A 130,255-nucleotide genomic window follows, 5' to 3' on the forward strand; every position below is an offset into this window, starting at 1 on the left:
GGAGTACTTCAGCGTCTACGGGACGGCACTGAGCATGTGGGTCTCGCTGATGGGTGAGTGGCCGCCCCCGGCGCCCGCCCTGCCATCCAGAGCCCGAGGCCGACTCTGTCCCCACCGGCCTATTAGGCCCTGCTGTCCCCGGGCAGAGCCAGGCCAGTCTCTGGGACACTCGCGCAGCTCTTAGACGCCAGCCCCGCCTGGCGTGTCCTCATTAAATGGCACGTCCGACAAGGCCTGGGTGGCGGATCTGCCAGGCAGGTCTGCTCACCCCTTAGGCATCTCTGCGGCTTCTCTCCCGGCCCCGCAGCCCTGGCGGACTTCGACGAGCCCAAGAGGTCGACACTGGTGATGTTCGGGGTCCTGACCATCGCCGTGCGGATCTACCACGACCGCTGGGGCTACGGGGTGTACTCCGGCCCCATCGGCACAGCCGTCCTCATCATCGCCGCCAAGTGGGTGCGTACCCCGCCCTGACTGTGACACGCCCCCGCGGGGTCTCGGTCTACCCCTGCCCCTGAGGGGTGGGCTGGACGGTGGGCTCGGGATGGCCGTAGGGGGCCCCAGCCAAGCAGACCTGGCTTGAGTCGCGTCTGCCTCACTCACTCAGGACCTCTCCACTTCTTTCCTCTCTGCCTCGGTTACAATCACGGTCACAGTCAGGTGGCTGGCTGCAGCTGAAGTGCTTGTCCAGAGCTGGCTTCTCACGGGCTCCATGACGGGAGCCATTTTTATTATTGTTGTTGTTGTTGTCGCTATTAAAGAGAACAGCTGATTTTAGAAATCAGTGTCAACTGGAAAATGGCCTTAGTTAATCTCAGAAGACTTCCTGGAGGGGGTGAGGCTTGAGATTGGTTCTAATGAGATGCTTTGCACGTGGCCCCAGGCTGCCCAGCACCCTCTGTTGTACCAAGGCCTTCTTGGCTGCAAGGACTGAAACTGCCCACCCTAGTGACACCCAATGCCGGCCTCAGTTTCTCTCAGCCAAGAAAAGGAAACAGAGTTAGAGGAAAAGGAAAGTAGTTTAATTTGTCGACAAACTGAGGAGGGCAGCACACCCATGCCTGAAAGAGCCCGCCCTGCTCTTCAGCAGAGGGCTGGGTGTGGATACAAAGGGGTCAAGCAAATGGGAGATGGGAGAGGGTGGGCATGTCCTTTTGATGCAGGCCTGCAGAGGTTTGGGTGGGCACCAGCTTGCTCTGTTAACACCTGACGTTGAACGTCCTTGTTATCCTCTTAGGGATGTCCTTCCTTTGCCTGAGAATGCAAGAAGACAAGCTTGGTAGATGCAGCAGACAGGCATGCAGGCACCGGGTGGGGGGCAGGAAGAGAAACCCGCCCTGTCTCCCTGCATCACTAGCCCAAGCTGAAGCGTGATGGCTTGCAGGTGGGAGCCAGGACTCCATGCTGGCCCCAGCAGGAAGGAGCTGACTTAGCAGGGACTTGAACTCCCCCTGGAAAGCCCACAGGCTGGACCTGATCTCCAGGCCAGCGGCAGCCCCGGCCCCAAGGTCACCTCCCTTCGCCTCCACGTACCCCCCTGCTGCCCCCCTGGGGACCCAGTTCCAAGGCTCACAGGAGGCCCAGGCCAGGCCACACGTCCACTGAGTGCCTGAGCTGAAGCCAAGCCAGCGGGGCCTCAGGGAGTGGGTGGGCACCCAGGCCAGGGGAGCACAGCCCTCAGGGAAGGAGGGTCAGGGGGCGTGGGGAGGGGTGCCAACCAGCCCATTTTACGGCCACAGGGAGGGAAGATCAAGTCCTGGCGGTGTGTTTTCAAAATACCCGGTCCTACCGGCTCCTCCCCACGCGGGGGCTGGGGCCGCTCTCCTGCCAGTTGCTTAACGAGGGCTGCGGGCTCAGGGGTCAGCAGCTCCACAGAAGCCGCGGCTGGAGGGGCCCGGGCCTCCGATTCTCCAGCGAGAGCAGAGCAGGAGCCTCTCTCCCCTCCAGCTCCGGGAAGCAGGCTGGCCCAGGCTGACCCCAGCTTGGGAGAGGGGCGGGATGCGCTGGGCCGTCTGGTCTGGAGCCCATTAATTAAGGCCTGGAAGCAGAGCGCTGGTCCGATAAGGGCTGAGCAGGAAGCGGGGTCAGGGCTCCTGGTTCCGCCCTGCGACTGAATTCAGGCCGGAATTCAATTCACAGAGCAGAAGTCGGCCCCCAAAGCGGTGGGGAGCCGGTGGGGAGCCGGCAGGCCTCGGGCGGCGGACACGGTTGCTGGAACCGGTTGCTGGAACCGGTCGCTGGCCTGGTCCCTCTCTCTGGGGCTCAGATTGTGTTTTCTAGAACATTTGACATGGAATTTATGTTGGATTTTCAAGGGCGGTTGTTTCCTGGAACGAGGGTCCTTTTTTTGCTTGCAGCCTGTCCCTGGGAGCTGGGTCTGGGCCCTCGGCCTCAGGGCGCTGGAGTGGGACTGGGTGGGGGGGGGGGGCTGCGGGGGTCGATCTAGGCCAGGTCCTGACTCCAGCCTCGAAGGCAAATTCCACAAAACTAAAACCAGATACTGTTTCATGGTTTGTTTTTTGGCAAAAACTGCCCTGACCCAGAGTGAGGCCACACGCGTGCAAGGGGGTGTGCAAGGGGGTGTGTGTGTGCAGGTCTGCTTGGATGTGTGTGTGCAGGTGTGCATGCATGAGGTGTGTGTCCTCACTGCACTCGGTGGGGCACATGCAGTTAGGGGTGCTGCCCCCACCCACTTGGGCTGCCACCATTTTTCTTGCTGAGACCCTACGCCTCCTGCACCCTGTAACACCTTGGCCCCAGGCGGTGGTTTCCAGGGTGTGGACCTGTGTGAGCGTCCCCTTGTCAGGTCCTGAGCCATCTCTGTGAGTGCACCCCCCGTGACCACCCCACCGAGCATGGGTGTCCAAGGACCCGCAGGCCTCACACGCCAGGCAGGCAGCTCTGGCAGACGCTCCCGCGAGTCCGCTGCCTACACAGCCCAGGCCGGGCGCTAGGCCCCCGAACCCCTGCTGTAGAGTCATCCCGCCAAGTCTCCTGGGACTCCCCTCTGGGGGGAGAGGGGGAGGCCTCAGGGGTGGCTTTTCTGGCCCAGGGAGGCAGGCACAGCGGGGTCCTGGCAAGGCCCAGGGGTTCCCAGCCACTCACGCGGGCCAGCTCTGTCTCCGGCCCTGCAGCCTGCTGCTGCCCAGGAGCCCGCCCGGTGCCCTAAGAGCCTCTCTCCCCGCAGCTGCAGCAGATGAAGGAGAAGAGGGGGCTGTACCCCGACAAGAGTGTCTACACCCAGCAGATAGGCCCTGGCCTCTGCTTCGGGGCACTGGCCCTCATGCTGCGCTTCTTCTTTGAGGTACCTAGGCCGGGGGAGGGAGGGCACAGTATCCTCGGCCTCTGGAGCCCTGCCCTGCTTGGCGGGGGCTGGTGGTCTCCCCTCTCCTATAGCATCTCACTCCGCACACAACTTCCCACCCATGTCCTGGCCTCAAACCCTGGTGGGGTCCATCCTCAGCACCCCCAGCATGGCTGGGCCTGGAGCTGGGGTCACAGGGGCCTTGAGAGCCCTTGCACTGAGATGAGGGCCTGGAGCTGGAACTGCTGCTGAGGCGGGGTGTAGGGGGAGAGATGGAGGGGTTGTGGGGCGCCCAGCCTCGCTGTGGAGGCGCAGACCCGGACTCCCAGGCCCTGGCCCAGGACAGCACGTGAGCACCATGGTGGGTCCTGACTCGTCTGGGCAGTGTGCGGGGTGCTTTGGAGGAGGGCACGGTTTAGCGGGGAGCACCCCAGGTCTCTGGCAGGTGCTGCGGCAGCCAGGCAGCCAGCAGAGGCCCAGAGCAGGGCGGGGGAAGGGGGCTTGGAGGAGGGGCCGGTGTGTGGGCCGGGGGAGCTGCAGCCACCCCTCCCGCCCGCAGGACTGGGATTACACCTACGTCCACAGCTTCTACCACTGCGCCCTGGCCATGTCCTTTGTCCTGCTGCTGCCCAAGGTCAACAAGAAGGCGGGCAGCACGGCAGCCCCTGCCAAGCTGGACTGCTCGACGCTCTGCTGCGCTTGCATCTGATTCCGCACCGCCCCCACGGGGCCCCGCGGCCGCCCTCGGCTCCAGCCTGGAGAGGGCCCCAGACAGACGGCTGCCTCCCGGCCTCCCCTCCCCGTCCAGTCCAGGAGGGCTGTCTTCTCACATCCCGAGGGCCCGGGGCGCGCAGAGCACCCGCTGTGCCAAGTGCTCTTCTGTTTGTTTTGTCTTTCCCCACCCTCCCCCCCCCCCCCCGCCCCCTCGGCCCCTCTTCCTTCCTGCTCCTCTTGACCCAGAGCCCGCGGAGTCTTTCTTACTGTCCACTAGTTTCTGTAAGATGTACCGTATCAGGCCTCTGCTGCGCCCGTGTCCAGCGTCTTTTGGTCATTCTGCCTTGCTTCATTGGCCACGAGGCCCTCCGTTTTGCTGGAAAAGTCTGCACCCCCTCTTTCCGTATGTCTGTGCAGCACCCCATGCTGTGGACACACCCCATCTCAACCCAATCTTCTGCTGGAGGACACCTTGGCCACTCGCTATTATAAATAGTCCCACATAAACACCTCTTGAGAGCCGCGGGGTGCAAGGGAGAAGGCCCAGCCCCTGGCTTCCTCTAAACAGGCCAATAGTCAAACCAGCACCAGATTGAGAAGAGAAAAACTCAAGGGAAGTTTAGGGGTCACATGTCCACCTCCAGGGCACAGGGTGGCCAGCATGGCCAAGTCGCGCTCCCAAGAGGCTTGGCCGATGCCTCCAGCGGCTCAGCAGAGACTGTGGGGAAAGCAGGGGCCAGTGGGGAGCTCACTGGGGACAAAGCACGTTACACTGTGTCTTCTCCATTGAAAAGAGACAAGGAGTGAAAGAGTTAGGATGCTCCTGGTGCACCCCAACTTTATAGAAGTTGACCTGTAAATGTTTTTTTGAAAAGCACCCTCCACCAGCCCTTAGAGCTGCCCCCATGAAATCAGCCTATGTCAAAAGGACATATTGGGGGGCAGATTTGGGCTGTCCTACAGAACCTACTTCCTGGACTTCTTTGGGAGCTAGAAGGGGAACAGAACTCCCCACCTTCTGCTCCAAGACCTTAGAGCTGACCTCCCTCGCCACATCCAGAAGCCCAGCCCAGGTCCGGGCTCGAAAACCAGCCCACCCTGCCCCGTGTCCTCCCCATGGGCCTCTGTTTTCTTGTGAAACTGGTGCCACCACTTCTGTCCTGTGCCCTCAGCCTGGAGATGCCCCCATTTGGAAGCGGGGCTGGGGGCAGCTATGGCCCTGCCTGGGGCCTGCCAGCTTCCTGGCCGCCTCTCTGGGGGGCTCCCAATTGGTCTACTTTAGTCACAATCCCTGCAAGAAGCCCCAGAGGTGTTGCCCTTACTGCGGCTGGATACCCCATAGTGACCACTCCTTCTGGTCCTGGACAGACGTCTCTGCACAGAGCAGGCTCTTTCCCATCCCAGGACCTTGGGGTGCCTGGCTTGTTCTGGGCCAGAGCTGGTGGGTGAGGGCTGGTCTCTAGGCGGGGTCAGCCCCTCCCTCTGAGCCCACAGGTGAGGCCCCGCCCACCTGGAAAGGCGGGTTTGGGGCAGGCTCCCTCGCACAGAGGCAGGTGGGGCCCACGGCAGGCTCACTGGTCTCCCACCGTGCAGTGGGGGTCAGCCGGCCCCAGGGATGGCAGAAGCAGGCCCCCCAGACATCATCTCACAAACCTGAGCCTCTCCAGCCACCCCAAGACCGGAAAGATTCTGGGCACACGTGTCAGGCAGGAAGTTACCTGCGCCTGTCTGCGCCTGTCTGCATTTCCAGGCGGTGCTTCCACCCAGGTGCTGGGTACCCCAGAGCCACGCCACACACACCCCAGGGCACCGGGCAGAGCTGGTTCCTGCGTGTCAGATGGCACTGGCTCCTTGCCTAGCTCTGGGGCTGGATCATCAGTCACCAGCGCCCCTCCTCAGGACCGCCGGCCTGTCCCCATGCAGGCGCCCCATGGGCTGGCTCCATGCCCCCCAGGGAATAGCGGATCCATCAGCTCTGATCTGGCTGGGGAGGGCGTGCACCCACACAGTCACTTGCACACACCCACACCCACCTGCCCCCAGACAGCCTCCCATACACACAGGGAGACTCCCAGTCTCAGCACCTGATAGGGAAACGTGCAGATTCTGGGACCACCAAGGGGCTGAAGCAGGTGTCTGCACGGGGGTTGGCCTCTGCCCATCCCCCTTCCCCCAGCCTGACCCCACCCATCACCTCCCTCCCACCCCAACAGCCCCCCATAACAGCCCCCCATCCAGGAGCACACCCAGCTCCCAGCTCCGCAGAAGCACACAAAGAACTAGAGGTTCACAGGGGTGACAGGGGAAAGGGGGGGTCTGCAGGCGCCGGCCTGCACTAGCAGGCCACTCGCTGAGCCGCTCTGATTCCTGCTGCCGTCCGGGAGCCCCGCCAGGACTGTAAGTCACGGACAATTAGGCAGCACACTGCAGCCCTCGGCCCCATCGGCACTCAGCTCAGACCAGCTGGGCCCCTCCCGGGCGGTCGGCCCCTGACACCACCCTCGGGTCCTGAGCCCGCTTCGCAGATGAGGATGCTGAGGACAGGACTCGGGTGTCCTTGGTCACTGGCCCTGAGTTGCTGGTGGTGCCCACCAGCCCACGCTGTCCTCTGCTGGCCAGAAGGCCTGCTGTGACATCTTAGGGCTCGACCAGGGGGACAAAGGGGCACAGGGGAGGAGCCACCCCCAAGTGCCACCCCACACCACAGGAAGGGCCACCACGTTCAGACCTAACACGTCTACATCCCGAGGGTCTCCCTGGACCTGACCCTGAGAACATAGCACCGGTGCCAGGACCCCAGCACTCCTGGGGCTCCGGGCAGGACGCCCCTTCCTCCCACCGGGGTAGGCAGCGAGAGGCTGAGTCCTGAGAGCTCCAGCTGAGCGCCTGGCCCGGGGCGCTGGATACCTGGAGGTTCTAGAGCAGCTGAGGCCGCCAGCGTGGGAGAGACCCCCGCTGGGCCTCCAGGTGTTGGAAACCCGGCCGGAGCAGCGGCTGAGACTTTAAACGCCCTCGATGTGAATGAATTTCAACTTAAACAGCCGCCTGAGCAGGCCCGGGGACGAAGAGGCTGCCCACGACCCTGGGCCTCGGCCAGTTCGGGTCTCCTCACCTGAGACTCACGCGTGCTGACAAGCGGGTCACCGTGCCCCGGGAACTGCCACGTCACAGGCGTCCTGCGTGTTAGTGGGCACCATTCCGTGGCTAGCGCAGCCGCTGGGGACAGTGAGGCGGCCGGAAACAGGAGGGCTGGGGCCGCCCGCCCATGTGGGTGCCCTGTGCTGGGCATCCCGTGCCGGGCGTCCTGGGCTGTCCTGCGTGTAGCCAAGCACCAGGTGGGGGTGGGGGGGAGGTGGGGGGTGTTGCAGAGCCGGGTGCTGGCTGTGGACCCCCCAGGCAGGACATGCAGGGCGGGGGGCAGGATGGCGTCCTCCCGATCCCGGGTGGGGAGGTTAGCGGCCTCCGCTGGGCCTGGCCACACGTGGGCCTGGGCTGGGCACCTCCGCGGCCCACACGAGGAGCCTCGTAAACGTTTACAACAACGTGGACAAAACAGCGGCTCTGCCCAGAGCCGAGCCGGGGAGGCTGGCAGGCCGGGGCGCGGCGAGGGGGGCTTTCGTCGCAGGCCGTGTGCGTGAGCCCGTGGCCCTGGCCGCGTCTGCTGCTGAAATTTCCTGTCTGTTATTCTCCTCACCGCTCAGACCATCTGAAACCCAAAACTTTTATTGCCCCTTTTAAAAGGCTTCGCGCTCCCATCTCCCGTCTGCCCTGCGCCTGGCCATGACGGCTGTCGGAAGGGAAGCTGCCTACCGGCAGGAATCCATGGCCGGCCGCCGGCCAGGTGCTCTGCGGGGGGTGGGAGGGGACGTGCAGGAAAGCAAGTGAGGGGCCGGGGAGGGCCGGGCAGGCGGCGGGCAGCAAGGCCGCGGAGGCGGCTGCAGGCCTCAGGGGTAGGCGGCGTGCAGCCGGCTGAGCTGCGCTGGGAGTCGACACAGCGTGCATCCACCAGGCCTGGCTGCTGTCCTGACTGCCCCCCATGCTGCGCCCTGGGGTCCGCTCCTCCATGGCCCACTGTCTTCACCCCTCATGGCAACAGCAGCCCAGCCCAGACAGCTCAGACCCCCCTGTAAACAGTCAGAGGCGGGCTGGACTGGGAAGGGGTTAAGAGTGTACAAAATGCAGAAAGAGGAGGGCCAGGAGCCGCGGGTCAGGAATTAGGCCTGGGTCCCAGCTCCCTCATCTCCCAGTGCTCGCTGCCTCGGCTTCCCTGTTGGCCGTACTGCCCACCTACGGGGGCCAGGGAGGTCACTGTGCGTAGAGCAGGCATGAGGCTTTTCCAGGGAGTCACTGTCATCTTGTTGATCCGTGTTCATGGACAAACATGGATCTAGAATGCAGGGTCTGCAGAACCCACATCGGTCCTCACCTTCGGGTGTATTCACCCCAATTATGGCACCCCCATTTCCCGAGCAAACAAAATGCTTTGAACCAATTATCTATTATAATGGATTAAGGAAGAAAGCCAGAAAGGCTGCCTGGAAGAGGCAGGCTTAAGGTGGAAGCTGGAAAAGCAAAGTGGACCGAGCCGAGCCTGGTTCTTGGGTCTGGCATGTGATGGTGTCACCGTCCCTGGTTCTGAGCGCCAAGTGGCTCCCCGAGCCCTGTGGATTCATGGGGTGCAGCCAGTCAGCCTCCCTGCCTGTGCAACCCAGGGGTGCAGACACCGGAGGAGGAGTGGGGGACATAGGGGGTGTCGGAGACTGCAGGAGAAGGGCAGGGCCCAGGGAGAGAGTGGGGAAGGTCAGTGGGCCCTGCAGGGGCTGGTGTGGCCGTGGAGAGTGGGGTCCCCAGGGCCCGAGGGCCTGCCGGTCAGGCCCTACTGCCGAGAAGGTGGGCAGAGCAGGGGACAGAGATGTGGGCCTGGAAAGGAAGGGGCAGTTGCCCGGGTGACACCGGCAGACCGGTTGCCCTCTGGAGCTCTGCCTGGGCCGCCAGCCTGCGGGGCTTGCCCTGGCTGGGAGGGCACAGGGATCACGCCCAGAGCGCCTATTTGCACAAAGCACAGAGCCAAGGCTGCCCTTGTCCCCCGTCACTGGCTCCAGTGTCCTCTGAGGAGCGGCGGGTGTGGGGGGGCGGGGGATAGGGCTGAGTCTGCCTGGCCCGGGGCAACGGGCACCACGTGCCAGCAGGGCTGGAGTCATCCGCCCCGAGCCTGAACGGCCAGCGCTCCGTGCTGGTCTTGGGGTGCCCACGCTCGCCGACACCTCGGGAGTGCGGTGGCTTTGCCGTGTCTGCGGAGGGGCAGGCTCGCGGCCCCCCCTCAATGGCTGGTAGTCGGGGTGGGGCTCAGAAACCCCAGCCTGGGGTGGGGGCAGGAGCATAACCTCCACGCCAACTCCGATGAGTGGGGAATGACTGCTCCGCCCAGCCACCAGGGAGCCCCCAGTCGCAGGAGACTGAGGTTCCCCAGGGGGCAGGCGGGCGCCGGCCATGCCCACCCAAGCTCAGGGCCAGCTGAGCGGGCCTGGCTCTCTGGTAAAGGCCAGAGTGTGCGGAACGACGTCCAGGCCAACCCCCCTGCCCTCGGCACCCCTCCAGCCCCGCCCTCCCCGCCCTGCCATCCCCACCCCTCCCCTGCCCCTCCCCCATCCCCCCTCTCTCCCCGCAGGCCTCTCAGGCCTCCATTGGGTGTTTGCCGAACAGCTCGGCTGCAGGGCCCTCTGGCCCAGGGCTCTGCTGGAGCCCGGCTGTGGCCACATCTGGAAGATGTCTGGCAGGGGCCTCCCTGTGGCTGATAAGCCCCTGCTGGGCTCTGGGAAGCTGCCGACCCAGACCAGCAGCCCTGACTCAGGGCGGCCGGGGCAGGGGACAGGGCTGCTCTCTGGCCTGCAGCCCGCAGCCAGTTCCAGAAATCCCACGCGGTCGGGACGAGAGCTGCCGCACAGAGGTGACCCCGGGGCCGGCGGGGACTGGCTCCTACAAAGACCCCCTCGTCCACGTCGGCGTGTCCCAAGGACCTCCCGACCCGAGTGGACCATAGGGAGGGGCGTTCCCAGGGGCAGCCGCTCCCCTCTGAGCCTGTCCTGGCCGCAGGCGGAGAAACAGGTGGACAGAGAGCATCGGGCTCTCGACCTGGTGAGGGACTTGGGCCCTTTGGTCGGGGATCCTGACGTGGACACTCAGAGCCCCAGCAGTGCAGAGGCGACCCCTGTCCCGTGGACTCTGGGCATCACCTGGCAAACAAACAGGACACAGATCAGGGAAGGGGCAGCAGAGGAGGCAGAGGGAGCATGAGGAGCCTCACCAGGCCTTCTGGACACTTCCACGCAGAGCTTGTGAGGAAGATGCTGGGGTGCCGGCTCCCCGGGGACCAGCACCGGAGGCTGCATTCGGGTGACATCTCCTGCCACGCAGAGCGGGGGGCTCAGGCCACATTATTGCCCCTGTCGATGCCTGACCAGAGGTCAGTCTGGGGGACGCCCTGCCCAGTTACCACCCATAGGAACTGGCAGGGTAAGCTCACGTGTCTGACCCTCACATGTGCCCCCAAATTAACTCGATGGCCAGAGCCCTTCAAGCAGAAAACATACTGGGACAGCTTTGTGACCTCGGTTAGGCACGGGTTTCTCAGCCACGACACCCATGGTGTGATCCAGCAAAGAAAAGCAGACAGACTAGACTTCATCCAGACATAACCCTCGGAAGACGCCACGCAGAAGGCTGCAAAGACAGGAAACAGCCTGGACGGAGATATTGTAAGACGTACGTGTGACAAAGGACTTGACCCCAGAACATACAAGAAAATCTCCAAAACATTAAGAACAAACAAGGGGACCAAAGGTCCCAACAGACACTTCTCTAGAGGTTTGGGAACGACCGTGAGGCCCCGTCACCGTCCCTGGGGAAACTCCCTCCACGGCCTCGAGGGCCGTCCTCAAAAAGACGCCAGGCAAGCAGAATCTTCCAAGCTCTAGAGGAAGCAAAGCTTTAGAGACCGAAGCCAACGGACGGGGTCACTCTTGGGATGCTGGGAAACTTGCATAGGGAGGAAGTTACAGAAACCCCTGACCTTGAGATGGGGGTTTCAGGGCGTGCGCATTGTGCGTCTATAAATGTGGGGTTTTTTCATCTCCTGCTTTTTTTTTCTGCTCATATTTCTGCCAAATTTTGCTTTCTGTGTTTTGAGCTGTTGTTATTAGGTGCAGTCAAGGTAAGAGCCACATCTTCCTAGTGAATGAATTTTTTTTCGTCGTTAAACAATGGACGGTTTCTAGCGGTTCTTTTTGACCTCAGGTATGTTTTTCCTGATGTGAAGAGTCTTTCCAACTTAGTATTTGCAGCTTAGCATTTGCACGAATCTTTCCCATATAGCTTTTCACGTCTGTACATTCAGACGAGTAATCAAGAGCTTCCGACTAGATTTGGTTCTGTTTACCTGGCCTGAAATCACTGTCTTTCAACTCAAACATTCTCTTAGACTCTCCATGGCCTGATCACTCGTGTAGCTGGACTGATTTCTACTATCTTAATTTTTACCAATTTATTCTACCTTTCCTACGTTTTGTGGTTTCTCCCTTCTTGCCTTCTTTGGGATTATTCAATTTTTCATCGATGTTCCTCTCTCTGGGTTTAGAATTGACGTGTCCTAGTTCTGTTCCTTTAGGAGTTGCTCATGAAATTAATGCTTTTATCCTCCTCTTCCATGTCATGAGGGCGTTGGAATCCTTTTATTCCAAATATCTTCCTCCAAACTCTAGGGCCACAGGATCCTGTATTTTTGCTCCATCTTTGTTTAACTCCCACATGACACATGCCTTCCGTGTGTGGGCTGCCCGGGTGCGCAGCACGCTCTGTAACTTCCATCCCTTCTCTCACTGCCCTGTCCTCCCTGGGGTGGCTTCCCCTGCCTCAAATACATCCTTTAAATCTTCTTTATGTGAGAATCGCTTGTGGGGATTTTCTTCATTTCCATTTGCCCACAACTGTCTTTGTTTACCCATTTCAGTTGGATGTTAATTTCTAGCAATTAATGACAGTCATTTGCTTCCAGAATTTGGGTATAATTTCTCTATTTTCTGTCTCCTGTTATTGCTGCTGAAAAGTAAACTCTCAGCTTAGTTACCAATATTTTCTCTCTGGCCCTTCTTCAGCTCTTCTTTTGGCCCCTAGCATCCTGTCCTCATGCTGATGTGGCAGATGTGAATTCCTTTCTCTTCACTTTGCGTGAGAATCAGCTGGGCTTCTCTGTGGGTTGCTGTTGGTGGTTAGATCTGAAGCAGTCTCCACCTTAATCCTCTTCAATTATCACCCCGTCTCTGTGCTACCCTTCACTGCCTGGCACTTCCATTAGCAACATGTTCTTCTCACTCTGCTCTGCCTGTTTTTTCACATTTCACAGGTCTTTATCTCTCAGTAGTGTCCTTTTGGTGATTTCTTTTGCCTCGTCCTTCAGTTCTCAGATTCCCTCTTTAGCTGTGTCTAATCTCTTGCTGAAACCATGCTTGAGTTTTTCGTTTCCAGGACTATGCTCTTATTTTCCAGGATTATGTGAGGTTCTCCTTCCAGTATGCTTGCTCTGTATTAATGCCTTCCAGTCCCTTTTGTTCTAGGAAACAGATTCACTTTATTTTCTGGTCTGATGTTTCTAGTACCTAGATTTTTTTCTTCTGTGTATTGTTCCCACTGGCTTTTGCTCACCGTGCCTTGTTTCCTTGTTTCCTAGTGAAGTTTTATTCTGCTCATTTGCTGTGGAAATTGTCTGAGGCCTGAGATAAAGGTAGATTCCTTTAGAAAGTGTTTAAATTTGTTTCCACCCCACAACAGGGCACTCCCAGCCTAGAATCCTTTAAAGTCAATCCCCTTGTTTGAGGTGTGGGGATGATTTCAGGAACATGAATCACACATGAGAACCAACTGACTGTTGTGGGCTGTTAGAAGGTTGTTCTCCTCCCCTGAGCACACCTCAAGATAGGGGCATGGCCGCAATACCTAGAGGGTGGGCACATTTCTAACTGACCTGGGTGGGGAGCCCTCAGGACCCTGGACTCATGGTGGTGGCTTCACCCCGACATGGCCAGGCTCTGGGCTTCCTCTTCTGCCCCCTTGCTCCAAAAGAGGCAAAAACTGGGATTTCAGTTCATCTACAGAAGTTTCAATTCTCCCAATTAATTTTTTTAAGGATTTATTTATTTATGCATACAGGAACTGGGGTACAGGCAGAGGTGCGGGGGTGAGAGGACTCACCAGAGACAGAGTAGGGAGGAGAACAGGCAGACTGACTGAAATGCACTGCTGAGGGGAGCAGCGGGTGAGACAGGAGAGGTCTGCTGCGCCATGTGGGTTGCCCCCCATCAGGGATTGAACCCATGCCACAGTGGCTGTGGACAGTTTCATAGGCCGTGTCTTAACCCCTTGCGCCACCAGGGAGTCCCTCGATTCACCCAATTTAAAAAGAAAAGACAAAACAACCAGAAATGGCCAGAGCCAGCTCACATCCATCCCGCTGTGCTGATGACAGCCCACGTCTTCAGTCCACTGGGGCTGCCACAGTCAGGAGCTACACCCTGGCTGACGCTCACCCAGGCCCCGGACGCTCCTTTTCCGTAGTCTACTCTGGCCGGAATCTGAGCCCGGCTGCGGCTTGCTCTGCGTGGGGCTTAGCCTCACAGCCACGTCTCCCCTCAGCTTGGCAAACACCAAGTTCCGCGTCTTGTTTCAGGGCAGCCCAGCAGCCTCACGCTCTTCACCTGGCAGCAAAGCCCCACATGACACACTGCCCCCCTCCCCCAGGTCTGCCCAAGGCAGCGCTCGGGGCACACTTCATTCTGTCCAGGATGTGCAGGTCCTCACCTGGCCACCTTGGCAGAAACAGACATGTGTGGCCCTTATTTGAGAGGTGAGGCAGCTGAGGCACTGGGCACTGGACTCCACAGGTCACACGGCCAGCGCGTCACACCTGATTGTGGAGAGGTGGGGCTGAGGTCCGTGACCCCCCCCTCTCTGGACAGATGCGCAGCAAGCGCCGTTCCCATCTCCCTACTGCCATAGCAGAACGGCGTCGCTGGCTCGCTCCGGACGCAGGCAAAGGTCACAGGGAAAGCCAGTTTATTCCTCTGTCAGTGACCACGGTGGTCCCAGTGGGGGGGCCATGAGCTCTTGCCCTGGAGGCCAGCACCTCCCCTAGCACAAGCCTGAGAAAAGGGCACCGGGGGCTGGACGGAAATGAAGCCCCTCGGCCCCTGAGTTACCTGGGGGGCTTAGGAAGTAGCACACACCCTGCAACTGCAAGCCAAGGTCTGGCCTCTCAGCCCAAAGATCACGGGCCCCAGAAAGGCCCGAACACCTGTGTTCCTTGGCCGCCAAAGCTGCAGGGGAGGGGCGAGCTGTCTGGACCAGGTCATTCAGGAAACAGCTGGGCACAGCTGCAGCCTGAGGACACCGCCTCGGCTCCACCGGGAACACAGGGTCAGACGCCATTCCCAGCACGGGCCCTGCTCCAGGAGGCCGGGCCAGGGGACAGCATGTCCCAGAGCCTGGCTGGCCCCGTCCCAGCCTGACAAAGCAGTCCCCACCCCCGGCCCCGTGGGTGGGAGGACATCTCAGCGCCAAGCCCCAGGAATGCACGAGCTGCTTCTCTGGAGGCTTCCCAAGCTGGGCGGCTGCTGGGGCGGGCCTGCTCCCGCGCGGCCCGGGAGAGCTGGGCGGCGGCGCCGGGCCTGGGAGCCCAGTGTGGTTCTCATGTACCTGCCCAGAACCAGCCCTGGGGTCCAAGGACTTGGTGCAGTTGCTGCCCAGAATCCCGCATGCGGGCCACCATCGGGGAGGCCCCTGGGTACTTCCCCACGCCCGGCAGGACATGGGGCAAGGCGCCCTCACCCGGGTGCCATCCTGCTTTGGAGCTCCCTGGGTGCCTGCCGCCCGCCAGCTCTCTGGCTTCGCCCCCCATTAAACCTCAAGCCCAGCCCTGGATGGTGGGAGCACGCGTGTGTGCGTGTGTGCATGTGTGCGTGCATATCTGTGTGTTGGTGTGGGGCAGGGGTGCGAGCATGCACACCGGCCCCTCTCAGTCTCCTCTGCTCCCCATCTGTTAAGACTTACTCATCCCCCAGACCTGGCTCCCCACCGCTCCCTGCGAGCCCCTCCCTGAGAGGCGCCCCCTACCCACAGGTGCGTTCCCCGCCTGACACAGCCCCGCTCCTGGCTCGGCCTCCCCGCACCCAGCTGCCACGCACCCAGCTGCCGTGGGCTGGGTGGATGGAGAGGCCTCGGGGCTCTGGTTAATGATTAGTCCGCTGGGGCGCAGGCAGCTACACCCCACAGGACTCAGCAGCCTCCGGCTCCTTCTCAGAAACAACCCACGGCGCAGCAGACCTCTCCTGTCTCCTCGCTGCTCCCCTCAGCAGTGGATCTCAGTAGAGCCGCCTGTTCTGCTCCCCACTCTGTCTCTGGGGAGTCCTCTCACGCCCGCATCTCTGGCCTGTGCCCCAGCCCTCGTATGCATAAATAAATCAATGTTTTAAAAAAAACAAAAAACCGACCCTTCGTCCACGGCTGCAGAAAGACCCAAGCGTGCCTGGGCGGCAGCAGACACCAGGTTGCCCAGATTGTGGTCTCGTGAGGGGTACGCCCAGGTCTCCCCATATGGGAACTGGCTCCCTGAGTGAGGGGCTCTCAGCACCCCACTTGACAGTTGAGGGATCAGGCACCTCCCCTTCCCCCCGCTTCAGGGTCGGCTGAAAATGACAGGGCAGGACTTGGCCCCCAGCTCGCACTGCACACACTCACACCTGTGATGCCCGCCCTGTGCCATGGAGCTGCCCGCCTGGCAAAGCCCGCCCTGCTGTGCACGCGGGGCACAGGGCTGCTGCCCACAGCTGTCCAGCTGGGGAACTTGGCTCAGGGCAGCGGGAGGCCAGCCCTCATGCCCAAACAGGCATTTGCTCTTGGCCCTGAAGACCACCATGCCCCGGGCGGGGCATACAGGGCTTTCCTGAGCCCCCTCGGAGCCGTGCAGGGTCATTCCCCGCAGGCCGCGTGCCCAGCTCCCACCCCACAGGGCAGGCTGCGCCAGGCTTGGGACACGCCCTGGGGCAGCGTGCGGCAGCCAGCGGCTTTTGCCCCTTTGCTCACAGGGACCACCGCTCACTCGGCAGCCTGGGCAGGCCACCGCCATGGACGCAGGGAGGCCTGAGCACAGTGGCCCCGGGCTGGAGAGGCTGAGTCCTCCAGGACGCGAATGGCCACCCCCAGCCAGGACCCCAGAAAAAGCCCTGGGAGAGGTGGACACGACAGCCAGCACCTGCCTGCCCGCTCCCTGGCCACCTGCCCAGCAGAGAGACCATGTCCATGCCCAGGCCTGAGGCAGTGGAGCCCCTGCGCAGGCAACAGGGAGCAGGCTCATCAGGGGCCATCCCGTGGTGACCTGCACGCCCCAGAGCCTCCCCAGAGCCGCCCCTAGGAGGACACCCAGACCCCCCCCACCCCGCTTGTCTCACTCCTGGGTCCCCCGTCTCTGTGGCCGAGCTCACAGGACCCTGCGTTCTCCCGGGTGGCGCTGCAAAGGCAGGGGGGCGGGGAGGGGGGCGGCCGGCTCCCCATCTGCTTCCTCCCCTGGAGTTGCTGACGTAACTCCAAGCACAAGTGTCCATCCAGGGCCGCAGGATGGCCCGAGCCAGGCCCCGCAGCGTGGACACAGGGACAGGAGCCCCACCTGTGAGGACACGCCAGGCGGCTGCCACGATGCTCCACCCCCAGGCCAGCCCTGAGCATCTGGCGGGGCTCCCCTAGCTCCGGCAGGGCCCGCTCCAGCCACACCTGCCGTGCAGCCCCCGCCCGGGGCCTCTGGCCCTGCCTGCTCCTCCCTGCGAGGCCACCCAAAGCCCCTGCTTGGGCTCCTGCAGCCCCCAGACTCGTCCCATGAACGTCCTGCCCCGGCTGGCCTGTGGGTTCCCGGCTTGTCCCCTCCCGGGAGGCCGGCCCCCTGGCGGCCGGGCGGGCAGCTGCGAGCGCGGCAAGAGCAGTGGCCGGGGGAGCAGAGCCCGCGGGCCGGCTGGCCTGTCCCATAGGAAGGGGTCACAGAAAGTGCGTGTATGCACGAGCACGCGTGTGTGTGCAGTCGTGTGTGCCGTGAGCTCCGGTGCGCAGTGCACTACACGTGTGTACTCTGCCACAGAACACGCTGCGCATGCACACGTGTATTGCACATGATGTGTGTCCGACGCGTGTGTGGAACAGGGGCAGCCGCAGGGGCAGCCGCAGGCCTGGCAGGGCACAGCAGGGGCACCTGCCCCCAAGATGAAACGCTGGGGCAGAGCGGCAGCACCCGCCCTGTGCAGGACCCCGGGATGGGGCCTTGATCCAGAGACACTAAGACATTGGGGTGCCCAAACCTTCAGACATGGCTCAGCTCCCCGCCCAAACACCCTTCCGGAAACTTCCCTGTGGCAGAGGCTGGCAGAAGGGTGAGGGACCTGAGGCCCGTCCCCACCCACCGCCCACTCAGGCCGCGGCCAGACCTGCCCGTCCGGCACCAGGGTCAGGAGCCACCCAGAGTCAGCATGACCGGCGCCAGAGCCCGTGGTGGCAGCTGGGGCCGCAGGCCTGACAGCCTTCCCGAGCACCCCCCCCTCCCTGCCCCTGGCCAGGAATGTGCCCAGGGCTGTGGGAGGGGCAGGGAGTGGCAGTGGGGTGCTGGGACCTGGATGGAGCCGGCCAGGCAGAATCCAGCCGTGTGATCCCAGGACCATCGTGCCCACAGGCCAGGCCACCAGAGGCCCGTCCCCAGGAGGGCGCTTCGGTCCCACAGATGCCGGGTCAAAGGCCCCCTCACCCGCCCACGGCCCAGCCACGGTGCGGTCAGCCCCGCCCTGAGCTGCGCTTCTCGGGTACCAGGGCCTGGCGGTGGTCCCAGGGCTGGGAGGAGAGCGTGGGTGCAGCGCCGGTGGGGTGTGCCCCCGGGGTGGATGGGAGCCCACAGGCGGCCCCCCACGCCAGCACCAGGAGCACGGGGACCCTCCTCCACGACCTTGTCCCCACCCCTTGCAGGCCCTTGGGCAGCTTCTCCTTGTGAGCAGGTCAGAGGTCAGAGGCGGCCCTCGAGACCCCTCCTCCTGCGCTCAGGGCCCAGAGGGGAAGGCCCACCCCGGCGGCCCAGCTCCCACTGCGGGCAGGGCGAGCCCCCCTGGGCAGGAAAGTGGGTGGCACCAACAGGGCCGAGGCTGGGCACAGTGTCCACCCAGCCACTCCCCGGCAGAGGAACTCTGGGCCTCCGTTTCCTCCTCCGTGAAATGGGAGCGGCAGGCCCCGTGCTGCAGGACAGAGGAGCTCGGCCTCCTCCTCTCACCAGGAACCCCAGGGGTCCACGCCTGGGACCCAGCCCCCGCCAAGTTCCCAAGCACTCCCCGTCTTGCCCCCAGCTCCCAGGGGAATATTTTTCACGTATTCTGAACCATCAGCAAAGCAAGATGAAAATGCAGTCACTGCTTTTGGCAGGGACCCAATGGGCCAGCACAGGGGTCCAAATCCCGGGGGCTCCCACCTGCAGCCCTGGGCGCCCGCGGGGGCTCTCTCCAGGCGTGGCCCCAGTGACTGCTGCCAGGACACAGGGGAGGAGGCGGGAGGGGCTCGGGACTGAGCGAGGTGCCTCTCCCGCGGCAAGTCAGGAAGCGTCCAGCCACCCCAAAAATGTCATGTCATCCTTGAACAAGAAAAACAGCTGTGGCTCGCAGCCGTCCACAGAGAGCTGGCCGAGGCCCCGGAGAGGCTGCTGGCCGAGGCCGTGAAACGGCAGGAACGCCAGGCTGGCCGGGCAGGCGTGGGCCTCGCTGGTCAGGCCCAGCGAAGCGGGTGTGCAGATCCAGCATCACCTCGCAAGGGCCACAACAGGACCCTGGGGCTGACCCTTCCTGGCACAGAGGCCAGATGGGGTGACGTCACTTCCTGGGTCAGCTCCAACCCTGAGGCCACATCCGAGGCAGCAGCCTCCTCCCGGCCGCCAAGCAGGGGTGAGGGGACAGAGGCCGGCACCCCAGGGGCCGAGTGGGCGGGGGTCTGTCCCCACAGGGGCTGACAGCCAGTGAGGGCGGGCTGGCCTCTTCCTGCTTTTTCCTGAGCCGCTCCGTGCCCCGACGGAGGCCCCTGAGGCTCATGGGTTGGCTGGAGCCCCTCAAAATCCACAGGGGATTCGTTGGGGGATGTCCAGCCGGGTCCTTGATGGGAAGGGGAAGTGAGGACCCCAAGGAAGGAGCTCTCAGGACTGAAGAAGGAAGACAATGCCATCGTCTGCACCCCTCCAGGCCTGCCCGCCTGCCCCGCAGCCTGTGTGCACCTCTGCCCCTCCCTGGACCCAGCGCCCCGGGCCTGGCATTCCCTGTCAGCTGCGGGGACGCCAGTGGGCAAAGGACGGGCCGGGCCCCGGGGTCCGGGTTGCACTGGGTCTCAGATTAGTGTCCTGGTGCCTGGGGCCTCGAGCCACCACCTGCCACAGGAGCCAGGCTGCTGTCCCCTAGGGCCTGGCTGTCTTGAGAGCCGCTGAGGATGAGTCCCCGTGCCTGAGCCCAGAGCCAGGAGGTGCCCCGGTCCCGCGCACACCCACAGGAGACCCAGACAGTCTTTGGGCCCCGAGAGGCCGGGGTGAGGGACACGGTGAGGCACGCCTCAGGCGTCCACAAGGCTGCACAAGGGAGCCCGCAGCTCAGTGCCCCCAGAGCGCCGGCTCCCCTGCACCCGCCACCATCCTCACCCAAGATCTCCCCTCCTGGGGGCAAGAGGGCTGCTGGGCCCCAGAGACACGACTGAACTCCAGGCAGGGAACAGAAGACAGGACGCAGGCCTCGGCGCCGGGGAGGACGGCCTCCCTGACACTGCCTCCTCCTCCTCCTGCCGGAAGAGTCTCAGGGCCACCTGGGGGTGAGGACAGCTGGTGACCTGTGTCCTCAGTCCTGCCACACCCCCTGACGGCAGCGGGCCCCGCTAGGAAAACAGCAGGAAGGAACAGAGACAGCTCTGTCACCCTCTGTCACTGGCAAGAAAAGGAGCGTCTCGCCCACACACACGGGAGAGCCAGAGGGGAGGGTGGGCCGGGAGCCATCTGTCCCCCCAGCCTGCTGTCTGCGGCGGGGCGCGCCTCTTCCCTGAGGAGTCACCCGCCAGCCTCTCGCGGCCACTCTGCGGGGCCTGGCAGCAGGGGCCGGCCCACGGCCAGGCTCCACGCTCTCCCCGCCTGCCACTGGCGGCCACACAGATGCGCCAGGCGCACACGTGTGCATGTGTGCACATGTGTGTTTGCTGTGCGTTGGCATGCGTGCATCTATAGTGTTGCACATGTGTGTGCCCCGTGCATGTGGGTGTACACAGAGACATAAGTACCTGTGACCGAGCCGCCTGCCCCTGCCCCCTCGCCAACCGGCCCAGAGCGGCCCTCCCGGGCTAACCACCAGGACCTCATGTCCTCCTGACCCCCGGCGTCTGGCTGCCCAGCACCGGGAGGGGCTGGAGAGGCGGGAGACGGGCCGGAAAGCTCCATGGTGGGACGCGGTATTTATCAAATGGGTGGCTGGAGGCCACAGCACAGAATTCCCCTGCGGGAGCAGCTCCTTCCTGCAGGCTCGGGGCCCCCGAGAACACGGGGCCCAGCCAGACCCCACGGGTCCCTGGCCCAAGGCTCCGGTGTCCCTCTGAGGGGCTCCCCCGCTCCTCTGCAGCTCACCCCAGGCTGGAGCTGCCTCTGCGGGTGCGGGTCGGGGGTGGGCACCCGGAATCTGTGGACACGGCCTCAGATCTCTGGGAGGAAGAGCCGAGGACTGTGCCCTGGCCCTGGGACCTCAGGAGCAGGGAGTGGGGAGCCCCAGCCCTGCCAGCTGCTTGGCAAGCAGAACGGCCTGTGCTGTGAGCTGTGAGGTCAAGCCCAGGGGCCAGGTCTCGGGGTGGAGAGAGCTGGGGGATGCTCCACCTGCAGCCCTTCCCCTGCAGTGGGGGCGGGAGGCCGGGCAGGGGGCCGCAATGGCTGCCCATGGCCCGCGGCCCACTGGGCCTTAAGCTTGGGGCCCCCCGAAGGGCAGGGGCAGGGAAGGGGCTCTGGAAAACAGGGTGGGGGCAAAGGGGAGCCATCCCCAAGTGCCCCTTTGCAGAGTCAGGCCAGCTGTCCAGGGCAGGAAGAGGGCACTGAGCAGGGCCACATGGCCCACCCCCATTGCATGACGTGCGGGTGATGGGTCCACCCGAAATGCCCACCCACTTCTTCGAGAGGCCCTCTGACCCCCCAAGATCCCCAGAAAGCCTGCAGGGGGCTCCCCACCTTTTCCAGGACAGATAGGGCCAAGGCACTGGATAGAGTCCCTCTGGGGATGGGGACGGGGAGTTAGCAGCTCCCTGGCCACGCGACCTGGACACACAGGCTGTACGGTGACTTGGGGGCCGCAGGGGCATCCGTGGTTGGGGCCCACTCCCGGGGGGCCATGCATCCATGGGCAATGAGACACCCCAGCTCCGCACCCCCGAAACATGTGGCTTCCTTTGTGAAGGGATCGGGGCGCTGTGGGCAGGAGGGCGCGTGTGGCCCGCAGTGGCCAGTCCACCGGCCACCGGCTTTTGCCCTGCGCCGCCTCCCCCCACCTACTTCCTGATGACACTTTTGGCAGAAATAGAGAGAGAAGGTGAACCGCACGGCCAAGGAAGCTTCGTCTACGTAACAGATTTGTGCTCACCCAAATCTCACATTTTTTCCACTTTAAAAAATAAAACCTTCCCCCTGCAGGACCCGAGGGGGCGCCGGCCGAGGCGGCGAGTCTGTCTTCAGCCACCAGGTGGCGCCCCAGACCTGCAGGTCCCCACCCACCGGCTTCAGCCGCCGGGTGGGGGGCTTCCTCTAAGTTTTTTGGGTCCCTGGGGCAGGGGAGAGTGTCTGCTGCACGCGGAGGCGACCACAGAGAGCTCCCCACTGGTCAGCCCTCCCCAAGTCAGTATTGCCCTCCTTATTCGGTGACCGGGGACACCAAGGCCCAGAGAGAAGGGCCGGGTGGGGGAGACCCTGTGCTGCCACTGCCACTTCCCGCCTCCCCTCAGCTCATTCCAGACACCCACAGGGCACCTGGACTACTAGCACCCCCAGGATGGTCGTGCAAAGGTGGGGCCCGGGCACCTGCGGCCCACCAGGCCGAGGGGCTCGAGCAGGTCTGCCAGCGCGGCCCGGCCCCGGCCGCCAGCGTCCCAGGCCCCACAAGGACTGGGGTCCAGGGGGGCTCAGCCGGTGTCCCAGCTCACCGGGCCCTGCCCTCCCTCCCGAGAGGGCCTGGGGGGACTCCTGGGGTCCTGCTGGGGCTGCGTGGGCAAGGACAGGTTTGGCCCAGGCGTGTCTGGGAGGCCAGATGCCCACCGTTCCCGGCTCTGCCCCCTCAGCGCCAGGCCCAGCCCGGGGACGCCCGCCCCCACCTCCAGGTCAGCAGGGGCCCTGCAGGGGCTCGTTCCACAGCAGCCAGGCCGCAAGCCAGAGGAATAGGAGGCCCAGGGCTGCCGCCAGGCCCACGGACAGCACCAGGTCTGAGTCCTCAGGACCAGGGAGGGCGTCGCCAGGGGCGTGGTGGGCGTCAGCGGGGGCGCCGGACAGCTGGGTGCCAGATACCTTCTCCCAAGGGGAGCCTGGTCGGCCCATCTGTGGGGAGAGGAAGTGAAGGGCAGGGGCCCCCCGCTCCCCCCCACTGTCCCGCCCATCTCCCCCTTGGGAGGCCCTTGAGCCGTGGCTGAAGCAAGGGGCAGTGGGTGCTCCAGAGTCTAGCTTTGTCCTCTTTCAAAGGAGGACGGGGACAGGGCATGAGCAGGACGGCAGGAGAGCCCCGGGTCTGACAGCAGAGCCCCCACCTCCTTACCTTCCCCCGATGGAGGTTTGGAAAGTCAAGTTCAGCCCCGTAGCCCCCCACCGAGATCTTTGCCCCAGTGCCAGGGGGTCTGGAATGCAGCTCTTCCAGTTTCTGGGCACCTGCAAGCCAGCAGACTGGTCTGGAGGGACCTTGCCAACATGCAGCAGCAGCTGAGTCAAAGGTACCAGCTGCCCTTTGCCCCCACAGCAGTGGGCATTGCCTCCCGGCAGAGGAAGGGATGCTCGGGAGGGTGGGGAGGGTCCCCGGGAGCAGCAGGCAGAGGCCTGAGACCAGCCTCAGCTCCTCTGCGCAGGGCAGGGTGTTTGGGTCAGGGCAGGGCATTTGGGTCAGGGCAGCGGGCTTAGGAGTGGCAGGAGAGGGGGTGGTCTCTGCCCCGCCCCGCCCCCAGCCCGGGGTTGGGCAGGGTTCTGAGGGACAGGAACTCTACCTTCCGGCCATGGGGTCTCCCCCTCCTCAGCGGAGCTGCCACCTTCCCAGGCAGGTTCAGGTTAGTGGTAGCCTGAGCAATCTACCAGGTGCCTGGAGGACACACCTTCCCAAGGGGCCTCCCGCCCTTGGGGAGGGGCTGGAACTGGTCAGGGAAGGGAGGGGCCAGCCCCCTCGTGGGTGTGTCCAGGGCAGAGAAGGGAAGATGCCAGCAGTTGTCCTCACTCCAGGACTAGGTGAGGCTTCCTGCCCGGAGCTCCAAGGACAGGAGGCAGGACTCCGCCGAATTCAAGGTGGCCAGGGGCTTCCTGGCCCGAGTGCCTGTGCTATGCCAGGGGTGGGTGGGGGGCAGGAGGAGCGTGCTCCCCCCAGACCCAGGCCCAGGTGAGCGCTGCCTCAGGTGAGCCAGGTGAGCGCTGACTCAGGTGAGCGTGGGTGGGCAGAAGCTGCAAGCCCAGAAGGGGAGGGCTGATGGTGACCCAAGCCAGCAGGGCCGGAAGCTGGGCGGCGGTGGCTAATGGTTGGAGCAAAAGGCTTGTAGTGACCTCAATGCCTGGGAGATCCCAGGGCAAATTAAGGCCTGTGCAGCCAAGAACCCTGAAGAGCCTGGAAGGCAGGGCCGGCCTGTACAAGGAGATTTACACCAGCTTTATTTCTTTTGGCTGAAACCCAGAAATAACCCAACCACTATCACAGTGCGGCGATACTGGGGTACACATATACGTGGCAATCAGGAGAAGGGGGTGAAGCCACAGCAAACGGAGCATGGAGAACCTCAGGGAAGAAACCAGAAGGAAGAAACAGGTGGGTCTCTGACCAGGAAAGAGAAATTGAAACCACAGTTACAGAGGGGGGACATCAGTCCCTTCCAGAGGGGGCAGAGCGGAGGAAGCTCTGGGAAGAACCTTCTAGAAGGATGGAATGTTGTATATCTTGATGGGCCGGTGGGGTCCGGGTGGGTGGTACAGTTGGCAGCCTTCAACTATGCACTTGAAATCTGTTCATGTTACTCTATAGATGGCACGTAATAAACCGATTCTTAAAAGAAAAAATTTAACAAAAAAGTCAGAAACAAGAGCACGATTCCACTTACCTGAGGTTCAAGGGCAGGAAATCCAACCGGCAGAGAGCGTGGGGGGCCGGGTGGGTCTGATGGGGAGAGGACACCAGGGCTGTCTGGGGCGCGGGAAGCCACCCCCTGTTCCGTGATGGGCTGTCGCGCTGCGTGGTTAAGGCGTGATGCAGCTCAGGGTTTTTCAAATGCAGGCTCGAGGGCTGTGTGGCAGTACAAGGGAGGACCCTGGTTTTCTAATGTGTGTGTGTCCTCAGCAGCAAGAAAATGTTTACAATATGACGCTAGGCACAGAATCTCGCCCTCTGAGCGGGCAAGGAGGCGGCACAGGGCAAAAGCCAGTGGCCAGGCAAGACCCGGAGCCCCGCAGTGAGACCTTCCCCGAGGGCTGATGGGTCCCACCTGCTCTCCTTGCGGTCCCATTTCAGTGATAAAGGGGTCTACTTCCTTCACAAGTTTCTAGTTTAAGAAGAAATTTCTGGGCCTCCCCGGTGGCACAGCGGTTGAGCACTGGGTTGCGAAGCTGCCTGCAGCCTCTGCAGTGCTGGCTCGATCCCTGGCCACTCCCGGGCCGCTGGGGGAGGGTCCCACATGGCGCGCAGACCCCTCCTGCCGCCCGCTGCTCCCCTCAGCAGTGTCCTTCGGTCCTTCTGCCTGCTCCGCTCACCGCTCTGGCTCTGGTGAATTCTCTCACCCTCCCGCGCTTCTGACTGTACCCAGTGCTTGTATAAATAAATAAATAAATCCTAAAAAAAAAAAGAAAAGAAAATACTTGTTTTAAAAAAAAGAACGAATTTCTGGGCTCTCTCTCTGAAAGTTAAAAGGGAGAAATGCAACTAATAATTCTGTAACTTTGGGTCCTCCCTGGTGGCGCAAGGGATTAAGCACCACACTATGAGGCAATCCCCAGCCTCTGCAGCATCCCCAACCGGCCAGGGAGCAACCCACATGGCACGGCAAAGCGCTCCTGTCTCCCCGCTGCTCCCCTCAGCAGTGTATTTCATCAGTCCGCCTGTTCTGTTCCCCGCTCTGTCTCCGGTGGATCCTCCCACCCCCCGCATCTCTGGCCTGTACCCAGTTCTTGTATGCATAAATATAAATCTTAAAAAATAATAATAATAATTCTGTAACTTTGAGAATGGGCTGGGGGGTCCAGTTTCAGTTTTTATGTTTAAACATTATCTTATTTCCTAGGCGATTCATAGCAACCCCAAATTATTTCAAAACCAGAAAAAGAAACGGACTGGGAGATAGAGTTTAGCTGGCTGGTGCTCCCAGCCCTCGGCCCCAGATCAGTGCCAGACAAACTTGCTTTCACTTCCTCCCAGGGGAGGGAGCTGGGGCAGCGGAGAGGGGCCTTGACAGCGCCAGGAGTAAGGGGACTGGGCCCTCCCAGCTGTGGTTTGGAGGGAGGCAGCGCCTTTGGGCCCTGGCAAGTCTGGGCTTCAGTCTCTCCTCCTAGAAGGGGAACCCCAGCTGCCCAGGAGGGCGGCGCTCAGCCTGTCAGAGCCGGGCTGGGGCCGGAGGCGCACAAGGCAGGGGCAGGCTGCAGGCCCTGCACGACCGACTGTCCAGCCCCTTCCTCCGGGAGGAGGGTTCCCATGTGCCGGGTCGTCCAGGGACACCCTCGGCGCCGGTGGCCGCCGTCCCCAGGGCCCGGCCTAGCCTGCACACAGCATCCAACCGGACAGGCCAGCCGCGGGGACCCGGGCCCCGGCCGGCCGGGTCCAGCTAGTGCGCCCTCCACACTCCGCTGCGAGGCCGCGTCCCCCCTCGGCGCCCCGGCCCGCGCCCGCACCCCTCGCGCGCGGCGGCCTCGGCGCAGCGCGCGCAGCGGCGCGGGCGGCGGCCGGGCTGGACCCGCATCCCGAGCCGCGGGGAGGCCCCGCCCGCGCCCCGCCCGGCCCGCAGGCGCCCGCGGCCGCCCATTGGCCGGCGCCCTCCCCGCGGGGCCGCCGCAGCCAATCGCGCGCGGGGGCGGGGCCGGCGGGGCCCGGGCACCGCCCACCCCGGCCCGCACCTGCCGCCGCGGCCCCGCGCGCCCGAGCCGAGCCGAGCCGGAGCCGAGCCGGAGCCGGAGCCGGAGCCAGAGCCCGAGCCGGAGCCGAGCCGGAGCCCGAGCCCGAGCCGGCCATGCAGGAGCCGCTGCTGCGGGCCGCGGGCCCGGACTACGACACCTTCGCCGGGGGGCCGCCCGCGTCGCCGTCGCCGTCGCCCCCGGACGGGGCGCGCGCCGGGTGAGCAGCGCGGGCAGGGGCGCGGGCTGGGGCGCGGGCAGGGGCGCGGGCTGGGGCGCGGGCAGGGGCGCGGGCTGGGGCGCGGGCAGGGGCGCGGGCAGGGGCGCGGGCTGGGGCGCGGGCAGGGGCGCGGGCTGGGGCGCGGGCAGGGGCGCGGGCAGGGGCGCGGGCAGGGGCGCGGGCTGGGGCGCGGGCAGGGGCGCGGGCAGGGGCGCGGGCAGGGGCGCGGGCAGGGGCGCGGGCTGGGGCGCGGGCAGGGGCGCGGGCAGGGGCGCGGGCTGGGGCGCGGGCAGGGGCGCGGGCTGGGGCGCGGGCAGGGGCGCGGGCTGGGGCGCGGGCAGGGGCGCGGGCTGGGGCGCGGGCTGGGGCGCGGGCAGGGGCGCGGGCTGGGGCGCGGGCAGGGGCGCGGGCTGGGGCGCGGGCAGGGGCGCGGGCTGGGGCGCGGGCAGGGGCGCGGGCTGGGGCGCGGGCTGGGCGCGGGCTGGGGCGCGGGCTGGGGCGCGGGCTGGCGCGGGGGTGGCCGCGGCCCTGCGCCCCCCGCGCCGCGCCCTGTTTCGGGAGCCCGTTCCCGGAGCGGCCGGGGCCTGCGGCGCGGGCGGCCGGGGAGCGCCTGGATCCGCGCGGCGGGCGGCGGCGGCCGGGGCAGAAGCCAGCACGGAGGCAGCAGCCCCCCCCCCCCCCGGAGCGCAGGACCCGCGCCGCGTCTGGGCCATCGGGGCCGCCGCCTCGCCCTGGGGGTTCCCCGGGGAAGCGAGCGGCCGGGCCCCGGGGTCGTGCCCCCCGGACAGCCGCCCCCTGGCCCCCCGTGCGGCGCCCCGACCGGCGGCACTTCCGGGACAAGGGTCCCCCCCAACCGCGCCGCCTCCCGCCAGGCGCCTGCAGAACTGGAGGGTGTTCCTGGCCACCTTCGCCGCCGTGCTGGGCAATTTCAGCTTCGGGTACGCCATGGTCTACACGTCCCCGGTCATCCCCGCCCTGGAGAGCTCCCTGGACCCGGACCTGACACTGACCAAGAACCAGGCGTCCTGGTTCGGGGTAAGGGCCGCTTGGCCTGGAGAGGGGCGGGAGGAGCAGGGGTCCACTGAGCTTTGGCCCAGCCAGGAACCCCCGCAAAGCTTGGCCTGGGGACCCCCTCCAGGGCTCCGGCCTGACTCTCCCCTCATCCAGCCTGGGCGGAGGGGGCTGGACGGGCGGGAGGCCAGATTGTCACTGCTGGGAAATAAGAGGAAGTGAAAGCTGGAGGAGGCCTCCGGAGGAGTAGACAGCACCTCAGTGTCACCACCCCCTGGGCTTGAGGGTTCCGAAGAACCCCCGACACCCAGAGCGGAGCAGACACGCCGCCACGATGGGGGCAGGGACATCAGGTGCTAATGGACAGAGGCAGAGGCCCTGGCTGGGGCAGGGAGGACCCCCTGGGACAGATGGGGCAATTGGAAAGCAGGGACCCCAAGCGTGCCAGGACTGCAGTTATAACCGAGTAGCCCCCAGTGTATGCTCACAGCATCCTTGCTCAGAGCCCGGGAGCTTGCTGAGACCTCCGTGTGCCAGGCCGGGCTGGCCAGGCAGTGCCCAGGCCACGGGCAGGTCCCGCTCACCGCACTCACGGGGAAATCAGCAACTCCCGGAGCATAAACGCCAGGGGCTTCAAGTCACCAAATCCTTCATGCCCTGTCCTGAAGCAGCAGACGTGTGAACATCAGGGGGGACAGACCGTGGTCGACAGGTGCCCCCTGAGCTGGAGTCCCCATGGGGCATCCCCACGAGGGACGCCCACGTGCGCTAGTCCACCTCCAGAGATGGGAGACTCACTCCCGGTCCTGCAGCCAGCTTGCTTCTGGTGGGGGTGCCGGGTACCCCGCCTCACCTGCCCTGTGCCTCTCCTTGCAGTCCGTGTTTACCCTGGGCGCGGCGGCGGGGGGCCTCAGCGCCATGGTCCTCAACGACCTCCTGGGCCGGAAGCTCAGCATCATGTTCTCGGCCGTGCCCTCGGCCGCCGGCTACGCGCTCATGGCGGGCGCCCACAGCCTCTGGATGTTGCTGCTGGGGCGGGTGCTGACGGGCTTCGCCGGGGGCCTCACGGCTGCCTGCATCCCGGTAAGCCGCTGCTCGGCCACTGCCCCTGGCTCTGACCGCGGCCCCATGAGAATGTCTGCCTTTCCCTGTGGCTGCGGGGGGCCTCCGCTCACCCCAGGTTAGCACGGCAGCTGATTTTGGGGAAATCCGACTAACTCTAGCTGCCTCCACTGTAGACACCCAAATTTCCCACCCCGTTTCCTGCAATCAGATTCATTGCTCAATGGGAGAAACTGAGCAGCAGAGAGGAAAGGGAAGCCCCGTCTCGTGGCCTCCCGGCGCCTCTCGTATGTTCCAGCGTCTGGCGGGGGAGCCCGGCAAGGGCAGAGACCCCCAGGGAGCAGAGACAGAGTCTGCCGCCCTCCGGCCTCCCACTTCAGAGCCACGAGCTTCTGCCCACCCACAGGAAATGTGAGCCAAGAGGGCCCGGCCTGAGACCCCGCCAGGACAGGAGTCCCCGAGGAGCCCCACCCCTGCTCCCCCGGGGCTCCCCCGCTTCAGCCCAGCTCAGGAACCGGCACCTCGCCAAGGCCCGGGCTGGTCACGTGTCTTGCAGGTGTATGTGTCTGAGATTGCTCCCCCAGGTGTTCGAGGTGCCCTGGGGGCCACACCCCAGCTCATGGCTGTGTTCGGATCGCTGTCCCTGTACGCCCTTGGTGAGTCTCATCCGGGCACCCCAGGCTGCCTGCTACCCGATCTCCAGCCCCCACTGTGCACCTCCAGGCAGCTCCTGCCCCCCTGCCCCGGTCATGAGCCCCCTCCCTCTCTGGGCAGTGAGGGCTTCCGTGGGGCTCTCTGCACAGCAGCCTGCATCAAATGGTGGTAGGTAAGAAGTCCAGAGAAAGGCTGACTGAGAGGGGGTGAGGGCTTAGCGATAGAGGCCTGCTCTCTGTCAGCCTGCCTCAGTGCTGGAGGCCCAATGAAGATCCCCTTCTATGTGCTGGGCCCCTTGCCAGGGACCGGGCAATCCCTGCAGCCCCTCCTGGTGGCGATCATAGAGGGCTCGGGCAACCAGGGTAGGCTTCCTGTGGGAGGTGACCCCGGGAAGGCAGAGGAGGTTGCTCCGAGGGCCCGTGGAAGGGGCTCGGCGTCAGGCCTGGGCCCCCGCCTCACGTGCTCCTCGCTGCAGGCCTCCAGCTGCCCTGGCGCTGGCTGGCCGTGGCCGGAGAGGGGCCTGTGCTCATCATGGTCCTGCTGCTCAGCTTCATGCCCAACTCCCCGCGCTTCCTGCTATCCCGGGGCAGGGATGCCGAGGCCCTGCGGGCGCTGGCCTGGCTGCGTGGGGCCGACGCCGACATCCGCTGGGAGTTCGAGCAGATCCAGGACAACGTCCAGAGACAGGTGGGGAGGGTGGATACCGGGCAGGCCTGGCCTCTCTGAGCTTAGTTCCTTTTCCTGGAAGACGGGATTAACGACAGCTCCCGCCTCCTGGAATGGGAGAGGTGTGGCCCCAACCCCTGGCCCAGGCCCAGGCTCTGTGGTGGGCACCTGGGCACCGGAGATGCTGGCCATCCAGATCCTGGGGTTCAGGTGGGGGTCCCCTGAACGACTGCCTCGGTGCACAGCTTCTCTTCTGGGAGTGGGAGCAAGGGACGTGCCAGCCAGCCCCACACAGCCCAGGGCAGGGGCAGGGGTCGCCCACCAGGGACGCCGACACGGCCCCCTCAGCTTCGGCCTCATGTCTCCAGAGCAGCCGCATGTCGTGGGCCGAGGTCCGGGACCCCCACATGTACCGGCCCATCGTCATCGCTGTGCTGATGCGCCTCCTGCAGCAGCTGACCGGCGTCACGCCCATCCTGGTCTACCTGCAGCCCATCTTCGACAAGATGGCCGTGCTGCTGGTGAGCACCCCACAGAGCCCCACTCTGCCCCCACGACCCCGAGAGGCTCATCCCCACGAGCATCTGTGCTGGCCCGGGGTGGGTGTCCCGTGCACACGGAGATCTCCGGGGCTCTTAGCTGACTCCGTGCCATGCACCTGTGCTCAGAATAACGTGTGTGAGCAAAGCCGCGTGTTCTTAAACAGGAGAGAGGGGACGGCAAAGGAAGCCAGTTTTATAAAACTGCAGACCCCTCGGGCGTAGTGGACCCAGGTTCAGAGCATCTCCCTCCCGCTGAGGAGCCACTTCCCCTCCAGACCTCAGCTTCCTCCTCTGCAGGATGGAGATAACAGGCAGCGGGCCGCATGGGTGCAGATGGAGCTGAGATGCAGAGATTAGGGTGCTCAGGGGTCATGGGAGCCCAGCCGGGGCCAGCAGTGGGCACGCAGGGGTGAGGGTGCCGACCAGAGGCAGCGCTAGGCACAGTGGCCCTCAGAGACGCCCCTGCTCCTGGGGGGCCGAGGCCCTGGCTGCAGTACCCATGGGCCGGGGCCAGGCAGGGCCCCTCAGCCCCACTGTCCCCCCTTTGCAGCCCGCCAAGGATGATGCAGCCATCGTGGGGGCCGTGAGACTATTGTCTGTGCTCATCGCTGCCCTCACCATGGACCTGGCTGGCCGAAAGGTCCTGCTCTTCATCTCAGGTGAGCTGCCATGTCCAGCGTGTGCCCTCACGCACTGCCAGGAGGCTGCAGCGGCTACGCCTGGCATGGCCCTCACCCTGGGCACCCCTGTGGGGGAGTGGGGCAGCCGCCAGACTCCTCAGCAGCCAGCTCGGGGCCTGGCACCAGCCCCTCCAGAGAGGTATGGTGGGGTTTGTGGCAGCCAATAAGCCGACTGACCCCCATGGAGGGGTGGGGAGACAAGGGGGTGCTCTGTGGGGTCTCCAGCCCCTGACCAGCTGTGGGTGGGGGTGGCAGATGAGATGGGGCTGGCACAGCAGCCAGCTCAGTGCATCCTGGCCCCCGAGGGCCACCTGTCTGTCAACAGCAACCGTCATGTTCTCTGCCAACCTGGCTCTGGGGCTGTACGTCCACTTTAGTCCTCTGGCCCCCAACAGCACCACAAGCCTCGAGGGCATGCCCTTGCGGGGCACAGAGCAGCCCCTGGCTACGCCCAGCAGCTACCTCACCCTGGTGCCTCTGCTGGCCACCATGCTCTTCATCATGGGTAGGGCGCCGGGGGCAGGGCCGCTGGGAGGAGGGCTGGCTCGCGGAGAGGTGTGGAGCGGCCACTGCTGTCCTGTGTGGTCTGGGTGGGTGGGGCTCTGTCCCTCGGCAGCCCAGAGGAAGAAGTGGGGCCTCAGCTGCCGGCCCCCTCTCCGCAGGCTACGCCATGGGCTGGGGGCCCATCACCTGGCTGCTCATGTCCGAGATCCTGCCGCTACGGGCGCGCGGCGTGGCCTCGGGGCTCTGCGTGCTGGTCAGCTGGCTCACCGCCTTCGCCCTCACCAAGTCCTTCCTGCTGGTGGTGGTGAGTGCCCACCCAGGGCCTGAGGCCCTGCCGGCCGCGCCAGGCCACCCCATCACCGCTGCTCAGCCACACGGTGGCGGCCCCTGAGACTAGCTCCACCCCTTTCAGGGGAGACCGAGGCCAAGGACAGCCCAGAGGCGCCAGCACTCTGCGGACACACAAATGGGCTTGGGGCAGGGAGGACCCGGGGTGGCCTGAGGCTGTGGTGGCAGCTCCCTGCAGGCCCAAGCATGGAGCAGCTAAAAGCACAAGGGCGGGCTTCTAGGGAGGGGAGGGAAGAGGGGCCTGAGGCGAGGCTGCAGGGCCAGTGGACCTGGCCAGGGCGAGCTGGGCTGATGGAGGGAGGGGCCGCCGGCCCAGAAGTCCAAGCGCCCTGGTAAAGCACCCTCATTTTCTCAGGGGCTGTGGGGAGCCCCAGGAGGTGTCTGAGCAGGGGAAGAGCAGATGAGGGCCCCCAGGCTGGCTGATGCCAGCATGGCCCATGGCGCACTGCCAGGCGCGAGGGCTCCGGGCCCTGAGTGACCACGCCCCTCCCTCCCCAGAATGCCTTTGGCCTGCAGACCCCCTTCTTCTTCTTCGCCGCCATCTGCTTGGTGAACCTGGTGTTCACCAGCTGCTGCGTGCCCGAGACCAGGGGCCGGTCGCTGGAGCAGATCGAGTCCTTCTTCCGCACCGGGCAGAGGTCCTTCCTGCACTAGGCGGGCCCCGCCGGGGCCTCTGCAGGAGGCAGTGGAGCCTGGGGCCGCCAGAGCTCGACAGGCCCCCAGACCATCCAGCCCGGCGCACACCTCGGGCGGGACCGGCCAACAGACGTGCAGCCCATGCTGCAGCAGAGCGCGCCCGGCGCGGCACCCGCGGCTCCTCACTCCAGTGCCTGGAATGCCCCCGCGGCTGGGAGGGGGACAGAGAGGACAGGGAAGGACGTGGCCCGCTCGGGGAGGCAGGCAGCGCCGCACCAGGCCGTGTGCGCCCCCGGGAACGGCCGACACCCCAGCCCCGGGCAGGCCCGGCGCCCGCCCGACCTCAGGCGAGCGGCTCTGTGCAGACGTGTTCTCCCTGCTGCAGAATAAAGACTCGGGCCCCGGCCCCAGAAAGGAGTCCTGTTCCAGGTGGGGGACCCTTTCGCCCCCAGGCCAGACCCAAATTCTCAGCCCAGGTCACCAGAGCCTGGTACCCCTGTTGGCCAACCCCCACCGCCCCCAGCTGAGCGCGCTTCCCGCCACCCAGTCCTGGCGCGCGGGCGGGGGCGGCGGGCTTGGGCGGCAGAGAACGGGCTCAGGGGAGAGCAAACAAAACGCCACCAGGCTTTATTGCTCAGAACACAAGCTGTCGAGAAAACGGGGTGCACAGACTGTCGGCACCTCCGGCAGGGGCCTGCCCTGCGGCACCGAGCCACTCAGGTCCTGCCCAGGACTACACGGCTGGAGACCGCAACCCCCGGCAGGGCCCCCCGTGCCCCATCTGACAAGGACCCGGCCTCGCGCTCCAGCCCACCGCTGCGTCGGCCCCAGCCCCAGCCCTGCCGCTCTGGGGCGAGGTGCGCTCTTCCCCCCCGGGCCCTCCTCCCCTCTGGGCGGATGCGACCCCGAGTCCCACCTCCAAGATAAGAAAGAGCCAAGAGGGGCAGGCAGGACCCTGGCTCCTCCTGGGAGGTAGACAGGTCTATTCACGGCACACGCGCGCGCGCACACACACACACACACGCAGCTGGCCTGGAGAAGCCTGGCGTCTACAGCCCTTAGACCCAGCACTGGCCTGAGAAAGGGGACCCTGGGGGGCCTCTAAGGCACACGTCCCCACCCGGGCTGCACCCCAGGTTCCTGCCACCCTGGGGTCAGCCTGGGCAGGCTCCCTGGAGGGCTGCTGGGGCGGGGGCGGGCCCCTGCATTCCACACACACCCTCCTCTACCAGTGCCACCAAGCTTGGGTGGCAGAAGCCACAGGCAGGTGTGGATAGGGCAGGTCAGTGCTGGTGCAGCTCCCAGGAGCCCCACCAGATGTCAGCTCTCCTTGCCACAGGCCGGCTCCCCTGCCCGGTGCCGGGGCGGTAGGGGAGCTGCAGGCAGTGGGCAGCAAGCCCTCCAAGGGCAGGGGTGGAGCAGAAGCATTAGAGGCCGGTCAGGCTCAGCCCTGCTAAGTGGTCTCAGCCACTGTGAACCAGGCCAGGACCGTCCCACAGGTGAGCACGCAGGCCTACAGGCCGAGAAGGACGTAGCGGTGGCCAGGTCCAAGAGGGCATACCGGGACTCCTTGTCCTGAGGTCCAGTCCTGGGGGCTGGGGACACAAGCACCCCTACCGAGCTGTTGCTTGCCACCAAGGACAGATGTGGAGCCCCAGCAACGGCAGGCAGCACCATGGACAGGCAGCCGGGGGGCCAATGGCTCAGCTTCGGGCCTCTCCTGCCGAAGGCCAGACCCACCTCCAGACACAGGCAAGCCGGAGTCTCAGCCCTCCTAGGCCTCCAGCTGAGGAGTCTGGAAATCCCCCAGTCTGCCCTAGCCCAGCCAGGCTGGCTGGCAGGAGTGGGGCCCAGCAGCCTGGCACTGCCTGCCACCCCACCCACCTCCACGCCTGCCTGGGCCTGGCGCTCAGGACCAGGAGGCGACATGTGGAGAGCGTGCAGAGGGGCTGAGGGAGCCAGGTGGAGGCCCGTCCCCAGGCTGTCCCCAGGAGCCGGAGAGCCGGGCAGGGAGGGCTGCTCTGTCACAGCTCCCCCTCCAGGGTCTCTGTGAGTTTCTCCTCATCTGCCTGCTGCTTCTGCTGCTGGATCCTGGCGTAGGAGATGGCATCGCCCCTGGGGAGAGAGCGGGTCAGCACCGGCGCAAGGCCAGGCCCGGAGACAGCCCCCCCAGTGAGCCCCTGGCTTCCGGAGCCCCGGAGAGACACACCTTATCCCCACCAAGGGGCAGGCTGTGGGGGGCTATGCTGCAGGTTCTGAGACAGCCCTGGCTGTGTGGCGAGGGCGGGGGAGCCCTGGGGAGCCAGGCCCCTGAATATGGTGCCAGGAGTAGAACCTGGACAGGAGGTGGACCTCAGTGGCCACCGCCCAGCCAGCCCTGCTCTGGGAGCGGGGAGGCCAGACTGGGCCTCCGGGAAGCCCTCGGGCCCTCGAACTAAACCCCGGGGCACCACCGAGAGACTGGCAACCTCTGTGCCTCAGTTTCCCTCACTGGCCAAGCCCCCGCCCCCCAGGCCAGCCGGGCACAGACGCACTTCCTGCCCAGAGCGGCGAGTCCGTACAGCACACCCGTGGCAAAGGCGATGGCGTTACCCAGCAGTGTGGTCAGCGTCAGGCTGATGATGATGGGGACCACGGCCATCCTGGGGGGTACACAGGACTAAGGGCGCAGCCCGCACCACCTGAGGCTTCACAAAGTCCTCGACGCCCTGAACTCGTGTGCGAAGACGGGGTGCTTTCTGGGGAGAAGACTGGGAGCTTCCGTCAGATTTCAGGCTCCCAAGAGAGTGGAGGGCACTGGCCCCCCCTCCCTGCTTACGAGGACGGCGAAGCAGCGACCCCCTTGCCGCCTGCAGCCCCCCCAGCTTTGTGACGCTGGACAAGCCACCCCGCTTCTCAGAGGCATGTCGAGGGGGACCCCGCCTCAAAGAAAATGGGGAAGCAAGTTAAGTCCAGAACTTGGTCTGGATCATCAGCAGGTGCCACCAGCCAGTGGGAGCAAGAAAGGTCCCCGGGGGCCTGCCCTGGGCAGCCACAGCGGACAGCCCCATGCTGCATGCGTCCCCTGGTGGCGAGCGACGCTCGTGGCTGATCCTCGACCCAGCGAGGTGAGTTACCTGGGCAGGGCAACACCAGCGCCCGAGGACCAGCCCTGACACCTGCCGGGAGGAGGCTGCCCCGGCCTCACCTGCCACACACCCTGTAACCAGAGCGCAGGCACAGGGCACCTGGCGGGGCCGGGGGTGGGCCTGGGCCGGGCCAGCTGCTTCTACCTGAATCTCCATTCTGGTGGGACATGTGCTCGTGAGCTTTTACGGAAGTTATAGGACTCCTGAGTAATAAAAAGAATAGAAATGACAAAGCAGGGGGTGAGGGAGAAATCTTCTGTCAAGAATAAAATTACAGGCGAGCACAGGCCGGAGCATATTCGTGGGAGACGCACCAAAGGGTGAAGACGACTTGAATGCAGCAAACCCGGAGCTTGCTAAATAAGACGTCTAGATGCCAGTTTTCAAAAAAGAAGTACAATGAATGAAAAAACACACGGAGACGGATGCGGCCTCGCAGCTCACGCGCCGCCATGGAGACGGTCCAGGGGCCACCCTGCACGGTCAGCCACAGCACAGAGCAGCCTCCACGACGGCCGCTGCCCTGCCCCAGCCCTGGGGGGCGCTGCCCAGAGTCCCAGGCCTGCTCGCCGACCCCCACAGCGCCTCCCCCCACCCCCCCAACCCCAGCACGGCTGGCCCGGCAGCGGGGCTGGCTTCCCAGCGGGGCCGGAGGGTGCACAGCACCCCCTGCCCCACCCTCGCCTGCGGGTGCTGAGCCAGCAGGTTTGGGGTGTGTGCTGGGGACCCGTCACTCACCCGCAGTAGAAGCCGGCCTTCTGCCAGGAGCGCAGGCGGTCCACCCTCGCGGCCACCGTGTTCGCAAACTCGATGAACGGGCAGCAGAAGGGCGCCTCGCACAGCAGCAGCACGAAGGCATTCAGGCTGCAGGCAGGAGCGGGCAGCCGTCAGATGGCTTCCGGGGCAGCGGCCCCCGGCCCCTCTCCAGGCCTCTGCCCAGCATCCCCAGCTCCCTGCCCGAGCAACCTGCTGCAGGAAGGCTGGGTGGGCTCGCTTTACCCTTCCATCTGGGAGGAAGGGCGGCCTCGCGCTGCTGCGGTCGGCATGACCCCTTGACAGGTGCCCAGGCCAGCCAGGGGGCAGACAGCACGGGCATCATGAGATGGCCCCGGCCCGCCCCGTGGCTGCGCAGGGAGGAGGAAACCCTTGCTGGGCCCCCGCCACATTCACACCTGGGGCACCTGCTCCAGGCTTGGCGACCCCCTGGGTGGGCCGTGGTCGGTGACCAGCACTGGGACTCCCAGCCCGGTGACTGCTCGAGCTGCCGCGGGTCAGACACTCAGGCCCAGGTCCAACTGCTCCACACAACTCAGCACGACACCCACCTCAAGCCTGCCCCCACCTGTCACGGCAGCTGGCGCCCTGGGCCAGCCCTCCCCGCACATCTCACCCTCCGCCCGCCACGCCCAGGGCCCAGCGCCCGGCGCTGCCTCCACCCATCCCGACAGCCCCGGGCCCTGCACAGCAAGCCCCGCCTCGCCAGGGCAGGAGCTCGAGGAGGCGGGGCCCACTCGTGGTTCTCTGTGCCCTCCGGGCCAGCCCCACACAGATGAGCGCCCAGGGCACGGCCACTTCTCCAGGCCGGTGGTGGGGCCCACACAGCTGCACCCCCCGTCCTCTCCTCTGGGCCGGAGCTTCCCCGGCAGGAGGGGACAAGGAACTCGCCTGCCCCACGTCCCCGCTGGGCCACCCCCGGCTCCTGACTGCCACCCCCCACCCCGGCTGGCCCCCAGGACCCCACGATGAGGTTGCTGCTGAGGGATGCAGGGCCTGTATTGCACTCGGGAAACACTTGTGGCCTGGCCTGGGGTCTGCGCTGGCCTGGCCCTGATGATGGTTATTAAGAAAGTGGGAATGAAGAGGTGAAGCCCTGCCCGGGTCAGCAACCCACAGACCCAGACCCCACCGGGGCACAGCCCGCGGCCACTCACATCATCCACACGCCGGCCGCGATGTTCAGGGGGTGGATGGTGACACAGTTGAAGAGGCCCGAGATGGCGCACGCTGGAGGCAAGAGAAACGTGGCAGGGATCAGCGGGAAGGGACAGGGCCCCTGGGGGTCTCCCCCAGCACCCACAGCCCCTCTGCCTCGGGTGGTGCCGGCACTGGGTCCAGGTCCCACAGCCTGGGGCTGCCATAGCCTGAAAGGACGAGGCTGACCAGGGCACTGGCCACCCCAACCCATGGCACTTCCTCCAGCTCTAAGGGGCTCCTGGCTGGGCCTGGCCTTGGGGCTGAGCCCTGGACCAGAGCTGCCTACTCCCAGCGCCCCACACCCTCTGTCCCGGGACCTGGAGGAGCCTGCTCCAAACCCAGCTACAGGGCACCACTGCTGGGTAAGGATGGGGCAGATCATGGTCCCGGGCCTCAGGCGGGCAGGTGGCAGGATCGTGGGCTGGCCACAAGGGCTGCCTCCCTGGGGACAGAAATCAAGATGGGCTGGCCCAGGGGGCAACCCCAGCGCCGACTTACACACCCCCAGTGATCACAGGAAGGTCTCATCTCCTCCCCGGCCCACCTGTCTCCTCCAGTCCCACAGCACAGCCCACTGACAGCAGAAATAAAGGAGGCCACACGCAGAGGGGTGCATCCAACACCCTCAACTGCTCCCCAAGAGCAGGGACAGCCAAGCTCACTTCCCTGCTCCACCCACAGCCATAGACCAGGTTCATGAGGACCCGGAGCCGCCAGGCAGTTCCAGGGAGCAAGCTGCCCGGCCGGAAGCCAGCCCAGGACGGCAGGGAGGGGGGCTGCGCCCATGGAGGCAGCAATTAGCAAGCAGGTCATTAACTTTGCAGTAGCTCTCCTGCACCTGATTCCTGACCCGGGCCTGGATCACAGTTTTCCCATGTAACCCTAGCTGGCAGACAGCAGGTGGAAAAGGAGGGAACCAGAGAATGGGAGCCCAGATAGCACCGGAGCTGCCCTCTGGTGCCCCCAGGCACTGAGGACCACATACTTCCTGCCTACTGAGAAGGAGGCACCTGTCCCTGGCATGTCACATATGTGTTCAGGCCGCAAGGTCCCTGGGAAGCCACCAGCCTCTGACCTCCAGCTCCAACCCTACCCCACTGCCCTGCCAACGGCCAACCTGGGCGAGGACCAGGGCTCAGCCCCAAGGCCAGGCCCAGCCAGGAGCCCCTGAGCAGTCAAGAGCTGGAGAAGTGCCGTGGGGCGGCCAGTCCTGGACCAGCCTCGTCCTTTCAGGCGACGGCATCCCCAGCGCTCTTCACCACCCCAGATAAAGGTCCCTGGGGCATAGAAGGGTAACCCTACCCCAACCCCACCCAAGAGTGACGGGCCAGAAGCCCAAGCCTTATTTGAAGGCCGGGTTTCATCTCTAAAACTCCAAACTCTTCCATGTCACAAAGCAGCCACCTCCCCGCAGACCTGCAGGTGACACTGACGTTGCAGGGAGACCAAGCGTCATCAGCAGCCCCGACGCTGTGACCGCCTGGTGTCCAGGACCCCGGCTCTGAGACAGCAGCATAAAACATGCAGCGCCAAGTTGCATCCTGACTCCAAAGTGGAGGGAGGGCCTGCAAGCCGGTCAGGACCCTTCCTTTCTCCCCCACCAACTACTGCCGCTCCCCAGAGCACCCCACTCTAACCAACGGCCTGCCCCCAAGCCCCCCAGGCGATCCTACAAAGTCAGCGACAGGGACAGGGTACGGGCCTTTGTGCGATGTGCGGGGGAGAGGGCTACCCCGCCGAAGCCTCCAGGCAAGGCCAGAGGAGCACACCCCTAGCCCTGCACCCCTGAACTTCCTTGCAGTCTCCACCCTGGGGACCTGGAAAGTTGCTCCTTCCGCACATCTGGTCAGGATCTTCCTGGCCCTCCACGCCAGGCAGGCGCCCGTCAGGGCACGAGGACTCCCCTGAAGACAGGCAGGCCCTTTCCGGAGCCCCTGCCAGGACCCCCGTGGGCGGGCTGGGGGAAGCAGGCGTCCAGAGGGCTCCCCCGGGCTCTGAGGACCCGTCCCTGACCTGCCGCTCGCTCCTGCGGCGGCCGGGCTCCCGGGAGGCGGCTCCTACAGAAAGGGCCGGGCCGGGGAGACCTGGGGTGGGCCGGTGCATGGGATGGGCTGGAGGTGGAAGATCGGGAGCCGAGGCGCTGAGGCGGCGGGAAGGGGGGAACCGACGGCACCGGCTCGCGTGGCCAGCGCGCACCAGGGCGGGGCGCGGTCAGGGCCCCGGGCACCTGCGCCCCCGCGCACCTCCTTCGCCCGAAGGCTGCGGCCCCAGCCACGCCCAGGCCAACAGGTGAGGCCGCCTGGGCCCGGGGCGCCCCGGGCCGCCGCCGCTCTCGACGCCGGGCGGGGCGCGCGGGGGCCGCGGGGGCCGCGGGGAACCGCCGTGTCCAGCCCGCGCCCCCCCGCCGCGGAGCCTCCCGGGGCCGGTACTCACACGCTGCCCCCAGCACCGCCGACAGGCGACACAGCCAGCGGTACCACCACGTCATGCCCTCCTCCGGCGCGGGCGGCGCGGGGCCGGCGGGCGCCGCCGCCCCGCCGGGGCCGCTCATGGTGCCGCCGGCCGCACAAAGAGCCCCGAGCCGCCGCGTCGGCCCGCGCGCTGCCTTGTGGGAGAGGCGGCTCATTAGCATAGGGGCGGGCCTCGGGGCCTAGGGGCCGCGAAGGGCTTATTAGCATAGGGGGCGGGGCTCTCGGGACAGGCAAGGTGAGGCCGAAGGTAGCGCGCTCAGGGGCGGGGCGAGACGCGCCCGCGAGCTCGCTTCATTAGCATACTGGGCGGGGCCGGGGGCGGGGCCCGAGGGGGCGGGGCGCCCGGACGGGGCGCTCCGGCGGGGCCCGCGCCCGCTGGCCTGGGCGGTCCTGACGAGGGGCGCCGGGGGCTCCTCGTGGGCCTGGGGACGGCGCCCTCGGGCCTGGCCACGCGCCGCGGAGAGGGACTGGCGCTCGCCAGCCGGGGGACCCCGCCGCCCTTGTGGTGCTCCCAGGGGCCCGGTGCTCCCAGGGTGCGGGCGTCGCGGGGCGGGGCGGGGCGGGCGGGATGTGCCCGAGGCGCCCGCGGTTATGAGCTTAAGGGATGGGCCGGAGCCAGATTCCCCACCGGACCCGCACGGAGGCCGCGGCGCCTCGAGGCCACGCTCGGTCTGCGCCGCGGGAAGAGACGCCTGGATGGCCAGCAGGATGGTCAGCAGCATGGCCAGCAGGCCGGCGCTGCCCGGGGACTCCTGCCTGCCCTGGGGCGGGTTTTCAACCCTCCTCTGGACAGTTACGTGAGGAAAGCTCACTCAGCACACTGAGGTGTTTGGGTGCATTTATTGGTACCAGAGGGGCGCTGGCTGCTTTTGCGGAGAGACCCCCAACCCAGCCCCTGGCCTGGCTTTGGAGGTGGTCCTGAGGGAGAGAAACTCAAGGTGGGAATCCCAACAGAAAAACTCTGGGACACCAGGGTCAGCTCTCAGGACTGGCCAGGCAGCCAGCGGGTGTCACGGGCGTGAGGCCGCCTCCTACCCCTTCCCGGACTGGGAGGAGGTCAGTTGGATGTACTCGCGAGGAGGCCAGGGCAGGGCACTGCCAGGACCCCGCGCTCCGGGTTGGAGGGTCCAGTAATGGCCCCGCAGGCTGGCGTGTGCTTCCAGGAAGCCCTGGCTGAACTCCAGCTCGGCCTGGCTGCCCTCCGACTCCCAGTACAGCGCCCGTGGCCCATGGAATGTCCTGGTCTTCAGGCTGTGGGTGTCCCGGATCTGGGGGGACAGGCAGACCCCAGTGATGATTAACCAGCACTCAGAAACCTCAATTCGCACGGCAGTACACACTCAGGGTCCCGTCTCGTCCTCACACCACGGCCCTGGTGGGGACACCATCACCCCACCCAGGAAGCCAGCGCTGGGCTAAGCTGTGCCTCTCCCCAAGGACATACAGCCAGCGCCGGGGCCTGAGCCATCGGTCAGGTTCCAGAGGCCAGGCTGCCCCTCTGACTGTTCTCTCAACACACAGCCTCCTGGGGCAGGCGCTAGCTGGGCGGGGAGGCATCCTGGGCTAACTGGCACGCCTAGTTGACCCTTGTGCAGAGCCCAGCAAACATCTGCTGGTGACTAAGTGGAGGAGACACCTCCTATTATTTCACTGTCGACTTTGAGGGTGTGGGTCTGAAGCAAACTCTGGCCCAGTACCCCGTCCCCATCTCCAAGGACAGGTGTCAGAATCACAAAGTCAGTGCGCTCCAGCCCCGTCCTGGTGGCCTCACCAAGATGTAGCTGGAGTTGGTCTCCTCCGCGCTGGGGTGCGTGTCAGTGACCAGGGCGTGGACGGCGAGGCGGGCCTGTGGGGCCACCATGATGAAGACACGGCAGCCCCCCTCCTTCCTCCCACCTGGACTTATTGAGGGGCTCACGATTTCACCCCGGGGTCCAAAGAGTTGCATGTCACATTCTGCAGGGGCAAACAGGTGGGAGAATTGGGGTGGACCACCTCTGAGACTGAGGAGCCCCCCAAAAAGTCTAATAAAGCCAGCGACCAGGGCAGCTCACAGCCGGGGAGTGGAGAGGGGGCGGTATGTGCCACAGTCAAGACAGGGCCTCCCAGGCCAAAGCCCCCACCAAACCCCATCCCCTCTGTGTGGCATGAGGTGAATAAAGGCCATGCAAGCTCTGGGTTCTGGCTCCCACGCGGTCCACCGGGCAGGGCCAAGTTCAGAAAGACTGGACGAGGTCACCAGCCCAAGAGTCCTTCATGCCAAGCCCGGCCCAAAGGTCTCTGCAGTAGGAGGCCCGCCCACCTGCCCACCCGTGGGCCCTGAGGGCAGCCCTGCATGTGGGGAGGGCAGGCAGCGAGGGGCAACACCAGCAGGCAGAGGCCCCTTGGCCCCTCGCACAGCTGGACGCTGAGGGGCAGCAGTGGCGTCAAATCTCTACAGAGGCAAAGACCGCAGGTTCATGGGCAGCCAGGGGGGCCAGAACCCTCTGGAATAGACTAAGGAGCCGCATTCAGCCGGTGTGGGCTGTGGGGTGCAGGCAAGGCCACTAGGAGGACGGTCGGAAGACACGGAGGGACGCCAACCTCAGCCTGAGGAGTGTGAGCAAGTGCGTGTGCAAGCAGACCCCAGCTCCGAGGCTGACGAGCCAGGGTCGAGGTGCACCAGGGCAGGATTGGGGGTGCAGCTCCCCGAAGGGCCTGAAAGTTTAGGACAGCGCTGGGGGCAGGGGATGGGGCCCAGGGGACAGGCTGAGGTGTGGCAGGAGCCCCGCACCCGCCACCTGGCTGCAAGGCCCCAGAGAGGAAGGGACGCCATCCATATCCCCAACACCCCATTCTGGTGGCAGGTGTGGGGATCGGTGTGGGGGGCGTCGGGAAGCGCTGCTGCTTCCCTCTCTGCCCGGCTCACTGCCCTGTTGAGATAGGCCCCATGGGCAGCAGCACCCTCCTGGCCACCCCAGGGGAGGAGAGGAGGTGGGAGTGGGGAGCGCACCTCTGTGGAAGGACCCCGGGGCCGGCTGGCTCCCAAAGCGCAGCAGCACACCCCCTCCTGGCCGCAGGCGGCGCTGCCTCACCAGCAGCGTGTTGGCCCTGGAGCTGAAGGTGGCGCCCGCCAGCCTCCTGCACGTCTTCCTCCATGTGAGCCGCCCCCACAGCAGCAGCATCTCCCCTAGAAGGGGCAGTGCCATGAGGGCCCCGCCCCAGGCCAGCCCTCCCCCACACGCTGGCCCTGCGACTCTAGCTGACTGAACGAGTTGCTTCGTCTCCCTGGGCCCAGTCCCCCTCTGTGAAATGGGGACAGTCGCTCCGTCTCAAGGGGCCGCGCTGGTTACAGGCAGGGAGCACCTGCAGGATCGGGCCCACGGAGGCCCCAGCTCGGGCAGGAGCGGCCCTGGACTCACCGGCCCTGCAGTTGAGGGACCCCTCGAGGACCTGGAGGGTCACCACCTCCCCCAGGGGCCGCCCAATGGCCACAGTGCAGTCAGGCTGGCCTGGGCCTCGCATGTCGATGGTCCCCGCTGCCGCAAGGTGCAGCCTGCCACAGGCACCTGGAGAAGGCAGGGCACAGGTGAGCAGGCTGCGGGTGGGTCAGTGCAGCAGGGCAGGGCGGGGGAGAGGCTGGCGTCCCGTTGGGCATTTTCTCAGCTCAGGGGAGGGACCGCCTGGTGGGACATGACCCTCCCGGCACGGAAGCACCTCTGGGAAGCGCCAGCTCTCAGCACACAGACCTGGGGACCCACTCAGGCTGCCTTGCTTCAGTGGGAACGAAAGTGAACTCGCACCTTCCCAGTGCTGGGCTGGCCTCCTGAGCGCACCTTTCAGTCCACCTGCAGTGGCCCAGGTGCAGTGGCCCCAGGACCACCCCTGGAAATCCCCCCAAGGATCGTGCTCTCCTGGGTAAGATGCCTGGGCCCAGCCTCCTGCAGCCAGTGCCAGGACAGAAAGGAAGAAGGTACGTAACTGGACTCCCTGGAGCTTTCCTGGAGCCCCAGCCCCCAAGGCTGGGGGGCTGGGGAGAGGGGGCGGGCCTGGAGCAGGGGCCACTCCAGAGGAGCCATGGTGGTAGCAGCTGTGGTCGGGCCTGCAGTGGCGGTTTCCTCCTGGGGCTCCAGGCTGGCCATGGAGTGGCCTGGGCAGGGCCCGGCCCAGCAGCCCCGCACGGTCACTGGCTTAGGCACGTGTTGGCAGAAGTCAGCTGGCACGGGCGCCTGGGCCTGGGGTCCGAGGCAGGCATCATGCCGGAGCTGGATGCCCTCCCCGCAGGAGACGGAGCACTGCCAGGCAGAGGGGCGGGTCAGGGGGCCCTCCAAGGGCGACAGGAACGGAATGTGGCCAGTGCACAGCACGGGAGGCGCCTGCCTGCCTTCTACAGATGCAGAGGCCGAGGCTCAGGTCCCTGCGTGGGCGAGGTAGGAGGAGCCAGACCCAAGCATGGGTCTCCATTGCCCTCCAGGCCTCTCTGCCCCTCCAAGCCCAGAGCAGGCTGGGGGTGGGTAGCTGCGGCGGGGCCCCCAGCTCTCCTCTGGCCTGACCCAGATGCCCGGGGCCTTCTGACCGAGGCGGCAACGGTTTTTGTCCCCTCTTCTCCCCTCTGCCCCAGAGCCAGCTCCTCTGGAGGGGGCCCAGGCCTGCTGACCGGTGTCCTGGGACGAAGTGAGCTCACTGCACGGCTGGGTTACCTGCCCTCCTCTTCCAGCGCCCCCAGATCTCTGGCCTCTTCGGGCCCAGCGAGACCCCACGCCCCGGCCGGCAGACCCGCTCCCGTCCTCTCCGGGGACAGCAGGGAACGCTCACCTGTGTCCAGGCACTGACGTGCCACCGGTAGGTGCAGTCGGCCACGATGCAGGGGATGCTGCCCTGCGGCCGCACCGCACCCCCGCAGGCCGCCCCGTCCACCTCCGTGTCCTGGCCCCGGTCGAGCCGCACACAGGCCACTGAGCGCACGGCGGTGCCGAGGCCACAACTGGCTGAGCAGGGGCCAAGGGACGTGACTTTCCACCTGCGGGAAGAGGGCCGAGAGGGAGACCGGGCCTTCCCAGAGCTGCTTTGCCCCGGCCCGCGTCAGCACAACACGGCCAGGACAGCCTTCTTGTGGAGCCAGGATCCCTGACTTTTGCGATGGCTACGTGGCAAGGGGCCTGCTTCTCCTAATAGGGTGCCCCCACCCCTTTATGACTTAACACCCAGAACCACAAGAGCTGCGGGCTGGTCTGGATCCAGGAATGGCGGGCTGACAGCAGGCCCAGAGAAGCATATCTGGCCACACCGTGTTCGTCAACCGGCAGTCACCGCTGACACGCTTGCAGCAGGTCTGGACCCAGGCAGCCTGCACTGGGACAGGCCCGAATCCCCGTGCCCCCCACCCCCGGCCCTGCTCCGGAGGCCGGGGCCGGCAGCGGGCAGACCAGGAGCCCCTCTTGGAGCAGACACGCCTCCTCTGGGACCACCGACAGCTGGGGCCTGATGGTCTTTGTCGGAGGCAGGAGGGGCCCCCGCATACTGTAGGGGTGCTGTGCCCACCCTCGGGCTCCGCCCAGATGCTGCCTCCTCTGCGGTGAAGGCCTGGGTCCGCCCCGTGCCCACACCCTGTCAGAGCCGACAGTGCCGCCCTCGATCCATGTCTGATGGCTGGTCCAGCCTGCGGCTGCCCCTTCCCTAAAGACCATCCTGTGCCTCTGAACCACCTGAGCCCCCCGCCCGGTGCCTGGCCTGGCACATGCAGGAGCCCGGATGTCCCGGCAGCCTGGGGCTGACTGACCTGGGCGGACAGGGGTCTGGGCTGCAGGCCTCCTGCTGCTCTGGGCGGGGCAGCCGCTGGCACTGGGTATCCGGCAGGATCTCCTCGTGCCTGTCCTCCCCTCGGGCCCGGGCACAGTACAGGACCCTCCTCACGACCCCGCCCCCACAGCTCACGCTGCAGGCGGCCAGCTTGTACCTCCACCTGGGCACACAAGCATCAGGGCAGAGGAGCCGGGGCGACCCCTCCGTCCCCTGTGGGCGAGGACCTGCGCTTCTCCCTCTGGGAGTCCTCCTCATGCCGTCCCCCGCCAGGCCCGGGCACAGAGGACGCAGGACACTCCGAAGCCGAGGGGAGTGTGCGAAGGCAGCGGCGAGGGGCGGGCAGGTCCGAGGCCTACCCCTGCCGGCACCCTGCCCATCCCCATGTGTCCGCGACGCGTCCCCATCACCACCCAACAGGCCGCGATTCCCTTGGCCCACAGCAACCCCCCAAGGCGGGGGTGCTTGTCTGTCTGGCTCCTGCTGTGTCCTGAGGGCCAGCCCAGGGCGCTGTGGGAGCCCAGTTGGGAGCAGATGATGGAAAGGAGCCGGGTGCCCCACAGCCTCGCAGACCCTGTGCTCTGACCCCCCAGCCTCGGGGGACCCCTATGATCGGTCCTGTGGTGGGGACACCGAGGTCAGGAGGGCCCGAGAGGGGGGGCAGGGCTCTGGGCTGCAGGGCACAGCCAGCGGGACTGGGCCCCTGCGCAGGTCACTGGGCGTGGGGCCAGCGCACGGGTCCCCCACCGGAGGAAGCAGAGGCCAGCGGCCCACAGGGAGCCCCCTGGGTAAGATTCCTTCCTCCCGGGGCCAGATGGGCTGCCCCCTGCACTTCTCCCCACTCACCCAGCCGGGCACGGGGCAACCTGGCACACCTCCCGCCGGCTCCCAGGCTTGCTGGCCAGGTCACACAGGTCTTCCTGGACAGGTGACCTGAGGGCGGAGTCCACACAGGTGAAGCGCAGCTCCATGAGGCCTACAAGGAAGCAGCAGGGAGCTGGCACCCCAGGAGGCCTCGGCCAGGACCACCAGCGCCCGGCGTCGGCAGGGGAGGCCCATGTGGATGTGCGCCCTGGCTCTGCCCCAACCTGCGGCGTGGCCTCTGCCTCGTGGCGTCACCTCTCCAAGGCTCAGGTTTTTTATATGAGGTGGCTGACCTGCAGGGTCACCTGAGACGCTTGTAAGCCTGGCCCAGAGTGCGTGCTCAGAGGTGGTGTCGATGGCCTGCTGGGAGCAGCCACTGTCACTGCCAACCCTGACCGTGTCTACCAGAGGCCGGTGCTCCCCGAGTCCTCCTGTAGGAGCACCCCCAAGGGAAACTCTGGTCTCCACTCCCAGCAAGCTGAGGCTCCCCTGACCAAGTGGGGAAGTTCTGGCGTGAGCTCGCTGCTTTCTTCAGAGCACTGTTTCTCTGCTCTGGTCCCCAGGAGGCTCAGGGTAGGTTTGGGGCCCACCTGTGCACCCCTCTTGACCTTACGGAAGATGCTCTTGGGGGCCCATTTCCAGGCTTTGTGATCTCTTCCTGTCTTTCAGTCAATCAATGAACACATTGAACGAGGCTGCCCAGACTTTCCCAACCTCCCTGTTTCCGTGTTGCGTCTGACGGATCGGGACGCTCCGTCGCCACCTGAACGCTTTCAGAACAAGAGACGCGACGGTGGCGCGGGGCTGACGGACGCCAGAGCCTCACCTCGACCACAGGAGACCGAGCACGGCCCCGCCAGGGGCGTCCACACGTGTGCCTCACGCTCCCCCAGGCTGGCGCTGCCCAACGGGGAGGCGCCCTCCTCCTCCTCGGCCCGGGGGTCCAGCTGCCGGGGCAAGCGACAGACGGTGGGGCAGGGCTCCCCTTTCCAGGCCCGAGCCCCTTCCGCTCCCCCTCCGGTCTTTTCCCAGGAGAGGGGTCACGAGCACCCCAGCGGCGTCTTTCGGAGGAGCCCCCTCTGCACCTGCAGTGCTGCCGTCTGCACCACCCCGCAGCAGCCGCCGGGCGGGCTGAGGTGCCCAGGAGAGGATTCGCACAGGCCTGCCCTGCGTCCCGTCGGCCGCACCGAGCTGGCCAGCGGTGGTGACAGTCACCCCACCCACCAGCCCGGACGCGGGTGGGAGCCCGGGGCCCGCCGTCTCCCTCCTGTGCTCCTCCTGGGCGCTCCAACAGGGTCCGCGCCCTCGGCCTGCCGGGCAAGGGGAAGCGGCTTCCCAAGAGGCTCTGAGCGCCGCTGCTCGGGCCGGGGATTCCCGCACGGCCGCGGACTGCCTGTCGCTCTGGCCCGAGGCCGGTGCCAGCGCCCCCCGCACCCAGCCACCCCCGCCCAGACACTCACGTGGCCCCCGCCCGGAGGACAGGTCGTCGAGGCACAGGGCGCCAGGGCAGGCAGCTTCGGGTCTGCGGAGCGGGGCTCCGTGGTCACCAGCGCCTCCGGGCCGCCTGTCCCCTGGGGGCAGGTCCTGTTCCCTGTGGCCAGGTGCGCCGCACCCCTGAGGATCGCACAGGACAGGCATCAGCTGCAGGCGCAGCCCAGCTCTGGGTGGCAGGGTCAGGAGTGGGTGGCCCCAGGCACCCGGTGTAGGGTCCGAAGGGGAGTCGCAGGGCAGGAGCCAGTCTCCATGGGAAGTGGGGAGAGGAGGCCTGAGCCGTGGGGGGCCTGCCCTACCCCTCCCCTCTGGGCAGGGGACAAAACCGGGGCCCTGTGAGGAAAGGGACTTGCCCTGGCCACCCATGCACTGGGCACCACTGCATGTCGCCCACCCACTGAAGAGGGCCCGAGAAGGTGCTGGGCAAGCCGTGGCAGAGAGGGGCAGCCTGAGTCTGGCCTGTGGGGCCCTCTCACACTACCTGGGTGGGCAGGGCTGGGAGTTGCAGGCCCCCACCGCGGGGGGCTGCCGGGCCAGCCCTGGCTGCACAGGGACGGCTGGCCCTGACGTTAGGGTCCCACCAACCTCACCTGCCAGGCTGGCAGGTGACAGGCGCCTTCAGCACCACTCCCCCCCCACCCAACCCTGCCCAAACTCCAGCCAGGGCCCTCCCCATCTTGCCAGGAGCACCTGACAGGGCAGTGCTGCCCCACTGGGTGCGGCAGGTGTGGGCCACGCCCAGCTGATGATGCTGTGGCCACATCTACCTGAGACTCGAAGTCCTTGCCTGCAGCTCGGAGGCGGGCCCCGCCTGGAGGGGGGTCTCCAGGGCCAGGGCAAGCCCAGCTGAGGAGGCACTTCCCCGACAGCCGCAGCCACCCCAGCAGACTGGCCAGACCAGAGCCCGGCGGACCCCCCCCCCCCGGGGGCCAGACAGCACTCACCGCGGCGGGCAGGGTCTGGAGGCACACGGCTCTGGCCACGCCGCGGGCGCCTGGCTCCCTCCGCAGCGGCCGGCGTCCACACACTTGCCGCTCGCCTGGTCCCGACAGCAGAAGGTCACCCAGCGGAGCCCTGGGAGGGGAGCGGGGGGCTAGGCCACCTGCGGCGGGGCCGGTGGGGAAGCCAGCCTGGGGCGGGCCCTGCCCTGGACCTCACCTGCCCCACAGCTCACCGAGCAGGCCCCCCGCGCGGCGGCCCAGGCCCAGGCCCGCCTGTGCTTCGGCTGGAAGTAGGTGAAGGTGATGTCTGGGCGGGTGAGGTCGCCGTACTCCTCACCATAGCGCCTGTAAACCTGCGGGCGGCAGACGGAGCTCGGCCTCGCCCTGGGGGTGCCCTGCAGTCGCCAGCTCGGTCACTCCCCAGGGAAGCCTTCCCTTTGCCTTCCTCCAGGCTGGCTTCCCGGGGATGGAGGAGGGAAACCTGGGAGGACTGCGAGGTGGGGAAGGGCTGGCGCAGGGGCCGTGCTGTGAGGGCCGCTAAGCCACCGAGACCTGGGCCCTCCCGCGGGTCCTCAAGGGCTAGTTCCACCTCCACTCATTTCCACCTTCCTCGGCAAAGCACAAATGGGACCCAGCAGGGGAGCCCCAGACACCCCCACACAAAGCCGGGGCCTCTTAGCCAGCACGGACGCAGCACCCTCTCCGTGCCTGGATCTGCTGCCAACACCGCCTGCTGCACGACTGAGCCCAAAACCTGCCTGTCACCCCAGGAGGCGCCTGCAGCTTAGCCCAGTCTACAGGCGGGACAGTCGCACAGGGGCGAGGCGCAGGGTATCCGCAGCAGAGCTGGGGTGAGAATCTGAGCATCCTGGCCTCAGAGGGGGGCATTCAGGTCCAGTTCTGCCCTCACAGTCTGTGCCTTTGTCTCCCGACTTTGCCCCCATCATTAGGATGGCGCACCCCCTTCCTCTGGACTTGGCAGCTTTCTGCAGCTGCAGCCGCCACTCCTGGGAGCATCGTGGGCCAGTCAGCCTCCGAAGTGCTTAATGACGTTATCTTTAAAATAATGAATCCTGGGGCCTCCCTGGTGGTGGGTGAAGCAAGGGGTGAAGCCTCAGCACTATGAAGCTATCTGCAGCTACTGTAGCACGAGTTTGATCCCCGGCCAGGGAGCTACCCACACGGCGCAGCAGACCTGTCCTGTCTCCCCACTGCTCCCCTCAGCAGTGGATTTCAGTAGATCCTCCGGTTCTGTTCCCCACTCTGTCTCTGGTGAATCCTCTCACCCCCCCTTCACCCCAGTTCTTGTATGCATAAATAAATTTTAAAAAAAATGAATCCTCACGATAGCCAAGACACGCAGCTGTGCTTGGTCCCACTTTGCAGACAAGGAAAGCGCCCTGCCACCCCACCCCCAGCCACCCTCCTTGCGCACCCTGACCCCTGTGTTCGCTTCCTGCAGACCTCAGCGCCACTGCCCTCTCCTGGGAAGCTGGCATGCTGCACGGGGCAGCCCCCTTACCATTAGGGCCCCACACACTGGCCCTGCGGCCCCAAGACCATGCGTGAAAGAGCACATCACAGGTAACCCCGGAGCAGCCCGCACTCCGCCGTCACCTGGATCTCCACGTCCTCCCGGGTGGGACCCCAGATGCGGATCTCCTCCAGGCGGGGCAGCCGCTCCGGCGTGAGCGTGACTGTGTACTCCACGCGGCTGTCCTCCAGCGGGGACGGGTGCGTGGTGCTGGGGGCGATGCTGGCGTTCCCGGCCACCACGTAGTGCCCTCCGACCCTCACAGCTGCGGGGAGCGAGGCCGTTAGCGCGGCCCCCACCCCTCGGGAGGCGGGCACCCCTCTCTCACGCTCAAGCCCTGGTTTCAGGGATGGGGTGGGAGTAGAGGAGACAGCAGGGCCAGGGGGACGAGAGGGGCATCTGCGGTGGGGCCATCTGCACGGCCAGCTCCCAGCCTCCTCCCCAGGGCCCCCGGCTCCTGGTGCCTCCACACCGACGGGGCACACTGACTGACCAGAGAGGCCCCCGGGGTGGCGGCTCAGAGCCTGCTTCCAGAGCCCAGAGGGCACCATGGACCTGTGTCCCTCACCAAGGGCACACACTGAGCTCCACAGAGGTGGGGGGCTCCAGCGCCCCAGGGTAAGCACCCCCACTGCAGATTCAAAGGTCAACGTGGGCGACTCGGGAAGAAAAGCCCCCTGTGGCGCAAAGCAGCCCCGAGCCGGCCTCTGTCTCCTGGGTCAGAGGGTCTCCGAAGGGCGGGCCTTGGCCAGGCGGCACCAGCCACCGGAGGCCAGTCTCCCACTCAAACCTTCGATCTGCCCGCAGAGCGACGCCCCAGGAAAGGGGACACGGGGCTCGGCCAAGCTCCCCGGGGGAGAACCGGGAGGTGGAGGCTTTCATGAGAGCCTGGCCAGACGCCCCCCAGGTCTTACTCTGCACCCCATCCCGTGAAGAGCCCTGAGTGCGGGGGGCCGCTATCAGGGTCCCGGGGATCCCCCAGTGGGCTGTCTGAACGGAAGGCAGTCCAGGCCGCCCCGAACTTGCAGTTGGCACCCAAGGCATCTCGGGGACTCGCCCCTCAAGAGCGGCTACTCTGGCGGGGTCGGCAGCTCACCCAGGTGTGTGAAGAGGGGCCGCCGGTTGACGACGTGTATGCTGGTCAGGTTGGGGGGGAGCGTCAGGAAGGTGACATACTCTAGGAGCACAGGGGGGCCGGGCGTCTCAGCCACCACACCACGGCTGCGGAGAGCGGGTGAGGCGGGGCGGAAAAACTGAACCCTGAGAGCTGACTGGGGGCCGTCTCCGGCAGCGTGAGCCCCCCACCCTGGGGAGGAACCAGCCCAGGCTGCAGGGCCGCTTCAAGGGTGCTGCCCGAGCCGGAGGAAAGGCTGGCCCCCAGGTTCCGGGCACAGAGGGCGACCTGGCCGGGATGAGTGGACACATTGCGCCTCGGGACCTCTCAGCACACACGATGCCGCAGCGACCCGCCCTCTTCCACAGGAGATCCAAGACAAGCATGTGTGAGTTGAACACCCTGCCTGCCCCCCGGGGCTCCTTGAGCAGGAGAGGAGAGACCAGCGCGCAAGGGTCACCCAAGTGCACATCCACCCAGGTGGGGGCTCCAGTGAGCGGTGGAGACCCTGGGACCAGGAGGCGGAGCCCGCGAGCAGCGTGAGGCCGAGGGAGCACAAGGCCCTGCCCGCTCCCGGGCATCTGGGGGTTTGGGCCCCCACCCCTACCCCCGGGCCCACCTCTAGCTCTTCCAGCTGTGAAGGAGCCACTGTGTGCGCTGCAGGTGCTGTTGTCCCCGCCGCACACCTGGCACGCGTCCCGCACCTGCGGGGAGCCCATCCTGCCGTCACAGCCGAAGGTCTGCGCGCAGGGGAGGGAGGTGAGCCGGGATCCCACGGGCAGGGCCGGCCGCGGGCACTGCGGCTCGGGGCTCCTGCCCCAAACGTCCACAGAGGCCCGCTGCAGCGCCCCACATCCAGGCCAGAGCACTCGCAAACCCCTCGCCCACAGCTCTGAACCCACCAAAGTCAAGGTCAGTCCGATGCCCAGGAGACACCCGGGGGACTCCCCAGAACCCCAGGAACCTCCCCAGAACCCGACCCCCAAGGAGGCCTCTTGGCCTCCTGGCTCAGATGGAACAGCCTCGGGGGCCCCGGGAACGGAAAGGCCCGCCCCACCCCACGCGCCTACCCTGCAGCTGCCCAACACGCACAGGCTCAGGGCCCCGTCGTCCCGCGGGCCGCTGGGCACACACCGCGTCCCGTCCAGGAAGCTGTCCCCGCGCCTCACCAGGAAGCTCTGGCCAAGGGCGCGGCACAGGTGTCTGCACAGGGCGTCCCCTGGGGGGAGAGTGGGCGGGAGCCCGCTGCCAGAGGAGGGAGGGCGGGCGCCGGCGGGCAGGCCGCTCTGGGGTCCCGAGACGGCCGGCCCTGCCCGGCCCACACCACGCCACTCCAGCCTGCGCTTGGGGTCCGGCTCCCACTCCTCAGGCCCACTCGGGGCGGCAGCCAGCATGAGCAAAACGTGATCGCAGATGTGCTGGAATCAGGGGTGGGAGGGGAGCCCTCCCTGCCCCCGGCCTCGCCTCATGAGCCCTTCCCGGGCCGCAGCTGTGAGGTGCTGCCCGCATCCCCGTGCCGGCTGGGGAGACCAGCCTTAGAGATGGGCGGCTCGGCCCCACTGCTGCCAAGAGGCCGCCTGGAGATGGCCCTAGGTCCGGTGCTCAGCAATGCAACCACCCTCAGCCCCCAGCTGCACCTCGACTGTACTGCACGGCAGCGCCCCAGTGGTAGAAGGAGGTGCTGTCTGGGGAGAGGCGCAGGGGCTCCCCGTCGGTCTGGGCGCACTGCTCTGACATGAATCCCAGCTGGGTCTGCTCACAGGCCTGTGGGAAGCGGCAGAGCACAGGCAGGGGGCCGGGGGACAGGCAGGGGGCCGGGGGACAGGCAGGGGGCTGGGGGGCAGGCAGGGGGCTGGGGGGCAGGCAGTGGCTGGGGGTGGCTGCTCGAGGGGGCCTGACTTCGGGGGATGGGAGCGTTCTGGACCCCGAGAAGTATCCCATGCATGATGCGTGAATGTGCGGCACGTACAGAATGGCACCCTCTCAAGTGCTGGGTGTTACGCTGTGTGAACTTCCGGGGAATTCAGAAGCAAAAGAATCCCTGATGGCCCCTGGTGACCCCTGCTGCTGGGGGGCGTCCAAGGCAGCCTGGCTCCCCCGGCTCCCTGAGCGGCAGTGGGCAGGCAGCGGGGCACTGAGGGGTGGGCTCTGTCAGGCCTGCTGGGGACTCTAGGCCCCGCCCCCATGCCTACCTGAGTGTGGCACATCTCAGCCTGGAGGTCGGCGCCCACACACGCGCGCCCCCCAAAGGCAGGTCTGAAAAAAACCCAAGACCCAGGGGCAGAGGTGACCCACGGCCCCCCCACAGAGATGTAGCACCGCCCTCTGCCCTCGGCCCCTGCAGTAGGTACCTGGGGTTGTCGCACCGCCGCCGCCTGGTGGCCACGCCACCCCCACAGGAGCGGGAGCAAGGACTGGGGCGACCCCAGCTGGACCAGTGCCCGTGCACCGGCCCCACATGGGGCAGCCCCTCCAGGGAGCGGCAGCGGCCTCTGAAGCACCACTGCAAGAGAGGGCACAGCCACTCCCGACCCACACCCGCCCCCCACATCACCCCACAACAGGAGCACCTCTTACAACCAGGGTGCACCCAGACCCCACATGCACCCCTCAGCCGCAGGACACCTCGGGGCCACACGACGCCCCCCAGAGGACTGCCACACCCACAAGCACCCCCCAGGGCACCAGGCCCCTCACCACATGCACCCCTTCACCCACACCCCAGGACACCCATGCCAGCCCAGGGCCCACTGCCTGGCTGATGACCTCCTCCTGTCCCCACCCAGGGGTGAAGGCTGCAGGTGCGCTGAGACACGCCCACACGCACCCACACACACCCACACACACGCCTCCTCTGACCTTGTCCACGCCACACTTGGTCCCGTCCAGGAGAGGGATGTGCAGGCGGCTGCAGCCGCTTTGGTCCGCAGGGTCTATGTGGCAGGAGAGGGCCTGGCACATATCCTAAGACAGGGGCCTGGTCAGTCAGGGGCCACCATGTCCTGCCTCAGCTGCCGCCCCCAGGCCACAGGACACGCTGACACAGCCAGCACACGGCTCTGCAGGCTCCGGGGCCGGGAGGCCGGGGCCGTGGGGCACTCCCATCGGGCCCAGGGACAGTGACCAGGAACCAGAATCCTCGTAGGAGTACACGACAGTGTTGTCCTCTCTTGTAAAACCAGGGGGACCCTCAGGTCAGGAGAAAGAAGCGCGCTAACGTGTAACACTAGCACAGCCACGCCTGCACACCATGCACGAGCGCGCACGTACTTTACAACGCTGCTAAGACATGCCTGGCATTCTGTGAGAAGGAAGGGGCCCCAGAAGTCCTGGGCAGCCCAGGGGCGTCTGTCAGTGCCACCCCCTCCTCCCACGCCCCCACCCACGCAGCAGAGGGCTCAGCGGCAGCCGTTCCTGCCAGCTCCCAGGTCTGGGCCAGGAAGCCCCGGGACTCTGGATTTAGGAGAGATGTGGCGACTCCGGGGTGGTGCCAAGGCGGACTCCACTCAGGCGCGTCGTGGAAGGAGCAAAAAGAATGTCCAGAGGCCACCAGCATCCCCCCTCCCCCCCCCGGGGCGCTCACCACAGTGGGGCCCTGGGTCCGGCCAGGGAGCCAAGGCTCCAGACCGGGGCGGCCCCCCCACGCAGGCAGGACTCACCAGGTGCCGGCTGGCGAAGGTGCAGGCCACGGCACTAGGGCCGAAGGCCACGCGGCACTGCTCGTCGGCGCCATAGTAGAGGCCGGGGTGCGCGTGCAGAGGGCGCCCCGCGCGCGCCGAGGGCAGCCCCGGAGGGTCCTGCACGCAGCGCCCGCGTCCTGCCCTGGAGGAGACCGGCTCAGGCCCCGGAGGGAGCGTGGGCAGGGAGGGCATTTGTCGGGTGGGATGGAGTCCTCAGCCCTGCCCCCCACCTACACTCGACAGGCGCCGGGGGCTCCACCCTGGGGCAGCTCAGGGGAGCAGCAGGGTGGGAATGACTGAGCGGAGGGGGGGCAGATGGAGTCGGCCTCTGGGAGGGGCGGCAGGCGGGGGAGGGGGCAGGTGGGCCTGCAGGGGACCTGGTGGATGCAGCGTGGACTGGGGTGGGGGTACAGGGAGGAGGTGAGAGGAGGAGGAGTGGGCGCAGGGCAGCGGGACAGAATGCGGAGTTGGGGGCGACCCGAGTGGATGGGAGAAGGAGGGGCCCGCGAAGAGGGGCGGGAGGTGGCCAGGGTGGAGGTGAGGGCGGGATGGGGGTTCGTGGGAGGCGAAGGGGCCGTGGGCTGCGGGGGCAGGTGGAGAGGCGGGTCCTGGGCCGGGACTCGGGGCACGGGGCCGGGGTGGGCCCCGACTACCTGAGCAGGCTCTGCAGCTGCCGGCGGCTGCACTCGGACCACGCGAGGCCCCCGGGGGCGGGCGCGGCGCCATCGGTCGCCATCACGTGGCCGCGGGGGTCGCAGCCGCTCCCCGCGCCGTCGTGGTCCAGGCCGAAGCTGCGCGGGAAGGCGGGAGGGGGTCGCACCCGCTGGACCCCCAAGGGCCAGGCCATCGCCCACCTTCCCCTCCGCGGGGGCGCCGGGCCGGCCGCTGCTCCCGCCTCTTCGGGGCAATAAATATGGAAAGTCTCCCAAAATGCTTGAGTCCAACTAGGCGGTGGTGCTGGGGCGCAGGTGGTGCTGGGGCGCATGGTCGTGGCGAGCGGCTGGGGGTGCGCTTCTCCCCAACTGTGCGGCCCGGGAGACGCAGAGTTCCCCCTGCGCGACCTATTGCTTTCCAAGGCTTTCTCTCCTCCGCACACAACAGAGGAATTGACGCGGTGGGGGGCAGCAATCAGGGCTCGGGAGGCTGCAGGGTGCAGGCCATGGGGCCCCCAGGCCGGTCCCTGGAGCATCAGCCACCCACGGAGGCGGGTTGCCCCTGGGATCCCTCAGCCACCGGGCAGGGCTGCATGGCCTGGGCATGGTGCTGGCGGGCAAGGGAGAGGCGGATTTTTACAGCAAGTGGGTATTTCTTTGGTAAAAGCAAAAAATCAAAAAAAGGAAATTCACCGCCCCAGAAAAACTAGTAATGGATTAAAGTAGAGATTGGCCCACGCGAACGAATAATATTCAAGTGGGAAAATTGGGGGACAACTTAAATGTCCCCGCACTGGGGACATTAATCACTTCACAGCCAAGCCTTCCCAGCCCACCTCCCTCACCCCTTCACAGTCCATTGGGTCAAGGAAATAGACTCCTTCCAGAAGGTTCTCCAGGACCCACTGCCAGCGTGACCACCCCTTTTCTGGGCCCTCGTCAACTCCTTGACCGAAGCCTGGGAACGGCTGCTGGGGCCACGTACCTGTGTCCAATCTCATGGGCGATGGTGACCCCCAGGTCGAAGCCCGTATCCTCAGTGATGAGGCAACTCCAGGAGAGGGAGCAGGCGCCCCCCAGCTGGGTGACCCCCCGAACCTGCCGGTTACCATCAGGCAGCTCAAGGTCAAACCTTGGGAAGAGAGAGCAGCCGTGGCAGGCAGCACTGAGGCACACACCTGCCTCTGGGCCACCTGGCAGGCTGCTACCTGGTGACGTAGAGGACCAGGTCAGCATGCCCAGGGTCCGTGTCCTCGGGGGGGTTGACCATCCTGCCCCACTCGCAGACACTCCGCAGGGACGCAGTGATGTTGGTTGTGATATTCGGAGCACCCTGGGGGGCAGTGATAGCACTTAGGGCCCCCCCAGCGCTGCATCTCCGTGGGCTCTCTACATCCTGCAACTCTCCAAGCCGCAGAGGAGGAGGCCGGGGCAGGCCGCAGAGCTGGGACCCAGGCCCCGCGGTGCCCACGCCAGAAGGAGGCAGAAGAGGATGGACACGGATCGTGCCGTGGGCTGGCAGCACGGGCCTACCTGGGGCTCGGTCAGGATGACCATCTTCACCAGGTGCACCCGGAACTGAGCCCCCAGGGAGGGGTCCCTGAGCAGTTCCGACCCCTGTGGAAGGAGAGTGGGAGTGGTGAGAATATGGGTGAGTGGAGCTGGCCCCCAGCAGAGGGTGCTCCCTCAGCAAAGCAGGGGGAGACAAGGGGGCAGCATGGAGGGGGTGCGCATAGGGCTCCTGGAGATGGTGCTCCATTGGCATGGGGGGCTGAAGGGGGGCTCCATCAGCATGGAGGATTGGGGGGCTCCACTTCTACCCCTAGAAGCCAAATGAAGGGGAGGCCCACAGGGATGGGGGTGCCCTCAAGAAGGACCCAGGGAGGCCAGTTTGAAGCTAGCCCCAGGGCTGTCTGGCAGCACCGGCCAACGTGCCCATGAGTCAAAGGGGTGCCAGGGCAGGGGCTAGGCTTGAGGGTCCTCAGGAAAAAGGACCCAAGTGGCAAGAGGCTGTGGGGTGTAGGGCGGAGCCAAGAGGGGTTCCCAGACCTCACTCCAGGTGAGAATGGGCGGGGGGAGGAAGAAAAGCTCAGGCCACCCCTCTCCCCACTCACTCCAGCGGCCCTGAAACCCAGTGTGAGCCCAGCTCAGGTCTACGCCCGCGTTCAACACACAGAGCTCAAGCTGCCAGGGAAGCCAGCCCCTCGGGGCCCCACCATGTTGAGGTTGGTGAGCACGTAGCGCTCCGTGTCCTCCCCGTGAGCTTGGTAGACATCGGGGCCCACAGCCACCAGCAGCTCCAGGTGCAGGATGCTCCCAGCAGCCCTCCTCTGCCTCCAGAGGCCAGGCGGGGGCGGCGGAGGATGGCCGGGCACAGCCGCGGGCAGCACTGAGAGCGAAGGTTCTGGGAAGCACATGGAAGGTGGCTTTGATGGCCCGGTCAGGGGTCCCCAGGGCCCTCACAGGCCTCTGCATCACCCTGGGCTTGGAGGCACAGGGGCTGGGGCCCCAGCTCTGCAGCTTACCACCAGGGCCTTCCAGGAGTGGGTGAGCCCCACCCTCTGCTATCCCAAGGGGAAAGTGAGGAGCATAAAAATACCTGCCAGGGGATGGCAAGGCCTGCCTAACCGGGCCTGCTAGGTCTGTGGCCTCCAGCTCTGCCTTTTCCTCCCGCAAAAGCTGCATCTTGAACCTCCATCAAAGTCACCCCCGCCCTCAGCTCCGCCCCCAAACGCTCCACTCTAGCTCCGCCCACGGTCCTCCGGCTCCGCCCCCGCCCTCCAGCTCCGCCCCCATCCTCCAGCTCTGCTCACATCTTCCAGCTCTGTCCCTGGCCCTCAGCTCCGCCCCTGGTCATCCGGCTCTGCCCCTGTCCTCCAGCTCTGACCCCTGGCCCTCCAGCTCTGCCCCCCTATTCCCCGCCCTCAGCCCCGCCCCCAGACCACTAGCTCCACCCCGGACCTGTAGCTCCGCCCCCAGCCCTCTAGCTCCGCCCCTGGACCTCAGCTCCGCCCCCGTCTTCCAGCTCCGCCCCGGCCCTCAGCTCCGCCCCTGGCCCCCAGCTCCGCCCCCAGACATCAGCTCCACCCCTGTCTTCTAGCTCCGCCCCTGGCCCTCAGCTCCGCCCCCAGCCCTCTAGCTCCGCCTCCAGACCGCAGCTCCACCCATCTTCTAGCACCGCCCTGGCCCTCAGCTCCGCCCCCAGACCTCTAGCTCCGCCCCCGCCTCTCAGCTCCGCCCCATCCTCCAGCCCCGCCCCCGGCCCTCAGCTCCGCCCCCGTCCTCCAGCCCCGCCCCTGGCCCTCCAGCCTGGCCCCAGGCAGTGGTCTCTGGGTGACCCGTGCAGACCACGGAGAAGTGGGATCACGAGTGAGACACCCCAGCATTCTCCCAGCCTGACACAGCGCCCTCCGCTCTGCTCCTCCCCGGCCTCTGATCAAAGTCACCGCGTTGCTACTGAGAAGGAGGCCGGCACCCGGGGGAGGTCCAGGCGAGGCCCCGCGATCCGCAGGGATCCTCTGCGCAGGGAAACCGGCGGGCCCTGCCCTGTTCCCCACGGAAGGAATAATGAGCTACATCCCCGGCCAGAAACCCCGACTGCGCGGACCAGCTGCCCACGGAGGCCCCGGCCGGAAGGAGCAGCTCATTAGTGGCCATTCCCTGGAGGCTGAGAGCAGCTCCGGGGTCAGACCCCTGCACCGCCCAGAGCACCCGAATCAGCTTCTGTCCCTTGGCAGGAAGTGGCGGGGTTCATTGACAGGGGTGCCGCAGGCCCCTGACCCAGCAGCCCCGGAGTCCGTGCTCCGGTCCCGGAGGTTCTGAGAAAATCCCTTGCTAAGAGGACCGGGACAAATACCTCTCCAGGGAGCGCGGGGGCCGAAGTAAGAAGACGCCTCCTGGGGCCCCTGGAGAAACGGCTGCAGGACAAAAGGACAAATGAGGAGCTGGAAGAGCAGAGAGGACGGGAGAGGGAGAGGCAGGGGGAGGGGAGGAGAGGGGAGGGCCGGGAAGGGCGCCCTTCCCCAGGTGGACAGGGCTCTGAGAGGCCAGCCCCGCCCGGGGCTGTTTGGAGCTTCCTCCGGTCCGGCACCTCAAGGGCTGGGTTCCCGGCACCAGACTCCCGCCCGGTCACCCACCTGCGGGGCCTGGGAGAGTCCCCAGCAGCCCAGGAGGAAGAAGGCAGGAGGCAGAATTCCCCGCGTGCATCTTCCCCAGGGCTGAAGTCCCCTCATCCTCAGGAAGGCCCTGGGAGGGAGCCACACCACTGGGACTGTGTGTGGAAAGGGGCAGAGACCCCTGCTGGCAGGGCTGGCTGGGCGGGGCCCGGGCTGGGCTGGCTCTTGGGATCCTCCTCTGGGGAAGGGCCCCAGGCTCCTCCCGCCAAGCAGGACCTGGCTTAGGGCTCTTTGGTTCTGCACACCCCCACCCCGGGGTGCGCTGGCTGAGGGCCCTGTGCTGGGGAGGGAGCGCCAGGGCTGGCCTGGGACGGGGATCCGGGATGCTGTGACGGCTGCTGTGACGGCTTCTGCTCTCCCACTGATCCCCCTTCTCTGGCTCTGCCTGCTCCCCGCCCCAGGGTGGACGCTGGGCCCCTGCCTAGACTGTGCCTCACAGACACTGCTGCGCCTCTCGCCTCCCTTGCCTCTGCCTTTTCCGTGCCCCACCCCCCGTCACAACTCACGGCCCCTCTGCATGGCACCACGGACCCCCGCCGTCCACTCTGCTTCCTGGCGGGCTCCTGCTCCCACCAGCCAAGCTCTGCCCTCCCTCGCATCTGCCCCAAGCTGCCCGATGACTAGGGGAGATGACCGCTGAGCTCTGCCGCCTCGCCCCCGCCCCTCATTCTGGGCCAACCCACTGCCTGTCGCAGCCCAGACCTGCTGAGGTCCACTTAGCAGGCTGGGGGGCTCCCTGCCCGTCCTGCAATTCCTCCCTTATCTTTCACAGGCAGACCCCCCACCCCCACCCCAGTCTCGGAGACTGCTTCCTGCGGACCCCACCGGGCACGTGGCCCTAGTCCCAGCTGCAGCTCGGGCCCGGGCCTCTGGAGCCCCTTCCTATCCGCTCTCCCTGCTCTCCCACCCGCCCGCCCTCCTCTCTGCGAGTGGCAGTATCTTGTAAGAACTTAGGTCACGCGGCTCCCCGTGCCCGGGAAGAGCGTGTCCGGACTCCATCCCCCGGCTCTGGAAGCCACGCGAGCCCCTGTGCACTCGGGGGGGCCCTGGCCCCCTCTCTCCCAACTTCAGCCACTGCTGTCCTGCCCCGACCCAGGTCTCACATTCAAGTCTCAGCTGAAATGTCTCCTCCTCAACGTTCTTCCCTCTGGACTCATGTCACCGCCCCCCAGAGAGGTTTCCACGTTTAGGAAATAAAAGTCAAGCAGAGACTCAGCCCGGGCCCTGCAGATCTGTTCTGTCCCTCCAGGCCCACACCCTCTCCCGCAAACAGCCCCCGCAGATCCTCAGTCAGGCCGGGAAGCAGCCCAGCCCCGGCCCCTGTGTTGACTGGAGCCGTGTGTCACGCGTCTGCTTGGCTCAGCCCTGACGTCAGCGGGGGCAGGGAGCACCACCCCGAACCCTGGAAGGAAGTGGGTCCCCACGATCACTACAAGCTGCACTCGGGGCATGGAGATGGCAACGACTGAAAAAAGCAGGTCCAGACCCTAAGGGACACATTTCACTAGAATGTTGCTTTACACGAAGGTCGCCCCGAAGCCGCTGCCCGATTCCCACCTAGCCAGGGAACCTTCCCCTCGAAATGTACGAAATCACGTTGGTGTGTAGCCCAGGCCTGCACTGACTGGTCAATAAGTATCTGCAACTTGGAGGCGGAAAAAAGAAGACACCCAGCCAGTTAAATATCAAATTTCAGATAAAAACAATTTTAAAATGAGTTTTGGTATCTATACACCCAAAATATTGCAACTATGGCATAGGACATGCTAATACTGAAATTACCTGGCCAATCTCTACAACGCCTCATTGTAGCACTTCCATTGACGTATCATCCAGTTATCTGGTTTATGTTGTGTGCTTTCCTGAGCAACCTCCCCCACCCCAACCCCCACCCCCCACGCACACACACCCCGTGGAAGCTTCAAACAAGTAGAAGCTGGGGCTGCGTTGTAGGCCTGGGAGTTCTCAGGTGGAGGCCTCGCAGGTTGGTGGTTAATCCTTCTTGATATAAATCAGCCTAGAACAATTACTGCAATGTTATCTTGTTACCAAGCAATGGTCACAAATCTCTGCTTTGCTCTCGATTTGCACGGACCAGATTACCATACAGGGTGGTTTGTTTTGATTTTTTTTTTAGAACTGGGGTACAGGCCAGAGGCGCAGGAGGGTGAGAGGATTCACCAGAGCAGAGCGGGGAGCAGAACAGGCAGACTGAGGAAATCCACTGCTGAGGGGAGCAGCGGGCGAGGCAGGAGAGGTCTGCCGCGCCATGTGGGTAGCTCCCGGCCGGCCGGGACTCGAACCCGCGCTGCAGAGGCTGCGGACAGCTTCACAGCGCGGCGCTCAACCCGCTGCGCCCCCGGGAGGCCCACGGTCCAGGGTTTCGAGAACAGAACCTTTACTGCAAATCGGTTGTCAAGGCGGGGAGGGCGAGGCCTCGCTCAGTCGCGGGGCCGGCTGCGGGGGCGGCCTCCGGGGCCCCTCCGGGCGCGCGTCCAGGGGCCTCGGGCTCGGCTCCGGGGCGCCGACAGGCCTCGGGGCGCTGCTGTGCGTGGGCGAGTCCCCGGGAAAGCTCAGGCCTGGCGCCACCGCCCGGGCGCGGCTCGCGGGGCCCCGCGCGGCCGGCGGGGCAGCGCGTCACCGCAGGCTCCGACGGGCGCGAGAACGGCCGGTGCGCGGGCGCCACCGCGGGACGCCGCCCAGGGGCCCGGCCGCCGGGGGCGGGGTGCGGTCGGGGGGGTCCCCGCGCCTGGGCCCGCGCCAGAGCCGGGGGGCGGCGAGCCCCAGCGCCCCCTGGCGGCCGCCGCGCCCCGCGCTCGCCGGCCCAGCGGCCGCGCCCCGCGGACGGCGCCCGTTCCCTGCCGGCGCCCGCCTCTGGCGCCCGCCCCGGCCTCGGGCACCCCGGGCCTGCCCCGCCCGGCCCTCGGCCGCCGCCCGGACGCCGCGCGCCGCCGGCGGTGAGGCGCCCGGCCCGCTCCCGGGGGCGGAACGAGAGGCGGGGGCCGGGTTTCCCGCCGGGCGGCGGGAGCCGAGCACTTCCGGGGCCGGGGCGCACGTGCCGGGAGCGCGCGGGGCCGCTTCCGGGCCGCTTCCGGGGTCGGGCCCGGCCTGTGCCCCGCGGGATGGCGAAGGCGCGCGGGCCCACGCCCGGGCCGGGCTCGGGGCCGGCGCCGGCCGGGAAGCCGACTCGGAAGAGAAGCAAGAAGAGGTGGTTCTGGGAAAACCGAGCGCGAGAAGCCGGCGCGCCCCCGGGACGCGCCCCCGGCGTGGGCGCGGGGCGGCCCCCGAAGGCCCCGGAGGACTTCTCCCAGAACTGGAAGGCGCTGCAGCAGGTGGGCCGGGCCGGGCCGGGCCGGGGGCGGCGGGCGGGGTGCGGGCGCGCGGCAGGCACGTGCTGTCCGGGGCTCCGCGTGTCTGCGCTTCGTTTAACACCCTCCACGCCCCCGCGGCAGCGGCGAGTCGGACCATCCTCTCCGCCGTGCAGGGGGGATAGGCCGGGTCAGGCGACCTGAGGTTGCACCGGGAGGACAGGACCTGCCCTGACCTCGGTGGCGGCGCTGACAACCACCGCCTTCTGGGCCTCTGTGGGACAGCGCTTTAGGGCTTGTCCTGTCACACTCCCTCCTGCGCCTCACTCAGAAACCGCCACCTCCCCGGGGGTTCACTGCAGACCGTCCAGCTGATCTCTAGGAGAGGAAATTGAGGCACAGAATGATGAAGGCACTTGGCCCAAGGTCATCCACCTGGTAAACGATGCGCTGGGCGCAGAGTCACACAATTTGCTTGGGTCTGTGCTCATTGCCACTGCTGGCTGTCAGTCTCCTCCGGAGGCAGAGGGAGCCTGGAGGACAGAGAAGCGCTGCCTGAGCCTCTAAATACAGCCCACAGGTTAGGAAGGGGAGGCCTCACCGTGGACCCAGAAAATCCCCACGGCAATCCCAGTACCTGGCCACATGCGGATCTGGGCTGCGGTGATCAGCCATGCTGGGGTTTGCATACCAGGGAGACAAGCTCAAAGAGCCTCCTCCCCCCTCACCTCCCCAGGTGAGAATAGAGCTGCAGCAACTACCTCTAGTCTGACAAAAACTTCCATTAAGACACTCCTGCCTCTCCTGAGACTCCCAGGGAGAGCAAACCCAGATCTGGCAGAGGAAGTGGCTCCGTGCACCAGCGTGTTGGCCTAAACTGTGAGGGCAGTCACCCTACAGTGAGCTCCAGTGCACTGTGAACATGGAGAAAGCCTGTCCCCCTGGTCAGCCAATCCCAACTGAAGGTGTAGGAGGGGAGTTTGAGCAGTGAGGAGGCAGACATGGTGTTATGGGTCTAATGAGATAAGCAAAGGTCATTTTTTTGCAATCGACTTAGAGGCAAGACTGGGAACGGACTTTCCCCAAGCCACTTGAAGAGAAATTCCAGTGGCGTGATAGGAAGTACATGTGGGTGTGATTGGTGTGTTTTTACATACACACCTGTTTTTAATACCTTGTGCATGATTTCCAAATTAAAATGTCATGTGTTTTATTTTGGGCCTCATCAGCTGCTGAAACAAAAGTCACAAGTCCTAGAAAAGCCTCTCGTTGACTCCCAGATGGATCCCACAAAGCAGCCCAAAGTTGCCCAGCACAACAGAAGGGTCTCAGGTAAAGCGAAAAGAGAGGAAGTGGAATCAGAAGACCCAGAGCAGGCTGCCCACAGGGGCTCAGCTCCTCCAGGATCCCTGCCGAGCAGGAAGGGGCCGGCACTTCCCATCCAGGCCAACGGAGCCACGCACAATGAGCCGGGAGTCCAGAAAAGGGCAGACAGCAGCCTTTCTGCAAAACGAGGTGACATCAAGCACAAAAAAAGGAAAACTAAGGAGGCTCCTGCAGCCCCGGCTCCGGCCCCACCTATTGAGTAAGTCCTGGCGTCCCTGCCTGAGCCGCCTGCGTGGGGCTAGCACAGCCTCCGCCACCCCATGCTGCAGGGCCAGTGCCGAGAGGCCTGTGTCCTCGGGAGGCTCAGGCTGGCATCATTCCCGCAGTCCCTCTATCGCCTCCCACGGTCCCTTTGTCAGTCCGGGCACAGGCTCTACACATAGCCGGGCATCGCCCCTGGGGGCTGTGACCGGCCCGTCGTGCTTGCACCTCTCCCTTTCCCGGTGCACCTGTCACTTTGTGAGTGAAAGGAGAGCACAGGGTCATGGCACCTGCAGGCAAGGGGTCATGCGTTCCCCCGCGGCACCTAAGTTTTGGACAATGAGCGTATTTTCTAAGACAGAACCGGGACAGGATCGGAGTCGCCTGTGCAGCGCCTTCAGCTGCCTTTCTCTCTCTGCCTCTCAGGGACGCCATCTGGTTTGACGACGTGGACCCAGAAGACATCGAGGCGGCCATAGGCCCAGAGGCCGCCGAGGTGGCCAGAAGGCAGCTGGGCCAGAGCCAGCGCCAACGCGGCGTGACGCTGGTGAAGGAGCAGGCCTTCGGCGGGTAAGGGCGGTCGGGGCCTGGGAGGGCAGGCCCTGCGCCTGCAAGCTGTGACCCCGGGAGCATGCCCAGGGGTGTGGGGGGCACCAACTCAGCTGGACCCGTGGCTCCCCTGCAGCCTGACGAAAGCCCTAGCCCTGGACTGCGAGATGGTGGGCGTGGGCCCCAAGGGGGAGGAGAGCGTGGCAGCCCGCGTGTCTCTCGTGAACCAGTTCGGGAAGTGCGTGTACGACAAGTTCGTCCGGCCGACCCAGCCGGTGACAGACTACAGGACGGCGGTCAGCGGGATCCGGCCAGAGCACCTCGGGCAGGGTGGGTCTCCCGCGCGCCCCACGTGGGGGGACCGCGCAGCGCCGGCCTTCTCCCCTTTCTCCCTGTGCTGTCCCGGGGCACCCACCAGAGCCCGCCACCCCTCCCGGGGGGCCACATCGGACACCCTCGCTGCCTCGTCACCGACCCAACGACAGGACGGTGTCTAGGCTTGCTGCGTGTTGGCAGAGGGCCCGCTCCAGGAGGGCAGGGACGACAGGCCGCAGCGTCCCACAGGCCCTGGGGAGGACTCTCATTAATGCTGTGAGCCAGAGTGGCCTGCTCTGGCTCAGCTTCTGGCAGGTTCCCTGTAGCTTTGGGGGTGGAAGTAGGGAGCTGAGCCGTGCTGACCGGGTCGGGGAGGTGGCCTGAGAAGCAACGAGATGTGGCCAGCTCCAGATGTACCTGGAGGCCGTCCGAGGGTCCACTGATGGGCCGGCGGGGAAGTAGAGAGCATTCAGGAGGACCCCCGGGGCTTGGACAGAAGCTTTCGGGTTCTGGGTCACTGCTCTGGCTGGGGCCCCTGTGGGCGCTGCGCCTCTCGGGCTGTCTTGCATGGTGTTCCTGCCACTCCTGTCCCCGGACCGCCTAGCCAGCCTCTAGGTCCCAGGCCCTGCCCGCCCCCTGCGGGAGGGGAGGAAGGGCTGTCCCCTGGGTGTCTGCACGGGAGCGGAGCCAGGGCCCTCCAGCAGTGCTCCCCTCTGCGCCGGAGCACCAGCCTCGGCTGTTTGCGGCCGGGGAGACGCGCGGCACCCGGCCTGGCCCGGGGTCCTTGCCCGGGTGCGGGTGTGGCTGAGCTCGTCTTGCGTCTCCAGGGGAAGAGTTCGATGTCGTGCAGAAGGAGGTGGCGGGCTTGCTGCGGGGCCGGATCCTCGTGGGCCACGCGCTGCACAACGACCTGAAGGTGCGCCGCCGTCTGTCCGCGCCGCGGGCCTGATTCGTGGCCTTTGTCCAGAGTTGGGGATGTTCTGGTCACAGGCTCAGGCCGACCGGGTGGGACGGGAGCCAGGGAGGTGCCCCCGCCGCTGCCCCTGCTGGCAGCGGCGGCGTCCGTGTCCCCTGGGCCGGCGATGAGCCGGGCGCCTCGAGGTGCGGGGGCAGCCGGACCCAGTGGCCCGACCCCTGCAGCTGTCACCCAGCCCGGCAGGGGCTGGCTCTGCCAGGGGCCGGAGCCCTTCCGTTGGGAGGCGTCCCCGGTGGCTGTTCCCTCTCAGCCTCCAGGCCGACGCGGCTCTCAGCCCGTCGGGGTGGCCACTGCGGGGAGCTGGGAGGCCCGGGTGTGTCCTCCAGCCCCTGCTTCTTGGGGTCTCTGCTGTGTGCAGAGCTGACCCGCCTGTTCGGCTGAGAATTCCAGGGCAGGCAGATGTCAGACCTTTCTGGGCCTGGGGCTGTTCAGTGTTCCGTGGAACCCCTGCATCTTCAGCTATTTCGGGGACCACTAAATGTTGGCCTTAGTTGCCTTTTAAAGTGCATTTTGAACTATCCTAAAAGCCAGTCCTCTGCCCACTGAAATGCTTTGTCTCGTGGGCACTGTCCCCTCAGAGGCGCCATGTCCCCAGCACGTGGGGCTCATGTTCCGCTCCCCAGAGACGCCTGCGGGCTCGAGGTGGACTGTCACTGTCTGGGGCACCGACTCAGACGCTGCAGGTCTTGGGGACTCTCGCAGCCAGCACCACCTCTGGTTGGGGTGAGGACAGAAGTCCCAGCTCCTGGCAACACCCTTTCTTAGTGTGGTGATGTTAACTTTGGGGTTCCTTGTAAGTGGTTGTTTGAAGAAAAGGGGAGTTTCTGCTACTATCTAAACAGGGGTGACGTCACTGTGCTCTCTTCCAGGTACTGCTTCTCGATCACCCAAAAAAGAAGATACGGGACACCCAGAAATATAAACCTTTCAAGAGCCAAGTGAAGGTGGGTCATGGGACCACTGCGTCCAGCCAGGGACGGCCGACGTCCTGGTCACGGGGGTTGGGGTGGGCTGGGTTTTCCTTCACGCTGACCTTTGAAATTAAAGGTAAAAGGAAAAGCAGAGTCCACATGGCCGAGGAGGCTTATTTCCAAAGACCCCGGGTGGGGGTGAGGAGCTGCCTCATAGCTGGCCCTGAGGGTACCCACGTGGGGCCTCCCCAGTAGTGAGTGGGGGCTGGGCCGGTAGGCGGGGCGCAGACTCCTTTCCAGCTGGCCTCTGTCACCAGCCCCTTGCGCTGTGGCACCTCCTAGAGCAGAGCTCTGCGAGCCGCGCGCTCACCCACCATGTCCCCCCACCCACTCAGAGTGGAAGGCCGTCTCTGAAGCTGCTTGCCAAGAAGATCCTGGGGGTCGGCGTGCAGGAGGCGGAGCACTGTTCGGTGAGTGTGTCCTGGCGTGGTGTCGCGCGGGCAGACACGGGCCCAGGCGACTTCCTCTTTCGGGGGTGCTGGTCCGTGAGAGAAGGAGCGGGTCACACAGTGTGAAGTGCGACACATTTCACGACACGAGAACAGCTGTGTTGTGGTTGTCAGAGAGAACCCCAGTCTAGGTGGAGGGCCCTTGGCCTCCGTGGCACCCCATGACAGGTGAGGGGCCCCCCACCCAGGTGTGGCCTGAAGCCACCAGGTTCCCAGCCACCCTGACTGCGGCATGTTCCCGGCTGGCGCCACGTCCGCGCTGGGTCCTGCCGCTGTGGCCATGCCCGCCACCTGCAGAGACAGTCACTCCGGGGCTCCCTGTCATCCAGATCCAGGACGCCCAGGCCGCAATGAGGCTGTACGTCACCGTCAAGAAGGAGTGGGAGAACACTGCCCGAGACAGGCGCCCCGCTGCGGCCGCTCCCCGCAACAGCAGAAACGACGCCTAGGGGGACCCACTGCTACCGTCCCCCACCTCCAGGCAGTGTCTCTACTCGCAAGCAGCTGTGACCAGATGTGTCCCTTGGAAGACATTCTTTGTCCCAGGAGGCGACAGGCAAAAGCTGCTTCCTGGGTCACGCAGCAGGAGCCTGGGGGCTGCTGGAACACTCTGCCCCTCCCGGTTTAGAGACAAAACCTGTCCGGCCAGGGGTGGGGCGCGCGGGCCAGGTGTAGGGGGGTGTTGGCCAGGAGGTGGGCACGGAACTGAAGCGAGAGCTCCTGGTCAGGCCTCAGCACAGGACGCTCATCAGGCTGTGCGGACAGAGTGGTCACTGCTGCCATGGGGCCTCGGGGACTCGCTGGGTGCCGGGCGGGGAGACTTGGGCCCAGTGGGTCTCGCTTTCCCGTAAGGGGACATTAACGGTCTCCGGCCCTTGGCAGTGAAGCCAACTCCAAGAGCTTTCCGTGGCTGCCTTCGGGCTGAGGAGGGTCTTTCTTGTCCCTCCTTCACCAGCCTCCCCCCAAACCCCCAAACTTGAGGTCACAGCCCACAGCATGGCCTTGGGCGGCTCAGGCTACCAGCCTGCCACAATTGTTGTACCTGTCCCTTGTCCCTGCCTGGAGGGACTCAGGCTGTTGCAGCCTGGGAAACTGGCTCCCATGGGCCCCGGGTGGCCGTGGCCTCGGCCTCCGCCTGGACCCCAGCCAGGCTCGAGTGTGGGGAGCCGGCAGCACCGAGCGGCTGGACAGACCCGCGGATATCACTGAACAACGTGTGCAGGCTTTTAATTCAATTCAGACAGTACGTGGGCTCCGTGTCTGTCTTCACCAGAACATTCTGAGGATCAGTTTGACTGCGTGCTGCTCCTGGCATAGGCTCCCGGGTGGCGCACCCCAGGTCAGCCAGGGCCCTCTCCCGACACCCCGTTAGGAAAGGCTGAGAGTGGAGCCAGAGCAGGGAGGGCTACTGGCCTGAAACACGTCTGTCTACGAGGGGAGAGGCCCTTCCCCGCCGACACGGACCGCACAGGGGGGCTCAGCTGCCCTCAGTGCCCGGAGGGCCTCTTCTGCATAGGAGACCAGCTTCTGAGAGGGGAGATGGGGTCATGCCTCCGAGGCCAGTGGGCCCCAAGCTTTCTGAAAGGGTGTGATCACCCTCCCCTTGGGGTGGTTACAGCTCAGGGAAAGCCCCACATGGCCCCGGGCAGGTCCAACAGAGGCTGGGGCCGCCCCACTCACCAAGCTAGAGGCAAAGCGCCCCTTCATTTCCAGGACCAGGGGCTCCATGCCGCCAGACATCATCTCCCATGCAATCTCCTCTGCGGGGGGAGCAAGCAGAGGCACCTCAGGCCTGCCTCAGCTCCCCAAGCCCTGCACCCCCACATGCCAGCCTTGGGAGGGGCTCACTGTAGGCCGCCAGCTGGGCCAGCAGCATGCAGATGTTTTCCGCCACCTCTGGGTCGTCCCTGTGGACCTGGTAGGTCCCTGCGATGAGTGCCAGGCCGCTGCCAGCCTCTCCGGGCAGCACCATCTGGAAGGCTGCCAGCTCTGGGGGGTGGGGGGAAAGGGGGCCCTGCTGCTGCTGTGCCTTCAGCCCCCAGGAAGTAGGGGCTCTGTGGGTGCCATTCCATTGAGCCTAAACCCTCCTGAGCGCCCTGACTGTGCCCCGGGGAGGGAGTGCCCTGTCCCTCCAGCACACGGCTGAGGCTCCCACCAAGAGCTGGGCCTGGCCTGGGGGTGCAGTGCCTGCAGGGAGGGCCAGGGTGCCCTTGGGCTGGCAGGAGCAGTGAGGCCTGCCTGTGGCATGGTCAGACTCCTTGGGTGGTGTCGCTGAGGGCAGGTGGCAAGGCCACAGTTTCACTTCCTGGCCCTGGCCCTACTCCCTTGGTTCTGACTGCCCTCAGGGTCTGCCTACCTCCTGCCTCTCACAGACCTGTTTTGGGGGGTCACAAGGGCAGAGTTCCACCTGAGGAAGTCCCTCTGCTCTTTGGCGCCTGTCTTCTGGGTCTGTCGACCCCCCCATTCCAGGCAGAGGAGCAAACAGGCCAGGTCCATTGGCTTTCCTGCCCAGGCCCAGTTGAGTGCCCCATCCTGGAGCTCAGAGATGACCTCAAGGGAACTGCACCCCTGCCCAGCAACCACCTTGGTTCCCACAGGTCCCCACTGGGTGATGGGCTGGCCCCGGGCCTGGCTGAGCTCCGCCTTTGGCCAGACCTGTGCAGACTGGCTGTGGGTTCCGGGACACATGTCGCCTCAAATAAAACAAGTGTCCCGGGACCTCCCTGGTGGCGCAGCGGTTAAGCGCTGGGCTGCGAAGCTGCCCGCAGCCTCTGCAGCACCGATTTGATCCCCGGCCACCAGCGAGGGTCCCACATGGCGCGCAGACCTCTCCTGCCGTGCCCGCTGCTCCCCTCAGCAGAGTACTTCGTCAGTCTGCCTGTTCTGTTCCCCGCTCTGGCTCTGGTGAATTCTCTCACCTCTGGCCTGTACCCAGTGCTTGTATAAATAAATAAATAAATCTTAAAAAAAAAAAAAACACAAGTGTGTCCCAGAGGTGGGGCTTCAGGCGGGAGGACTAAAGATGGTACCCACGCCTTTGGGACTAGCCCTGCCGCCTGCTCGCATGGCTGTGGCCAGCTCACCTGACACCGCGGCGAGGCTGGCCAGCCCCCGGCAGGCATTGATGACCAGCAGGACCCGCTCGGGACACAGCCGCACGCTGCGCAGCAACAGCGCCACTACCTGGACGGACTGCTCCTCCTCCACGCAGCCTGTGGGTGGGCCATAGTCACCAGCGCCACGGCCCCCACCCCACCCCACCCCCAGTGGCTCACCGTGCACGGACAGCAGCCAGAGCACCGCACAGCTGGCTTCGGCCATCTCCACGTCCCTGGGGTAGGCGGCCAGCACCCTGGCAACGAGGGTCGAAGCCTCCGCCAGGGGGGCCTTGTTGATGATGACGGCTGGGTGGGGCAGGACGGGACGCCCAGCCCGGTTGGTGAGGGGTGCCTGCCGCACACGGCCCAGGTGGGGAAGAGCTCGGGCCTCATAGGGCGATGTGGAGGGCGGGGTTCAGCCACACCCCAGAAGAGGCTTTGGGGTGCACTTAGGATGTGGAACCCCCCCTTCCTTGAGCTCCCAGGCATGTCAGCACAGGGTGCCGAATGCTGGGGCTCCATCTGAAAGCCGGGCCTTGCCCAGGAGGTCCCAGGATGGTGGCGCTGGTGGGGCTCCTGGATGGGAGCTAAACCTACCCACATCCCCCACCCTTGCTTGCTTTTCCTCCCCTTCGTTGCCGGCCCTTCGCAGGCCGTGAGGTGTCCTGAGGGGCTTCAGGGCAGGTCGTGGAGACCCTTGAAGGCGCTCCGTGACTGGGAGCAGTGGAGAAGGTGCCAGCCCCCTGCCCTTCTCACCATCCACCAGAAGGGTCCAGAGCAGAGTCAGGCAGTTAACGCAGATGTCCCTGTTGTGGGAGAAGCTATCCAGATGTTCCAGGACATGCTCAAACACCCCAGCCGCCTGCAGCTCCTTTGAGGCTGACTCTGTGGGCAGGCCCTGGGTTTAGCACCACAAAGAATGCCTCCTCCAGGAAGCCTTCCTGGACCACCTCCCTCATCTGTCATCCGGTCCTGCACCCCAGGCATCCTGCATCACTGGGCACCTTCTTGCCCAGGCTCCTGCCCAGTGTGGGACCCAGAAACAGGAAGACATGGGTCATTCCTGGGCCACCAGCCCCACTATCTCCCTGGCTTCAGCACCTTTCCTCCTGAGGGGCCTGGCCTTGCCCCTGGGGCCACACAGAGCAGGCCTGAGCCTTTAAAACGAACACGGGGTGCGTCCTGGTGGAGCCACCGGACTGTGTGGTTGCCCCAGCCTCCGTTCCGAGGCCCCCTTCCCCCGACGAAGGGCAGCGCGTGGCACATGGCGAATGATTTGGTCCAGGCAGCCGAGAGCAAGCGCAGGCCCCGCCGCGGCCCTGGGGTTCTCCGACGCTGGCGTCCGCGGGTGGAGAGGACGATGTGACCAGGTGAGGCGGTCAGGAGGAGGGGACAGTGTGGCACGCCGGAACCCTGTCCGCCCCGCCTGGCCCAGGGCCTCAGAGTCCTGTGCTCTGTGACGTGGGGCGAGTGAGGCCCCAGTTGGTGCCACGTCTGTGGCGGGAACGAGCGGCCACGGGGCTCTCCAAGAGAGGAAGGGAGAAGGACAAACGGGGGAAGCAGAGCGGCGAGGGCAGCAGCGAGGGCCCCAGGCGCAGAGGCGGCACCCCAGCCCTCGCGCACCCGGTTCCGGCCCGGGCCGGGGGAGGGCGGCACCCACCATCCCCGCAGATCATGGTGAGCAGGCTGTAGACCGGCCCCAGGAGCGGCTCCGCACCGGGGTGTGCCCGCACGGCGCGCAGCAGGGCCAGGGCCAGGGAGCTGTCGCCGGGCATCTCCACCGCCGGGTCCCGCGCCAGCGCTGCTCGGGCCAAGGGGAGAAGCCAGGGTCACCCCCAAAGCTAGGCACCAGGGAGTGGGCGGCTCCCTCCCGTGGGGCGGCACTGTGCTGGAGTCCCCGGGTCCCCGCGGAGCTCGAGGGAGGCGAGAAGGGCCCAGGGGAGACCCGCCCGCCGCCGCGCGGGATGGAGGGCGCCACGTGGCCACGGCTGGTTTCGGGGGCCCTGCTGTGTCTGAGCGCATTTAGCAAGGGAAACCCTGAATGGAAATCACCCCTGCAGGCCTAGGACAGGGAAGTGACCACTCGCGGTAAAGACCAAGGACCCTCACACCGTTTTTACCCCGAAGACTTGAGCAGGAGCCAGGCCCGGCTCTCGGCTCCGGGTCCTCCCGCCGCCCTGCCGGCCGCCACGCTGCCCACTGGGGACACAGCCCAGCCTCTGAGCGTCCCCCCGAGGACCTCGGGTGGCCACGTCCTCATTCCACAGCCGGGAGCCAGAGGAGCAGGGGCTGCGGGACCCGCGGCTCGGGAGCGGCGCCCTCGCCCTCAGCTCCAGCCCTGTGCACTCCCTTCGCCCCGGGATGCAGTGGCCACTGGGCAGAGCAGGGCACAGACTCCACGGAGGGTCAGATGCCCCAGGGGTAACTGGTGTGTGCGTGTGGGGAGCACCAGCAGCTCCTAGCCGCGCCCACCTTGGCCCAGGACCGACTGCAGCAGGGCGCAGGCGCGCAGTTGTATGTCAAGGAGCCTCTCGTGTTGCTTCATGATGGGGATCACCAGCTCCACCAGCTCCATGGGCCACGGCAGACCTGGCACGGGCGTGGGAGTGGCAGTCACGTGCACATGGAGGGTGGCCCGGGATGGCCCCTCCAGCTCTGGGTAGAGTTTCCTGTGACTATGGTGGGACATGGGGCAGGAGAGCCACGGCGCCCCCCTGGACCCAGCCTGCCTAGCTCAGGGGCCCTGGCAGTAGCTGCCCTGAGGGGGGCCCCCTGTGGTTCCGTGGGCGGCCCTCTGCGTGGTGGGCTGGGGTGGCGGTGAGTGGCACGGCAGGCGGTGGTGACAGTGACAACCAGGGAGCCAAGCCACCACCTGCTCGCCCCAGGCCGCCTGAGGCAGGGTGGCACTGAGGGGGCGGGAAAACCCGCCTTGGGACGTGCGCAGCCCCAGGGGCCAGGCCTACCTCGCTGGGTGTCACTCATCTGCAGGAGCTTCTCCAAGGCGCTGAGCTGGACCTCGGGCTGGCCGGCCAAGTTCTTCATGACCTCTGCGGGGACACAGAGCACGGCAGGCGCCTGGGGGCGTCCTTGGCCCCATCCCGGGCCAGGCCTTGCCGAGCGCTTGTTGGTGGGCATAGGTGGCTCTCATCGACCCCACAGCCCCGCTGAGGCCGGGGAGGCCCACGCCCTGCCCTGCCAGGGTCACCACTGCCCAGGACGCCCCAGCCGCAGCCCAGGCCCTCCGGCCGCAGCCCCGCCCCCCGGACCAGCACTGGCAGGCAGGCGTGTCTCCTGGAGCGCAGGAGCCCACCTTGAATGAAGAGGCTGAGGCTCAAAGGGCGACTCGCTCAAGGCGCTCGGCTAGTGGGTGGGGGGGTTTGAATGGGCCCCACCATCTGTCTCCAAAGCCGAGCGGTGAGAACCCCACGGGTGCCCCTTCCCACCTTCACCCTCCCCCATCCTTTCTCCAGAGGTGGGGGCAAAGTGGGGAGACGGGTTCTCTGCACGGGCACCACAGGAGTCCCAAGGGAGAAGAGGGGCGCCAGGAGCCAAGCGGGATGGGAGCGTGGCACCAGCCTCAGGCCTTCGAGGCCCACGTCTACCAGACTTGGCTGTGGCCAGTCACTGTGCTGGGGCCCCAGGGCCCTCCGTGGGGCATGCAGTGGAGCCCAGCAGTCCCCTATGGCGCTGCATGACCCGCGAGCCCCACCCCAGGTGCCTGACACCGCCTGGGCGGGATCTGTGCCAGAGGCTGCATCCCCGGCAGGACAGCACCTGTGGGCCCAGGGTCACCGCTGGGCCTGTTGCATGTCCCGCGCCAGAAAGAGCTGCTGAGGCCTCTCCGCATCAGGGCCAGGGGATGGACACAAGAGGGCAGCGGGTATGGGGTGAGTCAGGGAGTGGGCGCGCAGCTCCCAGGAGGACGGAGCAGCAGTGGGGAGGGGACGCTGGGAGGAGGGGTGCTGGCGTGGGAGCAGCGCCCTAAGTGGTGCTGGAGACAGACAGACGGGCGGGGGAGAGGCCCTGAGCGTTCCTGCCCCAGCCCTGCAGGAGGAGCAGAACGGGGTCCCTCCAGGGAAGGCCGCGGTGCCGCAGCCGCCCTGCCCACCTACGACGCTGGCCGTGCTGTTCTCCAGCAGCATGCTGGCAACGAACATGGGCACGTCCTGCGGCCGCTGCATCGTCAGCGTGATGTTGGGTGACCTGAATCCGCTGTTCTCGAAGGTGGCCTGGATCACGTCCCTGGGGAGGAGCAGGAAGCCTGGCCCTGCCGCGGGCTCCCTGCCCCTGGCCGAGGGGCCCCAGCGGGCACGTGGGGAGGAGGTGCCGGGCCGCGCCTGACCTGGGGACGCCCCCACCCCACGAGGCTGAGACATCAGACGCCACGCCTGTGCTGGCCGCATCCACGGCACGGAGGGTCCTTTTCCTCCCTTCTGATACTAAAATCTAATGCAAACATTTCCGGAGCCCCGGAGACGGCGGGGCAGGCAGGCCTGGGCAGCCCGGAGCGTGGGGCGGGTGCTGGGCCCTGCGACGTGAGACCCGGAGCGAGGAGGCTGAGAGGGGTGCGCGGAGACCCGCCCTGGGCTCACTGGATGGCCATCCGCTGCCCGGGCTGGACCTGGAGCATGGACGGCAGCAGGGCGCTGAAGGTGCTCGCGGCGGGGACGTTCCTCTGCTCCGCGGTCCTCAGCACGCCGCTCAGCCTGTCCGGCAGCTTCCGGATGGCCTTTCGCAGCTGCATGGCGTCTGTGGCCTGGGGAGACGGGACGGCCTGGGTTGACAGTGCAGAGCCTGCCCTGCGCCGTGGTCCGGGAGCGGAGGGCTGATGGGGCCGCCGTCAGGCCGCCTCCCACAGAAGGGTGGGCGCCCGCCATCCGTGTTGGAGATGCCGGGGGCTCTCCCGCCCAGATCCAGCGCTGAGAGTCTGGGGTCCGGGCGGGAGGGGCGCACCAGGAACTCGTGCTCACACATGGGCTGGCAGGCACGCGCCGGCCCTCCCGCTCACCCTGCCCTGTCCTCTGCGCGTGAGGAGCTGAAGCCACCAGCTCCCCAGCCCAGCCCCCCGCCGGAGGAGCGCCGAGGCCCCAGGGTAGCGTGGCAGCGGGCGGCAGCCCCATGGCTGAGTGCTCCGGCTGCGCAGGTCCAGCCCCTGCAGCCCCAGCACCTTCGCTCAAACAGGGAGAGCCGGCCCCACCCCCGCCTGCGGGAGCAGGTCAATGCAGGCTGGCAGGGACCCCCGGGGGCTGCAGGGGGCAGAGGTTTGAACGTCACCATTGTCACCTTCCAGACCCGGGACCCCGCAGGGCCAGGCCTGAGTGCGGTCCCCTCCAGTGCTGGGGGGGCTCCCAACAGCTCCGCGGAGGCAGCAGAGGCAGGAGGCGGCAGGGAGAAGAGGGCACTCTTGCCAGCTGAGGGGACCCACTGCCCGGGGGCGGGCGGGCGGGGAGCGGCAGCTCACGTCCATGAAGGAGCAGCAGACCATGTCCAGGATGATGCAGCCGAGGGACCAGATGTCGGATTTCTGGCTGAAGGAGAAGTTGAGGGCCTCGGGGGCCATCCAGGACTTGTGGAAGGGGTCTGTGGACAGGCAAGGCAGCGAGCACTGAGCCCCGAGCCGCCTGGGAAGCAAGCAGCTTTAAAAAGGAGCCCCCCAGGCATCCTTCAGGGGAGAAAGGCACGTGCTGTGCCGCGGAGGGGAGGGAGCAGCGGCCCTCGGTGGGCAGCCGGTGGGCCACCATCTGGCAGGGCCTCAGGTCGGCCTGCTCGAGTGGGGGTGTGTCTGCACCGAGTGCCTGCAGAGGCGGTTGGAGACGCTCCCACCGGGAAGGCTAAGACTTGCACCCTCTCTAAACATCTTGCCCCCTCTTGAGGCAAAATTCCGGTTGTCCTGCCTGGTTTCTCAACCTAAACTTCAGATGAAGAGCAAAGGCCGGGTCCTCCCTCCAGCTCTGCAGCCCCTGACAGGTATCGGGCAGCGTCCCGCTCTGGACGCCCAGCCCCAGCAACAGCAAAGGGGTGGGCTTCATGGAACCCGGCCGGCTACACCTCCAGGAGTCCCACCCCCACCTCCCACCGCTCCACCCACCCACCATCCACGCATCCCCCGTGCACGGAGGACAGGGCGCTCCCCACACCCCCCTCCCAAGACTCCAGCATCCCAGTGTTACTGCCCCATCCCTGACGGCCACCCCAGCCTTGAGCCTGGCTCCCTCTGCCCATTATCTTTTCAAAGGAAGGAGAGTCCGTGCCCCCTGCTCCCGCCTCCACCATCTTGAGTCCTTTCAGGACGCAGGAAGGTGCTCCGCGTCGGCGGGCACCTGACAGCCTCTGTCCGCACGTCAGTTTCCTTCCTTCTCGGCCCTTTCTTCTCCCTCCAGGGGGGGGTAACATTTTCTGGGGTACCACACCATTCCTTTCGCAGGGATCTTTCTCGCAAGTGTGGGTGACCTGGGACCCAGGTATCCTGCTCAGCCGCAACCCAGGCAAGGGGACTCTGGAGCCCACACAAGCCAGGGTGGGTGTGTGGGGACCTTCCGAGCCAAGAGGCCTGACGTCGCCTTGTCCCCGTACACAGTGGCCGCTGCCGCCCTCTGGACTCTGGGAGGGAGCCCCCTGGGGGCATACCCGGCCCCGCGGCCCTCCAGCCGCCCTGACCCGCAGCCGGGAGGACCCCAGCCACCTTCCTCGGCCCGGATGTTCCACTTGGCCCGGTCGCTCATCAGCGTGTGGGAGCTCAGGTCCTGCAGCCTGCAGTGGCCGGGCCCGACGAGGGCGATGTTGGAGGGCTTGAGGTTCCTGAGAGCGAGAGGTGGGGCTCTCGTGGCTGTCGGCGCCCGTCGGGCCAGCGTGTGCCCTGGACCTTACCCCCATCCCCGCCCCACCCAGCTCCGCCGCAGCCCGCACGCTGCCTCTCCTCAGTGCTTTAAGACGGTTTCCTATGAGCGTAAGACACACCGTCGTGTAAAACTGGAAAAAGCAAGTCAACTGCGAGTAGGAAGCTGCCGCCCTCCGGCCCAACAGCCCTCGTGGCCTTCCGGGCCTCGGCTCAGGCGTCTGGCAGGGATTTCCCACCCTCCCTGACGTCCAGCGGCAGTAGCCACTTCCTGTGGACACGTGGTCTCTCCCCAGGGTGAAGCCGCGTCCCGCCCCTCCGGGCCAGGGGCACAGCTCAGCGAGCCACGCCGGCGGGTCAAAAGCTCAGCTGGGGCGCGGGCCAGAGGCCACGCAGCGGCCTAATCTTTCCCGGGAGCTCCGCTATCTGGTTCTTTCCTTGCACTTTAGAACCAACCCGCCCGGGCGAGAGGCTGATCCAGGGAGGTGACGTGGAGGCTGACACCGTGCGCCCGGAGGCATTGGGAGGGTGGCCGCCCAGGGAACCCCGGGCCTCCTCGCCCTCCGCAGCCGCCCTCACCTGTGGATGATGTCCAGGTGATGCAGGTATTCCAGAGCGTCCATCACCTGGCCCAGCACGCTGAGCAGCCACTGGGGAGGAGCGAGAGACGCAGGGACTGAGGGGGTCCCTGCAGCTGTTTGAGGCAGGTCAGGGACCACCCCTGGCCGACCGTGGACGGCGGCGCCTGCTCTCCCTGTGTCCTGAGGCGGGCCGGTAGCCAGCTGGAGCTCAGAGCCGGCTGGGGGAAGTCATCTCTGCTGCAGGCGCCTTCCGGCCGGAGCACACACAGCTCTCTGGGCCGAGGAACTGTGCAGTCAGGCCGGGCCTCGGTTTCCAGCCATCTCCGCCCTGAGACCCTGGGTGCCCTGGGGCTCCGCCCGTGCTCCTCCCCAGAGCCAGGAGCTGGGGCCCCAGGGTCGAGGGCATCGGAGTCCTTGTGCCTCAGCGCTTCTCTATGTCATTCAAACCAGAGAACGGCGGCGGAGAACGCATTTTGGATCAGAAGCGAAATCCATCTAGTTCCCAGGCGGTGGCTTTCAAGCCCTGTTCCTAGTTACCTGGGATTCCACCCGGGGTGTCGGGAGGACTCTGGCTGCTCCTATTCTACTTTCCACTGCCCCTGACCTCCAGAGGAAGGCTTCCTCCACGAATGGAAAGTCTGAAACCCACCGGGCCTGCCTCCGAGGGGGCCGGGAGGGCTGTGCGCCCTCAGAACCCTCTGGGAGACGGAGCCCGAGCTCAGAGCGAACACAGGCAAAATTCCTTTGGGGGGATCATGGATCTGGATGTGAACATGAAAGCAACCGGGCACAGAAGACAGCGGAGGGAGACAGTTTCTCAGCCGTCAAGCAAGAGAGGCTTCTCCAGAGGGGCTCGAAAGGCACCACACAGGAAGCGTCGGCAGGCCGGACTCCTGCACGGCTGACAACTGTTCCACCAAAGACACTGTAGCGAGCCTGGACTAGCAAGCTTCCAGCCAGACACTCCGAGCCACGAGATACAAAGATCGGCACAAATCAATAAGAAAAAGCCGACCACCCAAATGTTTCAACAAGCAACACACAAAAGAAGTTTCTAAAATGGTCAAAAAGGACACACCGCGATTCCACATTCTATCTGAAACAAAAGCTTAAACTGTATTTTTCATTAAAATGTAAAAGACTGGCAGGAGGCCATCCATGCCGTGGCAGGATGCACAGCTGGAGCACTCACGGCCGGCGGGGAGCGTGGATGCCAGATGCCCAGCTAGCCGAAGCAGCGTGTCCTCCTCCCGCACCCAGCCGGCCCTGGCAGCAGGGAAAGCGACACGCAGCCACAGTCCCGGACAGCTTGCTTGTGACAGCCCCGGATGGAGAGCCACCCAGGAGCACCCGGTGGACTGGCGGTGGACTGTGGCGTGGCTGTCACAGAGGACTGTGGTGTGGCTGTCCCCCGTGGAAAGGGACACTTGCGACACCCACAGCGTGGAGACCACGGCGCCGAAGCCGCCGGCTGAGTCCTGCACGTGAACTCCAGCCACGTGGCAGGAGCTCTGGCGTCCTGGGAACGTCTGTGCAGTTGTCCCCAGGGGCCTCGGGGGTTTCGGGACCCAAGCTCACCCTCTGCCCCGCAGACACCGAGACCTGAGCCCAGGTCCCTAGAGTCCAGACGAGCTGCCGTCAGCTGCTGGAGCCTGTGGACGCAGGGCCCGGGCCTGGGCCTGGAAGGCCAGCGCCATTAACTGAAAAACATCCGCAAATGCTTGGACCGGTGCTGTCCAGGGTCCAGTGACCCTCAGCTGGGGAGGCCAGGCAAGCGCGGGCCTGCACCTTAAGCTGTGTGCACCACAGCATGCAAGTGTCTCCACACCAGACGTGAGAACAACAGGGCTCCGGGGTACCACCTTCCCTCCTGCACCCCGAACACCCCAAGGGCCAGGTGGCCCCAGGCCCAGTGTCCTGGAGGGTGTCTTACCTGGGCGTCAATGGCTGCCCTGTCCCTCCTCTTCCTCTCGATGACCTTGTGGAGGCTGCCCTCGCTGTACTCCATCACCAGGCACAGGGCCAGCGAGGAGCGCTACCAAACGCAGCCCCTTACCTGTGCTGCCCCCCAGGTCTGGCCCCTCCCTGCAGCCACTGCCCGGGCCTTCCATGGGGCCCCACCCCTCTCTCCTCTTCCCTGCCCAGCTCCACCTACATTAAAGCCACTGGACCCTTCTGGGGGCCTCTGGGCCATGGCTCGCTCAGATTCCTGCTCCTGGGGTCCCAGCACTGCCTGGGGTAACTGCTCACCTTTAGGGCTCATCTTAGATCAATCTCCTCCCTCCAAGGACCCTGCCCCGAGGGGGTCCCCAAGGGACTGGGTCAGGGCCCCACTCAGGCTGTCAGAGGGCCTGCAATCCCCCCCACAGGAAGATGTCCACTTGGCTTGTCTGTGTCCTTGAGAGTGTTAGGGGGTGCTCATCAAATATTTAGGGTGCAGCCAGGGAGCATCACTCCCCAAGGCTTTCCTCAGGGCCCAGCCCTCCAGGCTGCAGGGGATCACAGGTCACTGCCCAGAGGGGCCACGGCCCCCATCAGGGTGGAGTCAGGGAAGCCAATCTGGGGCACTGCCTTGGCCACAGAAGGGGGTACAGAGGTGAAGGGGTGCTGCAGGTTCAGTCCACCTGGTCCTGCTGCGGCCCCAGGAGTGGACTCAGACGCACCTCATTGACCCAGATGATGAATAGCTCCCGGTACACGGAGATGTGTGCGTGCTGGAGCTTCAGCAGTGGCATCAGCTGAGGGCAGGACAGTGCATGTGGAGAGACCCCAATGAGGTCCTGCTGTGCCTCTTCCCTCAGACACATGGGGTGGGGGCGGCATGGGGTGGGGGTAGCAGGGGGCTGGAGCCAAGACAACTGGCGAGGGGCCCCTCTGGCATTTGGTGGCTGTGTGACTCAGGAGAGGTTCCTCAATCTCTCTGAGCCTCCCCACTCATCTGAGAGTGGCGGTAACTGTGGGTTCAGCCCCCGGGGGCAGAGCCAGCGGAGGCAGCAGAGTGCCCGGGGCACAGGAGGTAGTGGAGCAGGCTGGCCCAGAGGCTGGTGGGGCCAAATGGCTTTGAGAAGGACTCAGTTAGGACTCGGAAGTGGCTGCCGAGCGACTAAGAGCCAGGTGGACAGAAGCTCGGGGAGGGGGGAGGCGCGTGGAAGGGGTGGGGAGTGGGAGCAAGGTGATGGGGCTGCTATGGGGCGAGAGCTGTTCGCTGGCAAAGCTCAAAACTGGCCAGTCCAGAAAAAAGACAGACCAGTGACCATTAGGTAGGAGAGGACACGTGTAACTCCAGGGGAAATTAAAAAAAAGCAGAGGAAAACCACTCAGAGCCTTTGTCTCGTATGCGGGCGCTCCCAGAAGCTGTTACTCCAGATAGGGACGTTGTCGTGGTCATTTAACTAGCAGATTTAAGGAACTGACGTTTTCCCTGTTAAACACCTCTGTGTTTTCTACACTCTCTATTGTGCCTTTTACAACTCAAGGGGGAAATCCTTGAAGACAGCCCTGGCCAGGGAGGGCAGGGCCCTGGCCCGCGCTGGAGCTTTTTCTTCTCTGGGGCCACCATGTTAAGTTACCAGCACCAGGGTCTGCGATGACTCTTGGACACAGACTGTTCTTAAGCTGAGAGATGGGGGTCCTGGCTTCACAGCAAAGGGCACGACCCTCCCTGGCTCTACCCAGGCGCCCACCCAGTCACGCCACCCGTGTGCAAAGTGCATCCTGTGTCGTGGGACCCGCCCAAGAGTTACCTCCTCCAGGGCCTCGTTGGCCTGGTGCTCGTCAATGCATTCCACCTGCAGGAGCAGGAGCAGCGCTCAGGTGCTGTCTCCATTGCACCGCCAGCAGCGCCCGTAGCGCCAGCACCGTCGCCCTCATGACCATCATCATCATCACCAGCCCCGTCACAACCACCACCACCACCATCACCACCACCACCATCACCACCACCACCGCCATCACCATCATCACCACCACCATCACCATCACCATCATCACCATCATCACCATCACCACCATCACCATCACCACCATCACCACCATCACCACCATCACCATCATCACCACCATCACCATCACCACCACCATCAACACCATCACCACCATCACCATCATCACCACCATCACCATCACCACCATCACCACCATCACCACCACCATCACCACCATCACTATCACCATCACCACCATTGTTCACCAGGGTTGCCAGGCTCCTACCATTTATTCCCTACCACATGGCACCAAACCTGGGGAGGTTCCTACGGCTGGGATCCAAAAATCTTTGATTTCTGCCGTTGGGAAGCCGGGGAGATCCCCACCAGTCCGAAGACATCAGCTCTCATTCCCCATCCCTTCTCCCCTTCCTCAAAATTGTCTTCCCTCCCTCCATGCAATTGTCTGACCCTAAAAAAAATCTGTGAGATCTGTGAGCAAGGAGACATCTTTGCTCCTGTGGCGAGGGTAAGCCTAGGTTGGCATCACACAAACTCCAGGGAATCATGAGCAATGTATTTTCAGACCATCCCGAAAGCAGGCAAGAAAACAACGTGTCAGCCCCAAAGCCACCCGCTCTGCCCCAGCTGGCAAAGCATCAGCCGCGCCAGTGTATCCTCCTCTGAGTTAGGAAGCGCGCCGGGCACGGGACTTGGGCAGCAGGGGAGGGGCAGCCGGGAGAGGGGCAGCAACAGGCTGGGCGCCAAGCCCGCAGAGCCACGCACACCACACCGCACACAGCTCTCACCCGGGACTATCACTCACAGGACCAACAGGTGATAGGCCCGTGAGTGGGGTGATCGTGGAGGGAAATGCAGAGGTGGTGGGTTACCCCAGATCCGTGGGGTGACCCCAGATGCCGAGGCACTGGGGGTCTTTCCCTTCCTCCCTTCTCTAGGAGGTTTGGGCTTTGATGAAACTGGCCCTAACACACAAAAGCCTTAAGCGTGTCACAAGCGTGAACATCTTGGAATTTCTCCCAAGGAAGTCACTAATCCTCTTAAAAAATGGACTTACTGCTACAGAGTGGACCGCAGAGAACAAGCTAAGGGCTGCAACTCACCAGGCGTGGACTGGTTCAGCACAGGAGCCGCCGGAGCCGTGGGAGGCAAAAGCTGGGCCAGCGGTGCTGGGTGAGGGTCGCCGGACACACGCCGGACACCAAGGGGGAAATACCTGCCCAGCCTGAACATGATGCTTGCACAAGGGAGCTTACAAATGCCAGGAAAAAGGACTAGGAGACAGCTCCCGGTGCTCCTCCTCCCATTATTTTTCAAAGAAATCGTGACTTATTAAAATGTGCTTTGATTACTCAGAAGGTAGGCAGGCCTCCTGTCCCACTGGCCCCTGAGATAATGGGGGGACTCCACAGTCAGCAGACACAGAAGGTCAGATATCTGGGCCAGGAGACCCCGGGGGGCCGGGGATGAGATGGCAGGGAGGGCACCAGTGGTTGCTGTGGCCAAGGTGAGTCCTCCACCTGCACAGTCAGCCCTGATTCCGCTGCATCCCAGCCAGCCGAGTGGTCAGGCTCTCTTCCCCGGACCCCCGTTCATCTGCATCACCCTGTCTTGCACACACAAAGGGCATCCCCTGCAGGTCTGCACCCCCACCCTGCCAGGCCAGCCCTGTCTGCAACCCCGCCCTGACTTGGCTCCGCATTGCTGGCTGGAAGGGACCCTCACTGAGGGGCACCGAACATCCCCTCTTCATGGTGGGGAGGGAGCGAGTGCTCAGGGAAGCCAGGAGCCTCAGGCCGCCCCCCACAATTCCCCCTCCCCTCTGCCTCCAGGTCAGCCTGGCAGAGGGATCCTCCTCCATGTGGGTCATGAGAGGGGACGTGTGGGGAACGGCAGCCCCTCGGTGCCATGGATGCGGCCTCTTTCTTACCTGCTTTATCACCAGCTTTTCTTTGGTTTTTGAGTCCTCCACCACCAGGTTCACACCCAGGGCCCCAGGATTCAGCTGGTCCAGAACCTGCCGGGAGGAGAGAGCGTTCAGGAAGACCAGGCCGCCTTTCACCCGCCCACTGCCACGCTTCTCTGCTCTCCTGACGCCCCTGCTGCCTGCGCGGGAGCTGCCGGACAAGGCCAAGATCCTTTGGGCTGGACCTGCTCCTGGGCCCGCTCTGGAGAGCCTTCCACCTGCCCCGGCCCCTTCTCCCTGGCAAGGACCAGGGCTAGGACCTCCCAGGCATGCCCACTCCCTCCAGCCCCTCAGAACCCCAAGGCCCAAACAGAAACCAACCAGCCTGCGGCTGGCCCGGTACTGTGTCAACTGCTCTACAAACACCAGATCCCGTTGGTGCTGCTGCCACTTCCAAGGTCACACCAGGGGAGGCTGAGGCACAAGGAGCGGGTGCTCCTCTGGGGTTAGAGGGCAGCGCGGGGCCTGGATGGAAGGGTGGGTGGCGCGCAGGCCTGACACCTGAGATTTGGCCACCAGCCAGAACTCTGTGCAGGGAGGCCCAGGGCTGGGTGGGGAGGGGAGGTTACATTTATCAGAGCGGAGAGGAAGGGGGTGCTTTTTTAAAAAAAAAAACATTTGCTGGGCCTCCATGGTGGCGCAGCGGTTGAGCGCTGAGTTGCAAAGCTGCCTGCAGCCTCTGCAGCGCCGGTTCGATCCCCGGCCACCAGGCGAGGGTCCCACATGACATGCAGACCTCTGCTGCCGCGCCCGTTACTCCCCTCAGCAGTGTCCTTCGGTCCTTCTGCCTGCTCTGCTCCCCGCTCTGGCTCTGGTGAATCCTCTCACCCTCCCGCGCTTCTGATGTACCCAGTGCTTGTATAAATAAATAAATAAATAAATAAATCTTTTAAAAAAAACAAAAAACATTTGCTTATATATATTTTACATCATTCTTCATTTTAAAACAATGTTTGCTTTTTTTTGTTTTTTTGAAAGGGAGATTCTTGAAGACCAGAAAACTCTTTAGATTCTGTAATCTGTCCATGCGGGTGGCCTGAGCCGCCTGAAACTGGCTGAAGACGGCACCAGCCTCCGGCCCTCTCAGGTCGCGGGTGGAACAGTGAAACCCACGGGAATCTTGGAGCCAGCCCTTTCAAGCATTTTCCTGAAAGAGTGACTTACTAAAATCGCCTGGGTAACTCTGTGCTGACACCCTCTCCCCCAAGGCCCGTCTCCCGGGTGAGGAGCGCCTCACCTGCCATTATTTTCAAGTTGACACATTTTTACAAAAACGGAATCTAATATTTTATAAAGTTGACATTTACTCCAACATTCAATCCCTTTTACTTTGCAGCATTCCTTTGGTTCTGCAGAATCGGGCCCCCAGCATTTTCACATCCCTGGAAAAGGCCCAGGCCCCTCCCAGGCACTGCTGATGGGGTGCTGCGGGGTCTGGGGTCCTCATTATTAATTCCTGGGCACCCCAGTGTCCTGCGGCCACCGGCCCGGCGCTTGGGCCGACGGGGCAGCAGGTCCTCCCAGCCTCCAGCCGGGGCTGAGAGTCCTGACGTCCCCCCGCCACTGTCGCGGGGACCCCGAAGCGGAGGGGCGCGGGCCCGGCGGTGGCCGGCGGGGCGGGGCGGGCCGGGCCGGGCCGGGCCGGGCCGGGCCGGGGTCTGGGCCGGGCGGGGCAGCGGCACCTGGTACTTTTCCATCGCGCTGAGGGCGGCTCGGGCCTCCCTCCGTGCCCGCTGGCCACGCTCGCGGTACCGCCCGCGGTGAGCGCCCCCGCCCGCGCCCCGCCCGCGCCCCGCCCGCGCCCCGCGCGCGCCCCGCGCCCGTCCCGGCGGGAGCCGCAACCGCCGGGCCCGCGCGCAGAGGGAGGCGCGAGGCCAGCGCGCGGCGGGGGCCGGGGCGGGGCCAGCGCGCGGGGGCGGGGCCGGGTGCGTGGCGGGCGGGTCACAGCGCGGGGGCGGGGCCGAGCGTGCGGGGGGCGGGGCCAACGGGGCCACCGAGCCCGGAACGCGCGGCGCCCAGGCGAGAGGGCGGAGAGCCGGGCCTCAGAGCGCGACGGTCGGCCGGCGCGCGGTGGGCGGGGCCAGGAAGCGCGGCGGGCGGGGCCGGAGCGCGGCGGGCGGGGAGCGGCGGGCGGCGCGGCCCCTTTAAGGCGCGGCCGGGGCGGGCCGCGCGGCGCGGCCCCTTTAAGGCTTGGCCTACGTGGCAGCCGCTGGAGCCGCGGACGCGGAGCGAGGCCGGCCGCCGGGCACTTCCTGTGGAGGCCGCAGCGGGCGCGGGCGCCGACGCCGACGGGCCGAGCGCCGAGCGACGAGCGAGCGACACGAGCCGAGCCCGCCGCCGCCATGGGCCAGAACGACCTGATGGGCACGGCCGAGGACTTCGCCGACCAGGTGCGGCCTGCGGGCCCGCCGCGCCCTCCGGCCTCGCCCGCGCCCCGGCCCCGGCGCCCCCGAGGCCGGGCCGCCCTCGCCGCCCCCCGCCCCGCCGGGGGCGCCGCGCTCGCCAACCCCCGGGTCGGCCGGGACGCCCCAAGCCGGCCTGCGGGCCCAGCCCGCCTCCTGCCCCGACTCCCCGGCCCCGAGCCCCAGCCCGGCGCCCCGCTCGGGGAGCCCGGCCCCCTCGGAGCTGCGCCGGGAGCGGCCGCCTCCCGCCCCCGTCCTGGGGGTCCTGGGGGTCCTGGGGCGTCCTCGCGGCGCTCGGCTGTTGGCGGCCCCCGCTCGCGCTTCCTCCCCCTCGGGGGAGGCGGGTGGGCAGCGCCGGCCCCTCCGCCCGGGCTGGTGGGACGGGAGGCCCCGGAGGGCACCCCAAGTCCAGAGACCGCGGCTCCCTGCTGCTTCCTTCCCAGCGGGGCCGGCCCTCGGGGTCCGCTGACCCTCCCCGCATCTCTCCCTCCCTGGCTGGACTCTGCCCCGGCCGCGTCGAGCGGGTGTCGGGACCTGGGAGGAGGGGAGGCCGCCCTGCCCGGGCTGCTCCTTCCGGAGTGCCCAGGTGGCCGGTGCCGCCCGCCCGCCGCGGTGGGCAGGTCTTCGGGCCGAGGAGGACACGGTCCCGGGCCGGGGCAGGACGGAGCGCCCGCCCCCCTTCCTGGCAAAACCTGCCCCTGCGGCCGAGGTGATGGTTGGGTGGTGCGCCCTGAACTTTTACGAGTACCCCGGTGTGCCTGCAAAGTAGCGGTCCCTGCCCGCAGGCGGACCTTGCCTGGCCCCGCGGCCGTCCTTTCCTCGGTTACTGAGTGTGTGGCTCCCCACGGTGAAGAGGGGCGAGGCTGAATTTTTAATTTCTACGGGGTGGGGGTGTGTGTGTGTGTTAAGCAATCGCGCCCAGGCCGAGGCTGGTTGGCAGGCCTGGAAGAGTGTGTGGTTCTGAAAAGCCCTATCTCCTGATCAGCGACCGGTGAACAAGATTTTCCGCCGTTCCCTGGAAGGCTGGTGTATTTTCAGTGTGGTTGTGTAACTGGGTTCTCAGAACCCCACTTTCCTAGGAGCCGGTATTTTACAGCCGGTCTGGAGGGAAGAGTGGATGAGCTCGAAAAGAGAGACGTCCCTAAGGTCACGGCTGGTGTCTGCACAGACACAATCTCAGAACCGCATCCCCGGCAAAGTGGTTCTCATCAGGGGCTCGCGAGCACCTCGTCGTCGGCCTTTGTCGGCTCGCGTTGACATAATTTTAGTGACCCAATTTTCCTTCCCCAAGTAGCAGCTCCCCAAGAAGATGGCTCCTTTTAGCCTCACGGCCTTGCTCTTCAGTCTGGAAAGCCCTGGTTTTGCAAGTGAATTTCATAACCCCATCCAGATGAAAGGACGGCAGCCCAGCGGCTGCCAGCCCCGGAGCCGTGGCCTCACCTCCTGGAAAAAAGTCCAGGCTCTTTACACAACCACCTTCTTTTCCTCTTCGCATTTTGTTTTAAGTGAAAGAAACAAGTCTTGGAGCTGGAGGGGCCACGTGTGCTCCCTGAGGCACACGCGAGAGACAGTGCTGTCACTCTGCACGCCCCCCCACCCCAAGCAGGACCCCAGGGGGCCAGGGCGCTCTCTCAGGCGCTCTGTCAGGCCCTGTTGGTGGCCCTCCACGCCAGGCCCCTGGGTGGAGGTAGAGGCCCTTTTGCCTGAGGAGGGTGTGGCGTGGGGGGCGGGACGCAGCCCTCACTCCTCACTGCAGGCAGGCCCAGGACAGGGTGCAGGCCAGGGCTGCTCTCCGTCCCCGTTATCCACACAGGTTGGCCCCGCCAGTGAGTGTGCTCCAGAGTCCTGGGGACACTTGGAAGTCACTGATCCGGTCTGGTGACTGCTCTTTTTTCCTCATCCGGTCTTCAGAAAACAAAACCAAAAATGAAATGATAGGATTTGAACCAAGAGTCTGGGCACTGAGGATGGTACCTGGCAAGGCCCGTGGGCACCCAGCCTGGGCAGCGATGACACGGAGCCAGGCACCAGGCGGGTCCTCCATTGTCTCCCCACGTCACCCTGCCGTGTCACCACTGTCAGCTGTGAGAAGGAGGTTGGCAGCGGCTGGTGTCTAGGTCCCACGGGCTGGGCTCCTCACCGCAGCCTCTCCTGTCAGTCCGTAGGGCGAGCCCCAGGCTCAGGGCTTCTCCGGCCGCACCTCTGGCATCACGCTCCTTGTCCTGGGCAGCAGGGTGCAGGCGCCGGGAAACTGCTGAGGGTGCTCGCTGCAGGAGGGAGGCCTCTGAGCCCTTCAAGACCAGGTCAGAGGGGGCAAGGCCCGGGAACTCCGCAGTCCAGAATTGCCTCCCAGCTGGCACAGGCAGCAGGTCACATGGGCACATTTATACCAGCAAACAGGAGTATTAGCGCTTAATGGGTTCTGCCTGATGGCTCATCACCACGGTGACAGATAAGCTGCTGGGGCTTGCGCTCAGCGTGGCCTAGCATTTTCACCTGGCCCGGGGGCTGTCACCCAGGAGCGCCTCCGCCTAGGGTCTAGTGTGGGGCAGCGAGCATGGCCTGAGAGCTCACAGCCTATGGCGTGGGGCTCTGGAGTCACAGCACGTGGGTCGCCAGAGGGGCCCTGGTGCCCTCAGTGGGCTGGGGGCATTTCCTCTTGTGGCCCCCCAGGGCTTCCTGCCCGGTGCCCTAGAGGAGAGGGTGCAGGGAGAGGAGCTGACTTACCTTTCCTTGTTGGCCAATCTGAGACGGGAGGTTAAAAGCCCCCCCACCTCTCCTGGGCAGGGGAGACGCCGGGGCGCCGGTGGTTTGTGAGGCTTCTCCCGGAGGAAGGTGTGGCGTTGCGCTCCCACCTCGGCGCTTTGTCCCGCCTGGGTTTAGTGAAGAAAGCCAGGTCATCTCCACAGAGGGGGCGCACGCGCGAGTCACCCATCTGCACCCACCGACTCACTGACGTGGGCCCGATTGGGCAGTGCAGAGGCGAGTGGGGGGCCCTGCCCTGGGCCAGCAGGGCCGCGTGCCCTGAGCACCACAGGGTCCGTCTCCATGTTGTGGGGCTGCGGGCGGCTTGTGGTCCTCTGGCCTGGCGCCCTGTAACGAAGTCGCGGACGCTCCCTCATGTGCTGTCACCACGGAGGAGCCAGGAGGCGGCGCACCGGGCCCCCGCTGCTGCCGGCTCTGCCACCCAGCCTGAGAGCAGCGCACACTCAGCAGCAGCGCCTCCGAGTTGAGGGGCTCCCAGGGGCCTGAGGTGTGGGGAGCCCCCTGAAGGGGGCTGTGCTCCTCCGAGGATGAGTGGGGGGACAGGGGCCGCGGGTCGGCTGGCTGCCAGGTTGGCCTCGCTCTAGGCCACCAAGGACTTTGAAAATCAGACCCACTCCGCCCCCTCCCCCCATGCAAAGCGCCGTCTCGCCCGCCTGTCTGCAGGGGAGGGGTCCGTTGTCTGCAGGATGGGGCTCCGGCACCCTTTAATCCTCTGCGCCCAGACACTCAAATTAAGAGTCCAGACTTGGAGCTGCTTAACCACGGCCTGTGCCTGTGGGTGGGGTGGGGGAAAGAGCGTGTGAGCTGAGGCGGTGAGACCCGAGCCCATACCAGCTGGCCAGTGCCTTGGGGCACAGCGAGGGGGAGACGTGGCGGTCGGAGGGTACGTTTTCCATGTGTCTGCTGCCTCCTGGGGTCTCCCTCCCTCCCGTCTCTGGGTCTGCCTGCCTTCTCGGGGCGTGCTCATCCTCACCGTTGCTGCGCCCGGGTCCGGAGGCAGAAGCAAGGCCCACGCGGTGGCCAAGAACTGGCCACGAGGGCCACTGCCTCAGCCAAGGCCGTCTGCGCTTCCTCATGGGCCAGGGGTGGCACCGCTGCTGGGTGTTTCCAGAGCATCCGGGCCGTGAACGAGGAGGCTGCGTGGCAGCTGCCCTGCTCCTCGGCTGCTGCCCGGCCGGGTCGGCCCAGAGGACTCTCGCTGCTGCGCGCGGTCCCTGCACGCACCAGACCCCACAGGGGCATGTCCCGGGTCTTTTTTTGAAAACGAGGTCTTCTCCTTCCCTCTGCCCTTGCTGGTTGAAGTCAGAGGGCATCTCCACCGCCGCCGGTCGGCCTGTGTCTGTGGCCACACGGGGCCGGACGGCGGGGAGCCTGGCATCTGTGTCTCATACTGTGACTTCGGCCACCGTCCTTGGGGACCAAGGGCTGAGCAGGCCTGTGCAGAGGCTGGGGGCAGGGGGCAGGGGGGGACACCTGGCTTGTGGTACCCAGTTCTCTCCCTCCCCACACCAGTCAGCACCGCCCTCCACCCCCCACCCACACCCGCCCTCCGCTGTGGCCCGATGCCTTCTGGCTGGGTCTGCGTGGAGGTGTGATGTTAATCTGAATGACTTTTCAAATACTCCAAATGAAGAGACTTCTTGCATAGTCTTCCTCCCAGGATCGCCTCTTCAGCCCTAGCCGGGGTGTGACGTTCCTTTGACAGGCCCTTGGTCAGAGTGACGACGCCCTTTAGACTCTTGCTTCCTGACACATCACTCCGTGGGCGGGTCCCCGATCTTTCCCCCCAGCTCCTGCTGTTATCATGTGGCCCGGGTGTCTTTGTATCTCGGCTTGGGGCAGTTGGTAAGAGGAAGTGTGTGGGGTACACCTGAGTGACACCCGTGCCTCGGGTGGACCCTCGCTGAAGCCGCCCCCGCGGGCGTGGGTTATGGACACCGTCTCTGGCATCTGCCAGCGGTTTCCCTTGCTGCAGTTTCTCTATTGAAACATTTGTCAACCTCATTTGTTAGCGAGTTTTTCATTTGCTTTGAGCTACACAGACTTAAAAACCACCCAGAGCTTTTGAGTGGGAGTCAGACTATTTCATGCTTGCTTCCGACCGCGGCGCAGGCCCACGCCCGGACCCCCAGCTCGGCTCTGGAGGCAGGGTCGGGCTGGGGCCGGCCCGACTGGCCGTGCGTGCGGCCCAGCTGGCCTGGGGGCCCACCGTGTGTCCAGCCTGAGGCCCTCGGGGCCCGGGGCCCTGCTTGTCACCTGAGTGGACTGTCTGTCGTCTTGGTGATGTGCTCAGCTCTCTGTAATCCAGGGGCTCCGAGTATGGCTGGGGGGTCCTCGGGGCCGAGCCTGGCACAGTACTGGGTGAGCCCCTCTGACCCCGGGGTTCAGCTTGCCTGTTGGTAAGAGAAGCTGGACCAGACCAGGGTTGTCTGCGGGTGGGGGAAAGTGGTTTTGCTCCTTGGGGGCATGTGGCCAAGTCTGGAGATGCTTTTGGTGCTGACAGCTGGAGGAAGCGGCCAGACCCCGGCAGAGAGGCGGGAGCGTGAGGCGGAGACTGGCGAGGTGTCCTGGGATGGGGCCTCACCTGAGCGCAGCAGCTGCGTCTCGCGCCCTCCCGCCTCCGAGGCGGCATTTGCCTCCCGAACCCGCCTGCTCCCCGGGAGAGGAAGTCGGGCACACGGGCACCGCCACGGGGTTCGGCGGAGGGCCGGGGGTTGGCTGACGCGCACACCCAGACCCCCTCACCCCGGTTTCCGTGGCCGCAGTTCCTCCGGGTCACCAAGCAGTACCTGCCGCACGTGGCGCGCCTGTGCCTCATCAGCACCTTCCTGGAGGACGGCATCCGCATGTGGTTCCAGTGGAGCGAGCAGCGGGACTACATCGACACCACCTGGAGCTGCGGCTACCTGCTGGCCTCGTCCTTCGTCTTCCTCAACCTGCTGGGGCAGCTGAGTGAGTGGCCCCATCCCCTCCTGTCCTGCCTGGGCTCTGCCAGCCTTGGCCGGGGCTCGGCGGAGGCCTGGGCCCTGCCTTGCAGTGGGGGAGACGGGAGGCGCGGTGGCCAGTGAGGCGCGGGGCGCCGAGACGGAAGCACCCCACAGGAGGCCAGCAGAGGAGGCAGCGCGGGGGCTGAAGGAGGGGCGGGGGGCCTCAGGTCTCACGCTGGTCCTGGGGGGCAGAAGGGACTGGCACTGCCCAGCCTGCCCCAACGCTGGCTCTGGAAAACGCCACTCTCTGTCGCAAGGAATCCCCTTTCCTGGCCCGTGGCTTTGATAAGTAAACGCCAGTGCGCGCGCCGAGGGTGGCCTGTGCCGGCCATTCATCCTCGCAGAGGGGGTGTCTCGTGGGGTAGGCGGCTGGTGCCTGGTGCCGTGGGGTCCCCACACCGCAGCCCCGACCAGCGCCCTTCTCCTTTGCAGCGGGCTGCATCCTGGTGCTGAGCAGGAACTTCGTGCAGTACGCCTGCTTCGGACTCTTTGGGATCATCGCGCTGCAGGTGAGGGCGCCAGGGGCTCCCCTTTGCCGCTCAGGGTGAGTCAGGGCTTCTGCAAAGACATCTTCGAGGCTTCGGCATCGCTGTCCCTCTGCTGCGCTCCGCCTGGAGCTCCTCTGCTGGGAGAGGCTGAGGTCCCCCGGGCATGTGAGGGCTGCCGAGTGGGTCTTCCGCCACTTTCCTGGGTGGCCTTTGGCCCGGGAGCACATCCCAAAGGCCGCCAGGACCCTGGGCGGGCTGCCCACTGGCCGCGTGCTCAGAGCCGCGTGTGCGCCAGGACACCGGCCCGGTCCGAGGCTCTCCCCAGTCCCTGAGCCGGGGGCGGCCCCGCGATCATCTGCAGCCTTGTTTTCTCCCCCGCCTGGGAAATTGGCCTGACGCTGTTGAGTCGATGCAACGAGAAAGTCATTGAAATCACTGACCCAGGTTTCCCTCTCACGCCCCTCAGACGATCGCCTACAGCATCCTGTGGGACCTGAAGTTTCTGATGAGGTAGGCGCGGCCTGCGGGGGGCGGTGGGCTCTGCTCCAGGCTGGGGCTGGTGCTGGGGGGGCGGGGGCCTCCTGGGCCGACTGGCCCCTCTCGCGCGCTCCCACGACATTAGCAGGGGTGCGAGCGTCTCTCCCGTGCTCCGTCTCACAAGGTGGGGAGCGAGTCAGTGCAACCCCACTTGCTTACTGGACCCAAAGGCCACAAGCAAGTGAAGACCAGGCCCTGCCCGCTGGGGGGTCAGGATGCACTGCGGCTGGGGGTGAGGCTTTCCCTAGGCGACTCGAGGCTGGGGTCCCGCGGACACCCTGGGCCGCGAGGGCCTGCGTGGTGCTAGGGTCTCCGGATGTGGTCGGGACCCGCATCTCTGTTCTCAGGAACCTGGCGCTGGGAGGAGGCTTGTTGCTGCTCTTGGCGGAGTCCCGCTCTGAAGGGAAGAGCATGTTTGCGGGTGTCCCCACCATGCGCGAGAGCTCCCCCAAACAGTACATGCAGCTCGGGGGCAGGGTCTTGCTGGTCTTGATGTTCATGACGCTCCTGCACTTTGACGCCAGCTTCTTTTCGGTAAGGACCTTGCTCGCTGGGCCGCCTGCCCCTGCTCCCTCCCGTCTCGTGCTGAGCAGCCCTTGGAGCGGTTTGGCTCAGAGGACGGGCCCCTGCCCCGCTAAGGGAAGTGGCCCCAAGCAGCCCTCGCACTGAGGAGCGCCTTTGCCATGAGGAGCCAGGCCCTGCCCACCTCCTGCAGGTCGGGGTGCACGGGCCAGCCTGAGGCTCCCGACAGCTTCTGCTCAGACGCCTGGCCTGTCTTCCTCTCCATCAGCACCTTCATCGGGTACTTTGTGCCCGGTGTTGGGGGGCAGAGTTGAGGTTTTGTCCTCACGCCCCCAGCCTGTCCCCCTTGGTGCCCTGGCTGGGGAGGTGCCTGGGGCTTGCTGTCCAGGCAGGGCTGGGGACACATCTATACCTTCCCGGTGGCCCAGCTCCAGGCGCCAACCAAGCCTGGAGGTGGGCAACCACAGCCTGTGGACGAACCACAGCTTCGTCCTCGCCTCACCCTCCTGCCCCACTGTGACTCTCCTCCGACACCCCTGGGGCCACAGCCACCTGATGGGGCGCTGGGATGTGCCCCTTGGTCAAGCCAGCCGTGGCTCTTCCTCACGTCTGTCTTTTCGTGCCTCGTGCCCGTGCAGATCCTCCAGAACATCGTGGGCACGGCGCTGATGGTCCTGGTGGCCGTCGGCTTCAAGACCAAGCTGGCCGCCCTGACCCTGGTCGTCTGGCTGTTCGTCATCAACGTGTACTTCAACGCCTTCTGGACCATCCCGGTCTACAAGCCCATGCACGACTTCCTCAAGTACGACTTCTTCCAGACCATGTCGGTGATCGGGGGCCTGCTCCTGGTGGTGGCCCTGGGCCCCGGGGGCGTCTCCATGGACGAGAAGAAGAAGGAGTGGTAACAGGGCCTCGCGCCTGCTGACCGCGGCCGACGAGGACTGGTTCGGGTGGATTCGAGAAAACTGCCAGCATTTATGTTTCCTCCTCCCTCCCTCCCCTGGTAAAGGCACAGATGTTTTGAGAACTTCACTTGCAGACACCTGAAGTCGATGGCTGCGTCTGCCCTGGCCCGGGCTGGTTTTGAGCCTCGCGCGGGCGGGGCGCCTGCCCAGGCCGGCCCCGGCTCCTGGGAGCCAGCAGCTCGTCGCTGCTACCTCTCAGTCTTCTTTTAGTTTCTCTTCGTTGGGGGGTGGGGGGCCTTCGAGTGTACTGTGAGCAGATACATTTATGTATCATTCAACGCAGTCTCCCTCTTATTTTTTAAGTTTACGTTTTTAGCTAAAACTACTAAAAGATTCGGGACGGCCCGGCTGGACACCCGCACTCAGACGCCCGGTGGAGACTCGCGCCAGCGCAGCCCAGTGCTCCCGGCCCGGCCGCCAGGCTGCGTGGGGACGGCAAACGTTGAGAAACCCCAAACCCAAAGACCGAGGGCGGTGCCGGGCGGCCGGGGCTGCTGTCCGCGGCAGGTCATTCCCGAGTTGGACAGCTGGCTGGGACTGGCGCCCAGTGTTTGACGTGTAGCCTACCTGAGAGCTTTGGCAGCTTGGGGTGGGAGTGAGGGGGTCAGAAATCTTGGGGAGCCACCTGGCACCCTACCCCTCATGCCCCGGCTTGCAGCCTGCCTTTGCCACTGACGTGCTTGGGAGGAGCAGCCACCGTCCCGGGCAGTACAGGACCGCAGGCCCAGCTGTTACCTCACTTGGCCTTTCCAGAGCCGCCGACAGCGCAGAGCTCCGCCGGCGAGCGCCACCCTGTCCGTGGCTGGCAGGGCCTCCTCCCAGGCTGGGCGCTCAGCGCCCCATCTCCACGCGGCCTCCACGGCCTGCTGGTCAATTTGCCATGCTGAGCGCAGCCACGATTACTTTTTACGATTTGTGATGCCTTACCGATTGGATCTGAATCCTGTATTTAAAGTTTTCTAACATTGCCTTATACTGCGTTTCTCTTCTTGGGGGTCACGGGGTGAATGCTGCGTGGGGACTGTGCCTCTAAGGGGCCCCCACGCCCGGCTTTGTGAGTTGCATCCTTGGAGGTCAGCAGCTGCCTCGCCTCAGAGCTGCTGCTCTGGTCTCATCAGCCGGGTGCCCCAGACAGGGCCGCCCGGTTTCGCTGGGGGTGTCAGCCAGGGTGAGCTGGGGCGCCCCCATGGCCCAGGGCTTTGAAAACCTCACCCGGGTGCCCATCTCGCCCAAGAGGAGCCATGGTCCCCCTGCCTGACACCCACTTGTGCCCCAGCACGGGGAGCCCCACCCTGGTGCCTGCTCCTGGTCTCCCAAGTATTTATAAGGTGAAGAGCTGCTCCAGGTCAGAGGCAGGGGACCGGGCCCCGCCGGCAGCGAAGTGGCCTGCCCGCCGCGCCCTGCCCGCCCGCGTCCTCCCCTTAGCTTGCGCCAGCCCGCAGAGTGGCCTCTGCTCCTGGCTGGTGGCAGCCTCGCCCCGTTCCTGGAGGACCTTTATTGACCCCAGGAGGCGTGGAGGACCCAGCCGGCGCCGGAGCACTCCGGGCTCCCCGGCCCTGCGTGGGGCTCGTCCAGGGCGGGCGGGCGCCTGGCCCGAGGAGGGGCGCTCCGCCAACTCGGACGCGAGCAAGACGATTTCTGAAAACTGCTTTATGTGGGAAATAGGTATAAATCTCCTTTTATGCTGTATTTTATCTTAGTTATGTTTGAAAACATTCTGATTTTGGAAACATCAAAATAAACGATGGCATTTGTTGTATTCGGTGCAGTCCCCTGGCAGCGCCCGGCCAGGTGGCCAGGGCCCTGAGGCGCGGTCGGCCACGCGCACCCCCTCGCGTTGCTGAAGACACGCAGAAGCCACATCCAGACAGAATTCTTGGGTCCCTACTGCGTCCTGGGTGTGTGGGGCACCCTGGCATCTGTGAACGGCCCCTCCTGCCCTCAGGCAGCACCTGAGAGTGGGCGCAGCAGAGCAGGGACCCGGGTAGGCTGGGGGACGCCTGCAGGCGGCGGGGGGAGGAGGAGGTGAGACCTGAAGGAGCTCACAGGCCTTCCAGGCGTTTCTCCAGCGGCCTTCATTAACCCGCCTGTTTAAATACAACCCAGCGCGGAGGTTTGCGGCCGCAGCGTCCGAACTTCTTCTTGCAGGCGCCCGACTGCTTCTGCAGCGAGAATGGGTCGGTCTGTCGGCGGGGATTGGCCCGGCTGGGGTGAGGGCGCGCGGGCCCAGGCTTCGGGGAGATGCCTGGGTCGGTCCCTGCCCCGTGCCCCCCACTGCGGGCTCCATGGGACGCCACGGGTTTGCTGCCCCCTCTGCCCCCTGGCTGAAGGCCACACTTGTGACCCCCCGACCCCACCCCCACTCCACTGCTCTGCCACGGGGGGTGGGGGGGGGAGGAGCCGTCTCGGCCTTAGCAGAGGCGGCAGAGGGCGGGTCTCGACGTCCGGGCTTCCTGGCCGGCCCTCAGAACAGTGGTCTGCAAAGTGCCACCCGGCTTCTGGACAGGGGCTGGCGGGAAGCAGCCCCCCAGCTTGGGCGTGTACCCTCAGCCTGGGATGTCACTGGTGAGAAGCTTCTCTATTTTTCAAGAAGTTGCAAACGGCAGGGAAGCTGCCGCCACGCCAGCTGTCCCGGGACCCACTCACCTTCCTGCGCTTGAGGCCCACTCCTGTCCCCTCGCTGTCCCCAGGGCCCTTCTCTCGAGGGCACCTGGGCCCCTCATCGTCATCTGTCAGAAAGTCCTCAGCGCCACCCTTGGTGTCTCCCGGGTCCTTTTCGGTGAACAGCTCAGCTGCAAGGGACGGGGTGGCGGAGCCGGCTTGGGGCTAAGTTCACACCTGCCCCGGGACTGGGGGGCAGCAAACCAGGGCCCGGGCCAGAGGCCAGGCGGGCAGCAGGTGCAACCTGCTCGCTGCTGCCGGGACGGCCCCGGAGCCACAGCAAACCGCCCAGGCCAGGAGGGACACGTTCCACTTACGTGGGTACAGGTCTGTCATGCTGTCGTCGCTGTCACTTGCGGCTGCGTCGTCGTCACTGGACGTGGGTTCCCAGAAGGCCTCTCCGGGGCGAGGGGACCCGTCGCTGTCCATCTGCCCGTCCTTCCTCCTCCTCCTCCTGTGCAGGAGGCAGGCGGGCACGTACTCCACGCCCTGCTTCTGACACTCGTCATCTGGAGGGGACCAGCACGCTGCCTGTTCTCGGGGGCTCCCACAGACCCCCCGCCCCAGCTGGAGCTCACCCCCCATCTGCACAGGCTTCTCCCATCCAGGCCCCTGAGGGAGAGGTCGGCTGATCCTCACGGTCCTCACCTGCCTTCACCCCCTCATGGTGGCTGGGCCCTGGCCTGACACCACGTCCCTCTGCCCACGCCCAGAACCCTGTCTCCTGCTTCACCTCTGCCGCCCACCCTGGGGCCCGACAGTGGCCTGTCCGCCACCAGGACCACACGGGTGTCCTCGCAGAGCCTCCGCCATCCCCAGCCCACCTGGGCAGCCTTCTCCACTTCTCCTCACCCTCCCTTCAGGAACACGTCACCAGGGCTGGCCCTTTGCTCCTTGAAACCACTCTGTCCTGAGGGGGCTTGCCCCCTTCGTGCCCCCCAGAATCCGTGGGCCCGGGAGCACCTCTGTGCTGAGGATTCCCCAACCGCCCCCGCACCCTGACACCTGTGCTTCAAATGTCCCAGGGACTGGCGGTTTCCCTGGAAGGTCGCTCTAGGGCTCACTCTCTCCAACCCGACGAGGCCCGCACCTCCCAGTTCCCCCGCGGGGCCCCTGGGGAACCTGGCCCCCCTCCCTCTCTCCCCTCGCCTAATTCTCCCTGCTCCATAGCTGAAACCCGGCCACACCTGGGAACAGGGCACCGCCCCCTGCCCCTGGTGACCCCAGCCCTGTCCTGCCACCCGGCCCCTGCCAGCCCTGAGGCACAGGCTGAGCTCATCTGGCGCCTCCTGTTTTACCGCTTCAGAGCAGGCCCACTTGGCCGGGTCGCCCCTCTGCTGACTCTGTCCCCACCGCCTTTCCAGCCCCTTGCATGGTGGCGTGAAGCCGTCATCGGGCGTCCCACAGAGCCCAGGGACGGGGCCCGACCCCCAGAGCCCGGCCTCCACGGCACTCCTAGCCCATGTGTGGAGGGAGCTGGCCCCCCTCTACCCTCGCCCCTCTTGTCACTGTGCCGGAACCCCCACGCTTCCACTGAGTATCAGCAGAGTGACCACTTCCGCCTTCGGGGCGCTCTTCCCGGGGGAGGGTGGGCAGGCAGGCACCCCAACACCTGCGAGCTACTCACACTTCTGCAGGGCCCTCCGGTAGCGCCGGCCCTGGGTGTGCCTGCACACGTGCGCGGGGGACTTGTTGATGTGCCGCAGGGTGAGCCGGCAGAAGAGCTGGTGCCTGCGGGCAGGGAGAGCTGGGCTGCGGGGCGCTCCCGTGGGGGCCCAGACCAGCCGCACCCCCCAGCTGCATCCTGTGATGGGGCCTGAGCACCCCCGTCGTCAAGGCTCCCCTGTCATTCCAGAGGGAGTGTCTGGGGGGAACCACGGACCCAGACCCAAATGGCCTCTTCTCCAGCACCTGGAAGGCAGCCTCTCCCCGCAGCCTGGGCGCGGCTGGGGCCAGGGGGGCGCCTGTCACTCCGTCAACCCCGCTCCGGCTGCACCACAGACCCGGGAAAGGATGGGAAACTCACCTGGTGCAGCACCCGGGCCGGCCAGGCCGGGCCGGGCGCTGCGCTCGGCGAAGCCGGGCCCGGGGTGACAAGCCTCCTCACAGAAATGCGAGCGCGCGGGGGGTGGGGGCTCACCGGGGGCCCCTCCTGGACATCGGGGTCTCCAAGGAGGGCGGGTGGGCGCGGCAGGACCGACGGCGCGGGCGAGGGGGGCGCCCGGAGGGGCCACGCCTGGCGGCGGCCGCTGGACAGCAGGGCCGTCCCTCCCCCTCCCGCGCCCCGGCCGGGCGCCCGCGCGCACTCACGGGTTCTTGGTGCTGGGCACGATGTGCGGCTCGAACGCGGCGTAGTCGAAGGCCGGGTCGGTGCGGGCCAGCCGCCGGTACTTCTTGCCGCGGGTGTAGACCTGGAGCGCCGGCAGGCGGCAGGGCAGCTCGTGGCCGGTCAGCGCGCACCGCACCTGCGGGCGGGGGCGGTCAGGGCCCGGGGCCGGCGCCGGCAGGGGGGCGGTGGGGGACCCCGGGGGACCCCCGCACCTGGCGCGCCCCGGGCTGCAGCCGCAGACTCGGGTGCTCGCGCAGGAAGGCGCGCAGGTCGGCCGGCAGCTCGCTCATGGCGGCGCCGCGGGGCGGGGGCGGGGGGGGCGCGCGCCGGGGCGGGGGGCAGGAGCGGGGCGCCGGAGCGGGGCGCCGGAGCGGGAGCGGGAGCCGGGCCGACCACGTGGCCCGCGCGGCCCGGAAGCGGAAGCGGAAGCGGCAGCGGCCGGAGGCGCCGGCGGCCATGGCGGCGGCGGGGGCGCGGCGCCTGGGGCTGCGGGGCGCGGGCCCGGGGCCGCTGCTGCGGGTGAGCGCGGCGGCCCGGGGGGCCGGGCGGCCGGGGGGGGCCCCGCACCCCGGCCCGACGCGCTCGGCCGCCGCTCCGTGTCGGCAGGCCCCGGCCCGCGCCGTCGGAGGGCGCGTCCTCGGGGCCCCCCCGCGCCCAGGTGAGCGCCGAGTCCGGGCGGGGCGCGCGCCCCGCTCTGCGGGAGACACCCCGCTCCCTCGGCCTCGCAGCCGCCGCCCCGGAGGCCCGCGCCCGCCCCCCGCGCCCCCCGCGCGCTCCTCGCCGGGAAGCCGGTGTGGACGCCGCCCCAGGCCCTCGCCGCGCTCGGCGGAGCCCGGGGTGCGGAGGGGGCCCCGGCGGGAGGGGTGCCGGGCGCGGGAAGGGGGGCCCCGCAGGCGGGCCGGGCCGCCGCCTCCCCCTCGCGGCTCGTCTGCGGGGCTCCTGGGGGCTGTTCCTCTCCAGGGCGAGGAGCGAAGGGAACGGGCGGGGGGCCCCGGGGACGCCGTCGGGAGGGTGGAGCGGCCTCTGCCCAGGCGGAGCCAGTCCCCGTCGTGGGCCTGGGGAAGGCGGGAGGGGGTGAAGGAAAGCCCCGGTCAGGGGTGGCGGCCGAGCAAGGCCCGCACTCAGGGCTCCTTTACCCGGGCGAGAAGCGGCTGCTGCGAGCGCCGGGCTGCACGTGTGCTGCTGGCTGGCTCCAGACCGGGGCGCGGCCGTGCACCCCTTACTGGACTGCCTCGCAGCCTCGGCAGTCTTGCTGAGGAAGAGGCTGCTCCAGTTCTGTCTGTTCTAGGGCTTTTGACGCCATGCCGGGCGGCGCACTTCCCCGGGGGCCCCCCACGGCCCCACAGTCGCGGCAGCTCGGGCAGCTCTGCAGAAGCGCCCCCCACCGCGGAGGCCGAGGCCGACTCCTTTCTCCAGTGGTTCCTGCTGCTCATTCCGGCCACTGCCTTCGGCCTGGGCACCTGGCAGGTAAAGCCTGGCGTCCCGCTCGGGGCTGAGCCCGTGGCCCTGCGGCCGCTCTCAGGCTTGTGTTTCTGCAGGTCCAGCGTCGGAAGTGGAAGCTGGGGCTGATTGCAGAGCTGGAGTCTAGGATTATGGCTGAGCCCATCCCTCTGCCCGCAGAGTGAGTGTGGGGCCGCCCCCAGGCGGGGCGCTCTCGTGCTCCATCTGAGAGCCCCCCCAGGTCCCTGGTCCTGCTGGTGCCTGGTCAGCCCGGGGCGACTTGCTACACGGAAAACTCTTTGACCCTGGGTTCACCCTATCATGCCAGTGTACCTTCGGGCTCCCCAGCCCCATGCGGATGGCCCCGGGAGCAGTTCTGAGCTGGTTGAGTGTGGCATCTTGAACGCAAGTGGTTATTTTGGAAAGTGCCCGATTCTAGTGTCCCTGCCTGTTTACAAGCATCTCCTAGAGGGGCGCTGTCCACACTGCAGGCCGTGCCCCGCCTGCTGCTTGTTAACTGCACACAGGTGTCTGGGTTCTTAGGTGCTTTTTTCTTTTTCTTTTTTTTGTGGGACCCTCACCGGCGGCCGGGGATCGAACCGGCGCTGCAGAGGCTGCGGGCAGCCTCGCAGCCCAGCGCTCAACCACTGCGCCACCAGGGGAGGCCCCGGTCTTAGCTTCTTTTGACCACTGGCCTTGTGCCAGCCCAGACCCGCACTCCCACTTGGCACTGAGGGCCCAGCTCCACTTCAGGGGACACTCGTGAGCCAGCAGTCCCCTTGTGCCCGCGTCCCCTGTCCTACTTCACACCTCAGGCGGTGGCGGCCCTGGAGGGTGTCCTCCTGCCGCAAGACTTGCCTCGAGCTCCACATCTCCCCTCTGCTGTGTAGCCCGATGGAGCTGAGAAACCTAGAGTACAGGCCAGTGAGAGTCCGGGGGCACTTTGACCACTCCAAGGAACTGTACATGATGCCTCGGACCAGGGTGGACCCAGCGCGGGAGGCGCGGGAGGCCGGCCGGCTCTCCTCCTCGGCAGAGACTGGTGCCTATGTGGTCACCCCCTTCCACTGCACCGACTTGGGGTGAGCAGGACATGCAGGGAGCAGAGCGGACTGGCAGTTGCAGTCAGGGCACCCTCAACCCCTCACCTTGAAAGGCCCCCGGAAATCCAAAATACTCAGAGGGTAGTTCTGACATCAAGACACTCATTTACTTGCTGCTGAGCAATTTGGGGAGGTTGAAGGGGGTGATCTGGTGCCACTGTCCCATGGCCAACACAGGACATGATGGTGGCGCTGTGTGAGGAAGGGCAAGAGCAACTTGGGGAACCTCCCCCCCCAGCCCCTGGTCTGGAGGTCAGGGAAGGCCCCATGGACAGCTTGTGCAAAGAACATCCCAGGGATGGCAAGGCCCCCATTGGGTGGGCCAGGGTGGGGGGACAGCTGGGGGTGTCCTCACTGGCTGTGCATGTGGGCCACAAAGGTTGCTAGTGACCCTGGATTCCCACTTCCAAACTGGTACAGAAGGCAGTTCCTACCCATGGCAAACTGGCCACTAAAAACCCCTGGCACTATGCAGTTTCCTGGAGATGCTAAGTTTTCAAACCTCCCCCCCCACCCTTTCTGAAATGGCTTTTGCGACCCTAGAGTCACCATCCTGGTCAACAGAGGATTCGTCCCCAGGAAGAAAGTGAACCCTGAAACTCGGCAGAAAGGCCAGGTGAGGGGCACGCTCTCCCCTCAGGTGGCGGGAACCCCACCACCTCCCCATAAGAGGCACTCACACCTTCCTTGCAGATCCAGGGCGATGTGGACCTCGTTGGCACAGTGCGGTTGACAGAAACCAGGAAACCCTTTATCCCGGAGAACAACCCAGAGAGGAACCACTGGCATTATCGGGACCTGGAAGCCATGGCCAGGCTCACAGGCGCAGACCCCATTTTCATCGACGCAGACTTCAGTACGTTGGGAGCGGCCCACCCAGACCAGCAGCTTTCCAGGACAAGTCCTTCCTCTGCAGGGAGGGGGGGCAGGGTGCTGGCTGCCAGTGACTTGGTCTTCCAAGTCATGACTGACTAAGCCAGGTCTACACTGAGAAGCTGGCCAGGCCCTGACCCGCTGTCCCTGCAGGGAGCACGGTCCCTGGAGGCCCGGTCGGGGGGCAGACCAGAGTGACCCTGAGGAATGAGCACATGCAGTACATCCTGACCTGGTGAGTTGGGCCCCTCTGGCTCCCCTTTAGGCTGTTTAGGCCTCCCGCTGAGCTTCACCTTCTTGCTACCTGAGGTATGGACTCTGCGCAGCCACATCCTACCTGTGGTGTAAGAAATTCCTCCGCTGGACCCCGGGCGTGATGAGATGAGCTCAACTGGCCCTCCCCCGAGTCCTGCGGGATCCCTTGGGTACACTTCGGGAGTGTTCCGTGCTGGACCACACTGCTGGTGTTAATAAATGAATCTTCATACTCCACGTGCTTGTTCTGCCTGTCTCCCCACCTAAGCGAGCTTCTAAACTGGTCCGCGTGATGTCTATTTGGGTTCACTGTTCAACCAGAGCTTGTGAAAGCCAAAACACAGCCCTCTGACCCGGCCCCTGCCCTAAAGGGGAGACAGGAGCCCTAGATTGAAACCTCACTCCCTAATGGTAATAAGCCACTCGTAATGGTAACAAGTCACCACCAACACGAAGTACCCCAGACACCGGTTGAAGCACGAAGCTTATGGTTTTTATGTACACAAGACACGACAGCACACGCTCAGCCCAGCTTGGTGGCCAGTTCCTTAGCCTTCGCCTTTTCCAGCTTGGCGATGCGAGCCACGGACTTGGGACCCAACACGTTGCCTCCCCAATGACGGCGGATCTGCAATGACAAGGCAGGCGGTCAGCTCCTGCTGTTCTATTCGGTCCCCAAGTTGATCACCAAACAGAAGCACCCAGAAAGCTGTGTAGGACCTGCTGGCCACGTGCTCTGCTTACCTCGTCGTATCTGTCGTTGTAGTTGGTCCTGATAGCTTCCACCAGCTTGGCCAGGGCGCCCTTGTCTTCCCTAGAAGGTAGGGGGAGAATGGTGGGCCGCTGATCTCACCCTCCCAGAGCGGGGATGACTTGATTTTAGGCAGCAAACGAGCCTTTTGCCTCAGATACAACATGACCACAAGGTTTATTCAGGTGAAGAAATTCTTGACCATCACTGGCAAAGGCTATATCTGGTTTTCAAAGCACCAGGCAGTCCCGTCCCCATACTTACGAGTTAACCTGTGTGAAGGCGACGGTGGTACAAGTCTTCCTGTGGACCAGGCGCCCCAGCCTTGCCTTGCCCTTGATGATGCAGTAGGGGACCCCCATCTTCCGACACAGGGCAGGCAGGAAGACGACCAGCTGGAAGAGAGGGGATGCTGGGGCGGGTTCTGACCGGCAGCAGTTATTCATAAACAAGGTCGGCAGCAGTTGCTCAGGGTTAAAAAGCTCATTGATGTTGCACTTCAAGGTGTGATTCAGGAAGGAGTTCACATCATCGCAACGCCGCTCAGCACTGAGCTCTACGCCGGCCACGGCTCAGGCTCTGGTTTCCAAGCTTAGCAGTGAATGCTCAGAAACAAGCCAAAAGGCTCTCAACCTGGACGGGGCAGGGGCCTCTCTCTCCTCTTTCCTGGCAGACCTACCCTCTAAACAGAAAAAAAAAAAACCAAAGGTACCTCGATGGGGTCCACATCGTGTGCAATCACCACAAGCTGGGCCTTCTTGTTCTCCACCAGGGTGGTGACGGTATTAACCCCTGCAACACAGCAGCGCGGGGCACTCAGGGGGCCACTCTAGCCACAGCACAGCCCTGCAGCGGCCCAGCTATGACTCGGTTAAAAAGCTCGATTTTACTCTTCACGGTGACTCCAGGTGAAGAAACTCATACATCATCGCCATCAGCCTGCCCCACAGGCCACCTGCCTTATGGAGGGCCCACTGACCTGCTCGAAGGACAGGTGGCCTCTTGGTGGGGACGTCCCCTTTGCCAGCAGCCTTCTTCTCGGCCCGGGCCAGCAACCGCTGCTTCTTCTCTTGCTTGGTCTCCGGTCTGTACTTGTGGGCCAGCTTGAGCAGTTGTGTAGCTGGGAAAACGTGCCAGTCAGGCTCGCCATTCAGGCAGCGGCGGCGCTGGGCCTCCACGCCACCGCACCGCGACTTAGTTTAAGCAAGCGATGGAGCTTACAGAAAAGTCGCAGTTCTGGAAGCCACTCGAGGCGCCCGAGGCCCACCCCAGCCTACTGGTAAGGACCCCCGCCCCCTTAAATGCTTCAAAGAAAGGTGATCACGTCCCTGCCCATTTTCCACAGCCACCCCTTGCAACTGGTTTCGTGGCACCGAACCTACCGGTCTGGCGGTCCAAGGCCTGGGTGAACTGGTTGATGGCGGGGGGCACTTTCAGCCGCTTGTAGAGAATGGCCCTTTGCCGCTGCAGCCGGATGTAGCGGGGCCATTTGACAAAGCGGGTGAGGTCCCTTTTGGGCTGGATGTCCTGTCCTGAGGAGGAGACGTGAAAGCCAAGGCTGTGAGCGAGGCGAACTCCAGTTCACCTTTAGGGCCGCGGCCAGGCTGTGCGTGCATCAGCGATCTTGGTGGTTTAAGGCGTCATCACGACCGTCCAGATAGCAAATATTCTCTCACATCATCTGCACGCCAGCACCGCGGAGACCCCTCACTTCGGCGGGCGAGGGGTGCGGCAGGCCCACGGTCTGCGCCTCTACTCGGGCAGAGCCGGTTTTCCAGAGCAAGCTGCACCCCGAGGGTAGCGGGCCCCGAGGCCACTCGAGGGTCAGAAAGCAGCAGCATCGCGGCCCCCCTCAGGGCGCCACCAGGCCCGCGGCGGCCACAGCCGGCAGCCCCTCCCAGCAGGCCGGCTCGCGACCCAGAGCCCTCCGGGCGGAGGGGGCCCCCCCGTGCCGCCCCCCCGCGGGCGCTGCCCTCGCCCCCCCCCACACTCACCGATGCCAAAGTTCTTGGGCCTCTTCTCGAAGAGGGGATTTACCACCTTCTTGGCCTCCTGCTTCTTCACGACGGCCGGGGCCGGGGCCACCTTCTTGCCCTTGGCCTTCTTCCCCTTCGGCTGGTGAGAGAAGGACCGGTCAGGCCACCCTCCCGCCAGCCTCTGGGGAGCGGGGCCCGAGGCGCGGGGTCTCGCGCGGGCAAAGCTCGCCGGCGCCGGGGGCTAACGCCCAGGCAGGCGGGGCCGGGCGCACCCCCAGCGGCAGCGGCTGACCCAGAGGCGCTCGCCCCGGCCCCGGGGAGCGCCTCGGCCCCGTCCGCGCCGGGTTCCGCACTGCGGCGCGGCGCCCCCGCGCCCCGCTCGCCCGGCCAAGGCCTCTGTGCCAGGCCGCGCGGGGCGGCCCTCGCGCGGGGCGGTGGCGGCATGTCCGCGCGGCCGCGCCGCGAGGCGGATGGCGGCGGATGGCGGCGGATGGGGGCCGACGCCGCGGCCGCGGGGCACTCACCATCTTGGCGACGGCAGCAGAGAGAAAGGAAGGAGGACGGTGCGTAATTAGTACGCGCCGCCGAGGCCGCGAGACCTGGCCGGCGCGGGATTTCGCTCTCAGAGCGACGAGACTCCGCCCCCGGGTCGGGGCGGCGCCTGGCGCGGCGGCGGCGGGAGGCACCGGGCGGCGCGGGGCAGGTACGGGCGCCCGCGGGGCCCGGGCGCGTCTTTCTCCGGTGGTTTCCGCGGCCCGGCGAGGGGGCGCGGGGGGCGCGGGGAGGGCGGGCGCGCGGGGCTCGCAGGGGGCGGGACCGCAGGCCGGGCTGGCGCCCGCGGGCCCCGCGCGCCCGGAGGCCGAGGCCCGGGAGGGCTTGGGGGGGCCTGCGCCCTCCGCCGAAGTGCGGGCTCGGGGGCGGGGGGCGCGGCCGGCTCTGCTCACACCGCTTGGGCCCCAGGTGCCGACGGGGCCGCGCCCCCCCGCTGCCCGCCGAGGCCCCGCCATGGCGCAGCAGCGAGCCCTGCCGCAGAGCAAGGAGACGCTGCTGCAGTCGTACAACAAGCGGCTCAAGGACGACGTCAAGTCCATCATGGACAACTTCACGGAGATCATCAAGACCGCCAAGGTGGGCGCTGCGGCCTCCCGGCCTTGGGCCGCCAGGGGAGCAGGGCAGGGTCTAGAGAGGGTCCAGAAGTGGGCGGTGGCGAGCAGCGGTTGGCCGACTTCCCTCCAGGGGCTGCGGAGCTGCGTGCCTGGGCTGGGGTTCAACTTGCACCCCTTGAATGCAGAGCGTGTGCTCTGTACCAGCGGTGGGGTGCAGCGGTGAGCCACAGGCCAGGCTCTTGTCCCCACGGCCGGACGGTAAACAGATAAATAAGCACATAACCCGGTTAAGTGCAGATCCTGGCGTGGCATTCTCGGGGCCCTCGCGGAATTGCGGGTTCCAGGGGTGCCCAGCACCACTCACCGGCAGGCTGGGCTTGGACTGGAGGATGCCTCAGAGTCCTCCAAGTCATCGGTCCCTGTGATGAGGGACGTGTTTACCTGTGTAAAGTGATGGGGCCTGATGTGGTAGCTGTTGTGAGGGAGGGTGAGTCACGGAGGGAAGCTGGGGAGGCCCCTGCAGGTGGGCAGAGTGGTCAGGGTCCACCGAGTGCTGCGGCTGCCCCAAGCTGGCTGAGCTTTGCGGGAGGCCTGCTGACCTGGGAAGGCTTGTGTGTGCAGTTCGGCTAACGGCGAGAGCAAGAATGTCTGAGCCTGGAAGAGTGAGTTATGCCGCTAACAGTTGGCAGGGGCAGGATTCGCACCTAGGAAGTCTGGCTCTTAATCACTTGGGGTGCCCTGACTCCCAGACAGCATCCTAGATCTTAGGGAAGCCTAGGCCAGGTGGATGCGGCTGAATCTCCTGGACTTTGAGACAGATGACTGCAGGGGGCGCTGTTGGCTCCAGCTTTACCATCCGAGGCCTGTCCCAGCCCCAGTGGTTGGCTTGTGAACCCGAGTGGTGCCCAGTCTCCGGGTCTCCGAGGAGCAGGTGTTCTGTAAATGGTCAGTCGCCTGCTGTTGCTGTCCTCCACTCAGTAGTGTGCTGATTGCCTTCACTGGTAACAGCGGGCCATGAGAACAGTGCTCCATACCCCAAAAGACTAGACTGAGGGCACCCTGTATCTGGCGCGGCAGCCCAGCGGGTGGGATTCCACCTCTGCTGGCGAAAGTGCCGGTCCTCTCCTTCGCACAGGACAAGCAGTGCCCGGCGTGGGGGGCTGATGGGTGATGGGCATGAGTTGACAGCTGGCCGGTGTGCCCCAACCGACCCTGGGCTCCCTCATTTGTCCTCCAGATTGAGGATGAGACGCAGGTGTCCAGGGCCACCCAGGGCGAGCAGGACAACTACGAGATGCACGTGCGAGCTGCCAACATCGTGAGTCGGCAGGGGGAGGGGAGGCGCCGGGAGCTGTGGGGCCGCCGAGGGTTCCTGGGCGGGGGGCAAACCACTTCTCAGGAAACACCCCTCAGGAGGCGCGTGCGTGGGCAGCTGGCTGGACACATCGCCATGGAGAGTGCAGTGCAGTGTCAGAAGAGATGAGTCCCAACCCTGCAGGGACAGCAGCCAGGGCAAGTCGGGAGCCGTGCCCCAGGCCCCTGCGGCTGCCCTAGGTGTCAGGGACCCCCCCCTCCCCCAGAACGTAGCCTTCAGGTCCCTCAATTCTGACAGCCCCTCTGTGGAGGCCGTGCTGGAGCCCCACCTTGCAGGTGAGGAAACAGTCCAGGGCTTGCCCTGCGGTCCCCGCTCACTGCAACTTCCCGGCTCTGGTGGCCACAGGTCCGCGCTGGCGAGTCCCTGATGAAGCTGGTGTCCGACCTCAAGCAGTTCCTCATCCTCAACGACTTCCCGTCGGTGAACGAGGCCATCGACCAGCGCAACCAGCAGCTGCGCGCGCTGCAGGAGGAGTGCGACCGCAAGCTGGTCACCCTGCGGGACGAGGTCTCCATCGACCTGTACGAGCTGGAGGAGGAGTATTACTCGTCCAGGTACAAATAGCCGCGCCCTGTGCGGGGGTGCCTGCGGGCTCCACCAGCCAGCATGGCCCGCCCGGCCACCCCAAAGGCCCGTCTGCTTTTCCAGGCCTTCCTGGTCTTGGCCTTAGCCTGCGCCCAGGTTCCAGAGCTGAGCCTGTGGCCCGCGCATTCGATGGACTGACAGTCGCCACCATCTCCCGGCCCGGGCAGTGCAATGAAAACAGACCTCGGGGGTGGGGAGTCTGGCAGGGGGAGGGCAGAGCTTCTGATCGGTCTTGGAGCAGGGCTTTCTGGGCCCAGATGCTCTTAGCTTTTGGGTCAATGTATAAACATTCCAGTCCACCCAGGCCACGGCCAGGATGCCTGGGGTGCCATTCTCTGTGGGCATCACCCCAAACCTCACAGTGTATGGTGGGAAGAAGGACCAAAAACTCCAAGCCAGATCAGGGGACTGTGACCCCCAAGTTCCCATTCAGCAGGCTGTCCATGGATGGAGCTCTCCCCTGCGCCAGGCTTACGCAGGCCCACTTAGAATTCTGGCACCTGAGGCTCTTTGAGCTCGGGGCCCTCAGAAGACAGAGTCCACATGCGGTTTACAGAGGGGGACACTGAGGCTGCATATAGGGAGACCCCGCAGCTCTGTCCCCTGGAAAATCCAGACTCAGTTCAGCAGACATGGAGTCCACGCCCCTCGCCCTCATGTAGACAAGGCTGGGGTGGATTTAAATGCTCCTCTGTCCCACAGAGGCTGCCGGCCTGGTCTGTCGTCTGGGGCTCGGTTTCCTGACCCTGGACTCAGTACGCCTCACGGTTCCAGCCCATCTTCTTCTCCCTGGGGAGGGATAGACTGTTCCTGCCCTGCTGGAGGATTCCAGACTTTCCCAATGGGCTCTGGCTGCTTCTAGCCCCTGGTACCCGTGGACTCAGTTGGCTGGGGTGCAGCCCCACACTCAGCCTGTCCGAGAGGGCCCGCGAGACCCTGGTGGTCTCAGGTCTTGTGGGACCAGGTCCACAGCCCTGTTTGGTTGGCGGCAGTACCCTTCCGGCTCCCCATGCTTGTCTCCAGGGGCTGGGCTTCTGGGAGCCCCAGGGCCTGAGCACCAGGCTTCCCATGTCTTGCCTTCAGTCTCTGGTTTGCTCAGAGGGACTCCTGGGCCGGCCCCTCCCGCCATGAGGGTCCTCTGCAGGCCAGGCTCAGCTGAGCCAGGGGTGGCAGCTGTATGCTCCTGCCTGCGGGCCCTCAGGTTGCACGTGCCCCCGCTGGCGCTCAGTCAGTGCTGCAAGCCCCGCCGGCCCCGCCTCGCTGCTCTCTGCCCCTCGCTTGCTCTTCCTCTTCCTCATGTCCTCTGCTTTCCTTGGGTCACCTCTGTGCCAGCATAGTTTCCGAGACCCAACGTTGAGAATAGGACTCAGGAGAAAAGTCAGATGGGTGGAGGCAGATCTGTGTTCAGGGCACCCCCTGGCACTCCCAAGTCTTCCAGCAGCCCGTGAGGCTGCCGCTGTCAGCCCCACGTCAACGATGGGGAAACAGTCTCGGGCCTGCTGGGGTTCACCCAGGTGGTGCAGGACGGGACACCTGCAGGGCCTCTGTCTCTAACTGGCACCCCCATCGGTCTGAGCCCCAGCTGTGGGAAGACCCAGAGTCACCCAAGGTCTCGGCCTTCAGGGCCTTGCCAAGTGTAGTCACCGTGGGTAGTGCAGTGACTCCAACTCTGCCCTGCAAGAGCCAGGGCGGGACATGGCCAGCAGTGCAAGGGCTGTGACCGGCAGTGGGATGGGACCCCTAGGAACCCCTCGACCTGCTCTGGCTGGTCCGGGAAGGCGAGCTCTGGGGAGCTCCGTTGGACCCTGAGGCCAGGCCAGCCCCACAACGAGGGCAGCCCTGAGAGCAGAGGGGAGGAGGGGAGAGGCAGGTCTGGGGTGCTGTTGTGTCTCCTTAACTCTCCTATCTCGCTTTTCCTCCCTTGGCTTCCATCTCTGCCTGCTCCTGTCTCTCCCTGGGTTTCTGGTGGTGGAAAAGCTCAAGTCTTTGCGAAGCTAATGACCTGCCTCTGTGCGAAGCTTATTGGAGGCTGGACCTCGACTCAGACTCGGCCGATGGCCTCTCGGCCCCTCTGCTGGTGTCCCCGGAGCCCAGCGCGGGTCCCCTGCAGGCTGTGGCCCCTGCCCACGCGCACGCCGGCGGCCCTGGCCCCGCAGAGCACACCTGAGCCTCCCAGGCTCCCTCCCCCGGCCCGCGGGGTCTTAGGAAAGCTGCTGCTCCCCTCTGGGCCCCCACAGCCTGGCTCCGCCTGAGCCCCTGTGGGCAGCTCAGGCAGCGCCCACCCAGGATTGTTGGGGAGATGCTTCCCCAACCTTACTACGTTCCTGGCCCGCTGGGTGGCCGTTTCCAGCAGTTTGTTGCATGGAGGACCTCATGGGGCAGGGAGGGCGCCTGATGTCTTCCTGACCTGAGCGTGCTGTTTAAAATCGGGGTGGCGGTATGGGGGATGGGGCTCTCACGGAGCCTGCGAGCCGCGTCCAGAGAGTACCCTCAGGCCGGGCTCCCGCGCAGAGCCACACTGGCTCCCCTGTAGGCTGAGTAGCAGGGGCTATGTGCTCCCACAGGAACAGGGGGTCCTCCTGATTCTGCGGCGCGCCCTCCCTCCCCCGTTCTGGCGACTTTTGTATTACCTGTTGATTAACGTGAATAAAATCAATGCCACCCTTTGCGTAGGTTGGCTCCTCCTGTTTGTCAGCCTGGGCCACTGTCAGTCTCCCGGTGGCTTCAGGACCCCAGCCCCGGGTCTCCCTTCTCCTGGGAGGGGCCTGGGCAGGCAGACACCAGTTGGGGTCCCGGCTACATTCCTGTTTCATCCAGCTGCCTGGAACGAGGGCAAGCTGCCTTCCCTGTGGGCATCAGGTGACCAGGGCCTGACCTGCTTGCCAGTCCTCCCAGGCGTTGCTGTGGTAACCATGTATCCTGGAGAGTGGGGGTGCTGCTGTCACGGTCAGCCTGGAGGTGAGTGCAGGAGTCAGGGCTCACCTGATGGAAGCCGGGCCCCATCCCCAGCCTACTTCCTCCTTCCCCAAATACAGAGGTGACAGCCCACAGGCCAGCGCTGGGCAGGGAAAGCACAAGCTGACCTGGAGATCGTCACAGCCGGACAGAAGGAGGGCGCCTCGGGCCGTCAGTGCGAGGTGCAGCTAGCTGTTCCTCAGGCAGCCCCCCCCCCCGCCTCCTCCCTCTCCAGCCCCCCTGGCCGAGCCCGCAGAGAAAGACTGCCTGTTTCTAGTTCTCTCTTGAGCCAGTGTCTGCCACACTATTAAGGCCCCCGTGGCCATGTTTTAAACCCTGGTCAACCCTCAGGCCTTTGCACCTTTTAATGCCCAGCATTTCATCCTGAGAATATTCAAGTACAGGGGAGACCTCCAGGATGGTGTGGACAGTCCCCAGCCCTTGCCTGAGGGCCTGCGCTGCTTGTGTATAAGCGATCTGAGTGTCACTTGCCCACCGCCTGACACCTCGCCCCTAAGCACCATCCACACGTCCCTCCAAGGAGCAGGGCTCACCAGGTCCCGTGCCTGCTCTGAATCCAGCAGCTGTATGGCATTCTAGTTCCCCCAACTGTCCAATTGTCTTTTTTTTTTTTTTTAATTTATTCAAGAACCTGGGTACAGGCCAGAGGTGTAGGGGGTGAGAGGATTCACCAGAGACAGAAAAGGCTGAGTGACCAAAATACACTGCTGAGGGGAGCAGCAGGTGAGACAGGAGAGGTCTGCGCGCCCTGTGGGTTGCTCCGTGGCTGGCGGGCACTGCAGATGCTTGGGACAGCTTCACAGCGCTGTGCTCAACCGCCTGTGCCACCAGGGAGGCCCCTACTTGTCTTTTTACCTATTTCTATTTTGCACCACAATAAATCCTCACTGTGACCTATATGGATCAGGGTGATGGTGGAGTGGAATTCCCGATGGACTGGAGGAAGAGCCCCCAGTTTGCTTGAGGACTGGGCAGCTTCAAGGGCTGGTCTGTGAGCCTGGAACACGGGGCTGCTTTCTTAGAGACTTGGAGGGCAGGCAGTGGGGGTGGCGGGGCTCCTCACCCTGGAAGGAGCAGGAGGTGTGTTAAGTGTCCCGATGTGGGTGTGGCCTTCGGGGCACCCTCAGCACAGGCGAGTCCCCCAGAGCCCTCAAAGGGGATTTGGCAGAAAAGCACTGGGGAGAGGACCAGCTGTCTGGGGTCCCTGAAGCCACGTGCGGACATGGTCTCCAGGAAGGGGGCGGCCCATGGTTGAGACCTCAGCACCCCGCATGTGTGCCTGTGTGCAGGAAATTGTGAACTACATTCAGCAGGTTTATTGTTCAGCTTTTGTTATGCTAGAACTACCTCGTGGTGTTCTCAAGGAACGGAAGTAGCGGACTGTGGTTCCTTAGGAACTAGGATGCTCAGTGTAAGGAAAGAAAACATAAAAATTAGAGTTGGAGATATGGACATCAACTTCTACCTTAACATTTAAAGAAATTAAATACAGTTGTCCCAGCTCTGTCCTTTGTCCTCTGCAATGTCCTTAAGAGAACGTCTCCCCCGTGATGTTCCTGGCACCCCAATACTGTTTCCCAATAGACATCCCCCACACAAAGGAACCTGGGGAGGGGGAGGAGCAGCAGCCGCTCCCAACTCAGCTGCTTTTGGTCCCTGCTACGGGACACCCTAGTGGCGGCTCCCCAACCTCCCACCCCCAGGGAGCCTCGGCTGGCCGGCCCTTCCTGGGGATGGAGCAGCAGGACGGGGCCGCCCTGGCCAGCCTGGTGGACTGCGGGGGCCGCTGGGGAGGAGTCGTCACCCTGAGCCTCCGCCTCGTCCCTGTGTCACTTTGATGGGTGGAACGGAAGGCCCAGCAAGTCTGGGAACTCCCCGGTTTCCAGTGCGCGCCCCACGCCCTCTGCAGCTGCCCCCCCCATCTGCCTGGCCTTTCCAGGGGTGCGAGGGCCCCAGCCTCAGGCCCGTGACTGCCCCCCGCGCCCCGCGCCCCCGCGGGCGCTCACAAAGCCAGGCCTGCTTGTCTGTCCTCCTGCTTCCAGGCAAGTCACCTCCCCAGGCGGCCTCACTGCCCTCCGCACCCGCAGTCCTTGGCCCCGCGTCTCCTGGGCGCACCCCATCCTCCCGGGCATCCTGCTCATCCCGGCTCGCCCCCCAGCGGGTTCCGACACCTGCGCTGTCCGTCCTGACCGCGGCGGCCCCCCCAGCCCGGTCCCCCTCCAGGAGCCTGTCCCGGGCCGGCGCCGGGGCGCGGGGGAGACGGGCGACCGGGCGGGGGGGCCGGGGCGCCCGAGGGCAAGGCTGGGGGGCGGGGGGCGCCCCGGGCCAGGTGCCCCTGGGGGCTGTCAGAGACGGCTCGCCGGGGGCAGGCACTGCGGGCGCCCCTCAGACCAGAGGTGGGGGGCCGCCCCCGAGCCAGAGGTCGCAGGGCTCCCGGGCCCGCCCCCGCCCCGCCCCGCCCCGCCCCGCCCCGCCCCGCCCCGCCCCGCACGCCCCGCCCCGCCCCCGCACGCGCGCCCTCCCGGGGCGGGGCCAGGCCTGGCTAATCGAGCGCGCCGTGGCTCGGCGCTCGGCCCTGCGCCTGCGCACCGCGCACTTCCGGCGGGCGGCGCGCCGCGCCGGGGCCCCGCACGCCCGCCCGGCATGGCGTCCCTGCGCGCCAAGGACGCCTACCTGCAGGGCCTGGCCCGGAGGATCTGCGCCCGGCCCAGCCCGGAGCCGCGGGGCCGCAAGTCCGGTAATAGAGCGGGCGGCTCGGGACGAGGGGCAGCCGCGCCGGAGAGCCGGCGGCGCGGGGCACGTGGGGGGTCGGGAGGGAAAGAAGCGGGGTGATGCGGGGGGCGCTCCTCGGGGGGGCCGGGGCTCGGCTCCGCCGGGGCTGGAGGCGAGCCGGGGGCGGGCCGGCCAGCGCTGCACACCGGTGGGAAGGCGGCTGGGAGCGGAGGTGTGTCGGGACCAGCCTCTTCGGGCCTGGCGCCGTGGGGGGACAGGAGAGGGAAGGAGGGGGCCCCCCCACCCCTGGGCGTCTACGCGGCCCCCGAAAGTGGACCCACGAGCCCGGGAAGCCGGGAGCTGGCACTGGTAGGTGCTGCCAGCCCCGGCGGAGGGGAGAGCAGCAGGGTCTGCGTGGAGCTACTGGAGGAAAATGCTTTTTCCTTTTTAGTAGGAAGGTGTAGGTAAGGGAAAGTCGGGAAAACTAAAAGAGGCTTTTATCAAGGTTGCAAGGTAGGCCTGTCGCTCTAGTTCTTTTTGTAATTTTTAAAAAGATTTGTACTTATTTACGCAGACAAGAACTGGGGTACAGGCCAGAGGTGGAAGAGAGAATTCACTAGAGACAGAGTGGGGAGCAGAACGGGTGGATCTACTGAAATCCACTGCTGAGGGGAGCAGCGGGGAGACAGGAGAGCACCCTATGGGTAGCTCCCTGGTGGCGGATTGAACTCGTGCTGCAGTGGCTGTGGATAGCTTCATAGCGCTTAGACTTAACTCCTTGTGCCACCAGGGAGGCCCCCCACCCCTCTTTTTATATTTTCTTGAAACAGTTCAGTTTCTTCCTTACATACCCTGTTTTTTCTACTTAAAGTGTAAGATAGTGACTACTCCGCATGTTGGAAGCAGAAATGGAAGCCTTTGGGTCTGTTTCGTGCCAGCACCAGTCTTTCCTTGTGGATGGATTTTCAAGTTTTCCACCTAAACAGCACCGTGATGAGCATCCTGGGAGCACGTCTCTGTGCCAGCCCAGGAGGCGTCCTCACTCGCAGACAGCTAGGCCAGCTATGAGACTGCTTCCCAGGGCTTCGATGTGGGTGTTCATGTGTTTTCTCTGAAGTTCGTAGTACCGAGAGTCCATGGCCATCTTGGCATCTCAGCATCCTTCTGGGGTGGAAGCCGTTGGCGACGCCCCTGCTGTTGAATGGGTCGAGGAGAGCGGGATGTAGCTCTCTCTCGTTTTGTATTTCAGGTGGCAAGACTCGGGGCACAGAAGCCACTGGGCCCCCAAGTAAGAAGAGGAGGAAAGCACAGAAGAAAGTCAGGGAGCGGAAGGAGAAGGCTGTGGAGCCCAAGGCCCAGCCCCTGCCAGAGAAGTCTCCAGTAGATTCTGGGGCCAGGAAGCCAGCAGCAGCCAAGGACGAGGCATCCCAGCCCAGGGGGACCCCTGCAGGTGAGGGGAAGTGGGTAGGCAGCCCTGATGGGATGCCACAAAGGTCCTTTCTGGGCATAGGAAGAGACTCCGTCGAGCACATTGGGACAGCTCCAGGCTTCCCAAAGGGCAAGCTCTCAGAGGACAGACCCCAGGAGCTCTGTGGGTGGGTGGGTTGACCCCAGGGAATTTGTGGTGGTTCTAGGATGGCAGGGGCAAGGCCACATCCTGCTGAGGGCCATGGACAGCTTCTGTGGAGGATTTTCCCTGCCCTCAAGTCTCTAGGCCACCATGAGAGCCAGCTTGTTCTTGGGGTTCCCAGGCTGCAGAACTGGGGAGAAATGGGAGGCAGGTTTGACTTCCAACTTAAAGCACAGGAGTCTTGTTCTGGAGGGCCGTCTTGTTCGGAGCATTGATTGAATGTGCTGGAACTGCCCTGCGGATCCACCAGGGGGCGCAGCGCGAGCAGGCATGCTTGGCAGCTGGGCCCTGGGGAGGAGTCCCCTTCGGTACCCTGGGTCTTTCCTTACAGGTGGTCTCGCCACAGAGCCGGACTCCCTCTTCGCCCTGGATGTTCTGCGGCAGCGTCTACACGAGAAAATACAGGAGGCCCGAGGCCGGGTTGGTGGGGAGCTTCCTGGGGGCCTGGGCAGTGTCCCCACCCTGCCTAGAGAAGGGGACGCCTCCACACCCAGCACTTCAATGAAATGGCAGGGCTGGCTAGAGGGCCCAGTCACTGTCCCCACCCCTGCCTGCATCCTGCTGGGCCCTGGCAGGCGTAGTCTTGTTTGGGGGAGATCCCACTCCAGGGTCACCCACCCTCCAAACTGCTGGCTCCTCTCCAGCAGCCTTGGCATGAGCCTCAGCCTCTTCCCCCGAGCCCCCCACTAGGTCTGTCTGTTTAAATGGTCACCAGGAGGCTGGCAAGGGCTGAGACAAGGTGACAGCCCTGGAAGTGCTGAGACTGGGACCAGCTTCGGCTCCTTCTACTGGCCGGGATCACCCAAGCCCTCCACTCCGGCCCCCACCTGCCCTTTCCCTGGGCACAGACCCTGGGCCTCCTGGGCGGCGGGTGGGGGGGTATCTCCCAGCTTCTCCCCGTGCCCTCCTGGGCAGGCCCAGTGCCTGGTTCCACAGAACTGGCCGAGGCACGGCGCAGGCCTGGGTGCATCTGCTCTGGAGCTCTTTTGCTGCCGGGAGGGAAGAGGGGCCAGGCTGCTGGCCATGTTGGCAGCAAGCAGTGCCATTGGCGTGGCTAGGCTGGTGACCTGGCTGAGCCAGCCCGTGAAATGCTGGAGGACGGCGTCTCCCTTGTAGGGCCGGGGGGCGATTTGGTGGACTCAAGCTCCCGTGTCCCTTTTGGGGGGACAAGCCGTCTCAGTGGGACGCCTGTGTTGCCCGAGGTCTTGCTCCCGAGCCGGGCCGGCTCCTGAGCACCCCGCTGTCCCTGTCCCGCAGGGCGCCACCGAGGCGCTGTCTCCAGCCGTTTTGGAGAAGCGCCGGCGGAGGAAGCAGGAGCGGGAGCGGAAGAAGAGGAAGCGAAAGGAGCTGCGAGCCAAGGAGAAGGCAACCGCGGCCCCGGAGGCCCCCCAGGCTCCTCCAGAGGCGCCCAGTGACCAGGCGCAGGGGCCGCCCGGGCTGCTCTTCAACAAGGTGAGGGCGCGGGGGCCTTGCCCGCTGGGCGGGGGGCAGGGTGGGGAGCGCTGCCGACCCGCAGGCCTCTCCCCCCAGGTGGAGGTGGGCGACGACGGGCCGGCCAGCCAGGCCCAGCGGAGGAAGGAGAAGAGGCAGAAGGTGAAGGGGAACCTGACGCCGCTGAGCGGGCGCAACTACCGGCAGCTGCTGGAGCGGCTGCAGGCCCGGCGCGAGCGGCTGGAGGAGCTGCGGGAGCGGGACGCGGGCCAGGCGCGGGCCCTGGAGGCCAAGATGCAGTGGACCAACCTGCTGTACAAGGCGGAGGGCGTGAAGATCCGCGACGACGAGCAGCGGCTGCAGGACGCCCTGAGGCGCAAGGAGAAGCGGCGGGCGCAGCGGCAGCGGCGCTGGGAGAAGCGCACGGCCCAGGTGGTGGAGAAGATGCAGCAGCGGCAGGACCGGCGGCGGCAGAACCTGCGCCGGAAGAAGGCGGCCAAGGCCGAACGGCGCCTGGAGAAGGCCCGCAAGAAGGGCCGGGTCCTGCCCCAGGACCTCGAGCGGGCCGGCCTGGTGTGAGGGCTGGGGCACAGGCCCGGCCCCCTGGCCCTGCCTGCAGCTGCCACGGAAGCTCGAGGGCACCTCCAAGGGGCTGAGGCTGGACCCCCACCCCCACCCCAGCCTGCGCAGACTCGGCTCCAGGGGTGTCCAGTGGACGTGCTCACCTTCCTGTTGAGAAGATGGTTCGTCAGCCCACCTCTGGACCCCCGTCTCGGAGTGGGGTGTCTCTTCTGTCTGGTGTTCACTGGGGCCGTGGGTGTCAGCAGGGAGAGCCTTTGTGACGCCTGCCGCCGTCCATACCCCTCAGGCTGCCTGCATCCTGAGCGGAGGGGCTCTGGCCTGCGGGCGGGGTGGGCTGACCCCAGCCTGCTGGCCTCTGGAGCCAGCACCCACCCGCCCCCCTCCCGCCTCCGCCGGTGACTGTTCATTTCTGTTCCTCAGTACTCTTGTGGGGGACCTTCCCAGAGCCTGGGGACTGGACTTGGCCTCGTGCCCCGGGCCGTGGTTTGGGCACCACCCCTGAGCAATGGCGAGGAGCCTGCTGTGACCTGGGGAGGGGGCAGGAGCCTTGTGCCCACAGCTTATCAGGTCTCCCAGCACGTGATAAGCACGGTGGGGGGCAGGCAAATGCGGGATGTTTCCTGGTTGTCACAGAGGAAAACCTGAGCAGCTATTTGGAAATGAGTCTCCCTCCCCCACCTCCACCCCCCAGACCACCTCAGTAAAGCAGGTGGTGTTCCCCCGCCGCAGCTCTGAAGGTGCGAGTGAGCAGCCTGCCTTCTGCCCTCGCGGCCCGGAGGCTCAGGCACCGTGAGGGGAGCACGTGGTAGGCTTCTCATTCTGAGTGGGTTGAGAATGTCCCAGGCCTGTGAGAGGCCCATCTGGAGGTTTGGGCTGTCTGAGGCGGCCACGAGGGGCCCCCTGGGCTCTCCCTCAGGAGCCAAGGCCACGCTCAGGCGGGCGGCTCGACTCCCTCGGCCACTAGTGTGGAATTCCAGGCTCCCGCCCCCTTCACAGCGGTCACCCCAGTAGACCACTTGCTCCCTCAGCAACTCAGCCTGCCTCCTGGTGGGATGAAACCCCAGGTGTGCGAGGTGTCCAGAGGGAGAACAGCTGGACACTGCCCTGAAGCAGCCAGCCTGACACTTGCACCTCAGAAAGCTCACACCCGCCGACAGCTGTCTTGCTTGCCAAGTGGTGCCTCTTCACCTCGGCTCCGGAGAAGGGGTGCTGCTAGAGAGAGGAGTGTGGGCTGGAGGCCGTGTTCTGAGAAGCACCAGGTGCTCGCGCCGGCCGGGGGTGGGCCCTGTGCTGACGGATCCAGCGGGGAAGGTCAGCGCCGGGAGCGCTGCTGGTGGGCACTGGCATGGGGCAGGAGGCACGGCTTGTAATTTGGAGGCTTCAACCAGGATGTTCATGGGGTGTTAGTCGTGGAGGGGGCTGCACCTCCCCCTGCAGTGACCTTTAGGGCTAACCGGCCCTAGGTCCGGCTGGGCAACCAGCGCGCAGCGGGAGAACAGCAAAACCCTACATAACCTGCTGCACCTCCCCCCGCAGTGACCTTTAGGAATGGCTTTCGCCACGGTCCCTAGATCCGGCTGGGCAACCAGCGCGGGGGGGGGGGGGGGGGGAGAACAGCCTGAAGCAGAGGAAGTGCAACGGAAGTTCCCTGAAAAGGCAGAAGCTTATCAAAAGATAACGACCACCAAGAACCACTACAAGAATGCTAAAAATCTTTTCCCCGTCTTTCTAGAACTACAAACTTTAATCCCTTATTTGTCTTTCTAAACTTCCTTCTTTCTTCTATAATGGTCATTGCTTGTTGTGTAGATCACCTCCCTGATAGTGGTAGACTGAGCCCATGAGCAAGCTGATTTCCTTGATATTCATTCCTGTGCTTTTGGAAAACATATATATACTGGTCACAAATTTAGAGAAAATTACACTCAGATTTTCACTCTTGAAGTGTGTCTGTTTGTCATTTCTTTCACCGACGCCCTGACCACCCTGCACGCTTCTCTCAACCCTGAGGTGGCCTCATCGTCTACTGCCTACTGTTGTGCTGGTCCGCGGCAGTTGGCGCCCAAACGTGGGGCCCCGACATTTCATTTCATTTCATTGTGTCTTCCACCCAAAGAAGAGGTGAGTAACGGAGAGATCGTGTTGGGTAAGCTATCTCCCTTCTTGTGTGTGTGAGTGTGAATGTGATTCCCTTAAAATACCCTCTTTTAAACAGTCAGGGATAGGATCCTCACTGGAGCGTCCGGAGCTCGCTGATAAAGGATGATCAGTTCAAGATAGAAGTTTTTCTAAGAGTGAATGCTCGTGGTGCTGTGTGTGTGTGAGAGTGTATGAATACGGCTCCACGGCCTCGTGTCTACGGAGTCTGAGTGGGCTGCACCCGCGATTCCCGTGGAGGAACGTCATATGGCATAACGGTCATCTGCTCCTCGGAGTAGCCTGGTCCGGGACTTATACGGACAGACCTTAGCTAAGACGCCTCCGCAAGTTCCCGCGAGGGACACGGGCCGGACAGCACAGTTGAAAGAAATCTTTGCTTGAGTGAACGAAAGCACCACGAGACCAAAAACAAAAATCTTTTTCTATCTATATTAAAAAATATGATTGAAACACGAGGTATTAAAGTAAATAAGAAAGCTCTACTGCAACTTTATAAATTTATATTACGGGTATGCCCGTGGTTTCCAGAAGAAGGTAGTTTGTCACTGGAAACTTGGAAGAAAGTAGGAAAAGAAGTGAGAGTTTTATGCCCTTCATGGACCATCTCAGGTTCTGAGACAGGCTCTGTCCTTGTGGGTACAAATTAGAGATTTGTTGGGTGATGCCACTGAGGCAGAATTGTGGGAAGGCCAACAGGATGAAGTTCAGGATAATCCTAAAAACAATAATGATCTACTCAAGCCTCTGCTCCCGTATCAAAGGAATCCCTTTCCCAGTCAGAGGATGAGTTTAATGATCATGAATATACTGAAATGCTAGATAAATTAACTTTCAAAAATGATAAACCCTCCCGCCCACCCGCTAACCCTTTTTCAGTTGTTACCAAACCTAAATTGCATTACATAATAATCCTAATCATATCAAAGCCCATCAAGGGCCCCTAGGTGGCATTTTAGGATTAGCAAAAAAGGCCAGTAAGGAGATTTTTCATTTACTTTTCCCGTTGCCGGACCTCCGGCTTTGTCTCGCGCTGATTAAGGCCCTGCATGGGAGGGCATCCCCATAAAAACTCTTAAAAAATTACAGTTAGCTGTTCAGACAACAGGTCATAACTCCCCTTATATTTATCAAATTATTGACATGTTATCAGCCACCTGGATGACCCCTTATGACTGGCATAATCTTGCCAAGGCTGTTCTTCCTTCAGCAATGTATGTATTATTTCACATGGAATATGAGGACCAAGTACATGCCTTCCTTAAAAATCATGATGAGGTTAGGGCTGAGAAAATTTCCCTTTCTATGTTCATGGGAACAGACAAATATGCTTGAAAGGTCCATGCAACAGGCCGGAATGCAGGAGCCAACCAGTAAGCCCACCTGGGGGGCAGGAATGTGGATACCTGCCTGGAGGACTCAGACAATGAGCCTCCCCCCTCCCACTACGAGTCTCATCTCAGACAAAGAACCTCTACCTGCCCTACAAACTAGAACCTCTACCTGCCCTACAAACTAGAACCTCTACCTGCCCTACAAACTTTTCCCGCCGTACGAGCCCAACTACCCACCTGACCTCTCCTCACCCTATAAAACCCTGCTTCCCCCTAACAACGGGCGCGGCTTCACTGACCCCCACCTTGGGTCTGTGAGGTCCGCCCGGGGCGCAATAAACTTTCCCCCCCCTTGAGAAATGTAGCCTGGCTCTCCTTGTCTTTACTGAGCCGAACCTTTCAATGCTGAGGTACGCAGACAAGCTGCCCTTCCAAAAGAAGTCCTAGTTGAAATTAATAAACTAGCAGATGCCTCATGGAAAAATCTTCCTTCACCTGAGTACAAACCCACTAGTCTCACTGATACACACCAACGCCAGGATGAAATGTACCAGGATTTTGTGGCTAGATTAGAAACTGCTCTGGATAAGGTTCTTCCATCCTCCGGAGCACGAAATTTATTGTTTAAACAACTTGCATGGTAAAATGCTAATTCCCTCTGTAAAGAACTTATTAGACCTATAAGAAAAACTGGTATGCTTCAACATTACATTAAAGTTTGCTTAAATGCTTGCCCCGCGACACTAGATCAAGGGTCTGAATTAGAGAAAATAAATAAAAAACTCAAAAACTTATGGCTGTCTGTATCCCTAAATGACATCAAAGAGGACTCAGCTGACAGCTCCATATTAATAAAACAATTGCCTAAACAGATAGGTCGTTTTTGCCTGGCTGGAGACAAAATTAAATATTCAAAACAAAAGGTAAAATAAAAAATAGCCTGCAGTATTACAGAAAGTGATCAGGATTCTTGGGATAGTAAAATTGTTTTTCAAAAGCCAAAAGTTTATTCTAGAGCCAATGCTGACCTCTTTGCAGAGGCATCGGTTCCCAATTATGAGACCATTCCAAAATCCAGCCCAAATTTCCAGCTCGGACTTGGCTAAAATTGTTGAGATAAAAATAAAAACTCAAGAACAAATAAAAGATAATGTGTCATAATCTTAAATAAAACAAAACAAAACAAAAATGCTCCAATCTTTTCCTGTTAATTATTTGGGGAAGAGACTAGGTTCCCCCCAGTGAAGTTTTTTGCCATTTGTTTCTTTTAAAATAAATAAATAAATAAAGCATTTTTAAATAATAGTATTCAAAGTTAATTCACAATTGTTAAAGTTTATTATAAAAAATGGTTAAATATGAGTGTATGAGACTATATGACTATAATATAAATAAAAGGTTTTTATTAAAATAGTATGAACCCACTGCAGTGGGCTGGTGGAGGCTGCCCTTGATCTCAACAAGCAGCTGCCTGGACTGTTTCTCCAGTGTTGGGATCACTGACAGGTCTCTACTACCTTCCTGCTGTGGAGGACTGAGCTTTTCTATTATCCACCTTAAATGACTATTGGTTCATTCTACTATCCACCTTAAATGACTATTGGTTCATTCTAAAAAAAAAAAAAAAAAAAAAAAGTTCCATTTCCCTGTGTTTCTTTGATTATAAAGTTTAAATTGTCTTAGGCAGAAACTGCTCAGTTACTTTTGACGTGCTAACAAGCTATACAAAATGCTTATTGGTTGAATAAAAGCTTTTAATTTTACTTATTGGACCTGTAAAAGATTAAGTTTCTTGTTAAAACAAACTAACCTGGTAAAACATAAAGTGATGATACAGACATTTTTGAGCTAAATTCTAAACCTCAAATTTTACAGGCAGACTGTAAAAATTTACCTCTTCTCCTGTTCTCAAGATAACAGTGTACTTTTTATGTTTTAAAATATGTCCGTTCCCAGTGAGATAATATGTTAACAACCTAAAGCCATATAATCATTTCTTAAAAATGTAAACTCCAAAAATATTTTCTTATCAAAAAAAAAAAAAATTAGTAAAAACTGCCGTGACTACTGTGGAGCCCAAGGTCTTTGGTAATAATTAAGATTAGACACTTATTCTGTGTACAGATTTTAGCTGTTAACTCATTAAAAACCTCAGTATCTTCACACATTGCTAAAATAACTGTTTCAAAATATATACACATGGCCAAAATTTTAAATGTTATCAAGAGATCTCTGTATCTGTTTGTCTGTCTTTGTGTTTTGTTTTTTACCTCCGGAGGACTAATTATAAATGGCGCCTTTAAATTATCATAAAACAAATCTTAAGATCTTAATCAAACAATTTTTTAATAAACAAAAACTAGTTTAAATTTTATAATGTAATTCAAAGCATATATGCCTTAAAGTTATGAATACTTTGTTTAAATGTGTTTCAAAAAGAAATTTCTGGTATAAAAAGTACTTTTCTCCTTCCTACTGAGTCACATGTATGTGAAAAATGTACATAGTATCTATATGGTGCTGATTTTTTTTTTTTTTTATTAATTTGCCTAATTGCTTCTTTATTAGCTAGCCTACAAAAACTTAGGTATGTGCCATTATATTATTAACAGCCATGCAAAATGGAATTCCAGTCATAACAAACTAAAACTACAACTAAACTTTCAGGTTTACTTTTTGCACCTATTTGTAAAACCTAAAAATTCTAATGTCATATTACCTTGTGTGTTCACATTTAAGTCATCTAGTACAAACAGATAACAGTATTATAATGCCTTACTGCTAATAAAAGATGTGACAATCCTAAATGGATGTAATGTAAAATGTGTGTTTACAAAGAAAAACATGTATTAAAAATAGATATTTTAATGGTCCTAAAAGTAAAGTGATAAGTGTTAAACCAAATGTTGAAGGTCTAAAAGAATTAAAAAGTAACAAGGCTAAGGAAAGTGTTAAATCTCAAAAAGAAATTTTACAAAAACAAATTTTGTATACTCAAATAATTTATATTATTTTAGTATTTTGGGAACACATTAGCTAAAAAATAATTTTTGGTTAATAATAACTGAGTTTTAATCTAATGGGTTGTTTCAAAACATGTACTTATACACTAACATTGGGTATAATCTTGGCCCTTGTCTAGGTTAATGATTTTGGGTACATAATGTCTTTTAGTGTCTGAAAAACTAAGATTTTTGAGATGACAATTAAAGGTTATGATTTGATTGTTAATATTATACTCAGGGCTAGAATTTTTATAAAAATTAAATATGGTCGTTTTTGCTGTTTTCTAAGTATTTATGACACAGCTTCCCAAAAATCTAAATTAAAGTAAAATTTGGTAGCCTGTCATTTAATCAATTAAAGGAAATTTTGTGAAACCTCAGCAGAGCTTTAGAGATACTCCACAAACTTTCTCCTTTTCCTCCTGGGAAGGACATTAGATAAATTTATCCCATCTGGTTTACCTGGTAAAGTTACACTACAAGGAAACCACTGTCACTTGAAAAAATGGTAAAACTCTAATATGTACAAAAATGTTAACATTGGTTTTCTAAAGCAAAATCTTTCAATACCTGATATATGTAAATTGTCAATGATTATTGTTGCCTTGCAATATTATATACTTCAATGATTTAATGTCTGCAGCACTTGTTTCTATACAATATAAGAAGAAAAGGCCTCAATTGATTCAAAATGATAAACTTTTGAGAGTAAAAATCTTTCTACAAAGGACTGTATAGACTGTTGGATATAAACCTGATATTTACTGTTTTGTTTGGCATAACATTGAACAAAGTTTTCTTGTTTTGACTGACCACACTCTACAGCAATGTTATATATATATATATTGTTGTGCCCAAGATCAGCAGACTCGGCGAGCATAGCCTCCAAGAATCCAAAGACAGCTGATGCAAACGCAAAAGGGAGTTTATTACGGGCTCGAGACCGGGCCCTCGACACGCACCGATGCAACGGCAGAGGTCGAGAGCCCCGAATAGAGGAAGCAGGGGTATCTTATTGGGTCGCGAGTGACGCGAACTTTGCAAGAAGCTGGCAATTACTCATTGGCTACTACAAAGGCATTTTGGCGCGTGCGGTTAGTTTCAAACTGATTGGACAGTTAGAGATGCTGTCCCATTTATGGATAGGACTGCCCTTATTGGTGGCTGGGGTGGTCTGCTTTTTCGTCACCAAGTGGAGTGAGGGTTGTGACTGCTGAAACTATCTCCGGAATGCGGCTGGACAAGGACTAACATAGCAAGGTGGAGGATATACAAAATGGCGAAACCTCGGCTAAGCTTGGTTCCACATATATATGTATATTTTTCTTTTTCTAGCAGAGCTAACCTTTTGTGTGGCTTTGAGTACAATTCTTCCAGGGAGCTGACATAGAGCTAAACTAAAATGTGGAGAAACTGCTGCTTTGTTTGTAGGGTTCCAGACACCTCTGAAAATGATGAGAAAGTTTGCCTCCATTGGCAGGACTGAATAACCCGGTTCCCTGAACAAAAAGCTCTGTCATAAAGCCTGAACTCTTTCATCTTTTCGCTGCCTTTGATATACACTTCAAACAACCTGGACAGGACACCACTAATATCCCAGTGCGTGCCTACGTTGGATACCCCTTCGCTATACTTCTGGGGAATGCCTCAGCTACACGCATTCAATCGCATGGGACTTCTTACTCCATTCATTGTTCCAGTTGCATTGTTACTAATTGTATTATCCCCTCTCTTGTTCGTCTATATCCTGTGGTGGTCTTGCTCAAAAGACCCTCCTATGTTATGTTACCTGTTGATTTACATGACATGCCTTGGTATGATAATATTGCCATGCAAGTTTTAGATGAGGTACATGCTCTTCTTCGTCCTAAACGTTTTACCCTTATTTTAGGCATTGCTGCCCTGATTTCCCTGGTTACCTCATTGGCTGCTTCCTCCATTGCTTTAATTCAGGAAGCTAAGACAGCTTCTTTTGTAAATGACCTTACCAAAAAACGTGTCCATGGCGCTCGCTATACAGCGGGACATTGATTATAAGTTAGAAAGAAAGTTAAATGCTCTGGAAGAAATTGTTATTGCTATTGGCAATGAGGTTCAACTTCTCAAACAACAACTGTCTACGCGTTGCCATGTTCAGTTTCGTTTCATTTGTGTTACGCCTTTACATTATAACTCTTCCTTACATTGGAATCTTACCAAACATCACCTATTGGACATCTGGCAAGACAATGACCTTTCTCATGACCTTTCGTCTCTCCAAGCTGAAATTTCTGCTGTCAGTAAGTCTCATCTGCACACTTCACTCTCTTCCTTTGCTCATTCTCTAGCTTCCACTCTCCAATCTTTGACTCCTACTCACTGGTATCACCTCATCCTCTCCTTTATTGTCCTTTCCCTACTCGTCCTGTTCCTTTGTTTACTCCTTCCCCTCTGTGTCCGCTTACTTCACAGGTCCATTCATCATCTTCAACACGCCTTCCAGCTCCCTTCTAAAAACAAAGGGGGACCTGCTGCACCTCCCCCTGCAGTGACCTTTAGGGCTAACCGGCCCTAGGTCCGGCTGGGCAACCGCGCAGCGGGAGAACAGCAAAACCCTACATAACCTGCTGCACCTCCCCCCGCAGTGACCTTTAGGAATGGCTTTCGCCACGGTCCCTAGATCCGGCTGGGCAACCAGCGCGCGGGGGGGGGGGGGGGGGGAGAACAGCCTGAAGCAGAGGAAGTGCAACGGAAGTTCCCTGAAAAGGCAGAAGCTTATCAAAAGATAACGACCACCAAGAACCACTACAAGAATGCTAAAAATCTTTTCCCCGTCTTTCTAGAACTACAAACTTTAATCCCTTATTTGTCTTTCTAAACTTCCTTCTTTCTTCTATAATGGTCATTGCTTGTTGTGTAGATCACCTCCCTGATAGTGGTAGACTGAGCCCATGAGCAAGCTGATTTCCTTGATATTCATTCCTGTGCTTTTGGAAAACATATATATACTGGTCACAAATTTAGAGAAAATTACACTCAGATTTTCACTCTTGAAGTGTGTCTGTTTGTCATTTTCTTTCGCCGACGCCCTGACCACCCTGCACGCTTCTCTCAACCCTGAGGTGGCCTCATCGTCTACTGCCTACTGCTGTGCTGGTCCGCGGCAGAGGGGGTGGGGTGTGTCTAAGGAGGGTGGCGAGTGGCACTCGAGTACCCATGTGCAAAACTCTAAACTGACCTCTGAGGACTGGGGTGTGCTAGCTGGAAAGTGGGACGAGACCGATCCAGGAGCGGGTCAAGCCTAGAGCCGGGGGTGGGCTGAAGTGGAGGTGGTGAGATGGCGGGGTCCCCCAGCCCTGCGGGTGGTCAACAGGTCCCTGCAGCTCTGGGTCTCCTACCTCTGAAGTGCTCACAGTGAGACCCTTGGCCGCGCTCCAGCAAGGGGCCAGGGTTGTGCGGTGCCGAGGACTCTCCCGCAGGGCGCAGGTGGCACTGTTGTGCCAACAGCCAAGACCTGGCAGAATGTCACCCGCGAGCAGTTGTTCGCGCAGGAGGAGGTGGTTAGGTGGCGGCAGGCAGGAGCTCGCGCGGGGCGAGGGGAGGCCGGGACACGGCGTCAGCCTCTGCGGGGCTGGAAAGTGAGTCAGTGCAACACCAAGTGCTCGCCTGGTCGTGACACAGCCTGGAAACGGGAGAGGTAGTTGTTCATGTTTCGTGTTGGCTCTGAAGCCCGAAGACATGAACTACCGGGGCCAGAATTCCTAGTGGAGGCTGGGAAGGCGGGCCGGGGTCCGCGGGGACACGGCTGGGGCGGTGCAGAGAGCGGTGGCCTTGAAGACACGATGTACGCAGGGGCGGAGTGCCTTCTGCAGAAGGTCCTGGAGGGGCGCGGAGCCAAGACAGAAGCCGCGGGCTGGCTGCTGGGCGCCGGCAGAGCCCGGTCTCCGGAGGCGGGGAGACTGGCTGAGAGCGGGGTAGGTGTGACGAGGATGCTAAGGCGCCTGGAACATGCTGACATTAAAAAAATGGCTGAAATTCTGTTTAGTAGAAATAGGTAGAATTTCAGTGCGATCAAGCGAGCGGTAAATTTCCCCCGAGGGCGCCCAGCTGGCTGTGCAGCAGCCTGCCTTGTAGACCACAGTCCCGGGCTCAGACTCCACAGGGTGGGCAGGGGGATGCTTGGTTGTGAGCTTTGACGATACCAAAAGTAGAAAAACT

General features: G+C 64.0%; 12 protein-coding genes and 4 non-coding genes across 24 annotated transcripts in view; 7 read left to right on the plus strand and 9 right to left on the minus strand.

Moving 5' to 3' along the window:
* MYMK (myomaker, myoblast fusion factor) overlaps positions 1-4,013 on the plus strand; it is a 7,590-nt gene extending 3,577 nt beyond the window's left edge. Inside the window, exons 2-5 of the mRNA XM_037492970.1 lie at positions 1-53; positions 308-456; positions 3,188-3,304; positions 3,864-4,013. The exon at positions 1-53 is cut by the window's left edge and continues 62 nt beyond it. Of these exons, the coding sequence (XP_037348867.1) occupies positions 1-53; positions 308-456; positions 3,188-3,304; positions 3,864-4,013 (469 nt within the window). The remainder of the gene's footprint in view (positions 54-307; positions 457-3,187; positions 3,305-3,863) is intronic.
* A 22,490-nt stretch (positions 4,014-26,503) lies between these two features.
* Positions 26,504-32,773, plus strand: SLC2A6 (solute carrier family 2 member 6). 2 transcript variants are annotated; one of them, XM_037492941.1, is made up of 10 exons: positions 26,522-26,625; positions 27,498-27,660; positions 28,513-28,719; positions 29,255-29,354; positions 29,828-30,039; positions 30,387-30,539; positions 31,111-31,219; positions 31,566-31,745; positions 31,903-32,048; positions 32,591-32,773. In XM_037492941.1, exons 1-10 carry the CDS (start codon positions 26,522-26,524, stop codon positions 32,744-32,746), a joined length of 1,530 nt encoding a protein of 509 aa, XP_037348838.1. In that variant the 3' UTR covers positions 32,747-32,773. The 2 variants fall into 2 exon arrangements, with proteins under 2 accessions (XP_037348839.1, XP_037348838.1); XM_037492942.2 differs by lacking the exon at positions 31,566-31,745 and having other exon boundaries at positions 26,504-26,625.
* A 530-nt stretch (positions 32,774-33,303) lies between these two features.
* CACFD1 (calcium channel flower domain containing 1) lies at positions 33,304-40,381 on the minus strand. Its single transcript, XM_037492985.2, has 5 exons — positions 40,264-40,381; positions 37,788-37,860; positions 36,595-36,720; positions 35,263-35,370; positions 33,304-34,843 (listed from the first exon to the last, which is right to left on the minus strand). The coding sequence occupies exons 1-5, from the start codon at positions 40,379-40,381 to the stop codon at positions 34,753-34,755; spliced, it is 516 nt and encodes a 171-aa protein (XP_037348882.1). The 3' UTR covers positions 33,304-34,752.
* A 753-nt stretch (positions 40,382-41,134) lies between these two features.
* On the minus strand, positions 41,135-60,610 carry ADAMTS13 (ADAM metallopeptidase with thrombospondin type 1 motif 13). Its single transcript, XM_037491394.2, has 28 exons — positions 60,493-60,610; positions 60,213-60,273; positions 58,573-58,760; positions 57,890-57,973; positions 57,565-57,689; positions 57,342-57,488; positions 56,357-56,494; positions 55,683-55,845; positions 54,883-54,987; positions 54,375-54,526; positions 54,216-54,279; positions 53,661-53,787; positions 53,094-53,242; positions 52,643-52,763; positions 52,006-52,086; positions 50,993-51,174; positions 49,593-49,728; positions 49,379-49,508; positions 48,404-48,557; positions 47,770-47,890; positions 46,926-47,055; positions 46,060-46,242; positions 45,096-45,300; positions 44,263-44,575; positions 43,703-43,849; positions 43,294-43,470; positions 42,073-42,257; positions 41,135-41,569 (listed from the first exon to the last, which is right to left on the minus strand). The coding sequence occupies exons 1-28, from the start codon at positions 60,586-60,588 to the stop codon at positions 41,333-41,335; spliced, it is 4,101 nt and encodes a 1,366-aa protein (XP_037347291.1). The 5' UTR covers positions 60,589-60,610; the 3' UTR covers positions 41,135-41,332.
* Positions 60,611-62,485: 1,875 nt separating this feature from the next.
* On the plus strand, positions 62,486-71,637 carry REXO4 (REX4 homolog, 3'-5' exonuclease). Of its 4 annotated transcripts, none has more exons than XM_054689227.1 (8): positions 62,486-62,515; positions 65,069-65,424; positions 65,853-65,996; positions 66,112-66,305; positions 67,118-67,206; positions 68,136-68,210; positions 68,573-68,647; positions 69,016-71,637. In XM_054689227.1, the coding sequence occupies exons 2-8, from the start codon at positions 65,120-65,122 to the stop codon at positions 69,133-69,135; spliced, it is 1,002 nt and encodes a 333-aa protein (XP_054545202.1). In that variant the 5' UTR covers positions 62,486-62,515; positions 65,069-65,119; the 3' UTR covers positions 69,136-71,637. The 4 variants fall into 4 exon arrangements, with proteins under 4 accessions (XP_054545202.1, XP_037348853.1, XP_054545200.1 ...); XM_037492956.2 differs by lacking the exon at positions 62,486-62,515 and adding an exon at positions 64,237-64,277; XM_054689225.1 differs by lacking the exon at positions 62,486-62,515 and adding an exon at positions 64,284-64,419.
* On the minus strand, positions 69,896-86,845 carry STKLD1 (serine/threonine kinase like domain containing 1). Of its 5 annotated transcripts, XM_054689216.1 has the most exons (19): positions 86,793-86,845; positions 85,075-85,161; positions 82,944-82,988; positions 81,864-81,938; positions 81,134-81,235; positions 79,199-79,269; positions 78,467-78,582; positions 77,246-77,364; positions 76,377-76,540; positions 75,893-76,026; positions 74,748-74,831; positions 74,257-74,373; positions 73,445-73,585; positions 72,541-72,669; positions 71,962-72,090; positions 71,770-71,898; positions 70,535-70,675; positions 70,367-70,446; positions 69,896-70,213 (listed from the first exon to the last, which is right to left on the minus strand). In XM_054689216.1, the coding sequence occupies exons 1-19, from the start codon at positions 86,805-86,807 to the stop codon at positions 70,115-70,117; spliced, it is 1,977 nt and encodes a 658-aa protein (XP_054545191.1). In that variant the 5' UTR covers positions 86,808-86,845; the 3' UTR covers positions 69,896-70,114. The 5 variants fall into 5 exon arrangements, with proteins under 5 accessions (XP_054545191.1, XP_037348880.1, XP_054545192.1 ...); XM_037492983.2 differs by having other exon boundaries at positions 70,171-70,446; XM_054689217.1 differs by lacking the exon at positions 81,134-81,235 and having other exon boundaries at positions 70,171-70,446.
* A 463-nt stretch (positions 86,846-87,308) lies between these two features.
* On the plus strand, positions 87,309-97,552 carry SURF4 (surfeit 4). The gene is made up of 6 exons (XM_037492965.2): positions 87,309-87,500; positions 93,044-93,230; positions 93,698-93,774; positions 94,220-94,263; positions 94,638-94,824; positions 95,451-97,552. The coding sequence occupies exons 1-6, from the start codon at positions 87,453-87,455 to the stop codon at positions 95,715-95,717; spliced, it is 810 nt and encodes a 269-aa protein (XP_037348862.1). The 5' UTR covers positions 87,309-87,452; the 3' UTR covers positions 95,718-97,552.
* Positions 97,409-101,057, minus strand: SURF2 (surfeit 2). The gene is made up of 6 exons (XM_037491399.1): positions 100,980-101,057; positions 100,749-100,903; positions 100,066-100,169; positions 98,756-98,947; positions 98,424-98,569; positions 97,409-97,939 (listed from the first exon to the last, which is right to left on the minus strand). The coding sequence occupies exons 1-6, from the start codon at positions 101,055-101,057 to the stop codon at positions 97,856-97,858; spliced, it is 759 nt and encodes a 252-aa protein (XP_037347296.1). The 3' UTR covers positions 97,409-97,855.
* A 985-nt stretch (positions 101,058-102,042) lies between these two features.
* Positions 102,043-104,696, plus strand: LOC119231255 (surfeit locus protein 1). Its single transcript, XM_037492974.2, has 7 exons — positions 102,043-102,234; positions 102,306-102,388; positions 103,098-103,289; positions 103,854-103,926; positions 104,004-104,166; positions 104,337-104,418; positions 104,493-104,696. Exons 2-7 carry the CDS (start codon positions 102,360-102,362, stop codon positions 104,566-104,568), a joined length of 615 nt encoding a protein of 204 aa, XP_037348871.1. The 5' UTR covers positions 102,043-102,234; positions 102,306-102,359; the 3' UTR covers positions 104,569-104,696.
* Positions 104,697-104,929: 233 nt separating this feature from the next.
* Positions 104,930-107,808, minus strand: RPL7A (ribosomal protein L7a). Its single transcript, XM_037492966.2, has 8 exons — positions 107,690-107,808; positions 107,184-107,304; positions 106,572-106,721; positions 106,169-106,309; positions 105,902-105,981; positions 105,454-105,584; positions 105,183-105,252; positions 104,930-105,066 (listed from the first exon to the last, which is right to left on the minus strand). Exons 1-8 carry the CDS (start codon positions 107,690-107,692, stop codon positions 104,962-104,964), a joined length of 801 nt encoding a protein of 266 aa, XP_037348863.1. The 5' UTR covers positions 107,693-107,808; the 3' UTR covers positions 104,930-104,961.
* On the minus strand, positions 105,337-105,403 carry LOC119233130 (small nucleolar RNA SNORD36). Its single transcript, XR_005122282.1, has one exon. It is a non-coding gene; the product is annotated as a small nucleolar RNA SNORD36 (small nucleolar RNA).
* On the minus strand, positions 105,653-105,726 carry LOC119233128 (small nucleolar RNA SNORD36). Its single transcript, XR_005122280.1, has one exon. It is a non-coding gene; the product is annotated as a small nucleolar RNA SNORD36 (small nucleolar RNA).
* On the minus strand, positions 106,052-106,123 carry LOC119233129 (small nucleolar RNA SNORD36). The gene has a single exon (XR_005122281.1). It is a non-coding gene; the product is annotated as a small nucleolar RNA SNORD36 (small nucleolar RNA).
* LOC119233132 (small nucleolar RNA SNORD24) lies at positions 106,801-106,875 on the minus strand. The gene has a single exon (XR_005122284.1). It is a non-coding gene; the product is annotated as a small nucleolar RNA SNORD24 (small nucleolar RNA).
* A 328-nt stretch (positions 107,809-108,136) lies between the features above and the next one.
* On the plus strand, positions 108,137-112,947 carry MED22 (mediator complex subunit 22). Its single transcript, XM_037492972.2, has 4 exons — positions 108,137-108,293; positions 109,509-109,589; positions 109,992-110,200; positions 112,209-112,947. The coding sequence occupies exons 1-4, from the start codon at positions 108,171-108,173 to the stop codon at positions 112,396-112,398; spliced, it is 603 nt and encodes a 200-aa protein (XP_037348869.1). The 5' UTR covers positions 108,137-108,170; the 3' UTR covers positions 112,399-112,947.
* Positions 112,948-115,840: 2,893 nt separating this feature from the next.
* On the plus strand, positions 115,841-121,159 carry SURF6 (surfeit 6). The gene is made up of 5 exons (XM_037492948.2): positions 115,841-115,944; positions 117,169-117,369; positions 117,881-117,969; positions 118,807-119,001; positions 119,080-121,159. Exons 1-5 carry the CDS (start codon positions 115,851-115,853, stop codon positions 119,557-119,559), a joined length of 1,059 nt encoding a protein of 352 aa, XP_037348845.1. The 5' UTR covers positions 115,841-115,850; the 3' UTR covers positions 119,560-121,159.
* The last annotated feature ends 9,096 nt before the right edge of the window (positions 121,160-130,255 follow it).

The sequence above is a fragment of the Talpa occidentalis genome, unplaced genomic scaffold (genome assembly GCF_014898055.3).
Source record: "Talpa occidentalis isolate TD23 unplaced genomic scaffold, MPIMG_talOcc4v2.1 talOcc4.7, whole genome shotgun sequence".
In the NCBI taxonomy this organism is placed as follows: domain Eukaryota; kingdom Metazoa; phylum Chordata; class Mammalia; order Eulipotyphla; family Talpidae; genus Talpa; species Talpa occidentalis.

Bases quoted from the DNA above. Each gene is read 5' to 3' on its own strand.
- SLC2A6 (XM_037492941.1), top strand. From the start codon at position 26,522: ATGCAGGAGCCGCTGCTGCGGGCCGCGGGCCCGGACTACGACACCTTC. The intron at 30,040-30,386 runs GTGGGGAGGGTG...TCATGTCTCCAG, and splicing joins AGGACAACGTCCAGAGACAG to AGCAGCCGCATGTCGTGGGC. The intron at 30,540-31,110 runs GTGAGCACCCCA...CCCCCTTTGCAG, and splicing joins ACAAGATGGCCGTGCTGCTG to CCCGCCAAGGATGATGCAGC.
- CACFD1 (XM_037492985.2), bottom strand. From the start codon at position 40,381: ATGAGCGGCCCCGGCGGGGCGGCGGCGCCCGCCGGCCCCGCGCCGCCC. The intron at 36,721-37,787 runs GTGAGTGGCCGC...TCCTGCCTGCAG, and splicing joins GCGGCCGGCGTGTGGATGAT to CCTGAATGCCTTCGTGCTGC. The intron at 34,844-35,262 runs GTGCGTCTGTGC...CTCTCTCCCCAG, and splicing joins CTCGCCGCTCTGGGCAGGAA to GGGCGATGCCATCTCCTACG.
- ADAMTS13 (XM_037491394.2), bottom strand. From the start codon at position 60,588: ATGAGGGGACTTCAGCCCTGGGGAAGATGCACGCGGGGAATTCTGCCT. The intron at 56,495-57,341 runs GTACGTGGCCCC...CTTCCCGCGCAG, and splicing joins GCCCATGAGATTGGACACAG to CTTCGGCCTGGACCACGACG. The intron at 52,087-52,642 runs GTGGGCCCGGGG...CTGTGCTCCTAG, and splicing joins CACAGCTGGAAGAGCTAGAG to AGTATGTCACCTTCCTGACG.
- REXO4 (XM_054689224.1), top strand. From the start codon at position 64,513: ATGCTGGGGTTTGCATACCAGGGAGACAAGCTCAAAGAGCCTCCTCCC. The intron at 64,576-65,068 runs GTGAGAATAGAG...GGGCCTCATCAG, and splicing joins CTCCCCCCTCACCTCCCCAG to CTGCTGAAACAAAAGTCACA. The intron at 68,648-69,015 runs GTGAGTGTGTCC...CCTGTCATCCAG, and splicing joins AGGAGGCGGAGCACTGTTCG to ATCCAGGACGCCCAGGCCGC.
- STKLD1 (XM_037492983.2), bottom strand. The intron at 82,989-85,074 runs GTAAGAAAGAGG...CTGCTCCTGCAG, and splicing joins AAAAGCTGGTGATAAAGCAG to GTGGAATGCATTGACGAGCA. The intron at 76,027-76,376 runs GTGAGCCCAGGG...GCTCCTCCCCAG, and splicing joins GGGCAGCGGATGGCCATCCA to GGACGTGATCCAGGCCACCT.
- SURF4 (XM_037492965.2), top strand. From the start codon at position 87,453: ATGGGCCAGAACGACCTGATGGGCACGGCCGAGGACTTCGCCGACCAG. The intron at 93,231-93,697 runs GTGAGTGGCCCC...TCTCCTTTGCAG, and splicing joins CAACCTGCTGGGGCAGCTGA to CGGGCTGCATCCTGGTGCTG. The intron at 94,264-94,637 runs GTAGGCGCGGCC...CTCTGTTCTCAG, and splicing joins GACCTGAAGTTTCTGATGAG to GAACCTGGCGCTGGGAGGAG.
- SURF2 (XM_037491399.1), bottom strand. From the start codon at position 101,057: ATGAGCGAGCTGCCGGCCGACCTGCGCGCCTTCCTGCGCGAGCACCCG. The intron at 98,948-100,065 runs GTGAGTAGCTCG...GGTCCCCTCCAG, and splicing joins CCGGAGGGCCCTGCAGAAGT to ATGACGAGTGTCAGAAGCAG. The intron at 97,940-98,423 runs GTGAGTGGGTCC...TTCTCGCTGCAG, and splicing joins TGGGCCTCAAGCGCAGGAAG to AAGCAGTCGGGCGCCTGCAA.
- LOC119231255 (XM_037492974.2), top strand. From the start codon at position 102,360: ATGGCTGAGCCCATCCCTCTGCCCGCAGA. The intron at 102,389-103,097 runs GTGAGTGTGGGG...TCTGCTGTGTAG, and splicing joins CCCATCCCTCTGCCCGCAGA to CCCGATGGAGCTGAGAAACC. The intron at 104,419-104,492 runs GTGAGTTGGGCC...TTGCTACCTGAG, and splicing joins ATGCAGTACATCCTGACCTG to GTATGGACTCTGCGCAGCCA.
- RPL7A (XM_037492966.2), bottom strand. The intron at 106,310-106,571 runs GTAGGTTCGGTG...ACGTTTTCCCAG, and splicing joins GGCCTTGGACCGCCAGACCG to CTACACAACTGCTCAAGCTG. The intron at 105,253-105,453 runs GTAAGTATGGGG...CCTACCTTCTAG, and splicing joins GCCTTCACACAGGTTAACTC to GGAAGACAAGGGCGCCCTGG.
- MED22 (XM_037492972.2), top strand. From the start codon at position 108,171: ATGGCGCAGCAGCGAGCCCTGCCGCAGAGCAAGGAGACGCTGCTGCAG. The intron at 109,590-109,991 runs GTGAGTCGGCAG...TGGTGGCCACAG, and splicing joins ACGTGCGAGCTGCCAACATC to GTCCGCGCTGGCGAGTCCCT. The intron at 110,201-112,208 runs GTACAAATAGCC...GTGGTGGAAAAG, and splicing joins GAGGAGTATTACTCGTCCAG to CTCAAGTCTTTGCGAAGCTA.
- SURF6 (XM_037492948.2), top strand. From the start codon at position 115,851: ATGGCGTCCCTGCGCGCCAAGGACGCCTACCTGCAGGGCCTGGCCCGG. The intron at 117,970-118,806 runs GTTGGTGGGGAG...CCTGTCCCGCAG, and splicing joins TACAGGAGGCCCGAGGCCGG to GGCGCCACCGAGGCGCTGTC. The intron at 119,002-119,079 runs GTGAGGGCGCGG...CTCTCCCCCCAG, and splicing joins CCGGGCTGCTCTTCAACAAG to GTGGAGGTGGGCGACGACGG.